Raw genomic sequence first — 112,932 nt, 5'->3', positions numbered from 1 at the left:
GGCTCTGTCAGCATTAGCAGTGGGCTCAATCAATCTCTCTCTATAGAGACCAGCCTCAAGCAGAGCCATGGAGGCAATTGTGCTTTAAATCTTCAGCTCAGGTTAGAGGCAGAGCCCGGCACAGCTGACTCAGGCACAGACAATTTCACTCCACTAGAACTTGGAAGAGGACCCCGACGGTGTGTTCGAGATAAGCAGACTCTCCCTAGCCCTTAAACATACCTTCTTGGATCCCCTTCTAGCCACACTTGAGCTTACTTGTCTCTTAGTGTCACTGAATAATTTGCAAAACTATTTCTAGTTACTGTCAAAAGCAGGCTAAGTTATGTCATGCCATGAAGAACTGTTGAATAATAGAATTCATTCCTTTTTATTGTGCTTTGCACAATAAAACATGCTTATAACACGACCAGAAAACCTGTATTCTGCTTGGAGACAGAGGAGAATATGACCAAATGCCACACTTTCAGGATCCCCAAGATCTTAAGCCTAAGCATGTATATGAATGATGATCTCCAATGAATCTCTAAATTTCTCTATAAGGAAGGAATGATGTAGAGTGGGGAATAGTGCAGGAGCTGATGCTTTCTATCTCCCTTTGGAAATAATTTTTTAAAATTGATACATTTTAAAATAATTACTAGAAAGCCAGTGGTTTCAATAAATATTCCAGATATATTTGGTAAAATATATTACCCACACATTTACTATATGTGTGTGATATCTGTCTATCTATGACTACAGGTATACATTTTATAATTTAAGACACTCTTGCTTCCATACACATGAGATTTACATTCAAAACCTACCTAATTTTAAATCTCACCACTCAATCCATTGCATTAATCAGCCTTTAGTTTACCAATGCCACTAAAAATTGTTCCCATGCTGGCAGTTAATACAAGAATTGAAAATCAAACTAATTAAAAAGCTGGAATAGCAGTTCTTTTCCTTTTTTTTTTTTTTCCACCTGGGGAAAAATAGAATGATATTTCCACATGTCGTGAAATCTTTTTACCTCAAGGGATGAGAATATCATGTTCAAGTTATCTACTTTCTCGTGATTTTTCCTCTTGTGGATTAGAACAAGACATAAATGACTTTATCAAATAAATGGAGAGTTATAAATATTAGCCTAATTCTAGTCCTACAGAGTATAAAGTATGGCGAATTCTCTAAGGGTATGTGAAATCTCTTCTTACATATCTAGTGCTGCCGAGATAAATTTAATGATCACATGCACTATGAAATATCATTCTACAGTAGAAAAATAAGTTTACACTAAAATTTATCAAATGATATTAAACTAAGTACCTTAAAAATATTTTTATGTAACGATATCAGGTTTTCTTTACTTTAGAATTGAGGTATAATAGCAGCATTATTCACGGTGGCCAGGACATGGGAGCAACCAAAGTGTCCTATGATAGATGATTGGATAAAGAAGCTGTGGTGGGTATATACAATGCAATATTACTCAGCCATTAAAAGAGATAAAAGACTGCCATTTGCGACAATGTAGATGGATCTCGAGATAATCATGCCAAGCGAAATAAACCAGAAAGAAAAAGTTGAAAATTACATAATATCACTTATATGTGGGATATAAACCTAAAGGCAACAAATGAATAGGACAAACAAACAGAGACTCATGGACATGGACAATAGACTAGTAGTTACCAGAGGGTAGGGGAGAGAGGAGAGGTAGTTGGGGTAAAAGGGGTCAAATATGTGGTGACAGCAAGAAATCTAACTATGGGAGGTGAACACACAGTATAAATATATATATATGCCTTACTGTTAAAATGTACAGCTGAAACTTATTGGATTTCATTAGCCAATGTCACCATAAAAAATAAACTAATTAATAAAAAAATCAAAAATTAAAATAAAATTGGGCTATAGTATATAGAGTAATAAATGCTAAAATTATATTATTTTAAATTACACATATATAAAAGGGAACCACATGCCGACATTGTATCCAAATGGTTGGTGGGACCAGAGCGGACATGTGGATTCAGGACCAGGATGCCTGGCCAGCTCTGCACCCTGTGGCTCCCTCTCTCGTGGCCCAGCAGCACACTGCAGAAAAGGCCCTTAGTGCTTACCTACTTTTTATTTCATTCCTAGTAGCAGCTATTTGTTTCCCAGAAAAAAACAACAAAAAAAGACCATCTGTCTTACCAGGCTGTCTGTTTAAAACCTCAAAATTTGGCTCACCGATACTGCATTTGAAAACAAATGGCTATTTTCTGCAAAAGAATTTATTCCCGATTTTTAAAATTTCAAAATTATTCTTGATATCAGTGCTACAAAGCTGATTTCTTGAATATCAATTGGAATGATTCTTTAAATATGTGTTGTTCTCTTACTGAGCCCATAAAACATGTAAATTTATTTTGAATATATTTACAATTTAAGAGACCTTTTTAAAGATTACATTGAGCAATATAATATTTCCTCAGTTATTACAGAGTAAAACATGAATAATGATGAACTCCTCTAGATCACCACTAGATGGTACTACAAAACCTATTAATATAGCCTAGCCCTCTAGTTTTGCTGCTCTTTGTTTCAAGATCTTTCCAGATGGCTTTTTAATGATTGCAAGTTTGATTATAACTAACATTTATTTAATGACTGCTACAGACACCAACAAATTGCATTGTGTTAGATGACTAACCTTGGACAAGTCAGTTATCCTCCTTGTACCTCAGTTTCCTCATCAATGAAAGAGGAAAAGACTTTAGTCCTCATGGAGAACCCCACACAACGTGGCCTCTTGCCCTTGGCTAAATACACCAAGGGCAAGCCTATGGCATAAAAAGAATGACTCAATTCTTTTCTTTTCTTTTTCTTTTTTTTTTTTTTTTCAAATGAGAATTAGGAAAGATCAGCCAGTGACTCCCTGGTAGTGGGAGCAGCAAGATGTGGGATGCAGGTGCTGGGGAAGCAGCACAGAAAGCTGGCCTCAACTAGGGAAAAACAAAGCTGGCAAGCAGAAGAGGAGAGAGAAAAGGCCGAGACAGAGAGTCCTGGCAGTATTCACATCCCTCATTCCCACTATTCCTGGAGTCCGTGACAGCCCTGCCCTCCTAGAGGCTGATGAGCCAGACTTCTTTAATCACATGTGACAACAAGGCATTCCTCCAATAAATATCCCATTTTGTCCCAGCTAGTTTGATTTGGGTTACCATCACTTTAAATGAGGAGTTCTTCCTAATCCAGGTGGTCACTCATCCTACCCATTCAAAGGTGTAGCTGAGCAGTTTAAGTCTTTACACCATATCTATTCAAGTCTAACTCCCATTGTATTTAAAAATATCAAAGAGAAAAAATCATAGAGCAAAAGGCAAAATAAGGAGAATAAGTTCAAAATCTTTTACCTATTAAGACTATGTAGTATCGTGAAGGGGAAGCACCTCCTCAGAAATGCCAAGTGCTTTGCAAATGGATGTCACCTCTCAACGGCCATCGCTTCAGCCCTACATGTCTGAATGGCTTAGAGCTTCCACGCATTCTGATACTGGGGGTTTCAATAGTTTTTGGAGGGTAGATGAGTGGTTTGACTTTATTCCATTAACTTATAGCAATCTTGATTCCTCCTTTATAAACTAATAAGATAAATATGCATTTCTCAGGTACATACATTCTCAGAAAGTCAAGGTAATAAATTCAAGATATTAGGATTCTAGTGTGACACCTCAAAACAATAACCAATTTGAATCTTGATCTCTCCATCTTCCTCTCCCTCTTTCTTTTTCTCTTTCTCTCTGTCTCAGGGTAAAAATATAGCATCTTGAAATCAGTTATGCCAGTGTGCTACGTATGAAGGCAGAGTCCTAAAGCAAAGACACTGCTAGGGGGGTAGGGCCAGAGAGAACGTAGGGACCTACCTACTACTTTTATGACTATTTGAGACTCAGCAGGAATATATTCAAATAATTTAGACTAGTAAAGAATCACTCCTCTGCTGATTACTATTCTGGTCAAATTACAGTTGTTAGGGATGGAAAGAAACGATATAAAACAAAAAAATGTAAAACGTGGTTTGAAAAAAAGTCTTTTAATAACTAAAAATTTTGTTTTCTTTCATCCTCTACATCATTGCAATAACGGTACATATATACAACGAAATAATACTCAGCTAAAAAGAAATGAAATCTTACCATTTTCAACAACATGGGTGGACCTACAGGGTATTATGCTAAGTGAAATAAGTCAGACAGAAAAAGACAAATAACATATGTTTTCACTTATATGTGGAATCTAAAGAACAAAATAAATAAACAGAACTAACAGAAATAGGCTCACAGATACAAAGAACAAATGATGATTGACAGACAGAAGGGGGATAGGAGTTGGGTGAACAAGGTAAAGCACTTAAAAAAAAACAAAACTATCAATAAGTCATAGCCCTATTTCCATCTCTTCCAAATAAGTTTTATTTCTCACCTTTTCTCTTTTTAGGGGTGGTCCAACAGTGTCTAGATCTCTAAAATGACAATATTAAGAATATCTATAAAATGTCACTTTCCTCCACCCACTATACTTAATTCAGCCAATTCAATTTTTGTCCTGTTTAAATTCATTACTTTTTCTCCACTTCCATTACTATTTTCTTAAAACAGATTCCAATGACCTCAGACTGGATTAGAGCATTTCCTTCCTTACCCTCTTTGTCTTCCTCAGATATTTTTCTTCTCTCTGACCTCAGGTAACCTCTACTCTCTTCCTCAAGTATCCACAGAGTACCTCTGTTGCTTGCTTTTCATCTCAAAGCAAAACTCTGTTTTGGCATTTGAAACCTCTAGGAAATTATTTCTGATTTACTCATGTATTTATTTTTACTTATTGATTCTTTTATTCAAATAAATAAAAATATTTTGTAGTGCTATCTAAGATTGTCATCTGTCCTGGGTCCTAGGTATAGAGCAGGAAAAACAAAAACAAAACAGAAAACAAAGCTCTCCCATCTGGGAGCCGCCATTCTAGAGTGAGGAGGTAGACAGGAAACAAATCAACTAACACAGAATATGTTAGGTGGAGGTAAGTGCTATGAAGAAAAACATAAAGCACAGAAGGGAGACTAGGTTGTTGAATGGGCACAAATTTGTATAAGGAGTGAGAATATTAGGATAGTCAGAAAAGGTAACATTTGAAAAAAGAATAGAGGAAGTATAGAGATGAGACAAATGACAATTTGGGGTGGGGAGCATTCTTAAAATAATGGGGAAAATGGTTCAAAAATCATTACTCATGAGTGTGCCCACGGTGTGTCAGAAACATCAAGGAAGCCAGTGTGAAAGGGGAAAGGGGGAAGAGAGCAAGGCAGAGAAAGGGAGGCTTCCAGATCATGTAGGGTTTTGTCATATACAGGCCTTGGATTTTGCTCTGGAAGAGGGGCCAAGACAATTTAAGGCTGAGTAGAAGAGCAACATATGTTTTGACTTATAACTGAAAAAAATCAATTGGGTCACGATATGGACATTACTTACCTAAGAGAACAAGGGTAAAAACAGAGAGATTCTTTCAGGTAAGTGATGATTTTCCTTTAGACTGTAACTGGCAGCAGCAAAAGTGGTGATATGTGAGTCTATTTGGAATTTATTTTGTATTTAAGGCTGACAGGACTTCCTGATTGCTTGAGGTGGTGTATAAGAAGAAAAAGACAATTCAAGGATTTTGAATTGTAAAAAAAGGTGAAGAGGCAAGTCAAATATAAATGGTATATAAAAATATGTTCAAAATCAAATAATCAGGGAAATGTATATTAAATAAAAATGATACATAGTATTTATATAATATACTGATAACAAAAAAATATCTAGTTTTGAAAAAAAGAGAAAAAAGTTCTCTTGCAGTTAGTAGGAAAATGCATTAGTAACAACATTTTAGAGAGTAAAAAAGCAAGTCTTAAAAAGTTTAAAGGAACATATATTTTAATCAGAAATTCACTTCTGAATATCTATTCCACAGAAAACACAGGGTAAATATGATATGGTAATCTTAGTATGCTTATTTATATTTTCTTTGTTATTAATGAGGTCAAATATATTTTCTATATTTATGGGCCATTTAAGTTTGCTCTTCTATGAGTACTTATTTGAGCCATTGACCATTCTTATCTATTAATCTTTTTCTTATTGATCTATAGAAACACTTTGAAATATTATAGATACTAATATTTTGTTGTTATATATTTAAAATTACTCTTCCAAGTTTGCGACTTGTCTTTTCACTATATTTTCATTTATCTTTTGATGAACAGAAACTCATGTTTAATAAAGTCTAATGTGCTTGCTTTCCCATTTGTGATATACACTTTTAAATCTTATTTTTTATTTTTTCTTATCCCAAACCAAAAAAATAAAAATACGGTCATCTAATCTTTATTTTTAAAGCGTTAAGATTTGCCTTTTATATTTTAGTCATAAACCAATTGTCAAGTGGTTTTTGTTTATGATCCAATATAGTGATCCAATTTCTTTTGTTTCCATAGACTTAGCCATTTGTCTTACTACTATTTATTAAATAATCCATCATTTCCCAATGATTTTAATGCCACCTCTGTTACTTACCAAATCTGTTTTTTTAGTTTCTCTAACCCCGAGCCAATAGCATACTAAGTAGTAAAGGTTAAATATCAATATCTCGTAAGGCACATTAACTCACTTTGTGTAATGGTTATTCTTGGCCCTGACCCTTAATATACAAAACTAAGAATCAAATTGTTGAAGTTCAAAGAATATATCTGTAGGATTTTTATTAATATTCTTTGAACTATTAATTTTATGTTAATCAATTAGGAAAAATTGATGTGTTTAGAACACTGAGTCCTCTGATTGACATTTATTAACATCAGTCTCTTAATTGATTTCGGCCTTATTTAATTTTCTGAATAAGAGTTTATAATTTTCTTCAAATTATATACATTTTCATTAGTTTGATCGATAGACTATATATTTCATTGTTATAATATCTCTTTAAATAATATTTTATGTTCCTTACTGGTATAATGACATATATTATATGTTTATCCTTTTATTGCACAGAAATAGCTCCTAACTCTAGTGTCAATAATTTATCTATATTCTTTAGGATTCTTTTTGGTGGATAATATATCAATCATCATATCATCTAACATGATGACCACTTTTGCTTCCATTGCAATCCTTAAACTTATTTTTTTCTTTTATTGTTTCACTGTAAATCCTCTAGTACAATACTGAATAAAAATAGCGATAGTAGGCTTTCATGTCTTGATTCTAATTTAAATGGAAAATTTTAATGAATCATCATTAAGTATGCTGTTTTGTGTGGATTATTGTTGAGAATATACTATATCAAGATAAGAAAGTTCTCACTTATTCTTAATTTGGTAATATCTCATTATAACTGTTTCTATTCAATATTGTACCAGAGGTCCTAGCCAGTACCATAATACAAGAAAAAAAAAAATTAAGGCAAAGGATTGGAAAGAAGAAAATTAATGTTATTTTCACATGATATAATTACTTAAAATTATTCTACAGAAAAAAATATTGGAAACGATAGAAGAAAGGTGCCAAAGTGTGTGCATATAGATCATTATACAGAAGTCCATTGTCATTCTATAACAATTAGAATGTGTTTAAAAACATGACACCTTTAGCAACAGCATAAAATTATCAAATACTTACAAATAAATCTAAAAAGGGGTGCATACACTATCTGGAAAAACAAAAAATTCTGAGATTTAGAAAGACAATCTAATTAAATAAAAAATTGTACAATGTTAATGTAATGGTTAAATTAATATCATAAAAATGATGATCCCTTTAACTGATTACTGTGAAATTCCAATGAAAATATTCACCGAGAAAATTCATTACTAGTACTGGAGAAAGAAATCAAAATGCATTTTTTTTTTCTGAAAGCACAGAGATTTTAAAATCACTACCATATATGAAAGATGTGACTTTGTGAGAAACATAGTAATTTTAAAGTCTTTAAGTTATCAATTACATTGTTGCTTATTGTGTTAAATATCTTACATTTGACTCTTTTAGATCTGCTTTCCAACCAGGAAACTGGACCAATCAATGGAGTTCCAGTAGGCCAGATGCACAGAGAATGAGATCATTTTACATTGACTATGTCACTTGATATAGAAAATCGCTGTTTTCAAGGTGGCATGCTCTACACAAATCTCTTTTTCAGTGTTCCATTGACCATGCTGTACCCCCAGCTATTTAATACTATTGCCAATAGTGTGTTATTTTTTTTTTACAAAGTGTAGTAATGGGTCATCTCTGTTAGATAACATTGGGTTACTAAAATATCCATTGTGGTTTCTCCTACATCTGATCTCTCTCTATCTCATAAATTATCCTACTGTAAATAGACCCTCTTCAGATTGTCTTAAATTTGAGTGTGCTTGAGTGAACACAAATAAATATCACTAAGTAAAGAATAAAGTCGCAGTAATCTAGAACCCTGTCATATAAAAGTGTACTCTGATTTTTTCATAGCATATTATAATATTCAAAACTTTAATGACTAGACATTAAATTAAAACCTCACTTATATTTAAGAAAAAAATAAAAAAGATATTAGAATGTAAAATGTAGGTGGCATTTTGCTTATTTTTACCATAACTGGATCAATTGAATATAAAATATAAGCTTTGCAGTTTACTTAACAAATATTTGGCATAAAATAATATTTAAAAAACTACCAGATCTATTTACAGTTAGTAAAATCTTTACTTGATTATGTTTATGCAAAGGACCCTTAGACTTTTTTTTTTTTCAGACAGCATGGTGGAAGGAAAGTACGTAGTAAAAATGAAAATTTGTACTAGAATTTCCTAGCAAAGTATAGAGTAACTTAGGATGCCATCCTTGTTGGTCTGGGACAATGAGAATTAGCTCGCTGCACTTATGTTAGAGCAGTTTAATTATTGATGAAGGAAGATTTAAAGTAAGTGAGCTAAAGTATTAGTAGAGCACTGCTATAAAAATTTGATGATTCTGAATTATGACACTAGTGATATTAGGGGAAATTTAATGGTATTGTAAATGTGTACAGTATTTACATAATAACTACTTGAAAATAATCTTCACTAAAATTAAGATAAGATTAAAAATGGGACAAGGTTGAAATCAGACATCCAACAGCATTTTGGCGATAATGAATGGCTAAACATTGGCTTACATTACCAGGGTGAATATTTATGAGCATTTACAGAAGTAATGCTACATAATTTTGACTATGAAATAGCCAATTGCCAACTTACACAACAGTAAAACCATGAGTCACTAAAGCATCCATAGTAGCATAATTTCTGTCATTCACAAAGCAACCTTAACCCAATGTATAAACTAAATAATTAGTCATAATGTTAAGTTTATAACATGTGTACATTTACTTTGGGAGATTGTAGAATAGACCTTATGGAGATGCCTGAAATAGGCTGATTCTAACATAGCATGTTTAGAGGTAAAAAAATGATTCATAGTGTTTACGACCCACGGAGTCTATGATTCATAAATTATTATCTAAAAGGTAATCCAGAGAACAAATGTGGCTTGTGAGTGCATACATGTCATTAAAGGTCAAAACAATGATGCATTTTCAGGCTAAATTACTTTCCTAAAACAGGGAATGGACTAGAAAACATCAGATTTTCTCTTTTGCTAAAAGTCTACCAATCAATCCAGCCCCTACGCTGACCAGCTCCCATGTGCCTAACTTCCTGCTGGAGCTAATGAGGGAAATAGGAGTATTATATGAAGATATTTACCACCTGAGTGAGCAATTATAAAATAGCCAAGACTAACCAAGTGTTTATAACAGTATGACATTATTTATTAGTTCTATAGAGATTTAAGAATGGTAGAATTTGGTGCAAACTAATGTAATAATATTCTTAAAATATTAATAATGACTATAATAGCTAACATTTATTGATAGTTTACAAAGCCATGCAAATAATAATTATCACTTATCATTTGTTGTGATTAGTGCATGTCCATTAGTGCATGTCCATTACCTTCATTATTTTATAATAATAATTACAGAAATTAGGTACTATTAATAACATGAATTCAGCAATACATGTTAAATGTATAGATAAAAGAATGAATGAGTGAGTGTAAAAAGAAATGAGGCTCAAAAAGTTTAAATAACATCATATGGCAGAAGGATTTGAGACTTAAACTAAGCCTTAGACTATGAGTAGCTGTTGGACAGAAAAAGAAGGGGAACATGACAAATATTAACATAAGGCAAAAAGAAAAGTATACAAGCAGAATGAGTCCCACATGCTTATGGGAAAAAAAAGATAATAAATCTAATTAGAACAGAAAGTATATGTGGTGAAGTATTAGGAAGTACATTTTGGCATAGTGCAGTTTCTTGAAGTCTAGGAAGAAGAGTCTGAAAATAATGCAGTGATTGCAAGCAGAGTGACATGAGGACATTTTAGTTTATTAAAGGTGTAAACTGGCAACACTGGGTAATGTGGATTTGGCAGAAAGAACTTATCTAATATAGAAAGAATTTTCAGTAGTCTAAACACAGAATTATGAGGGTTTGGATTTGGGTAGTAATTGATTGCACAGGAAGTAAAATAGAAAAGATAGGTCTAGGAAATGTCTTGGAGGAAAATGGCTATAGAAAAGAAGGGGAAAAATTAAGGAATGAAGAAACCAGTGTTTAGTGGAAAAGTATATCAAATGATGATATCACTAAAAATAGACATAGAATGTATTATTTACCTTCATTAAATGAAAAATAGAATCAAAATCAATATCAGTTTGAGAGAGAAAAGTTTCATGTGGAGTTTGAGGTGATAGTGTTATCTCCAAATATAGTCTATGCATAAATGAAAAGATCAGACTAGGATACAGATACAAAATCAGGCTTAGAAATACAGATTTTTAAAGTCATGCCATAAAAAAGAGTCACATGGGAAGAATATAAAAATCAGATTTACTGGGAGAGAGGATACAAGTTCAAGTTGATTATAGCATTGAACTTAAGTCACGTAACATCTCTGAAACACAGTTATTCCATGTTTTATGCAGAGAAGATAATATCTACATCACGATATTTTGAGCACACGAAGTGGAAGGGCCTTGCAAACTGTAAACTATGTAGATAAAGTTACAGTTACACGGTTAAAGTCATGAAAATGAAAGGGTAGACATTTTAAGCTGTTTTTCTTACAGACTTTGTGTTTGAGACATTAGCCTTCTTCTCTTGATTAAAGACTCACATTTTACTGTGTTAGAGTGGATGATTCATTATGACAGACACTAAAAAAAAGGTTATTTAGCCTGCCCACTCCTAAAACACAGTAAAAACTATCCCCTTCTAAATTCTGACAAATCACTGAATAATCATATATGAGGTTTGCTTAATTGGAGATAAAATTTTAACTAGCAAATAAAGGAATAAGCGTGATAAATTTTCAATTCAAAAGTTCTTCTTGTGGCATATTTATTTGAATAAATAAGCACCTTAAATACTACTTATATTTATTTTTTGTTTTCAACCTTAAAATTGCAAATTATTAAATTATAAAGCAACATATTTAAGCACACCGACTGCATGATAATCGGTTCTTCATTTCATTAGTAACTAATTGTTACTAATTGCACTGAAATAAATAATACTACTTTGGGAAAAATTTGAAACTTAGATGCCTGAACAGTGTACAAGTTTCTAGAGAAGCAGAACCAGATATGTTTTGTGTATTTAGACTGTTTATAATGTCATTTTATTTTTAAAAATTAATCTGAAAAACTATTTTTATTCATTTTGATTGAATGAAGCTTGTGGATCTTGGTATTTCTTAAGAAAATCATAACTCAAATTTGAGTACATAATGACAAATTGTCTGATATAAATTTTAAATAAGTCATGATTACATTTAACTCTTTTAAAATAAGTTTTTGTATGCTGGTCAGACTCTGAGCTATTAATTATAGATGTCACCTATATCAAATTTTATCTTCCAAAAGTATCCAACGACTATATGGAAATTATTCTAATTCTCACCAAAAGGTTTGAGCCTATTGAACAAAGACTATTTCTTAATCTTTTCATAACCAGGACCTTGGACAGTGGCAGGCATCAAATAGACATTTATTATCTGTTTGGAGAATGAATACATGGATGATTTTGTCGTGAACTATTGTCTTATATATCGTTGGAGATATTATTCACCAGGGTTTGAATGCCTTTTTTATTTTGCCGTAATGATATTGCTTGTGTGCAAACTCCTAATTTGTTTTAATTTTGTTTTTAATTCAAGATGTTACACTTAGAAAATAAAATCTTACAACAAAAATTCATGTTAGCATAAACAACTATTATTTCAAGATATTGATGTAAGAGAAATTCAATTTTTAAAAATGCCCTTTCTAAAGCAGTTTACTTTTATTTCCATCTTCGAGTTCACTAAAGAACTCTTAGAGGTAAAAGAAAGATCTTCATGCTCGCCTCCCTCCCCCAAAAAAAATGAGAGAGAAAAAATATTTTTTCGGTCTGATTTTTAAAATATTATTACTGTGGAACAGAATGGATCGTATGTGTCTTAAAGGCATGTATTCTGAATTTCCCTCCCCACCCCATTCGCTTTAAACTCATATCGTATAAATACACTCTTGATGATTCCTGTTACAAATACATGCACTACTATTAAGATTATGGATTCTAACTAATTTTTCCTTGTATTCACAATGGAAACTAGAACTTGGTAGAGAGGAAAATGCACCGAGGACAAACAAGTCTGTAAACGATCTCTGTAAACCAGTATTTACACGGTTTGCCTTAAATTAGTGAAGGCAACACAAGAACCCTTTGTCTGTGGGACGGTGGGTCTGGCAACCATCATCTACTCATGGAAACGACGTCTGATGACTCCGCCTGGGTTGGGGGTGGGGATCGTCGTGCACCGCGTGGAGAGCTTGACTGAGAATTAAAGTGAGCGAACAAAGAAAACTCCCAGCAGCCGTCCGCCAGCGCCTCGCAGCTGCATCAGGAGACATCAGTCAAGCCTGGAAGCCTGTTCGCATCCGTCTCTCCGAGAAAAGAGCTCAAATAAATAATTGATAGAGATTTATCGAGCCCAGGAACAAATCTTTGCAGAAAACCAGTGCATCCGATTTCGAGCGGTTTTGGAATCTTCTGCCAAGTACGGGATATGGGAGTGCCTCAAGGACTTTGAGCGTGGCTACTGATCTTCCATCACGGGCGTGGCTTTGGCCTCTTTGTCTTCTTGTCACCCCCAACCCCATCCCCGTCCCCGCCTTCTTCTCTTTCCTCTTGAAAGTAGCCTCTCTTTGGTTATTTCTGCACTGCCCTTCCTTGCAGTCCCGCCCCATCCCTTGTCCAGTCCGGTGAGGTCAGCTCATGAATATCAGTGCACTTCCCGGGGAGCGTCTTGCACCTCTTGGTACCTCCCGAGTTCGCCTGTTCGGAGCTGCCGCATTAGCCGAGCCGCGGACCGCAGGGAAGTAACCGGCTCTGGGGGCCGCAGAGGCCACGCGTTAACGCCATTGTTCGGGGAAATCCAGTGGGCGTGGAACTGCGACGAATGAGCCCAAAGTCGTGCATATAATACTATAAAGTGAAACTTTCCTCGCCTCTGAAAGACACAATAAACCCTGAGGTCGCCAGAAGATTAGAAGAGCTATTAATTTGCATCAACTTCGAAACATCGCCTCTGCTGAGAAGTGAGCAGTTCTTCCGGATTTCTAACGGGTTTGAGATGAGAGTTGGGGTGGGTCTATTGGCAGATTAAATTTAAGATTAAAAGTGGCTTGGGCTGTTCTGAGGTTGCTTGGTTGGCGATTTCCACAGGGGAAGCCTTGAAGAGACACAGCATCTAGTCATTTTGGGAGAACCACGCGACAGCGACCAGGTACCTTTGAATGTGGAAGCTGAGCTTTCTCCTGGGTTAGAGCTGTCTAGGGGCCGAGATTAAGCGTTCTCTGGCGGCTCTCAGCCTTGGAGTGATTCTGCCTAATTCAAAATTAAAATAAGGTTGCATTGGCAATATAGCTTGTTTGGGTGGTCCACGTTAGTGTGACCCGAGCCGATGAACTAGGCCAGACATTCCAGGAGCGTGTGGCTCCGGAACAACATGTTGGACGTTTTTTACCCTGTCTTCTTTGTTCACTATTTTTGAAACTGAGTTGGAAGGAGATCCCAGAAAGAGAAAAGGAGGTGGAGAAAGAGCTGTCCAGTAATATTTCTTTATAAAATGAAGAATCACTGAACATTGGCTAAGCTATACTTAAAATAGACAGTAACAGGAATAATGCTAGTAAAGTAACTGTCAAGCATTTTCTCTCCTAATAGGAAGAATTTTATTTTTCTTTAAAGCAAAGCTTTCCGCCTAGTCATGCCCCTCAGTGCTTTATGAGAAATTAATTATAGTTCTAAGGAAAAGGCACCTTATTAACTAGCTGACTAGCTAGCTGGATCACTAGGGAGAAAAATCCAGGAGACAGTGGCTTGAGACAGTGGCTTGCTATTTTCAAGATTTTAAATGCCAGTGATGGATTTATTTAAAAAAAAAAAAAAAGCACAATGGAAGTTGATCTTATCACCATGAGTCAGGGTGCATCAGCCTTCTTGGGTGCAGGGTCATTCTGCCTAAGAACTTGGTTCCATAGGATGGACTGGGCACTTAAAAATTACAACTTCACCTATGATACACCATCTGAGAAGATTCTTAAGAATAAAAATATTTTCTATCTAGCAATTACACTTAAAATGATTTGCAAGAACTATGAAATTTGAATAATGTGGAAAAGTCATCACCTATTATTTAAGAAATTGTGCAGAACCACCAGTAAACTTTTTCAAAAGTATTTTAAAAATTATTCTCAAAAGTTAAAAAATCCTTTTAGTTACTGATGACTAAATTATATAAATGATTCTTAATGCCATTATTTGCTTGAAACTGAAGTTTATTTTAAGTCTTTCTTTATTTACATTTTCTCTCAGTCATAGTTTAAAGGAAATCGAGTGCGTTTCTTTAACCAAGAACAACATTAAGGGTTAGAGATGTTTGGGAAAAGTGCCATGTATCCATAGAAAATTCTCTTCAGAAACCTCCATTATAACCCTTTTTCTATAATTGACATGGAAATATTAACTAAATAAAACTTTCTCAATTAAACTAGGCTTTAAAATGTAGATTAGAGGTGAGAAAAACCAAAGTTGAAAAGTCAGGGTATTGACAACTCTAGCATGTGGACATTTATTCCTCTGAAACTTCTTCTCGACCTTATCCTCTTTTTAAAAATCTCCCGTGCCATCAATTATTTTCTGACTCCACGACTCACCCTTGCCCAAACTCGCTACCTTGAAAATGTTAATTTCCGCTGCTTTCAGGTCATCATACTAAGGCGGAGTGAGATGAAAATAGCGCCTCCCTGGACCAAAAAGAGAATTGACAATTCTGCATCTTATTCCTAAAGTGAAAGCTTCTGGTAAGCGCCTTCCAAATCTCATCATTCTCTAGGGCTTTTCTTGACAGGGAAATCATCCTTTGCTCTGTAACAATGCAGACATGCTTTTTGCTTTCCTTCTTTTGTTTCTGTCCCAGATTATAAAGGAAGTTCAGTGGAAGTGTGGAGAGACGACAATGATCTGATGATGGACCGTTCTAAATTGCAGCCGGTAGATTTTTCCTAGACAGCCATGAGTCAGCCACCGACGGGAGGCGCTGCCTCTGCCACAGCCGCAGCTTCTGCCGCCACTGCTGCCACCGAGGCTCGCCTGCACCCGGAGGGTAGCAGCAGAAAGCAGCAGCGTGCTCAATCACCCGCTAGACTGCGGGACAATACGGTGCGACAAACTACTGCGACTACTCGGTCCCCGGTAGGGGCAAGCACTAAACTCAATTTTGTTCGGCAGCAGCAGTGGCAGCAACAACAGCAGCAGCAGCAGCAGCAGCAGCAGCAGCAGCAGCAGCAGCAGCAGCAGCAGCAGCAGCAGCAGCAGGGCAGCAAGACTGGGTGCCGCGCGGCGCCTCAGACCAGCGCGCGAGGAAGCGGAGGCGGGGCAGAGAAGGGGTTGCCGCTGGCTCCCAAGGGGGCCGTGCCGGGAGCTGTCCAGCCCGTGGCTGGTGCTGAAGCGGCCCCGGCGGCGACCTTGGCCCCGGTGGGCTGCAGGAGGCCTTGCCCGCCGGAGGAGCCGCCCCGGGAGCTAGGGCCTGTGTCCTCTAAACTCGGGGAACCCCCTCCGCTCGGGGAAGGAGGAGGAGGGGGTGGAGAAGGAGGAGGAGCCGGCGGCGGCTTGGGAGAAAAGGAGGGGGGCGCTCCTCAGCAGCCGCCGCCGCCGCCCAGGGGCTGGCGAGGGAAAGGCGTACGCGCTCAGCAGAGGGGTGGCAGCGGCGGGGAGGGGGCCTCCACTTCGCCATCCTCTTCCTCTGCGGGCAAAACCCCGGGCCCCGGCAGCAGAAACTCCGGAAGCGGCGTTGCGGGGGGCGGCAGCAGTGGTGGAGGGAGCTACTGGAAGGAAGGATGTCTGCAGTCTGAGCTCATCCAGTTCCATCTCAAGAAAGAGCGGGCGGCAGCGGCAGCAGCCGCGGCTCAGATGCACACTAAGAACGGCGGCAGCAGCAGCCGCAGCTCCCTGGTCTCTGGGGCCTCTGCCATTTGCGAGCCTCTTACTGTCCCTTGCGCCTCCCCAATGGCGGCGGCTGCGGAGGGCCCCCAGCAAAGCGCGGAGGGCAGCGCGAGCGGCGGGAGCATGCAGGCCGCGGCGCCTCCTTCGTCGCAGCCGCACCCGCAGCAGCTCCAGGAGCAGGAAGAAATGCAGGAGGAGATGGAGAAGCTTCGAGAGGAAAACGAGACTCTCAAGGTGAGGAAGGTGGGGGGATCCGGGTGGGGGAGGGGATGTGTGGGCCTTGTTGGATTAGGGCGTGTCTTCGCATGGGTGAGAGGCTGCTATCCTGTTAGGGAGCCTCAAAGAGGGTGGCGAACAGGAAATGAGGGGAGGGGGTTCCGAGGTCTTTTCCGAATTTAAAGCAGCCTACGATTAGTAGTGTTAGGTTTTAATGTAAATCCAAATCTGGGCCTTCGTTTCTCTAATTGTCATGGTTTGTCCCACATTTTCATGGAGAGAGCTAGAGTAGGAGAGCTAGAAAAGGCCTAAATAGGGCCTGCTTTTCTAGTTGTTCCGTGTCACTCCAGTCTCCTGGAGAGGGGCAATGAAATTGAGAATTTGGAGTTGGGATGGGGTGTACACGGTGTATGTCAGAGGGGTGGGTGTGGGGCGAGGCTAATTTTGACCGGCGGCCTGTCACCTCCTCAGAACGAGATCGATGAACTGAGGACCGAGATGGACGAGATGAGGGACACTTTCTTCGAGGAGGATGCCTGTCAACTGCAGGAAATGCGCCACGAGTTGGAGAGAGCCAACAAAAACTGCCGGATCCTGCAGTACCGCCTCCGCAAAGCCGAGCGCAAAAGGCTCCGCTACGCTCAGACGGGGGAAATCGACGGGGAGCTGTTGCGCAGCCTGGAGCAGGACCTCAAGGTCTGCGGCACTGGGGGTTCGGGTGCGCAGCAGTGGCGGTGGGTAGGACTCTGGTCAAGGGCTTTGCTCTGAAAGGTCTTCAGTGGGGACTGGTAAAGAGCTTTAGAGGCACGCAGTTTCGCAGCTCTGACCACAAAATATCAGTCCTAGAAGAAGGAGAAAAACAGACAGGTGGATCTGAACAATCAAGTGTGTGTGGAAGGCCTTGGGCAGTCCGCGCTCTATGGGGTCACCTGGGAGAGTAACTGTGGCTCTTCCAGAGGTGGTGGGAGGAGGGCGCCTGTTTTCCTGGCAGAAATAAGGGTGTGGCAGAGCACAGGCTCTGGTCTTGATCTGGCCTCCAGAATCTGCCTTCCAAGTGAAGGCTGGCCAGGTGGAGTCAAGCAGGCGCTCGAGAGCAATGTAATGAGGACTCCTCCAGAGGAGTTGAAGGCCTGTATAGGAACAGCACTGGGAAGATACCAGAGTTGAGATTTCTCTCTGCAAATTCCCACCCACATTTTCCAGGACCCCTTCCTTTCTGTCCAACTTGAGAACCCCTTTAGAAGTGAAGGGAGAGTGAAGTAAATGAAAAAAACATTCCACATTCTTTTTTAACGTGAAGAGTTGCTTGGGAATCTCCCCCAGTGGAAAAATTTCAACTTTAAAATGCATTTGTTTGTTTGTTTTTTTGTTTGTTTTGTTTTTTAGGCAAGTGTGCTCTGTTTGGTTGAGTTTAACTGTAAGCAGATTTATTGACGATGTAAAACAAGTATAATCTTCATGGCCTTGAACAACCAACCAAATAAAATTTTATTGTATTAACTTCAAGATATAAAAATCAAGTGTAATTATTCTATATTTGTTTAAAAGTAAGCTATGAAAAAACATTTTATGAAAATCATTGCCTTATTTTTTTCTTCTTTTTTTAACATTTGTTGAGTACTCACAATGCACTAGGTCGGGCAGCAAGCATTTTTACCTATGTTATTATGTCACTTAGCTCTCAAGGAAAAAAACTAATGGAGATTATTGATAGCATCACTCAACAGGTGCCTAAACTGAATCTTTTACAGAGGTGAAGTGTCCAGTCTCCAGTTCCGGAACTTGGCTAGTAGGTAGCCAGGCTGGGTTCCCACCCAGTCTAAAACATAGCCTGTGTCCTGAACCACTACATTAGATTGCTCCACTTTTCTTTCAAACCCTAAAGTTTCCAAGATCATCTCCAAAAAAGGAGGCAAAATGCACACTGTTATTTTTTTAAAAACCGTCTCAAGGACTAGAATACTTCCTAAAACCAAGCATCTGGAAGTATAGGATCAAAATTCGTTGCCCACACTTCACTTATGAAAACTTCGTTTTCTAGTCTTTAAAATAGGTGATAATAAAAGTGTCCACCTCATAGTTTTGTTGCAAAATTAGAGGAGATATGTGAAATTTCTCTACGAGTGATAAAACACAATTGAACATTACCACGGTGTGATGTAGAGGTTATAAGGACAAAAGGCAAGAGCCAGAGTACCTGGCCACTTGTTAGCTGTGTGACCTTGAGCTTATTTACATCTCTGAGACTCAGTTTTCACATTTATAAAATAGAAATAATAGTACCTATCTGATGGGATTGTTGTGAGGATTAAATGGCTTATGTATATGAATAGCTTATATATAAAGCATCTGGAATGATGCCTATATACAGTAAACACTGTAACTATCAGCTCTTAATACATTTAATATGAATATAACTTTAGCACACCTATTTTGTAGTCTTTAATTATACTTTGTTACAAATGTTTCAATTTAGGTTGCAAAGGATGTGTCTGTGAGACTTCACCATGAATTGGAAAATGTGGAAGAAAAGAGAACGACAACAGAAGATGAAAATGAGAAATTGAGACAACAGCTTATAGAAGTTGAGATTGCAAAGCAAGCTTTACAGAATGAACTGGAAAAAATGAAAGAGGTTAGTATTCGATTATTTCATGGTGTGCTATTTATTTTTAACTCTTTAGAAAAGAATTCTAAGGACTAATGTGACTGTTAAAATAATTCCATTCTTATGATTATAAAGCAGTTTGTTGTTCTCACTCAATATAGTAAGATAAATGAGTTTATAGTGATAAATCCATAGCAAAGAAAGTTTTGACTTCAGTCCTGCTTCTAACTTGATATATATGAACTGCGACTGATATTTTATTCTGTGTCATCTAAATGTATATTAATGAAATAAATAATGTAGCTGTACCAAACACAAAGGGTGCCAACAGTATGAAGGAATAAGTTTGTGTTAACAGAGAGAAAGAACTAGTTGTGTGAATTACTCCTAAGTTCATAGAACCACAGACTTTAACAATGAAAAAGTCCATAAAGTCCGCTCATGTCATCTAATCTATGTAATCTAATCTTTGCTGGAATCTTTCATATAACAAAGCCTCTAAATGGTGGGATGCTTAGAAAATCACCAGGGACTAACCCTTAAAGCATCTTGTGCAGTAGCCAACGGCATCACAGCATACCTCTGTTTAAAGGATTTCTTTGTTTTGAGTTGAAATCTATTTAATTGCAAATTGAACCAATTCATTTTAGTTCTACCCTTTAGGGTAAAAGAATCAGTGTTCTTTCCCACATCAGCTATTTCAAGGTTTTGCCATGTTTCCCCTGAATCTTCTCAAAGAACAAAATTGGTATTGAAGAAAATAATTAAAAGAGAAAAGAAACAGAAGAGGTCTATCAAGAAATAATTAGCTTTGTGATAAGTAACAACTTGAATTAAAATATTCTTCTTTGAAAACTGCCTGAGTATACAGTGCAACTTGCAAAAACTATTATTGAGAATTACCAAATATGCATGTGGTCCTCTGAACATTTTCCTCTGCTTAAACGTGCAGAAGTTAAATGAAAATCTTAATCTTTCCATGGACTGAGATATTGCTCTTTTCCATTACTGTTCTTATCTCAAAATGGTATAAAATATATATACCATGTAACTATGAAAATATCAATAGTCTGATTAAAATATGTGTCAGAAATTATAGAAAACTGTTTTGAATAGGATAAACTATTTTATGATCTAAGTTTATACTTATTCTTATATTATTCTGACTTTAAACATTTTTTTTAACATGACATTTTAATGATATGTTATTTTTGGCTAATAGCTAAGGATGGCCGTGGGATACAGTAGAAAATCATAGAGACTGGGAGCCATGCAACTGACTGTCTTCACTGAGTAACTTAAAGGTCTCAAACTTCTCCTTGCCTCGGTTTATTCAGCTGCAGGGGTAATGGTTTTAATCATGAACCCCTGGACATTACCATTAAAGAGCAGCATAGATCTTTTTCTAAAGTTAAGAGATCAAATATGAAATTAATATAGATACATGTTTCTTTAACAGTAATGTACAGTTAAAGTATGTCGAAAATTCAGTTTTATTTCTAGGAAAAAAATAAGTAGATAGCTGTATTTGTTTGCTAGGACTGCCATAACAAAGTAGTACCACAAACTCGGTGGCTTAGCCAACATTTTCTCACAGTTCTTTAGGTGAGAAGTGTTGGCAGGATTGACTCCTTCTGAGGACTATGAGGGAAGGATCTGTCCTAAACTTCTCCTTTTGGCTTATAGATAGATGGCTATCTTCATGTTCACATGGCATTCTCCTTGTAACTATGTTCAAATTTCCCCTTCTTATAAGGACACCAGTCACATTAGATTAGGGCCCATCATTATAAATTCATTGTAGTTCAATTCCCTATGTAAAGACCCTATATCCAAATGAAGTTATATTCTGAGGTACTTGGGATTAATACTTTGACATATGAATGGGAGTGGGGTGGGACAAAATGCAATCCAGAACAGTAACGATTAAATACCTTCTTATGGGCAAGCAAAAAGAAAGTTCATTGTCAATCCCATTGGCTCCATTCTGTGATCATATCTCACTTGCCTTCTCCCATAGTCTTTGTTTATACAATTAAAAACACTAAAGTCAAAATAACATTTGATTACCCAGGATACAATAGAAATGGCTTATGATTTGATTTGGTATCACGTAGATTTTTGTCAAGTGAGTATCTGGAAAATGGGATTTCAGAATGGCATAAGAGCTTTCTGAATTTCATCCTGTGTCCAGGAAAGGGGAAAATGCCTATAGATTAGCTGTACATTAGCCAGGCAGATGAGACTGTTCCCATCTTAAAATAAAAACCCAAATAATCTGGCTACCAGGAAGAAGGGCTGGAACCTGGGTGTTTCTTCAGTAGAATCACTATAAAGATACATTCCTTGATTCTGTTCCTCATAACCCTTTTCTATGACTATTTCCTCCTTCAGGGCTCTAATTCTAAATAGGGAAAACACTCTTGCAGTACCAGGTAGTGTAGGTATATGTGTTCATGACAAAGAGGTAATTCATATTCTCCTTGGAGTTATAAAAGCCAACTTCTAATCCTTGATTAGAAACTACAACAGTAAAAGCGTAAGGAATTTAGGAGCAGGTATGTAGGGTATATGTAGCATATCAGCTTTTAAAGTAACCTTTAATTAAAAAGATAGGCTCTGAAATAGTGCATGCAGTTTGAGAAGATGAGATGGGAGAGAAATAGAAATAGAGAGGAAGGGCAACAGAGTGGAAGACAAAGATCTAAGAGATTATAAATGTAATAAAGGGGAAATAAAAAATATTCTGGTAGGAAAGTTCCATAATCATTTGAGGTTGATCTTTATAGTGTTCAGAAAAGTATCAGAAATAGAAAAAGTAGTTTAAAAATATGTTTAGAAAGCAGAAATGCTTCATTTAAACAAGATTTTTATAATTGTAGTTTCATTACCCTCCAAGAAGATAAATATTAAAACTGAGTTGCAATAATAACTAGCTCACTTTATAGGGTAGGAGCTATGAGTTTGAAGACTGACTTGTCCCTGTATAATTGCAACAGCTTCAGTTAACCATCTGCTTCCTTGGTTGTAAAATGAAAACATATTCAAGTCCTTGGTGAGTGGCAACCACACGATCGTTATCCCTTTGTGGCATCAACCAGTGGTGAAAATAGAACCAGGCCAAGCTTTCCATTATGAAGAGAATAAACTAGTTATGGAGTAAAATCATAAAATGTTAAATAGAATATTAGAGAAAAGCAATCCTCCAATTCTCTGATTTTAGTTTTTTTTATATGGAGTCATATAGATGTTGAATAGCACAGCTGAGACCCATAGGCCATCTGTTGGAGTTTGGAAGCCATTTACTAAAGGTTTAACTGGCTTCAAGGGTGTTAACCAATTGCTCTCAGGGCTGGTGGCTGCACAAAGTCCTGTACACCTGCTCACATCCATCTGCCTATCTTGTCTTCCTGAGAGTATGGAGTAGGCACCAGGGGATAAAAAGAGTTGAGTAGAGACAGGATGGAGGTAATTAGTTGAGTCTACTGTAGTTCATTGCTTGCATTGAAACAGCTGATATTCTGCCAACTGCAAATAGGAGGGACCTCTTAGGATGCTGCCTTAAAATCTAATGGCATTCTTATCTTAATTATAAAACATTAATGTCCTAGCAGTATGCTTTCTTATAGTAGAAAAATGCCTTTACCTTTATGTATCCTGGGAAAAATGGTATTCTATCTTACAGTATCATAATCAGAGAGACAGAGGTTTTTGTAAAAGGTATTTCATGGAAACTATGACTAGTTCTTTGAATGCAAGGACAGGTTAATGCACAAATAGCATAAAGTGAGGATCTGGAGAAGGCTCTCTACACTACAATACATTATCTATGAGAGGTGAGTCTTTGTTCCATTTAATTGAGGGTCACTCTTCTTTATGAAATCCTGTTGCTGTAGGAAGAATCTTTATTTTCAAAGCTTCGAAACTCCTGTGCTCTTCAAAAAAGAGGGGTCTTCTCATGTCACTTTTAAGATCTGTTGCTTGGAGACATTTGAGCAAGTAAGTAACCACCAGAAGACGTTTGAAAACAGAAAGAGAAAAAAGTTAATTAAGATGACGATGATAAGAATTGTTTATTAGATCTTTTTTGTTTTAGAGTCTGTACTCTGTGTTGTCTCATCCCTCACCCTCACCCAAGAGTTTCAAAAGAAAATGATTCTCTTAATTTTTCCTGGTCTTTTGCGAGGGCTCCCAACTGGCCTACTACAATAGCACCATCTAACTTGGGATTTTTATTTTCTGTGAATTTATTTAATATGGCTTATCTGTTATCATGAACTTTCATTCTAGAATGAAAAAAAATAATGCTATAAATTTCAATAGTAGTGTCTCTGTTTTTTTTTTTTTTTTTGTCTCTATTATACAGAGTATATTTGTATATGCAGACTATTACAGAACACATTAATAAACAATTGCTTGTCTGGCATGATTATAATTACCTATTTATTTTCTTATATAAAGAACTGATTGTAATTATACTTGACTTTGATAGAACATCTTTATAAAGTGCAAAAAAGAAATGATGAGTGAAAAATATCAAAGAAGCAGCCCAAGAGACAGTTTTAATGGGGAATGCCTTTGGCATTTTGAATATTTCCCCCAGGTTCTGGTAGTTTCCTTATAGTTTTAAAAGAAAATGGAATAGTAGTCAGTGATATTTTAAAATGAAATTGTCATAAATATTTTGAAATGTATCAAACACTATCATTTTTCAGAGACAATATTTTCTTGAATAACATAGGCAGGAATAATAGAGATTAAATTAAAAACAAGGAAGAGTATGCCAAGTAAGCATAGAAAGGCTTGTCTTTCAGGAAGTCACCATTTATATTTAAAGATGTTTTTATTTAGGAATTATAAACTTCGTTGGATGCTTTTCCGTGTGATTACATATGCAGTTGCAGGCACTGTGAAGTGATCCCCAAGACTCAGTCTTGAGTCAGTGGCTGTTTTATTTTACTGAGATGCCAAGCCCCAGCAAAAGCAAAGTAGTACACGGATCCCTGGTGGAGAATTATTTTCTGAAACATTGAACTTTTATTATAAACTTCAAATTTCTGACTTTTTAGATAAAAATACATGTCAACATAATGCACCCTATATAGCTGATTAGATCCCAGTTTCTTTCTTGGCTGGAATTTTGGACTTTATATTCTCAAAACAGCAAGGCACCGGAAAAATACAGGTTTTACCTGGTTGAGCATCTCCTATTGAGTTGCAATTCTCAGTTGAAATATCCATTGATTTTGATGTTTGCAGCATTGTGGGTTTCATAAAAAGTATTTAACCACTGTATGTTGAAAGGTTTGTTGCATTTGCTGATAAACCATATCCACAGGAGTTAAGTTTCCAACCCTGGACTTTCCCAGTTTAACAGAGGTTCTGGGGCTCTAGTCTGAACATTGAGTGATCACCCCTGAGACGAGCAGCTTTCCTGTGTTTAAATATATGCTACCTACAGATTGTTGAAGAGTCTTTTACGTCTCTATCAAACCTACCATAAAAAGGAATTCGAAATGATATGCAGTTAATCATAAATATTGAAATAAGGTTTTAAAAATTTGGTCAAGTAAGAATTCTGGGAAGATGAAGGCAAATTTAATCCAAGGGATGTATATTATTATGAACAGATCTGAGTTTAGTAGCAATCAAGGTAGGGAGAAAAATAATGAAAAAAATCTTTCCTACCTGTGACCAGATATGAAGGAAACGTGAAGCTTTCTCTGAGGCCTCCAGAGCAACTATGAAGAAGAGTAATTATACTACCTCAAAGTGTTGACAGTTATAAACATGTTATTTATATAGCAACCAATGGACTGGTGAGCCTTCTAAACAACAAATTAGGAATTACAAATTTCAGAAAATAAAAATAAAGCACTTTGTCGGTAGCTATGAATTTGAGTATGGTTTCTTAGAAAGCGCATATCATGGAGGCTGCAGATTGGCTTTGAGCCTTACCTCTCACTCCTTGTGACCTCGAGAAAGTATCTTGAAATTTATAGGCCTCACTTACTTTATTCGTAAGTGCAGAAATTATACTAAATGCTCTCAATGGTACCTATAAAAATGTCATTTTTTACTTTGTCAGTTATCCATCTCTGTCCTCCCAAAAAGTTTTATTCATAGTCAACCATGCCATTCTATTTCATTATTATTATTTTATTATTATATCTTTTTTATTTATTCAATCAACACATATTTAGTGAACAGTAATTTATTAACTGCTGTAGTATGGCCATATAGATACCACAGAGGATACAAAGACATAGTTATCAGAGTGTTGCATTAAACTCAGTTTGCACTCACTGAGGGCATTGCTGAAGAGTTTTGAATCACAGGGACTCACTTGCAATGCCTTCTGCTTGTTGCTACTGCTCAGTGTTCAGAGCCTGGTTTAGTGAAGAAATCAGAACTGAAGACCCGGTGTGCTAGGCTGAGGACAGTGGAGATTTCTGAATAATGTGAGCCATGCTTTCAATATTGCTTTAGCCGTCCACATTAAGCCACAGAGATCTTGTGATAACCACGGAATTCATTTTCTTTTATGATAAGAAATAAACCAGAGTATTGAATGATGGTACCTAGGCATTCTAATTTGTGCAGAAAGCCTCTGAGGTGGGTTCTTTAACTATACAGTTCTGTAGGGTGAAATCTGCCCCTGGAAGGCTGCCAGGCTCTCACCATAGGGAATGGGCATGTGAGTTAATGAATGCTGGATATCAGTTAAACATCTAAACATTTGTATTTTGTTATTATTGAAATTTAATTTATTTTCATCCCCCTATGATTTCTCTGAAGGTGAAAGTCTACATTTCCACAAGCTAATAAGAATCTCTTAGGTGTTACTTGGTTCTCTGTGTATGAGACAGACAAAAACTTCCTTAGAACCAAACCCCATAGAGTAACTAGTTCCTTCCTTAAGGGATTCTGAAGGTGGAGCTGTGACATAACTAGTCCACATCATGCCTTCAGGCTTTGGGAGCAGTAATTAACATTCTCTATCACTCCCCTCCACCCTAAGCGACTTTGCTACCTGAGAAGGGCCTTGTTCCTAGTGGGGGCAGAAAACAGCCTGTTCCTTGAGGCCAAAACCTAAAAACTTTTATCAGGCTTTTAAAGCAAACACTTATTGAGCATATATCTATGTCTATGTCTATGTCTATGTCTATGTCTATGTCTATATGTCTATATCTAATCTATATCTATATCTATATCTATGTATCTAATCTATAGAAAAACACACACACACACACACCCGCACACATAACAGTTAAATGTCATTATGAAAGTAGTTCCTGACCTTAAGTTAATTAGTTTTTGATAAACAGCAACCTCGTACCTGTTTTATTTTGACAATAGTTAACACATATGCATCACTCTACTGAATACTTGGACATACATTATCTAACGACAGTAAGCTCTGTGAAGACAGGGCCCATACCTGTTTTAAATACTGTCCCACCCTCAACATCCATCCAATTCAGTGCCTGGCATGTATCAGTTAGACCACATTCTTCTGTAAAACAATAACACCGTTATCTCATCTTTCATTTGCATACATATTTTTCCTGTGCTAGACCATAAGTACGGACCTGAGAGTAAGGACCGAGACTTTTTCATCATTGTGTCTGTCCACAACAGCCAGAGGTCCTTGACACAAAATTGATGAACAACAAATAATTTTGAATGATACAATGAATGGACATTAAGAGAAGTGTTTCAGGCCCTCTTTTGCAAAGAGAACAAGAAACTGGACTCAGAACCGGGGCTTTTTTCCACTACACTTAGTGCAAAACAAACAAAATGAGAAGGAAGTACACAAGTAACTCCAGCCTCAACCTGATTCCAGGATTTAAGGTCTCTCGAGACTTTGCTACTTCCTAGAAACTTCCAGTTCTTCATCTTGCTTCTCTCAAACTCCACTTATTCCCCAGAAGCAATAAGTCTTCCCTGAAACAGGTCTTGTGGGCTTCCTGAGAAGGAGAATAAGGACAGAAGTTCAAGAACAGGAGGACAGCTCTGATGCCTTGGATATCAGTTCTGCAGTTTAACTTCTTTGTGCTTTGCTGAAAAATGCAAAATACAGGTTTTGAGAATGAGATAAGACTGCAGATCCTGTCACTCCCAAAGACTATTCAACTAAATTTGCTTTAAGTCTTCAGTGTTTGGGACAGTCAATTCAGTAGTTAATTTGGCTAGAGAGAGATGGGAAATGACCCCGGGGCTGTGGTTCAGTGCTAATTATAAGCCAGTCACTGTGCCAGTCACTGTTCATCTCATCATTTTCGAGATGAACACTGGAGGCTCAGAAATATTTAACATAACAAGTAAGCAGGCTGGGTCCACAACCATCTGTGTGCTTCCAAGTCCATAGTCTCCACTGGCCAATGCTGCACAGCCTCACGATAGGAACTCAGGCTGCCTTTTTCACGGTCACTTCCATCTCCTTCCTAATCCACAAATGACCTGCCTTCTTTGTGACCTCAGTACTCCAAGAATTTCAAGTTCTGTACCTCTACTGCACATGGGAGTGCTCTGAGCAAGCTTTGAGAGGACTGCCAAGAAGCCTACAGTAAAAAATCTGTTTATAGAAAGGGAATCTTTGGAGGAAAAAAAAAAAAAAAACACCTAGAAACATAGGGCTAGAAAACTATTTTCATGTTTGTTGATTATATTTCCCTTTTTTACAGACTTAATACCTATGTTATTTCAGATAGGTCACTTAATAACTGACTCTCGACTTAGTCACTTTTTAAAGGAAAATGAATATTTTTATTATCCACTCTATTCACAAAGATAATTTGAAATAATGTGTGTGAAAAGTGCTTTATAAACAGTAAGGTTCAATATAGACATCAAAAGTTGTTGTTGCTATTACCACATAGCTCTAGATTAGCTGATTAAGACTTCACTCCTAGAAAGAAGTTTTAAGTTTAAGAGACTGAAATTTTTGCTTTATCTAGGACTCCAGTTCTTTTATACAGACAGGCCTTTGAAATACTTTTGCTGTCTATTTCCCCATGCAAGTCGTCTGCTCTCTGAAGCTCCGCTTCACATCTCACTTCACCATAAAGACATTCTAACTTTCACCTGTCCTGTTCCCTCTTCTACTAGGCATGTCCTTAGTTCTTACTGCTTACCCATCCATTAGCTGACATTTACATATGTTTTGTGGGATGTGCAGACAATTTGTCTGTACTACCTTACCCTGCGTTCATCGACGGGGCTGATGATGTCAATTTGTCGAAATAAATGTCTTTCTCCTATCTTTGCTGCTCTATAAATATTCTTCTTAAACATTTTAACAGAGAAAGGACAAGATACTTTAGATTGTTTTTGTAGCTTTTATTGACTCCACATCTACATTCTGTGCTCTCTGAATTTAAAAACCATATTTATTTTTAATTTATACACAGAGACTGTTATACATACCAAAACTATCAATAGATGGTTGGGCAAGAGATTTTTTTAAAAGATGTGATTGCTGTCAGAAGAGCTCATCTTTAGCTTCTTAAATTAGAATTTATTTATTTCCTTTTTTTTTCTAATACTTGTGTTATGTTTGAGTAAATATAACTTGTAATTTCACTATAGGAAGCCTATCTTCCAAATTGAAAACTCAGTGGTATCTTGATTTTAGATTTGATTGCATATTAATGGAAATACAATCACAATAATTTATTTGATATCTCTGTTCAAATTCCATTTTTACATTTCAGGGTCACTTAAACTGATCTTTATCCAGATGGTAAATGACATTTGAAGATGACATTTAAAGATGTCATTTAGTTTCTTTCCTGACATTTTCCATTTTATACTTATATATTTCAATTAATGGGGCCATTTATATTCAGCATGGTTCAACTCAGAAAAGCTTAAAATTAAAAATTCAAACTATTCTATATTCATCTGTTGGCTAGCTCACTTATTTCTAGTTCTTCTAACCAATTAATTATAGTGGCAAGTGGTTTATAAATTAACTACATTATTTTTCTTTCCTTCACAAAGTAAGTATTCTTACACTTGTATTGGGCCAATAACCTTGAATAATAGAAATAATTAGAACAATTGATTATTGTATTCAAGTACATAATGAGCTACTAATAATATGTAGGTATATGTTTGTATCCACTGCCTCCTTGCCCATGGAAGAAGGGATTTTCATGGAACTTTATAAAACAGTAGCCATCTATATGTATTTAGGAAGATCTGTTTTGTGGAATGTATGTCTTTTAAAGATAAAATACAGCTATTGGAATTCAGTTATTTAGAGGTATGGCTAGATTTAAATTAGAATAATTATGTTTTGAAATGATTTGGAAAGTAGTTATTCTATTTTTAATTCTACTAGTATTTAAGATTTTTTCTTGTAATACATGTACAATTCACAGTTTTTGCAATTACCGAGATCAAGAATGAAGCAAGGAATTAAGAATTCTTTTGGTAGTACAACCCCTTGATTTACTATCTTGTCTTTGTTATTTAATATGGGATTAAATAGCTAAGATTTTTAATATTAAATTATTCATTGTTATAGTACATAGTTTCAATTTAAAGAGTACCTTTTGCCTCATATGTAAATATATAGTCCTATAAACAATTCTATATATTCAAACAATTTCAATTTGTATTGTCAATAATTTTAAATAACTTCTGCATTTCTGAGACCTCAATTTTAAATAATCTTTAATCGATTATAATGCTTTCAACTTTTTTTCAGAAAAAGTTGTATATATTATATTTTTTGAGCCTTTGAATTTTTGAAAATAGCATTTGATTGACACAGGAATGGCAGAATGGAATTATTGAGTCAAAAATTTTTCTTCTCACATTATATATTTTATTCCATTAGCTTCTGGCATTTGTTTTTCAATGAAGTGTGAGATCAATCTGACTTTGATTTCTTTGTAGATCAAATTTATTTAGATGATAGATAGATAGATAGATAGATATTAATATTTTTCTTAACATTTTGTATCAGGGTCCTCCAGTAGGAAATAAATTTCACCCTAAATGAATCAATTACTTACAGTGGTGTGGGGGGGTTTAGGGAAAATATTCTTAATTTGGGCCAGTGAGGCATTCAGAGGAGATTAGCTATACTTGGAAACTGTCACCAGCTTTCGAAATGAAAACACTGCTGAGGAAATAGTGTTTCAGGAGCCAGTGAAAGCTGGAACTCTGGAGAAGGGTGCACCCAGTGGGAGCTGTCATTTGGAGAGGTCTTAGCTATTGCTACGGTGTTGAAAAAGCAAGGAAGTGAGGAGAAATATCCTGAACTATCCTTTCTTCTACCCTTCATCCTTTAGCATTTTTGCCAGGGCCTTCTATTGACCAAAAGCAACTAGAAGGCAACTGGTAGGGAAGGGGGCCTGGATAAAACACCTCATAGAGGTCAGCCTTCTGAAGCACACAACAGGGCAGAGGAGGTGCATTTCAGTAGATAAAGGAGAATAACCAGTTCAAAAATATTGCCAAGACTTATCTAGATGATGGTCCTTGTTTATAATATGTTCAGACTCATAGACTCTTTCATCTGAAATTTAACATTTTTTTATTATCTCAGAGTTTTCTTATAGTAGAGGCTTGATAATCACTACACACTACTTTTTCTTAGAATTTTCTTCACTTTGTACACTCATTACTGTCTTATCCTTTCGCTTTTTTTTTTTATCCTTTCCACCTGTGTCCTTGGATGATTTCTTAAGTTTACTCTCAATATCATTGAATTAATGTTCTGCCATGTTGTCTGTTGTGTTTTTTAAAGACTCCAGTGCAAAATTTAATTTTCATGTTGAATTTTAGCATCCTTGGTGAGTTTTCTTATTCCAAACAACAATCTATTCTTCAGAGCTTATAGTATCCTCTGTGAATTTCTATTTTTAATTCATAGTGGCCATATTTATTATCCCGTTAAGAATATAATATTTTCGAAAGCTGCCTTCTGCTTTTCAGAGTAAATAATTTTTGGACATATTTTTTAAAATTTTTTTCTCTCTCTTTAGCTGAATACTTCTTTTTAGTGACCCAAAACATTTGAAGAGCTTTATTGAGGTATAATTTACATACCATAAATTCATTTTTTTAAATATAATTTAATGGTTTTTTAGTAAATATATCATCATGCATCCATCTCCATTATATAATTTTAGAACATTTCTATCACCCCATAAAGATCCCTACCCACTTGAAGTTTCCTATTCTTACCAGTAACCTCAATCTGTTTTCCAAATCTATACCTTCGTATTTTCTGAATATTTCATACAATTGTAGTCTTAGAATATGTTAACTTTTGCATCTGACTTTTACTTCTCTAGTGTTTTTGAAGTTCATCCCAGCATGTATCAGTACTTTATTCCTTTTTATTTTCAGATAATATTTGATTATATGTGTATACTACATTTTGTTTTTCCTTTTGCCCATTGACGAACATCAGATTATTTTCCTTTTTTGTGAATAATGCTGCTATGAACATTCACATACAAGTTTTAGTGTGATCATATGTTTTCATTTCTCTCAGGTAGATATCAAAGGGTAGAATTTATGGTCATATAATGAATTTACGTTTGACTTTTTAATGAAACTGCCGAACTCTTTTCCAAAGCAGCTGTACCATTTTACTTTCTCACCAGCAGTTAATGGGGGTTCCAATTTATCAACATCCTGCCAACATTTATTGTCTTTTTTATTATAGTTATTCTATTGAGCATTAAATAGTATATCATTGTGGTTTAAACTTGTGTTTTCCTAAATTTGAACATTTTTCATGTGCTTATTTTTCATTTATTATCTTCTTTTATGCAATATTTTTTTAAATTTTTTGCTTTATTTTTAATTGGATTATTTTTCTACTTATTCTTGAGTTCTAATTTAAGCTATATATTCTGGATACAAGTCTTTAATCAGATGTCTGATTAGCAATATTCCTTCTGTGGCTTATCTTTTTACTTATTTTCTGGTGTCTTTTGAAGTGTAAATTTTTTAATTTTGATGTAGTCCAATTTATAAATTTTAAAAAATCATTTACACTTTTGGCATCATCTCTAAGAAATTGTTGCTTAACCTATAGGAAAATTCACTCTAATTTTTTTTTAAATGAGTTTTCTAGTTTTAGCTCTTACCATCAAGTCTACAATTCATTTCAAGTTAATTTACGGTGGATTAGGTGCTTAAATTTATCTTTTGCATATGGAGCTTCAATTATCTCCACACCATTTGTTGAAAAACTATTATTTCCCTATTGAAATGCCTCAGCCAATGCACTTTCATCTAATTCCGGCCTATCCATCTAAAGTCTGCTCCTGCTCCCTCAGGCCCACCAACTATGAGGAAAATTGAATCTTAGAATAATTTAAAGCAGCTCAGAGAAGAACATACTTGAGATGTGATCATTCTATTTTATTGTTTGGAGGGATTTATATAGAAGGTAAAATAGATTTATTCTTTGAATCACTTTTTAAGTGATTTTTAACTTTAAGTAGATTTGAAATCCAAAAAGAAATTACCATTTTCCCCAGAATAAAAAATTTAGATGCCTTTTATTTATTAGTATCTTCTCAAAATATCTTTCAAGGTTGTTTCTTGGAGTAAATAAATAAAGAATGACTTTCTTTTTTCTCTCACCTCCATTCTATTCTCTGATAAATTCTCACCTTCTCAATCAGTGGAAATTTGGAAAATCTAATCCTTAAATTATAGTAGAGAATTTTCTGAGTGCAGCTTCTTTAGAATTTGTCTTTAGAATCTTGTGAAATTAAAGATATTTTTCTTCCCCAACATAAGAAAACTCTAGGAACAGGACAAACAGAATTTGCTAAGACTAGGGGCAGAATTGACAGATATTAAGTGGAAACCTACATCAAGGGAACACTGTCAAGATGTATACATGCATCACTTCTTCCTGAAAAGGAAAAATAAAAGCTAAGTTCAAATAGAAGAAATACTTCAAAAATGTGTTGAGTCAGATTCTATAATAAGCTTGACTGTTGGAATGAATTTTATTAACTTTTAACTCATATTACACCTTTTGTGCTAATTGAACATCTACTTTTATTAAAAGAAGCATCTGCAATTTAGAACCAAAAGGTGTGCTTTTGTAATCATTTATTTAAAACTCAGTTTTATTTAAAATTTTTCTTGGAACTAAAATAGGCAGGAGGGAAATAGAAACAAGGAAAGTACCTTGTTTCATTTTTTTCTATTTTTGATAATTCCTTTCAACTCTTTCTCTTGAACTTTTGCATGCCTCTTTTGTTTTTCAGAAATTTAAATAAGGTATTTTGTTTCACAAATAACAACTGAGTTCATTAGCTTACTGTCTTTTTTGATCTCTATGGTGAAAAATACTTGGTAAATGTATCCACTTTTGCTGTGTAATAAACCATCCCAAAATTTAGTGGCTTAAAACAACAATCATTTATTTATAGAATTCTGTGGTCCTCTCTATGGTTTATTCTAGTCTCATTTGATCCCCACATATATTTTGTGGTCAGCTGGCAGTTAGTTGGGAGGCTCTGCTTCTGCAGTGCTTATTGGGCGGGATGATGGAAGCAACAGATGGGCAGAATTCTTCTCATCTACCCGCTATCCTAGACATGTCATAAGGGGCAGCATGTCTCCAAAAGAGGGTGAGCAGAAGTGTGCAAGATCTCTTGAGGGTTGAGTTAGAACTAGCATATCATTTCTCTTACCACATTTTACTGCCACCACATTTTGTTGGTCAAAGCAAATCGCAAGGCCAGCTCAGGTTGAAGAGGTATAGAAATAGACTCTTTCTTTTAATGGGGCATACTGCAAATGGACTGCCCACTGGGAGGGAAAATACAGCAGTTTCATAAACCATTTTACAATCGGAAGCTTTAATTAGTAGTAAGAGTCTTATGTCTAATGTATAATAGACACTGACTAGGGCCCAAAGCATAGGAGATACTCCTATGCTCATAATTTCCAGACTATTTTTTGTAAGCCCTTAGGGAATTCACATAGGAAGTAATTTAGCTGACACCACAATTATCACACAGATATTTCTCCAAAGCTAGGGAAAGTGAAAGAGTCAGGAGGAATGTCATTGACTTGGTTCCTCCCATGATTGAGGGTAAAGAAGAGGATACTTAGAAAGCAACTTGGAAAAGTGTTACCTGAGCTTGAGGGAAGGAAGATAGAAGCAGAGGCTCTGGGACTTGGAGGACCAGGGACAGAAGGCAAAGTGTGGGAGAGAAGCCCATGAATAGAAGCCATAAAGGCAGATAGTCCATCAAAAGATGTTGGTACCAGATATCTTTTACAAAATAATTTTGAGTTCCCAAATCTTAATTTGCAACCCTAGGGAAAATGGATTGCTAAAAATCAAGAAAAGTAGTAAAACAATGAAAAAATATCATATGTCTCATGTTAAATACTTTTTGGCTCATTCATTTTTTGCTCTGTAGTCTTTTGTTTAACAAGTTGAGACATTTTTATTTTTCCAAACTTTAAATGGAACTTCGAAGATGGTCTTTTATTTGTTTTAACCTTTTACCAACTTGTTAGGTTGGAATGTTTCAAAAGCAAACCTATGAAAGAAATAAAGTTGAAATAGCCATTTTCTCATTTATCTGTGATTGCCTAAGCAACTACTTTGTGCTGGGTGTATTTTTAAGAGCTGGAACTCTAACAGAGAACCATACAGAGAGCCTGTGCAAGTAGACTCATTCCAGAACAAGGAGACTGACATGAAACAAATACATAAGTCAGATGATGGGAGGAGCTATGGAGAAAAATGAAGCAGGGATAAGAAGACAAGGGATGTGTGGAGCAAGAGGAAAGAATATATTTGTTATTTTATATGAAGTTGTCTGGGAAGGTCTTATTAGGAATCCTGAAAGAGCTATGAGAATGGGTCATGAGAGTATATAAAGAACAGTGTTGCAGGCAGAGGAAAGGCCCCACATTTGAAGCATGCTTGGCATGTTTGAGGAACCACAAGGATGTTTGTGACAGTAGAGCAAGGAAAATGGGATGAGTGTGTTGGGAGATGAGGTCTGAGAGCTTGTTTGGGGTGGAGGTGGGGCTGACCACATAGAGCAGGGCGGTGGTTCTCAGAGCCAGCTGTACATTATACTAACCCTGGGAATTTTGGGGAAAAAATGCCTGGGCCCAACCCCAGGGTCTGTTTTAATTAGTATGGGCTGAAGCCTGGTCAAGTCTTTTAAAACATTATCGAGATAGATTCAGTGTGTCATTCAGGTCTCCTATGGCTAAGTAAAGCTTGTCTCTGACTCTGAGCAAGATGGAAAATGGCTGGAAGATTTTGCACAGAAGAATGACACAATTATCCTGATTATCCTGGCATGCCTCCTTCACCCACACTTCCCTTGGCTCCCAAGATCATGCTTTAGTATAAAGCTTCTTTCTTGCTCAACCTTTTTAGAGGAGAGGGTGGAGAATGTGGTCATCAGCAAGATCTCCAGGCACCCTCACCTGCCCTTCCTCTACCAAGCTTTCTAGTAGGTGTCAGGGATGTGAAAGAAAGGAAGGAAGAGGTCTTCTAGGGACAAGAGCCCCTCCTGTTCTCTTCCAAAAATGGGTTGGAATCTGTCTTAGTCTATTATGGCTGCTATAACAAAATACCACAGACTGGGTGGCTTATAAATAACAGAAACTTATTTCTCAACAGTTGTGAAAGCTGGAAGTCCAAGAACAGGATGCCAGAATGGCTAGGTGAAGGCCTTCTCCCAGGTGGCAGACTTATTATATCCTCACATGGTGGGAGAGGCTAGGGAGCTCTGTGGAGTCTCTTTTAAAAGGGCACTAATCCCATTTATGAGGGCTCCACCCTCATGACCTAAATATATCCCAAAGACCCCACCTCTTGATACCATCACATTGGCATTAGAATTTCAACATATGAGTTTTGGGGAGACTCAAACATTTGGACCATAGCAAAGCCAGAGTTTCTGCCTCTTTGCTTTTCCCTCCAGCCTTCAGTCGGAAAACCCCATGCTTCTCTCCCAGTGTTGTCCCGAAGTGATAAGTATTTACAGGATGACTGTAAGAACCAATGAGTGCATATATCTGCTGATCTCTGTGCTGAAAATACAAAAACACATTGCTCACATATAATATATGTAAACCAGTGCTTCCAGGCCCATGTAGCCAAGGCATGATAGTATGGAGAAAGGTATGCTCAGAAATGATATAACCCTGTACTCTTCTTCCTGTGGAATAAAGGTGTAATGTGGTTATTCGGAGCAAGAGCTCTGGAGCTGGATAACTAACTTACTTCCTGTTTCTAACACTTGCTATCTGAGTAATTTATATTTTGTGTGCTTCAGATAATGGTATCAAACTCATAATACTTCAAGGAATAGATGAATGGATACAAAATTATGTGCTTTAAAACATGCATGACACACAATAAATCCTAGATTAAATATAGTTATAGTTTCCTTCTTGATTTAATCACCATACCAATGGATCTCTTTAATTTTATCAAAAACATAGGAGACTTCCATACACATAATATATCTTTCAGTAGCATTTTTGACAGGTTCTTCTCTGTTGTTTAACTGTTGAAAACATAAAGATGCTGCTTATTAAAAAGTGGACCAAATTTGAGGAAGAAAGGCAGTCTCAAAACATTTTTAGAACACAAGCAAATCAATTATACGATTGTTGTGCAAGCATAATTTTTTGGCAAAACTCTCTAATTCCTGGCTTTCACGTGGATAAAAAGAACAGCAGCCTCTTTTGGACAAAGCTGAGGCTGGGAATGCAAAGAATTAAGATGTAAACAAGACACTTTTTTAGTGTATTTCTCTAGAGAACCAACTGAAGTGCCTACTTTGCAAAGATGAAAATCTGAGATTTAGTTCTAGCCCCCAAACTATGCCCCTTTCAGAGGTTTCTAGATTTAGTGGATGAAGGTCGGGCAAGATAACAAAGAGGGAAGTGAGGAAATTTTGTCCTCATAGGAAAGGGATTGTTTGGACTTACATTATTTCTCCAACTTTCTCTGACCAAAATGAATCATTCTTCTCTGTTTCATCAGAGTCAGAAATTTAATAAGAACTTACTGGAATATAAAAAGATGATTAAATATTTATTGAAAATTTAAATATGATAATTAAAAGTATTTCTAAGTGATATAAGCACCTTAAAGGCAGTATACTTTTATTTAAGGGAAAACCTTATTTCATATTTTTATATGAATTTGATGCCCCACCTGAGTGATATTTAAATACAAGTAAAATAGAAAATTCCTCTTAGGAAAGAATGGCCTACTTTCAGCATTTCTCCTACATTAATTTAGAGAGTTCATTTTAACATTGCCCATAGGATAAAGTCTAAATTTCTCAGCTACACAAGCTGATCTCAAACTTTTCAGTGTCTTCTGCCTTGTCTCTATATTGTCTCTATTTCAATTACTTATTTTCAAAAGTCAGTGACTTATAAGGCCCATTTATTCTCCAAGTCTTTGCTCCTGCTGTTTACTTGTTCTAATTTATTGAAATTTTGCACAGTCTTCAATAATAAGCTCTCTTGGATGATTTTCTGTGATTTCCTCAGATCTGGAATCATAGCGGCTTCTTTTCTCTCTCAGTCCTTTGTTTGTTCTTCATTTCATGCCCTTAGTTAATTCTGCCTTATATTTTAGCTAATTATCTGCTTCCTTTTTTATCACTGTAAACAGCTCTTTGTAGGGAAAGCAAAATATTTGTATGCCATACAGTATCATATACATGCTAGAACTCAACAAATATCTGTGGAATTAATGAAACACAAAGACTGGGGGGGGGGGAAAGTTCTCAGAACTGGAGTAGACTTTTTCTCGTTTTCTTTGCATATATCATTCCTTTACCTCATGGGCATTTTACATTACCACCATTATGTCTGTATTTCTTCCAGACTAGTCCGATTGTGGACTCTTCTTGCTTAAAACCCTTAATACTCCTAATTTACTTTAGAACAATAATTTGACCTTGGTGACATAAAATCCAAACTTTATTCAGTGTCTTTCAAGAGATGACTTATACCAGCAACAAATCTCACATCACTCCTCTCCTCATACTTTGTTACAGCCATACCAAATGTCTTTGTGTCCCAGAAACAGTCGTTCGACATGGAATGTTTCATTGTTTCGTTTCTCCCCTCTCCGTCTTCCATGGGCTAACTCTTCATCTACCAGATGCAAAATAACATGTTAACTTTTTTCTGAAAATCATTTTTAATTCCCCACACCTTCTCCAGCCCCAGATGGGAGTAAGTCTTTCTCCTTTGTGATCTAATAGATAAAAAAGATCAGAAAGGCTTGGGTCAGGACAGAATTCTGCTTCTTCCCAAGAACTGATTTTGGACCAGTGCCTCCCAAACTTTTTAAAGCATCAGAACTGCCCAGAGGGCTTGTTAAATCATAGCTCACTGGGCCCTAACTCCAGAGTTTCTGATCCAATAATTCTGGGATTAGTCCTGAAAATCTGCCTTTATAACAAGATACCAAGTGACACTGATGATATCTTGGGTATTGCACTTTGAGGACTCCTGCTTTGGATGATTTATTTAACTTCTCTAAGTTTTAGTTTACCATCAGCAAAGTGAGGCTAAATGGGGTGTTTTAAGAATTAGTCAAGATTATGTCTGTAAAGTGTTTGACATGAATTAGTACTCAATATAAGTTGATATTGTTTTTACATTATCATTGCTTTCATCACACTATAAATTGAAGACTGGACAGACCGTTTGCCAGGTGAACTAGGAACCCCACAGAGAGCAAAGACTATATTGGTTTTCTTATTGTTGTATCACAGGTACCTCATGAAGTGCATTAGTAAGCACTAAATAAACATATGATAGAATAAATTCACATTAAAAGCATTCGATAAGTAATAAATAAAATGAAGTTAGGTGCTTCTTTGTAGGTAGGATTCTCTAGTTCAGCTCACTATATTCTTGGTTTTCCTGGGACTGTTTTTGCTTAATGGTTCCTAAATTACTTTTGGTTATGGTGAATCAGTCCTCACAGCTTTTGTTTCTTAGGAGATTATATAAGCAACATAGAGAACATCTTTCTGTAAGAACTAGAAATAACCACATGGACTATTCGTGTGGCTTTATATTTTCAGTTTCATACTGAATGAAAACAGTTGCAGCAATGTATTCCTCTGCCTTCCGTGTCTGAACATATGTCTGCATGTAACACTGGATTTGGGTTAGAAATTGAAGTGAAGAATTTAATTTGTAGTTCTTCCTAAATTCATGATGTCTACTCTTTTGAGAAGCCTTTCCTGATTGTACTATCAGTCTCTACTCGGCCTCCTCCTTGACCTCAGAATTTTGTATTTTATATTCACTCATTAGTTCAGCAATTTTTTTTCACTGTCTGACATGTGGCAAATATTATTCTCATGATGGTGATGCCATAGTGAGACTAAGTCCTTGCTTCACGAAACCTAAAGTAAAGCATGGTGTTTACCAACTTGTACTGTAATCGTTTGCTTCCCTGTCTCCCATGCTAAATTGAAGACTTTCTAATGGTAGGTATATTATCTGATGGATCTTTAGGTCTCCAGCTCAATGTCTAGTATCTGATAGATATTCATACATATATAGATTATTATTGATAGAGAGAAAGACCCTCTTTGTTACATTGGTACTTAGAAAGATATTGCTAGTTCATGAAATGATTTGGCACTAGATATATATTATCTGACCTACAAAGGGTTACTTGTTTGAATTTCAATTAGGGCCAAACAGAAAAACGTGAAAGATTTTATATAACAATCCAGGTTTCCAGCCTCTCTTTTTGAAAAAGGCCTCATTTCTGTGCTGTGCCAACCTGCTGAAGCGAATTCCTCTTCTGCCTGCTCCTTTACATGGTGTGTGCCTTCTTCATGTCATTACAACCTCTACTACTCTCTGTGGTATTACACAGGTTGTATGTGTATATATGTGTTGTGTGTTTTTGCATGGATGTGTGGTGAGGAAAGAAATTCTTCAAATTCTACATAAATCCACTTAAAGTTTGTCTTTATAGCTTATAACAACCTAACCCCAATTGGAAATAGTACTTTATTTCTGCTTTTTTTCTTTAGTGATATAGAACACTAACAAGGTTTTGCTTTCATTTAAAATATATAGCATATTGAGTAACAATCTAAATTTTGTCCGAGTTGTTTTTCTGCATTTTCACAGTGTGTTCCTTGTAGTTCTCAATTAATTAGATAATTGCCAGCTTTTCTTTTACTGTGATGAGTATCCCAGTCCAAAGTAAAAACATACCTAAATCTATCTGTTTTTTTTTTTCTTCCCCCTCCTTAATGATTATTGAACTAACACTTTTCATTTGGCTTGGTTTTGTCATGTGAGATTAGGACACTTAAAAACATATAAGTGACTTAAAATTATAGTTTACTAAACTAAATATATTCATGATTTGTTTCAGCTATCCTTAAAAAGAAGAGGAAGCAAAGATTTGCCAAAATCTGAAAAAAAGGCTCAACAGACTCCCACAGAGGTAGGTATTAAAATTCAACTAGTACAGCAAGCACTTCTGAATGTTTATAATAAGCTACTTCCGTAAGAAGACTTAATAGCCAGACACACTCCTATAAAACAAAGTTAAATTGTGCATGTTGATTATGTAGCTATATATGTGGGCAGTATAAAACATTCAGTATCTTTGATTACAAAGCTAGGACTAACATCCCTATTATTATTGCATTTACATTGAAAGCACACAGCAAAATAGCATTGCTTTATCTGTTCTCATGTTCGAGAACTGTACCCATAGTGCTAATCTTGTTCACTCGTAATTAATAAGGTCAATAGAATGGCCATTCCTATAGTATCAGGAATGAGTAAAGAAAGGAATGTGGTAGGCAGAGACAGTGGAGGGGAGAGGGGCTCGTGATGGCTTTAGAGTCCTAGGCTGAAGTAAGCCTCAGTACCCGTGACTGAGGAAACAAAAGAAAGGCAACAAAGGAATAAAAATAAAACTTATAAGTCGCATTCAACATGGGCTTATTAAGAACCTTAGAAACAGCCACTGTAAAGACTAGTTCTGGTATTGGGGTGAGCAGAAGGTGCTGATGGACATAATGAAGGAAATTTTAAAACAGAAGAGGAAATATTTGGGTGCAGAAGTGACATTATGGCTCTCCAAAAACATTTGGCTAGATATCGACTTTTAAATTTGTTAGTTGGAATCTATAGTAATATAGTATGCTTTAAAAAAAAATTCTTACAAGGGTTTTTCTCATTAGTAATTTTAACTAAGGCAGTATATAAGTATACAAAATTTGAAAAAGTTGAACTCAATTATTTTTTTAAAGCAAAACTTATTAAATGTTTATTTTCTCTTTTGTTCTCTCCCTACTCTGTTCTTGGTTTATTTTCCTCCTGGTATTTGCATTTATAGGCCAGAGTCTCCTACCAAGATCATTACTCCTTTTTGTACCATTGTTTTCATTTTCCTAATAAATTCAAATGTGCTCTGTCACTACAGCTTTCCTATTCTGTCTGTCCCATAACTTTAGCTACCTCACTCTAAATATTTTGCTGTGGGTCCTTTCACATGTTGCTATGCATCTTCTTTCCCATCTTATTTAGGAAAAAATTGCTATATGCTTGTTCTACAACATTAAGTCGGCTTTAGTCAGTTTATATTTAAAAAATTCACATTTGTTCTATTCTCTTACTACCCACATTAACCTTATTCTTTTCAACAAAATTCTCTACTCCAGGACTTTCTAACTCTTTGCTCCTGGCTCTATGGACCCCGCCCACACTATGTGCATGTGGGCACCTATCTGAAAAAGACATCCACAGCTTTCATTACATCCACAGTTTCACGGTGGGACCTGGGACCGTACAACAGTTGGTATTTGCAATCCATCAGTTGTTATTTCATGGGCACAAACATCCTGGGAAATTTATAAGTATGCTTTTGTGGCCTTTGAAGTCTCTATTATCTTTTCTAATTCATTTATTTTTCAAGGTTAATACCTATCTTATTTTCAAAAGCCTACCCCAGCAGATTGATCTGGATTGGCCCTGGTGGGAGATCTGAATTATAAAGTAGTCCATAGATGATTCTATTGTTTGGTCAAGGCTGAAGACCATTGATTCACATAATTCGTCTCCTGTACTTAGCCAGGGCATATTGTAGTCAGGGACCACTTATTCACCTTTGACTTGTCAGTATTTAGTGTCTGGCACTCTGCAACATTCTCAGTACACACTTCTGAAAACAACTCCCATATCTCCGATTTCATTTGGCTCAGTCTACTATTGTTTGTATAGCTTTGTATTTCATTTGTTAATTTGCTTCAGCTTCTTTGATGTATTTCTTCCATGTTCCTCTAGCAGCATAGTGACTTTATGTACTGAGAAATGTATCGCATAGCAATTAAGAATAGTAACTTAAGGGACAGGTTGCGTGGATGGAAATCTCTGCCACATAAGCTCTATGGCCTTAAACAAGTTATTTATTCTTTCTAGGCTTCTGTTTTCTCATCTATAAAATGGGGGTCATAATAGATGGTTGTCGCACAGATTAAATGAGTTAAAATACGCAATTTTGTAGAGTGCAGTTTAGCTTCTTGTAGTGGCTAAGCCAAAGCGAGGCTCACCCCATGTCTTTTGATCCTTCATCATCTTTATGTTCCCCCTCTTCATACGTCATTTGTATCTTCTTAACAGTGAGTCTTTAAGGTACACAAAATTAAGAGACAGCTTGCTTCCCATCTCAAAACAGTATAATGTTTCTTGGCTAGCATTTATTGTGAAAGTAAAAGCAAGCATTCAGTCACTATTGATGAGGCACTTTCCATATAATCTCTTATTTAATGATTTCAACATTTATATATGGTATTTAAATGCCTAGTTCTAAATGCAGCCTACAGTAGTTACAGGATGAGGATGCAAGACATATTGGCATAGATGGTTCTTAAACTCTTGGCATTGTAGAAACTATCATACTTTATGTCTTGAAAAGATTCTCTCTTAAATAAATAAAATAATGACGATGCCTATCATTCTCCTTCCTGCTAACAATTTTGTTACACGTGCTATATGTTCAAATCTTAAAATAATTTTTATGTTTTCATTTGGTTGGGCAGAAGAGCTTATATATACACAAATCAGATATCCTTCTTTTTTATATTTGCTTAATATAGCCCAGTCAAGTGTTATTCTGCTCCAATCTGTGACTCATGTCACACCCTCTGCTGTTTTGGTTAGATTCAAACTGTAGCATTATACCTTTTTTTTTCTTTTTTTTTTTTATTAGCAAATAAATGCCTTGCCTTCTAGTCAAAGACTTCTACCATACATGTAGCCCAACCTAGCTTCCCAGTCTCACCTACTCTTCCTTCTCAACAAAACTCAGCCCATGGAAAAACATGTTTGATATGCATATTGTTGGTCACTTTTCCATTCAAACTTTTCTATTCTATTGTAATTCTTGGCTTACATGACCTTTGATTCTCATCTTCTTCCCTGCCCCCAAACCTTTAACTATTTCTTATCTGTCTTCCTTTTGTTTTCATCTCCTCTTGGGTTGCCTCTGAAACCATTGCAATAGCTTCATCCACCACCTCTATGCATTGCATTCTCATGTCCTCCCCTCTGGACCTGAGCTCTCTACAGGCCCAGAAGTGTAATCTTCATAGTCTTCCACATGGCTGTTTCCACTAGATATCCCTCTACTGATATACCTCAAAGATAGCATTTTAACCTATTTAAACCCATATTCTTTATGAGTTTAAAACCCATATAAAACCTGCTCCTCTTTGTTCATTCTCTATCTCTGTTATTGGTAGAATAATCCATGAAGATACCTAAAGTCAAAACATCATCGTTATCTTTGATTCTTCTGCTGATATGATATTAAACATTGAAAATGTCCTTGGTTTCATCTTCACTGAATTAGTTGGAGGATCCCAACGCATAGTCTCTTATAGGACAACTTCTGTGTACCTTGAGAAATGGATTCTCCCATCAAATCTTTCTGTGATATAAATTCTTATCCTTCTCACTATGCTCCTGAGATTTTCTCCTCTCTCTGTGCTTCTCTCCTTTCTTCTAAACTCGTTCTAGACAAAAGTATACAAGTCAACACATCTGATTTCTTTTATTTCACCATCATTCTACTTTTCTTCTCTTGAATTTTTCTAGAGGTAACATGCGTAATGAAAAGAATATGAGTTTTGGAATCAGCCTGAATACAGATGTGCTCTGTTAATTATTAACTTGTGCTCTATCATGTTAATAAATATCTCTGAACCTCAGCTGCCGTATCTGTAAAGTGGACATAGTATCACCTTCCTCACAGGACTTATGTGAGGATGTAATGATGTAAGGAATGTTGATGTTCAGGTTCTGTACACCCAGCAGCTCTCAAACCCTTCCTACTCATTTTCATTAGGAGATGGGAGGAAAGGAGACCTGTGCCCTGCTCTCCACCTTCTTCTGTCTCAAAGTCTCTGGGTCATATTTGCTGAGCATCTCTGGCAGCAGCTCATTATTCTTCTACCTTCCCCATCAGTGGCTGCTACATCTTTGCCAGAAGTCATCTCCAAAACAACTGACTCAATGCTGGAAAAGGAAGGCACTTTTATTCGTATTTTAAAAATGAGGAATCTAAAGTCCACAGAAATTACATGGTTGGTCCAAAGTACATACTTAAAAAAGAATTTGGAGAAATTATCCTTGGGAAATATGTCCTTGGACATAATAAGGTGCTTTTATATTAGCTCTCAGAGAAAAAGTTGATCTCCATTTATCTGTTTGTACTTTTCAATTTAGTTAATGATTACGGTTTGAAAGTTGTCCTAAGAATATATGAGAAGACCTTCTATAGGGTCCACTCCATCATCCTTTTATCAGGCAGAAGCAACTCTCTATTTCTTCCTATTCTAAGAGTAATCTAGATGGAACCTACATATATCTCCTTGGATGGGCCATTCCAGCATTAAACTTTATCTACTTTAAAAACCTTTAAAAACAATTCTTCCTTGAATGAAGATGGAGGGCAATGACTTTCTGTGTGGCACAGTGACTTTCTTAGTGTCAGGCAGAACTGAATTCAGATTTCACCTTTGTCCTTTGCCACTTATCAGCTGTGTAACCTTGAACAAGTTACCGAACATTTTTAAAGCGGACATTTTAATACTTACTCATAAGTTTACTCTGAACATTAAATTAGGTCCTATGTGTAAAGAATTTCACAGAATCTGGCTATGAGTCAGTGTTCAATCCACGGCAGTGAGTGCATACTAACCACATGTTCCTTCCAGGGAATTACAGTCAGGGGAATTCAAACCACACAAACAAACAAAACACATGTTGTTGAATGATAGCCAAATAGTTGTGTGCAGTTACAACATATAATAATCTCTGAATAGTGATGACCACTTTTTTTTTCTTTTCTCATTTTATTTCCGGCTTGTAATATTGTCCTAATTTTTATTTGTCAAAGAATTTAAATGATTTGGAGAAGATATAAAACATCTACTTCTCTTTCTCCCTCTCTCTCATTAAATCTTAATTACAAGAAAAGGAAATAATTTGTGCAGGTGTCCTCGTTCAGTTGTTTTCTTGATTTACATAAAAATTATCTCCTGTCCTCTTCCCCTCTTTTCCCAAATAAGGAGGACAACGAAGATCTGAAATGCCAGCTGCAGTTCGTGAAGGAAGAAGCTGCTTTGATGCGAAAGAAAATGGCCAAGATTGATAAAGAAAAGGACAGATTCGAACACGAGCTCCAGAAGTACAGATCCTTTTACGGGGATCTGGACAGTCCTTTGCCCAAAGGGGAAGCTGGGGGGCCTCCCAGCACAAGGGAAGCTGAGCTCAAGCTACGGCTGAGGCTGGTGGAGGAAGAAGCCAACATTCTAGGCAGGAAAATCGTGGAACTGGAGGTGGAGAACAGAGGCCTGAAAGCGGAACTGGACGACCTGAGGGGCGATGACTTCAACGGCTCCGCCAACCCCCTCATGAGGGAGCAGAGCGAATCCTTGTCGGAGCTGCGGCAGCACCTGCAGCTGGTGGAAGATGAGACGGAGCTGCTGCGGAGGAACGTGGCGGACCTGGAGGAGCAGAACAAGCGCATCACCGCGGAGCTCAACAAGTACAAGTACAAGTCCGGCGGCCACGAGAGCGCGCGGCACCACGACAGCGCTAAGACCGAGGCGCTGCAGGAGGAGCTGAAGGCGGCGCGCCTGCAGATCAACGAACTGAGCGGCAAGGTCATGCAGCTGCAGTACGAGAACCGCGTGCTCATGTCCAACATGCAGCGCTACGACCTGGCCTCGCACCTGGGCATCCGCGGCAGCCCTCGCGACAGCGACGCCGAGAGTGACGCCGGCAAGAAGGAGAGCGACGACGACTCGCGGCCGCCGCACCGCAAGCGCGAAGGGCCCATCGGAGGCGAGAGCGACTCGGAGGAGGTGCGCAACATCCGCTGCCTCACGCCCACCCGCTCCTTCTACCCTGCGCCTGGGCCCTGGCCCAAGAGCTTCTCCGACCGCCAGCAGATGAAGGACATCCGCTCGGAAGCCGAGCGCCTGGGCAAGACTATCGACCGGCTCATCGCCGACACGAGCACCATCATCACCGAGGCGCGCATCTACGTGGCCAACGGGGACCTGTTCGGACTCATGGACGAGGAGGACGACGGCAGCCGCATCCGCGAACACGAGCTGCTCTACCGCATCAACGCGCAGATGAAGGCCTTCCGCAAGGAGCTGCAGACCTTCATCGACCGCCTCGAGGTGCCCAAGTCCGCGGACGACCGCGGCGCCGAGGAGCCCATATCCGTGAGTCAGGTACAGTTTTGCCTATTGCGAGCCACGGTGATGGCGAGGCTGGCCCGCGGAGCTGAGGTCCCTTGTGGGGCGTCTCCGCGCACCGACTTCCACGCTCGGCTTTAGGGACGTCAAAGCTTAGAGCCTCACTGGACTGGAAGCCCCACGGAGCACCTCTTCTCTCTCACTGTCCTTCAGGCCTGAAGTTTTTGTCACTCAATCACTTAATAGTTATCTCCCCTCTTTCTTTTTTAAACAGAAATTTACCCCCTCGCCCTAGTTTTTGTGTAAAGATTAAAGGATTTCTAAGATTAATTATTATTTTAGGTCAACATTTTCAGCATTACCTGACTGATTCTAATAGATCGAGCTGCAAGAAGATCCCAAACAGGAATCTTCAATTGTTGATTTGTGATTTTCGAGCTAAGACTCGAGTTTAACATAATTTTAAATATGAAACCAGCAGTAAAGAGAGATGATATCGTATCTAGAGCTTATCAAAAGGAATAAATGGAAGCCATTGCTTTACCACAAATTGAAGTAACATGATTATTATTTCTAGAAAATCTCTCTATCAGCTTTGTAGTGGAGACTCTCAAGACTACTGAGCGTTATACTTTAGCTTTAAGGCAATACTAATTTGGAGAAGTAGTAATAATTATTCCAAAATAGGGAAAACCAGCATTTTTCCTTCATCCTAATTTGTAGAGGCACACCCGATGAATTGGACTGACCTGCTCTAGCCAGGTATGGTGGCCAAAGACCAATGCATTTTTATCAAGAGTTAATCACCTAATAGATAATTTGTAAAATGAAACAGCGCTACCCTTTCTGGCAAGCCTGGTGTCCTATATCCATTGGAGAACCTGTGGAAGTACAACAGCATGCATGGCTTTTAAAGACACACAGGAAGTTTAAATTCAAAAATCAGTTTATACACAGAAGCATGACTGACATTAGATTAACTGCCTGTTAGTCACAACTAGAAAAATTGCAACCCTATTACTTATTGATCTTGCATGTTGCTCTGCTTTGCTATGGAAAAATATATATATTTATGGTAAGACTTAGATTTTTAAATGTCGAAACTTATTTTCTTCTTTTTATTGTAGCAATTAATTGGTTTTTAGTTTCCTTGTTGCAGCTTTTTGGATACTTAGAGCATGTGATTTTTCAGTTATACTCTCAGGGGAAAAAATAGAATTCAGAGTGAGAGAAAGCACTGTGCATAATAAGCTTTCAGATTTGGTAAATAGAGGCTTATGGAAGTGTTCTGCTTTATCTGAATTTGGATGAATGTTTAGATTAGTTGATATAAATGTAAGTTTCTAAAAATTATTATTAATTAACTCTTTTCTTTGTCTTTGCATTTACCTTCCCAGATGTTCCAGCCTATCATTTTACTTATTCTCATTCTTGTATTATTTTCATCACTTTCTTACACAACAATATTTAAACTCGTCTTCCTTTTTACACTGTTTTTTGTACTGTAAATCTCTCATCATTTACCATTCATTATAGTATTTTCAGTTTGTTTATTTTGTTCGCCCTTCAAGACAAGAAGTAAAAGAAGTATAATTTCTGTAGTAACCAATGCTATAAAAACACTGAAGACTGTTTATTTCTTTAAAAAGACCCATCTTACAACTATCAAATTCAATAAGAAGCCCAAGCACTAAAATATTTCAGGTAAGAACCCAAGTGTGACTTTTTTTTTATGTAAATAATTGTAATTTTTGCATCTATCTTTTACATCTTAATTATTCTTCTTGATAAATTATTGGCAGAGTGACTGTAAAAATTGGCTAAACCTCTCGATTATTTCTCAGGAGTTGAATATTGTGATAATTCAAAAGCTAGACATTCACAAATTGGGCACATTTCCAAAAATATATAGGTTTATAAACTGCCTTTGCTAAGTTGCATTCGACTAACAAGATAACTTTCATATCCAATAAATATCTTTGAAAATTCTGGTGAATGAATGAAAGGTGACCCTTATGGAAGCTAATTACTTAGTTGCATTGATATTGGTGTTTTGTCTAAAGAGATGTGTTTGGAAGCATGAAGTTTATTAGATCTTAGTTCATTGAGAAAATAATTATCCTCATCCTACTGCATTTGACAAACTTTGAACCAAAATAGCACTTCTGCTTTTATCTATTATACTTGGAGCTATATGTTGCTAATCAAATTTGTTGCCTGGAGTCCTGTCTTCTATATTACAGGGGTCCCCATCCTCCAGGCCATGGACTGGTGGTATCTGTCTGTGGTCTGTTAGGAACCGGGCCATACAGCAGGAGGTGAGCACCCGGCAAGAGAGCAAAGCTTCATCTATATTTGCAGCTATTCCCCAGCACTAACATCACTGCCTCAGCTACACCTCAGATCATAAGGCATTAGATTCTCAAAGGAAAACCAGTCCCTGGTGCCAAAAAGGTTGGGGACCACTGCCTATAATATATTGTCACATGGAACTGCGCTGGAGCAGGAAATATGCTAGAAATGAGTATGTGAAATGTTTTGAATAGGGAAAACTATAGTCATTCTCTAGAATTTCATTAAATCACAAACCAAAGCCAGTTATATAGTTCTAATCAGAATTACTCTCTAGACATAAACTTAGTTTGGCGAATCCGAGTACCCTCTTTCTCCTCCTCGCTAAAGTGGCCTGGACAGGCTCCATGTACCCAGAAGGCCCTATTTGGTTCATCTCATTGGCAATTTACCCAGTAGAAAGGTAGAATGCATCAGTGGCAGGCACCCAAGATTCATAAATTCAGGCATTCATTGAAGCCACATACTTGCAAATACTCTCAGAGTAGTTGGTGGTTATGAAAATCTGTTGGAAAGTGAAGTATCCTGCACATCCATGAGAAGAATATTATGTGGAGAGTCTTTGTTCTACTCTGTAAGTTGGTACTGGTAACAGTTGATTTTGTGACCTAATGCCCAATACCTCCATTTCTTTTTGAGTGTTAATTTTAAAAAAGAAAAAAAGAAGTACTTAACAGTAGTTTAAAATTCAGTTTAAAATAACTGCTTTTGATCTCCTTTTTTTTTTTTTTTTTAATCTATTTGATTTATATTTCATTTTGTTTTGGAGGGGAGAGACCTGGAGTGAGAAGTGGTTAACCAGCAGTTGGAGTCTGTCACTACACACTTCTGGCTTCTCGTCTTGGAGATTCTGAAAGCTGGATAGAACTTTATGACAAAAAAAGAATGAAAAAGCTTAAGTGCTATATGTATTCAATTATTCAGGCATTTATTTATTTAAAAATTTTATCTCAAAAAAAGAAATTACTTTAAAAAACAAAATCTGTCTTTAGGGAAAGGAACTGAATGTAAATGTTTGAGGACTGAAATTTATCTGAAATGTTTATTGCCTTTGGAGCCAGAAATACTCAGCTAAACAGCTACCTTTGGAGCATTTGATAGTATGTGGAGATGTGGGTTGTCACATGACTGAGAAGCTCTACTGGCATTTAGAGGAAAGGGGTTAGAATTTCAAAGAATTGTCGTGACCAAATTGGTAATGCTTTCCTTGTGGGGAAATGTGGTATATAGTGCACTTGTTTACTTCAGAAGTCTCATGGATATTTACTACCCTGTGTGGCTTTAAGAAACTCGCTTCAGGATTCTAACTTTTTGTATCCTGAGAGGAATCAAGAACAAATAGTTAGATCACTGGTTCTCAACCCAAGCTGCCCATCTGATTTCCAGGGGTGTTTTTAGAATTGAGGCCCTACCTAACACTAATTGCAACTGAATGTATGGACCCAGGCATTTATGTGTTTTAAAACTCCTCAGATCCACTGCTTTAGATGTTTGAATTACCTCATAGCTATATATGCAGCTTATACCAAGGTTATAGTAAACTATGTGATACTAACTTTATAAAATCATTAGTTGTCTAGGTTTGAGTACACCTTAAAGTTCCAGCAATTTGGTGAATATCCAAATCCTCTCTAGAGCATTTCTGCCTTTTTCATACAACCTTCTCAATGACAAAGCAGTTCTATTTCCACACTAGTGATAGTGTTAGAAAACTCTCCTTTCACTAATACAGGTTCTCAAAACCAACAAAATCGGAGAAGACAAATAGGAATAATATATGACAGAAAGGAGAACCAAGATGAAAACTGTGTGTACAGGGTCACACACACACACACACACACACACACACACATCAGGCACACGTGCACACTGAAAGCCTCCAGATGATCCCACACACACACCTTGACAATCCACTACTTTGTCATTATATAGTTATCTCTGCTGCAGAGCTTCCCCATGTTTATAGAAAGAGGATACGGTGTCCCGCAAATCCATCAAGAATTATGTGTGCCAACTGACTCTACCCTCCAAACCAAGGTAGGAAAGAGCATACACAAGAGACATGAGAGTGAAGCAAAAAGGTAGAACATGAATCCTTGGTCCATTTAACAACCATTTTTAAGTATGTACTATTTTCAGTAAAGAAGAAAGTAAGGTTCAGTTTCTACTCTTTTGGGGCCTTTAATTGGTTGATTGAGCAGGACAGACATGTAAACAGCTAACTCTAACATGTACTCTTATTGAATTGCAAAAAAAATCCTTGTGGTTTTAATTGCTTATTGGACTCCTGTTGGCATGTTAGATATTCCTAAGAAAGCACAATAAAATTCTTAGGCATTCTGGGATGAAATGCCATAAATATATGCAGGGGTGGTGCATATACCCCAACAGTATCTTGTGACGTGGATTAGGAAGGATTGGCTAACCAAGCGAGATCTGGGTTAAACGAAACACCAGCCTCACCTTCAGATCTCTTATTAGGAGTTAAGGTCATCCTGGCAGCAGAGGTGTTAATCTTACCTTTGAACTCCTAAGATATTGACTTTTCTAAAAGAATTTCATGAGAATCTTAGATTCCATCCAGGCTCTCCATATATGAACCCCAGTAAGATGTTGGGAAAAGGAATCAGGACTGACTTGACTACTACTCACAGATTGTGGGGAACTAGAGTTCACTCTGACAGCCCCTCTGAAGTTAGTGAAGCAACTTTACCGTACAGTTGAAGTTCAGGGGAGTTCTTTCCAACTCTGCCCTGCCCACTCTGTAGTTGGCTTCCCGGAGTGTGCCTGCATGTGTGCATGCTCCTTTCCCACACCGTGGTACACAATGAGAGCTGCATCCAGTGTCAGAGAATTCAGACCTGCCTCCATCTCGGGACTCCTGGGGGCCAGTAGTTGGGAGATGATCTCAGCAAACTGCCAGCAGGCACAAAGTGACTTTGTCCCTTGCCTTATTCCTCCTGGAAGTTAAGGCTTTTCTGTGAATACCCAAGATCTAGGTGCACATCTTCCTTACACCACAGGACACAGACATGAGAAGAGAAGTTAACAAAGATGGTGCCCACAACCTCAGAAAGAGTTTCCGGTATCTTCATCTCCTCCCCTTTGATCCTGTTACTTGCATTATTTTGGCTATATAAAGCTAGTTCTAAAAGTTCTAATACCTTAGCTTCTTATTTCACCAAAAGTACAAAATCCCCCAATTATTGATACAAAGATGTCCTATGTGTGCCTTTGATTATTAAAACATCATGCTGAAAATAAATTCAAAGAAACATTATTGTATAAAATTCCCTCACATGCACATTCTTGGCTGTAGGAAGGAGTGTCTTTAGTAATTTGGCTTAATTTAGGAAAAAAAAGAATTCCATTGGCTATTTTTAGGCATAACTGACTCAAACTCATGAAACAAAGGAAAATTCATTGCCGAGCTTGGAATGTGTATTGGCCCGCATTCCCCAACCTTCACTTCAATTTGTGTGGCAGAGAGGGATATGGCTGTTTAATCAGCTGCCTATGAAGTTTGGAATGTCACTTTCGTACCTCAGCCTTAATTTCAACTATTCCTGCAGCGTTTGTAGCTACATCCTTGTGGAACTACAGCCGCTTTCATCAGATGCCTAATCAAATGTAAAGATTGAAGAGAAAGTGATGGAGGATAATATCAAAAAGTCAGAGAAGTTGATTGTTTATTAAACAACTGGGATTTGGTACAGTTCAGAAATAGTATTTGCGAAGACACTACTGCTTAAACCCAGTTATAAACCAGTTAGGTCTAGTGAAGGATAGTTTTGATTTTATGTTTGTAATTTTGATTTCACTTTTGGGAGAGGAGGTGATCATGTACACATTTTGATGTAGCTAACATTTCCTGAGTAGGTCCTGGTATCATCAACAGCCTATTTGTAGAATTTCAGAGGGAAACTCATAGAGTTACAAAGCTTTATAGCCTGAACATGGCAGGAAAACCTTCATAGTGACTGTAACAAATGTGGTAACATTATGCTTCTAAACAGTGCTTTTGTGTGGATCATTTGGGAGAGGGGGCCATGGTGGTAGCTGTTTTAAATGTTGCCCATTCATAGACTCTTTAAAGATCCTTTCCATGTATCTTAAAAAATACACACTTTCTCTGCTTAGAGACTCAGTCACTCTCAAGTACTCGGTAACAGTTTTAAAATAATTCTGTGGCTATCCTGGTGAAGGTGTCAGTAATTTTTAAAACACGTTCAAGATAAACTTTCAAATAGAGTACTGTTAGAACCACAATTGCTCGGAGACTAGGAGCAGCAAGTGTAACACTAATGTCTCAAAAATAAGGAGAAACTTCAGAAATAGCCACTTTTCATTGTCTACTGTTAAGTCAGGCTGTGTTGCCCTAAAGAGCCTCATCTTGTGTCTCAGATGTTTATATTTAATAAGCTCAAAGATATTGACATTTCCTGATTATTCAATTATAAAAGATTTTTTAGTTCATAGTTGTATGAGGTTTTCTATAACCATTTTTCCAAATAGGGTACCATCAAAACCTACATCTAAACATAAAATTGCATGATTTTCTAAATTCACAACATTAACTATGACATGAGAATATATAATCAGTGGTTTTTAGGAATTATTCAGTCTTTTCAAAAATATTTATGTAACTTTATTGACTTGTATATTAGAATGTTTCTTCGAATGTTGTCTAAACCAGACAACATTCAAACCCAGTTTAGGGTTTTTCAAGCCTAGTTCATATTATTTTGCTTTTGTTTTGATGATTCTTGTTTTTAAATTATCAGTTCATATTTAGATATCTTAAATAATTAAAAGTTTTTTTATCTTATGTCAAAATAAATATTAAATAAACAGTGAATTAGAGGACTCCACACACACAAAAAAACATAGACTGTTTCATAAAAATTTAGAACACTGACTTATTTTACAAAATGGGAAAATGACTTTGAAGTATTTAGGAATGGTACAACTATTTCAGGAGCTTTATTATACTGCACACTCCAGAGATGGAGCTCTGGCGGTTATTGACTGAAAAAGTGTGCTTTACATATTTATTTTCTGTAGTCATTTCTAAATGTTTTGAGTTGATCTGCACAATCCATATCTCTGTATCATTACCTCCTGTACAGATAAAATAGGGTTAGTCTTTTAAATAGAACATCCAAAGTGTCAGCCTAGATCAGTTATTTAGAACTTTGGAGGAAGAGTTTAACATGACAAATCAGCCAAATGAATTTATTCTGGGTTTTAGGTGACTCCTAGGAATCTGAGTTCCTTTGCCTGAGAGGAAATGTGAATCTGCTGAGATACAGGGCCACTGCATGGGGGATCTTAGCGTTACTCTCACTGCTTAGTTTCCATGTATGAAAAAAGCCACAGTGAAGCAGCCAAAGGAGATAATTGAAAAAAAAAAAAATGAGGATCCCAAGCATTGGACCTCACAAATCTTGAGGTGAGGCCTCCAAGAGGAGAAACTCGTGTCTCTAGCCACACTCCTCACTTTAGAAGGAACGTAAGTTATTCATATTTGAATCACTGATGTTTGTAGGAAGCAGCTGGATTCAAAATAACAGAATGGATTCAAAATTGATAAGAAAGGATGAAGTTAAAGGAACCTTACTGTTCATAACATTTCGATGCTGACAGCAATAATAACAAAAGACCGTAGTTTAATGGCCAAGCACAGCATCAAGGTATTGTGTTTACAGTCTCATAGGGACTTACTGAGAGCCCTTGGTGTGCAGAATGGGTCTGTCTGGCTGGCTCTGCAGAAGTCCTCTGATCAGAGTGTGACTCTGATCACTTTCTGGAGCCCCCCTTCTGTGCCCTCTCCAGATCTTTTTTATCTCAGCCTTCTCACATCATGATGCTACATTTCTTTTAACCCCTCAAATCTAACACTGACTCATATGGCTCCTCATTCTGATCTTCCCTCCATCTCCCCACTCCATGATCCATGAATAAAACAAATTATTTTCCTGAGCTCCAAAACTTACCTTTATTGACTTGTCCTTTCCAGTCTTTTCTGCATGCTAGCTGTTCTTTTCTGTTTCAAGGTATGACTAACTTCCTCTGCCAATGGCATTTTATTAGACAATTACTGAAACTAATGGAGATAAATCTAACATGTCTTGTAGAAGATATTGGTGGGCTAGCAACTCCCTGGAGGCAGGAGGTAGGAGAGAGCGGTATTAATTCCTATGGCCTTCATTTTATACTCACTAAATGGCCTTTCTTTTAGCTGTGCTTTATTACTAGAACTTCCTGACAGAGAGAAGTGACTCAGGGTGGCCCTCTCGTGGTAGACAAGCATTCCCAAGGCCCCTTTCTGGAATAAGAGGCAGCCATAGAATGATTCCTTTATTTACATTTTGTCGTCAGCATTATCAACATCTCCAGAGTCAAGAATCTGGAAATCATATGATGAGACGTTCAATACAAATTTGAAATATGTTAAGATCTGTCTCTAGTTTTAAATAGCCCGCATTTGAGGTTTGTTTTTTTCAGAATATGGACCGGTTCTTAAAAAGAACAGATAGTTTTGAAACTTTTTTTGTTTAATTTTTAAAAAATATTTCTGTCATCTGGAAGTGCCTGTGCATAAAACCCATGACAGTTCTGCTTGGCTAAAAAATATATTGACATGTCACCAGCCTGCAGAATAAAAGAGAGAGCCAAGATCCCATGATTCTAGGGGGAAAATGTCCAGCACTGGGAAAACAGCACATTAGCTTAAAAAAAAACAACAACATTTTAAATATGTAACGTCCATGGATAATAAATGCTCTGTGTGTGACTCTCATAATTTTATAACCCAAACCAGATTTTTATAAGTATCGAAATTATATTACTTTTACTAACACAGAGTTTAAGCTCTGTCATTCTTAGGATTCTAAAAACACAGGACCAAATTTGAGAGAACCAGCCTTGGCTTTTTATAAAAAATAAGAAACCTGGGCCTCAGCACTGGATGGTCTCATTCAGAAAGTCTGAGGGAAGTTTCCAGCTTTAGTAATTTTTAAAATAATTCTCTGAGTGATTGCAGTGTGCAGCAAAGGCTGAGGGTCACACTAAACTGTGGTCCCATGGGTAGAATGCTGTGGTGCTATGGAAACTACCAGAAGAAGCTCTTCACGTTTATTATAGATTTATCCCAAGGTAATGGGCTATTCAGAATGTGGATTGTCATGCTGCACGTCACCTTTCAGGGATCTTCAGAGGTGACCAAGCTTGTTGAGGACAAGGACTAAGTCTTATTTTTCTTCCAGTCCTCAGGATCTAATACTCACCTGGCACAGAGTTTGTGCTTACAGATCCTTGTTAAATGGAATATTAATTGGAGTGCCCAAGACCTCTTTCTAGGGATGGAAGATAAGATTCAAGAGAGGTCTACTAAACGACTGAAATCATGTGTTCTAAAGCAGGGGTCCCCAATCCCTGGGCCGTGGACTGGTACCGGTCCGTGCCGTGTTAGGAACTGGGGTGTGCAGCAGGAGGCGAGCAGCAGGTGAACAAGCAAAGCTTCATCAGTATTTGCAGCTATTCCCCAGTGCCAGCATCACCACCTCAGCTCTATTTCAGATCATCAGGCATTAGATTCTCCATGGAGCACTGGTCCCTGGTGTTAAAAAGGTTGAAGATTGCTGTCCTAAAATACTTTGAAAATTGCAAAGGGCTGACATTGTTCTAGAAGGAAGGATTATTTTAAATATGTCACCTATAATAGCCTCTAAATTTTAATATGTGTAAAAATGAGTCTAGTTTTTCAAGGTCATCACTTTACCATTTCGTTTTCAGTGAAAATAAAAATACTGGTAAATATGTTTAAAGAATAAAGGAAGGCACTGAAAAACTATACAAGCAAGAAGTCAGAACCCACCCGGTCTCATACACAGCCAGGGTTATCCTAGCATAAAGAGATTCAATGAATAACTATTTAGTGATGTTTCATAATCATTCTTCAGACAACAACCTGTAAATTGTGTACCACCATACTATAAGCAAAATCGTGTTTATCCCCAGATTTTTTCCAATCACTAGGTTAAAATCCTTTTGTCTTTGCATTGTGACTTAAGATTTATATTATTTAAGGACACAAGCCTCTTTAGATAAATAGTTGTAAATTCTCTCCTATACGACTCCTGAGTTATACTTGGAAGATGGAGTATCATCTTCCTCATTTGGACTTAGAAGAAAGCTGAATTTAAAATTTGAGAAAGCCAGAAATCAACCTCTCACACCCAAAACTTTTATCCCTGACTTCTATCCCCTTCCCTTGAATGCCATGGAATATTAAACTTCAAGGCACCAGGAATGAGAAGACTTGAATTCTATTCCTGGCATTGCTAGTAAGTGCTTTCGTGACCTTGAGCAAATGACTTAACATTAGGGCCTCTTTCTTCAGTTGTAAAGTGAGAAGATTGGCTAGATGATTTCAGAGGTTCTTTCTAGCTCTAAAATTCTGTAAGTCTGGAAACACCTGCTAGTGACATTTATATATTCAGTATTCTTCTCTTACCCTTTTCAAAATATTTTAGTTTGTGGCTTAGTATCATTATTCATACAGACCTTTTCAAACCCTTTCCAGGATTTTTTGTTTGTTTCTTGACAACAGATGGTATTTCTGCATTTACTTTAAGTATTATATACACTTCTTCACATATTTGTGATACATTGAAATAGGATTAGTATGTCATCAGATATGAGTGATTTTTCCAAACTCTGCAATACTCAGAGCAATAATTTGAATTAATTTCATATTTGAAGGTTTAAATATTTAAATGGCTTAAAAGGAAACTAAATTATTCAACAAATTTCATTTTCCCCAAAAGATTTTTAGCCACTCTAACAACTGCTTAAAACTGTCAGGCACTTCAGGGTGTCTGAATATCACTATAGGGCTAAGTACACTAGCATCAGTCTTTTAAAACCATTCAATTTATGTACATAACAGTAGGCACTTTTCTTAAAACAAAATCTTCTTAACAACAAAGTTTTTAGTGGAAAGGTTCAAAACACTTGTGCTGAATATGTATTGCCTTTGTATGCTATTATCTGATGGTGTTACTTAGCATGGAGCCTTGCAGAGAGCTGTCTCTCCATGGGTAATCACTGTTATTACTGTAATTATTATTGTTATTGCTTTTAAGATTATGGTAGCAGGGTTTCAAAACATACATGATTTCATACAGTTGTCTTACATGTACTAAAGTCCTACTATGAGCAAGTTAACTATTATTAAACTTTTTAGTTTTCAATGAGATATTTATCTGGAAGCAGGCAAAAATAATGCAAAGTGTTTACGTAATGCTTTAACAACCGTACATAGGAAGTTCTTCAGATTCGAGGATAAGACCTTATTCTTTAAACTTTTATCTAGCCTTTTGCTGAATTAGACACAAAATTGTTTTAGACATTTTAAGTCAGTTAAACCAAATATGAGCAGATGCATGCTTGTACAAGTTCTCATACAAGCTGGAAATATTGCTGAGGAGGCAAGGTTAACTAGCATTTCCAGGCTAGATCCATCTGGTCCTGGTTTGGGGAGCCATGTACTTAGGCTGAAGCACACTGCAATCGAAAACAAGCACATGGGTACCCACTGGCTTTTTTCCTCTCATATTAAGCATCATCCTTTCCCATGGGCTCTGATTTCCTCTGATTTATTTCCCATGAACACCACTGTCACTGTAGATACAGGCAGCAAGTTGTCACAGAATCACAAGGACCTATCAGGTTGGTGTTTATATGTGCTCCCTTTCTACTTTATTTAAAGATAGAAGTTTGCTATGTTTTCACAAATCTTTTGAGATTGTGTGTGTGTGCATGTGTGTGTGTGTGTGCGCGCGCGCGCAATTGCTACACATGTTGTTCTGCCACATCCAGGCACCAGGCTTTAAAGGCACTGAAAAGCACATTCTGATGCTAGCTGGAAAGGGGAAAGTGAAAGGCATGCAAAGAGATCATTCTTGCCTATAAAAAAGAAGTTGACTTTTCCAGATAAAAGAAACCTAAAATTGGCCCTTGCCATCGTGTAATATTACCATCATCTCTTTTGGCAAGTTTGAAAATCCTGAGTTCCATTATAAAAGCTAAAAATGTCCTGGACCTGGAGTTGTTTACCCAGAGAAGGAGCTGCTCTAGAGTTACAAAGCTCTGGTTGGAAGAAGTGGCTTGAAGGCCGCCTCCAAGCAACTGACGTCACAGTAGTCTCAGCTGCTGCTGTAACACTGAACTGAGCAGCTTTTTGATTTGTGAAAGTGGTGAGGGTTCCAAAGGGACTTGTCAGTACCGCTCTGTTGAATGGTTGGACTTATTTTGCAGTTCCATTTCTTGCAAAGAAGCAAGATTCACCAAACTGAGACTTCTCTTTTTAAATCAGCTAGCTGTCCTTCCATTGCTAGATTGAGCAGTGGTGGAACATCCATAGGATTTCTCCCCAGAGCAAAAAGGTAAGTTTCTTTCTGAAAGCTTGAAAGCAAGTGACTAATTCTGGCAGAATATAGAGGGCTTGCTGCTGATATGGTTTAAACTTTGGGTACTGTTTAAGTGGAGGGTGATTTCAACATCTGCCTCTTTTAGTGTCTGTGTCTGGCCTTAAAAACAGTGGGGTGGGGTTAGTAACGGATCTTACTGACTCGTAGGGAAAAGAAGGTTCAGCTGCTGTAAGTGGATTTCCCAACTCTGAACTGACAGTGCTATCCATTTTCTGAGACTGATTTTCAAATGCTGACTCTCAGTACTTCAAACAGCACTTTGCCTACCATGAGATTTCACTAAATTTATTTATTAGAATGTTATTTTTATTAGGATGAAGACTTTAACATTTGCGGAGTAAAGCTCACAAGCTTCGAGATTGCTAGTATTTGAAAATTACAACCAAAAATAAATTAACGTAGTTTCATCCAAGATGATGATTTGCTCATTACATGTTTCTGCAATTTCAGTTGAAGTGTGTGCCATTTGTAATGGGTTAATTTTCAGTTAAGAGGTAAGGTTACCACTAAATCTTCTGTGTAAGCTGGTTAATTATAGGTATTCACATACCTAAGCCAAAAGTTTCTTTCAAAACTTCATTTTATAAGTTAAGAGATGCGAAAAGAGTTCACGTATATCTTGGATGTTTTCTAGTTTGAGTATATAACAGAAAAAACAGGGAAGGAGAAGATAACAAAATGAGAAGGCAAAATTGATTTCTTTGGAATTGCATGTGGTCATACCTTTTTGATCCTATCGGAACATAAGGAAAATGCTGAAATAGCAAGAAATAGCAATAAAAATTATTCCTTTTTGCCCTGTAACAAAATCATATCATGGCTGTCTTTGGAAAGGTGCATTTGCCAGTGAACAATAGAGGCCTGTTAATTAGTTAAAGTGATGCATAAATAACCCAGAGAAAAGGCTAGAGAATCTTGGAGGCAAATGGTGTATTAATCTGTTGCATTTTGGTATGGGAATTCCTAATTCCTCAAAGTCGAAAGGAAGAAAAGCATCTCCAGGGCAAATGATTCTTCTAGGAATTGTGAGATTGACAGTACCTACTGTGTGTGGCATGCCTACATTGAAATATATAACCTCCTACAAAGGAAAAACCTTCAATTACATGAAAAATAATATGTTTAAAAAGAAAATAGGAGAGCAAGAAACAAATACTCTGAACAAAAATCTCAAAAGAGAGAAGTAGCAGTGGAGTCGACTCCTTAACACTTCTTCATTTGTTTGGCTAAAGTCCAGTTTTCATTGGGAGAGATGGAGATTGAAATGGTAATGACCAAGTAGGATTAAGAGCAATGCACTTTTCAGACAAAGAGGTGTTACCATGACCAATTGAGGCTAATATGGGAAATGAAAATGATTTGTTATGAGACTCCTATATTACTCTTAAATTTTGCTTACTAGCAGGAGTGGAAAGTTAGCAGAACTATTTTCCTCCCATCATCATGCTTATGCAACCCACTCACAACTCTACAATTCTGGTTTCCGGCCTTGGAGAGGAGGGAGTAGATTAAATGGATTATGTAATGCTAGCTTAGAGTTGTTGGGGGAAGAATGTGTGCATGACTAAATAACACAGCTCACTCTATCCTTTCACATTCGCTCTAATAAATTTTTATTCTGAATGAAATTCTAGAAGGAGCGAAATGAGATGGAGAGTCAAAGAGACATGGGGAGGGTAAGAGATAGCGGAAATCTTTTCTTGTCTCCCACATAGATTCCAATATCTGGGGGCGAAAAAGAGTGACAACCGAGAACAAAGAGAACTTTTATATTTGTCTCAGTAAAGAGCACTGAAATTGAGTTTTTGAATCTGCTGAACCTCTTTACCCCATAGTGTTTTATTACAAAACATTATGTTCCTACAAAGTTGCCCCATTAGTTGGATTTTTAAAATATAATATATATATATATATATTCAAGGAAAATTATAACAAAATCAATTTTATATAAGATTTGTCTATTCAGATTTTTACCAACAAAAATTTTTTCTCAATATTTAATTTACCGCATATCCTTAAAAAACTTGAAAATACTTAGGACAGAGGAAAATCATTGAAAATTTAAGAGTTTACACATTAGACTTGCTTTTATCAATTTTCTAATTAAATAACGATCAAAAATCATCGATTTCATTTTAAGAAAAAAACGATGAAGGGAAAAAAGGAGGATGAGATGAAAGACAGGAAAAAAAGATAAAAGGAGAAAGGAACAAAAGGAAGAGACCAAGAATTGGGCATTTATCAAACACCTGCTATGATTCAAACAGTTTTAGGCCCCTTTATTAAGCTCACTTAATTCTCACAACAACTCTATGGCACCCTCTTTATTTTCAGAGAAGAAAGCAATATATTCAGCCAATTTCATCTGACATTTATGTCAAGACAGAGATGATAAGAGAGTGAAATAAATCCTCCCACAAAAATTGGCACAGATATTGCTCTATAGGAATTTCTCTCAAAGCTTTGTTTTTTATTCATAACCATTACAATTCTTGGCACTAGAATTGGTCTGGCCCTGGAAGGGGAAGCTCTGTAGATCAGCTTTTCTCTATGTTTGTAATGAATTTGGCCTTTTGCAATTAAGTGCAGATTCTATCTGCTTTGAGAACATTACCTGGGTTTATGCACATTGCTGTTATCAAGAACAAGCCTGATTTAGAGTTTTTTCTGAATGATCATCTTCAAGTAAATAAAAAAGAGAAGGGTCTGGCACCTTTTAACCTTGTTCTGGAAGTGGTTCAAGAGGAATACAAATAAAAAAAATGGAGCCATTTGCTACACAATTATAGGAGAAACTTTAGGATGATTTCTGAATATTCTCAGTCTTTTAAAGACCATTAAGAGAAAATATAGAATATCATAGGACCTCTTTTCCAAGTAACTTGATATCAGTCTGCTCCCTTTATATAACTTCTTTGGTTAAATCGGCAACTATCTCTTGATATCTTAAACCACTCCACTCTTCCTAATGTTAAATATCTACTAATGAGCAAGATAATTTCTGCTCACAGTTAATTACATACAGTTTTAAAGTAGCCTGCCAGTCTCTGAAAATAATCACTGTCTGCATATCCTGTGAATAGTTATTAAATGAGCCTAAAAGATAACTAGGTAATGAAGATCACCGACAGATTCACGGAAACAAAGAGCAAAATTCTGTATGTTCTTTACTGTCTTCATTTTGTTAGGTCTTCATGATATGTTTATTTTGAGGCAACTTTCATTTGATATGGCAGGCACATGTGGTCATTGGCTCATAAGTTTGGAGGGTAGAAAGAAAAAGGAAGTATGACAGTATAGAAAATGAGATTATAGAAAAGCATGACTAAGTGGATGAGACATAATAGCATCTTTAATGGCTAAATCCGAAATTTCTTCTTTATCTTGACTGAATTAGCCACAGTATTATGAGTGCCAAAAAAAAAAAAAAAAAAAGGTAAAAATGATCAAAGTATCTGTAGCAAATTGAGAGAAGAGTAACAATGTAAATCCCAATATTATTAGAATGTTTTTAGAGGTGGAACCCTACATATACCATCAACATTTTTATACTTATTAGTCTATTATAATTTATTAATAGATTGCAGCTCAGAAAATATATGTTTGGAATAGTTTACTACACAAATATGCACATTCAGAACAGTCTGACAAAGAATTAAATTAGTCTTCAATGTTTATCTTATTTTTAGGATGTGAAATATGCAGGCATCTTCTGTGTCTACAAAATGGGGCATTGGCTTCATTCCACAATTCCAGCACCCAGGCAGCTATTGACTCTTAAGAACTTTGCTCATAATTAGCATAAGCTACTACCTGCTAAGTTAAGGCATTTTGACCATGGCTCGAAAATTGAAGAGTTAGACTTCTAATAGGCATTGATTATCTTAGATGGAGATTCAAACATGTTAGATTGTTTTGCTACCCATTAAAAAAAGCATATGACTTATTAATAAAAATTACTTATGGTAGAAGTCAGAGCAAGATTTTTTAAGCAATAAAATAGGGAAATTGTTTAAATTTCTCAAACTACTTTGCATTCTGTATGTCATGTAATCTTTAGAACAACCCTGTGATTAGTCTCATTTTAATGTAAACAAACTTAACCTCAGAAATTTTAGATGACTTATAACAGTTACTAATCTGGCATTTTAAATTGAATCTTCAAACTCCGAATCCACATACCCTCAATGCTAGGAATCTACTTAATGTAGTTGAGGATTTCCCTTCAAACTGAGCAAAATATTTTCTTTAATTATCTGTATTCAGCTATCTTAAATAGGTTATGGTATATAATCTTTTAGAAGGAGAAGTGACATGGATAAATTTTAGCATCTGGCTCCCAGGATAGTTTTGTTGCTTCTACATTTTACTTCATAAAGTAAAATAATGAAAATTTTTTCTATGATTCAGTTTGGTTTCTCGCTAATACCTCAGTCTCATATTGACAACCAACTTCAGATCTTAATTCAATAATCGCGTTTGGCATGGGCTTGAACTCTAATGTAATATTAATACTCTTGTCCAGCACTGTCTCAGGACTTTAAGTCATAAAAATACATAATCTAGTTGCATCAGAGCAGGAGTAATTCTGTTGCAGTAGAATCTACCACCATTACGTAGATGTGACCATACAATTAAATTTCAGACTTCTACTCTTAGATATTCATGAAAAATTCTATGTTTAGATTAGGTGGTTAAAGGAATACTTATATCTCACATCTACATTTAACCATGTTGTCCACTATAATTTTGCTGTCTGGTCTCATAGGAGTGAAAAGAAACTTTGGACAATACTTATTTTTTGACTATTTTAGTTTCTTCTTAAGTAGATCTCTTATGTCTAATTTTCCTATAGTTTATGTTAATGGTTCTTGATAACATGATAAAATATTCCCAGAAAGCACATGAATTTGGAACTCTCTCTTATGTTTATGTTAGGCTTTATTTTAAAGGCAAGTGAGACTGCTTCAAGTAGAACAACTTCAAGCTTCCAAGAAACAGTTAAGAGAAGGCAGAGACAAGCAGAAATACCACTCTACTAACACACGGTTGCCATGGATCTGCATAAGCAATGGGAGAACACAGAGACTGACTGGCACAAGGAAAAGATGGAGTTACTGGACCAGTTTGACAATGAACGGAAGGAATGGGAAAGCCAATGGAAGATCATGCAGAAAAAGATAGAAGAGGTATAAGTTGATTTGTTTCAAATACATTGGAAATTTACAGATCAAAATGAAAGTTCTTTTGAAGTTTGTTTGTGTTATAAACTATTTTTGTTTATTCCACTTAAGAGATGCATATCTCAGTGATATTTACTAGACATTTACATAGGAACTAGGCTTATTTTGTAGCCATGTATGAAAGTTAAGAACTTTAAAAGTCACTCTAAAGCATATCAATTTATTATCTTCTGACTGGAGTGCCTTGGTATCGAAAGTAAGGTATGTATTTTGCATGAGTTTTCAAATACTGGGTCCAGGAGGAAAATTTAAAGACATGATTAGTGAAACATGTATTAGCAAAATTATAATTGGACATTAAAATGTAGATTTTTTTCTGAGATGATTTATGAATAATGTTTACTAAAGGTAATTACATTCTAGATAATTCGATATAATCAAAAGGAGTGTCATATCTCAAACAGAAAATGACAGTGGACATGATTTTTATTCTGGTAGGGTGTGCCACATTTATTGGCACATTTATTAGGAAAGGGGTAATGAAAAATGACAGGTCTCTGATACAAATAGTTATTTTATCTCCAATAACCGTTTCTCAGCTCGTTGGGCCTGGAATCTTTTCTTTAAATGTTTTCGTTGATGCATATTCAAGCTCGTTCCAACTGAAAAGTATTTATACTTACCTTGCTTTCTTCTGGTAACATCCGTGGTATTGAGTTACATGATTTTGTGCAAATTGCCAAAATAATTATTTTAAGACTCCTTGGCCTTATTCAAAGGCAATCAAAACTGATGCTTTATGTGTTTATATTGCAAATATTTTTTTCTTATTAATAGCCATATAATTAGTTGTGAATAAAATACAAATTGGCATGCTACAAGAAAGAAGTCAAAAAAAGAGTAGCTATTTAACTATTCCTCCAAAATAGAGCTGAAAAGGCAGGCATGTAGTATATGATTAGAAATTGAAAGGAGAATCCATTGCTTTTCCCTCTACAGTTTGGAAAATGTGTTTCTCAGTCTCTTAATTCTTCCACTCAGAGATCAGGTTGAATCAACAAGGAGATACCTAAGTCAAATAATAATCCACAACTCCAATTAGAAACCCGAAGTCTTGGGTCATTGGCTCCTAAAGGCTTGTAAGGTCTGGTAACAGCTTCAGATAATTCTAACATTCAAGCAAAACAATAAGGGAGTCAGGACTAGTCTAGCCAATTGTTTAAGCCATGTAGCAAAAACAGTCTGCTGTCTGATTTAATCTATCACTGTAAAATAATTATTCTGACAGCTCTGTAGATTCCTCCTGTGGTAAACATTAACCTTATTAATTAGCAGGCGTTAAACATACTTTATACTTAGGATGATAGTCCCTTGAAATACTGTTCCTTTCTGTATCTAGGAGACAAAAGAACTGTAATGCTTTTTCTTCACCTGGAAACAGTGTCTGTAGAGCTATTTATGTCTTGCTGCTTGCAGTATACAGCTCCATAACTGGGGAATATGTTTAGATAATGTGCCTACCCAGAATACCATAGACGATGCTCTTTAATGCCTGAATACTAGCATTGTGCTCTCCTTATTATACTAACACAGATTTCTTTGTCTACTCCCAGCTTTGTAGACTTTAAGAAGATACATGCTTCTTACAGACAACAGTGCTGGGAGTAGAAAAGATTGAGGAAAAGAGAAGGAAAATATTCTCACATGTTGCAGAGAATCAGGACAATTTGTTTTAAACTAAAATTTAAAATGAACACTTGGAAATATTATAACATACCATTGTATTTTTCAACATTTATTACTAAGTTCTGTGTATTAAATCAGATGCAAATTATTCAACCATGTATTAGAAAATTGTAGATTTCTGGGAACACACATGTAACTCTGGTGATTTTAAATAATAATTATCCAGTGAGAGTTTCCAGCGTTAGGTATTAAGATGTTAATGGTTCTCTGTTCAGCCACTATCCATAGTCATTGTATTTGCTATTGCGAAATAAATATGTAATACTTTGATCATTTGAAATCTGGAATAATTTAGATAGAAACTCTGCACAGAGTCCATAGATGCCTGAGAATTTATTTTTTTAATCACATTGCAATCTTTCCTGCTTTATCATCTTTGCTGAAATGATTAGATAACCCTTGACAATGGCTGAGTACCAGATAACACAGATTCTCTTATGAAAAATAAATTTTCTATCTATAACATTATGTTATTTGTTTATTCATACCTCACTTTAGTTTCCAAGAGAATTTATGATGGTATATAAAATTCTGCATAAGGTACAGTATGCTAAAGCAAAAAGAGAAAGAAGAGAAGGACAAGAGGAAGGATCATATGTAAAATGTAGCAAATCTACCTTTCTAGGAACTAACACAAAAATTTTCAGATGTATATTTCTCAATATTCAGAAAACAAAGCAAACTTATTTCCCAGGAGTAGCACATCTATCCTTGATTTTGAAACTAAGGCAATTTTTTTTCACCCTTGACTCTTCAAAAAAAGGATATCACCGACAGCATTCTGAGATTTAACATGGTACTTTTGAGGGTTGCCGCTTAAAATATCCTCAAGGTCAGCCAAAATCATAATTCACATAACAGTTCAGTATAAGTAATTTTACAGGGGCCAAAGCAGTTGATTCATGACTGCAATTTGATGCTATCCTGACTTCATCCAAAGATAGATTTATAAGTATCTAGGGAAATAAATGCACTGTATGTCCTTCAGGCATCAACTATGTATAGTGCTTCTCTCATATGAGATTTAGGTAAATACTGAGAAGTGATAAATCTGTTATTCCTTAAATAATAAGGAATAAGTGTAGTTCAAATATAGATTGTGGCTGTAAAAAGTAGACATTTGCTTTAATAGTTATTTGATAGTCTCCTTTGAAATTTGACAAGATCTCCCAGAATTCAAGCCAGAAGAGAAAGTCACTAATTTCCTCAGTTCAGGGGTGAGCTGCATTAGTGCCTATAGGTTAAACTAAGTTCTCATCAAGAAATAATTTGGAATCTACTTTAACATAGAGAAATAAATGATCAAAGCCTTAGGGTTCTTTTATATCACATGGGATAAGGTCACATTTTTTTTAATCAGGACAAGAAACTTTTTGAATATGTATAGCTGTGGCATTTGGTATTGCCTAGCCCTTACCAATGTAACTCCCAAAGGAGATATGCTTTGATTGCAAATGTCTACTTAGAGAGCGGAATGAACTGACTATATGAGATTGTCAGCTATTTAGATAGTTAAATGTTGGCATGCAGATGGATCATATGTTCAAAAACATGACTTTAGTGTTGAAGTCTTGTTTCTCACTGAAAGCAATTAGCGTGGTCAGTAGTGGATTGGGGTCATTCCAGTTCTGTAATAGTGCTTCTATATCACACTGACGCCTATATATAGATACAGGTTTATTGTACTTTTGAATGAGTTGATTTCTACTCAGACAGAAATTACCATCCATGCTTGACCTACTGAAAACAGTCTTAATGGTTTATCAAAGTTGCTCTGACTAATCCCGATTTTAGAAGCACTATTCAGAGGTATGAGCATTAACACTCTGGGGTAGTATATAGTGATATGGCAAAGAGGACTCAAAACAGCGTGCTTAGTGTCAAAAAAATTAACAAAGTGAATTAGAGTAGAAAAAAGTGTTATCTTTGTTTTACTTACAGCTTTGCCATGAAGTAAAGCTTCGGAGGAAAATCAACATGAAGGAACGTGCTAAGGTCATTAATTTTGATCTTGAGAAGGCCATTCAAGATAAAGTAGTGGAATCTTCTCCAAATTACCTCAATTCAGGACAGTGTGAATTTACAGAGATGAAACACAGGGATGGTCTGGAAAAAGAAAATAAAACAGAGCAGAGCTTACTCAGTGAAGAAAATCAAATATGTAAGGAACAAAAAACAACAAAAAAAGCAAAAGTAGGATTTATGGATCCTTTGGCCACAGACAACCAAAAGGGCTGTGAGGTCTGGCCTGACCTGAGGACTTCTGAGGAAGTGAACAAAGGCTGTTCTGTTGCCCTCAACACAGTAAGTAAGATGTGACTGGCCTAGAACTGTTTCTAAAGAAATATTTACATTTCCAACATTTCAATGTGCTAACACGCTATTACTTATATATATAAAGGCTCTTGAAGAACTTGCCAAAGTTAGTGAAGAATTATGCAGCTTTCAAGAGGAAATTCGAAAGAGGTCTAACCACAGAAGGTAGGCTGGTACATCTCTGATTATTGTGTTAGAAAATCAAGAAAAATACTGTTTTCAGTTAATGAATTTAAGGTGCCACCTCTTTACACTTTGTTAATGAGAATTAACAATGAGTTATTAAAGTTTGGTTTCTTAGGAGATAAAATCTTTAATTATATATTTCTCTGTTTTCTAATTCTTAAAGTAAATCTTCTAATTCTCTTTGTAATTTGATTATTAGGAATACATTTTTAGTGTTTAGTTAAATAGCCTCCATAATAAATTAATATATACTTTCTAATGCAGTTCTTTTTCTTTTTGAGTATTTGGCCAAGGAAAAGTATACAACTAGACTAATCCACTTAAATACATCACTAGACTATGTCAGATTTACATATCTGGTGTTTTAATACATAATGATGTTCTATTGAAATATTTTATACCTAAGAGTCATTTATTTCTTTATATTTTTATGTATATAATGGAAACACATAATTTTCAGAACAATATATTGTAAATATGTACACACATATATATATACAATGCTATAAAAATGCTGTTTCAGTTCAGAAACACCCTTGTACTTATAAAAGTAAGTTTTAGCTAAATTAAAAAAATAGATTGGAATTTTCTATAAGTAAAGATGGATTGTTCTAAGGTGAACATTTATCTCCTAGCAAGTTTTTATGCTTCTGTTAGAAAGCTGTAGCAATGTGTATCCTTATTTTTATTTAGCTCTTAGGAAGCTCAGAGAGAATTTTTGTACTAATTTACAATAGATTTTCTTATCTAATCATGTTTTATATATAATTTTGGCCTCTACTTGCCCATTTAGCTTTTGCCTACTATTATTTTCTGTTAAGTATTTACCTGCACTTTATTGTAAGCTAGCTCATAATATTTTATCAGTTGAAGACATTTAAATATGATTGATATTTATCAATATGATTAATTAACTTTAATTTGTAAATCCCTACTGCAGATATATTTAGGTTTTATTTTGATTGACCTCAGAAAAGACTTACTTGCCAATTTTGTTTTACAAATCATACCAGATATAAAGTTTTCCTTGTTACTTCATGGCCTTTAGGGAAAAGTTCAAAATCCTTAATATGTTCAAAATCCTTAATAAATCCTCAGAGACATAACAATTTAATCTAATGTTTCTCTCTCATTTTCCATTGTCATCCCCACTCTGCTTGGTAATTCATCCATGCCAAAGTACTCATTGTTCCTCAAATACCATAATGCGTTTGTTGCAGCTCACTTTGCCTATATGCTGTTTACTCATCAAAAAATTTCTTACTTTTCTTTCAAGCCCAAATGACACCTTCCATTTAATATTACTCATATCTCATTGCACTTTTATTCGTATTTCTGTCATACTACTTAGAATGTTATTTCAAATTCAAGGGAGAGGAACTTGAGCTTACATGACATAATTCCTACTGAATAGGAATTCAGTAGGCAGAGCTGAAGTAAGGAAATGGCTAGAGAAAACCGATAGAAATGAGAACGCCAGTAGCACTCACCCAAGAGACTACAAGATCTAATCTGGGTATAAGTGAAGTTTTGGATAAAAAAAAAAAAAAAAAGGACAAGATTGAAAAGAGTTTGGATTAGAGTATGTAAATCCTTGAATGCAACAGTGAGAGATGGATTTTATCCTACAATAAAAAAGACTTGAAGGCTTCGACTAGGGGATTTATATAAAAATGACATTTCAGGAAATTGCGACTAATTTTCCTGTAGCAGACATTTATTGCTTAAGCCATGGGTTCTTTTAAGAACTTGTTCTAAATAAAGTTATCACTAATATACCATGTTTATAATATGCCATGTTTAGGATGAAGTCAGATTCTATTCTCCAAGAAATTCCAAATGTAATTAATCTGCCTCATGGAGACCACATGATCAACAATGGCCAGTACATTCTTCCAATCAATTTAGAAGATGAAAAGCAGGAAAATAAAAGGAATCTGAGCTGTACTGATATGATGCAAAGCAATTTTATGAAAAAATGTGGAACTGATACAGTTGATCTACAAAGAAATGAAACTCCACCTGTTCCTCCACCAAGAAGCACATCTCGAAATTTTCCCAGCTCATATTCTGAACAAGCACATGAAAGTTTGAAGGAAAGTTTAGACCACAACAGCTGGATGGACCATGAGGGTCAAGGTGAAAGGAATGGCAGTCCTCATTTCCTTTTGAGGCATGATGGAATGTCTACACTGTGTCTAAATGAAGGGAAGACTTTGAAAGATGGTGTTATGTTTTCTTCTTTGGCACCAGAAGACAAAATAGATAACAAGCCTCCATGTAATGAAAATATTGGACTGGGTATATGGTCATGCGACACAGTGATAGGTGCAAAAAACAGCCCCTCTACCTTGTGGTTTCAGAAAACCTGCTCTACTCCTAATAAGTCAAAATATGAAAAGAGAATACTAGATCACCCTGCTAAATCTCATCCTGACCTTCATCTAAGCAATGACTATAGCTCCTTGGTGACACAGAGCAGTGGCCCACTTAGAAGTTTCAGTTGTGGCTTTGATAGGACTACTAGGAATGAAAAGCTGGCAGCAAAGACTGATGAATTTAATAGAACCGTATTTAGAACAGATAGAAACTGTCATGCAATACAGCAAAATCCAAGCAATTCAGAATCATCTCAAGATCTTAAGCCCTGTGGTACCTTAATTACAGGTAACATATCAGGAAATGACAATGTGTCTGACATTCTGAAAACCAGTGCCCACATGACTGTACCTAGGGAAAATGTGCCTGATAATACCACCAAAAAATCCACAACAGGCCTAGTCAGACAAATGCAGGAACATATCAATCCTAGCAATTATAGGGGTATGTTCCACGAGCATGACTGGAAACCAAGTAATTTATCTGGCCGACCAAGATCAGCTGATCCTAGGTCAAATTATGGTGTTGTGGAAAAGCTGCTGAAAACCTATGAGATGTCAACGGAATCTGCATTGCAAAATTCTAAATGCTTCCAAGATAATTGGACCAAATGTAATTCTGATGTTGGTGGTGAGGCCACATTGAGTCACCATTTGGGAATGCTCCAAATAGAACAAGAACTTCAGCGAAAGACATCTATGTGTGGGGTACAGCAAGTGAAGCAAGGAATAGATTGGAAAAAGATAACAGAGGTGAGAAAGCAATTAATACATTTTGGTAGAACTGCATTCATATTTAATCATGAGTCAGAGTTCAATCCATTGCCTGTTCATCTAAATAGAATGTAGGCACATGTTTTGTCATCTTCTCAACTTCTTAACCCTTAATTTGTGAATAAATATAAACCTTAGTATTGTAACTCAACGTGAACTTGTTATAGTTTTTAAGACTAGGAGTAACACATTATAACTTTTAGAATTCTGAAATGGGATAACATTGATATAATAAATGGGCTTAAGAATCTCAAGAAGATCAAATGTTTGTTGTAAGTTACTTGAAAAAGTATTCTGAATATATGTGTTTTGATTTATAGAATTTTATTCTTTTAAAGTGTTTATGTTTTTAAAAGTATATGGGAAATATATTTGTAAAATAATTTGTACTTTCAGTTATTAGCGATGACTGGTTCAGTCATTCCCAGCATTTAATTCATGTTTTTTCTCATGGGATTAGTCACATGAATGAGAATATGGGTAAAACACATCATTTAAAATAGTACATTATAAAGTTCCCTTACTTGTAGAGCTAACAGGTAGTACATGGAAATAAAAAAAGTATAGCTTAAATTTTTTAAGGTCATTTCTATTTGTATAAATTTTTAGCATTGGAATTATAAAAAAAAATGGTATTTGAATAAAGTTATCCTTTTTATTTATTCCAGTCTACTTTCAAGAGTATAATCCTTAGAAGTAGTTCTTCTTCCCCTGATCCTCTAGAAAAATAAAATTCCAAAGAAGGAAAAAGAAAATGCAGGTTACTGTCATAGAAATTGAGGCCATCCTCATGGGCTATCTCAGATGAAAGAGCAAAAGCTTTGTTAAGAAGGTCAAAAGAACCAAAGGTATCAAATGTGTCATGGAAAGTTTAACATTTTTTTTCATTACAAGGGTCTAAGATTGTTTTTCTTCTGTTAAAATAAAAAGAAAAGAAGGAAGCAATGAAAAAAAGGGAAGGGAAGGAAAAGATTTTCACTCATCACATGATGCCTAGTATCGATACTCTTCATTAGCAATCACAAATTTTTTGAGAGCCAATAACCATGGTTCTTGATGGGAAAAAAAAAGATAGCTAAGATAAATCATTTGTTTTGTGCATTTTTCACCAATGACCTCTAAAAGTATCAATAACTTGACAAAAAAGAAACAAGATTTCTTTTATAAATTATCTTTTTGTTTTTAAATAACACCGAAACATAATATCCCACTAAGAAATGTCTGTAGTTCCATCATATCAAAGTTATCTAACGTGAACTTCTGAGTACTGAACTTACAGTTAGTTCTAAAAAGCGATCCATTGTATTAAAATTTGTCAGTGTGGAGAGATCTACAAGATTATTAAATGCTACATTCCATATTAAAAGTGAATTTCTCTGATTAAAACATTGACAACCACCAATATTAGACAAATATCTTTTTTAGTTTTTGATGCTTTTTCTTACTTGTAAATATACTAATACATTAATCTCATTGTTGTGATCCATAAAATATTAAGCCCATTTTTGGTGCTGGTAGAGTGAGGTGCATGTCTTTTTTTGTGTCTTAGGAATCCGTGGCCGTGAAATCCTCACAGGAAAAAGGATTTTCCCGACCTGCTAGACCAGCAAATCGCCGTCTCCCATCCAGATGGGCATCCAGATCTCCATCGGCACCCCCTGCCCTGCGGAGAACTGCCCACAACTATGCTTTTCCTCTGAGATCTGAAGCATCGATGGTCTGAGTCTCTGGCCTGGATTGTTAGATTGCAAAAGTCCCATTTGCCAAACAGAGCATTCTGAGTGTTTGCAGCCACTCGTGTCTCTTATGTATTCTTTTGACATTACTGGGACAAACAATTTAAATCTTAACTTTCCATCAGTCTTCAGTGTTTTTAATCTATGAAATAATTATCTTCCTATATGTTGATTTCTTAGATCAGAATTTTTTAATGCCATCCTCATCAATTTGCCAATATGATTTAAGTAGAAACAATGTACTATATTGTATATTCTAACTTGCAAGCTGCAGAAAGCAAGGTTATGTGCATGGCCATGTGTTTGTAGGTGCACGTGTTGAAATAGGCAGTACCTTAGTATCTATTTAGATAAGAAAATTTATGTGCTAGTGTTGACTTTGAAATTATAACATGATACCTATATATTCTTTGTGTTTATTTAAAATTTTTGAAAATATACAGTACTATTTATATTTTGTATACCTTTTCATAGGTATCCACTTAAGGCATTTGAGGTATGTATATTCATTAACCAGTTCCTTGGACCCAGCTACATTGAAAAATAAGAATTATACACATATCTAACATTGGTAGATTTCTATATACAACTCGTAGTTTCTTAACACATATAAGGATAATACCATCAATCTCCTGTTTTACTCTTTTAAATTAAAAAAAAAAAGTCAGTTTTAACAGATCAGCCTTCTAAAGCAAACAAAATGTTCACAAAAGCTTTTCTATATGATTTGGTAGTCTATTGTGGCTTTAACTGTATATTTGAGCCTCAGAGCCAGTTATCATGAGTCTCCCTTATAAACAACATAACTTAAAAAATGAATTTATTTTGTGACATTCAGTAACAAGCATTCTTTATATGACATATAACAAGAAATTAATTTATGTTGAATTCTACCTTTTTTGTTAAAATTGTAGTAAGCTTTAGTTCTGCTATTTTATTTAGAGTCATACATATTTAGAGGTAAGTAATTTACCTTTTCATTTTTCTAACCTTTTTTCTAATTTTAGAAAAAAGACTAATTTACTTTTTTATGAACAAGTAAGATCAGGAATGGTATTTCATTGAAAGCTGAATTGTATATTTCTTACAATGTGCTACATAAAAAAGCCTTAAACTAAACTTTGGCAGCCATGATTGGCATAAGGGACAGAAATATGTATTTTGGCACAATTTCCATTCAGTGAACACATCAAATCTAAATTGAGAATGACAGAAACATGAATGTTGAGGGGACTGGAATTCTGCATGGAAGATCTTAGAAGTAACTTTGTTCTCCATTGTCTCTCTATAAAACCAACTATGTTATTAGATAGTAAGTCTGTTTAAGCTTTTCTTTTATTACCAAAAAGGTTAAGAAATTCTTAAGATAAAAGTATTCAAAGAACCTTCTCTTTATGATATATTCTAACAATTTAGAGAAAGTTGCTTCATAATACACCATGACATGAGGTAAAGTAAGTCATTTCCAAATTCCGGTCTGCCCTATAAAGCTCCAGGCTGTTGTTGCATGGTGATGGACAGAGTCATACTTTCCAATAAGGACAGTTTCCAAGAGTTGAACTGAATTAAACTTCTAGAATGTGAGGTTGGAACAGGATGGTAAGTAAGGGCTATAGATCTACTCTTTTAATTCTTGTTTCTTTCAAGAATATCTCTTTCCATAAGAAGCCTACCAGAGAAAGTAACCTAGATACCAAGTGATGTTACTCACATGATATGCATTTCACCCGGAAGGGATCAAACACTGGGGAGGTGGTAGCCTGTGGTATAAAATGATGCACCTGTTAGGAAGATGTTGCTGTGTAACACTGGAGGGCCTATTCAAGAACTGTGAGGCATACCTGGCCCTCTCCATCACTGTATCCCAGGGAGTCTGTAATGGATCTGTGGTTTTGAACTTTAACTACAATTTTGAATGTTGAGGATCTCTTTCTCAAAATTAGATTACTGATCTCACCCCATAATTACTAAAGCAGAATTTCCAGGGGTGAGGAGTAGGAATCTGGAGTCTTTAATAAAACAAAACAAAACAAACAATAAAAGCAAAGTATTTGATGATTTGGGAGAGGTGGAAGCAGTGACATTGATACCGAGATGGGCAGGAGGGTAGGCGTGTTACTTCCCTGGGACTTATCTTTGTTATCTGTACATTAAAAGGGTTAAATGTCAACCTTCACAATTTTTAGCCACATTTTCTATTACCAGTTGATTTTAACATTGGGACACATTTTAACATCTTCTTATGTTCACTAAAATCATAGAATATTAGAGCTGAAAAAAACTTGGCATCTAATCTAACTTCTTGATTGTGAAGATGAAAAATCTAAATCAAAGATTATTTGAATGTTCTGTTTTCTCTTTTAGAGTATTTTATAAATTTTTTATGGAAAAACCTATCAGGTAAATGGAAATTACCCTTGAAAAATATTTTTGGATGCGTTGTGATTTTTATTCAATAGTTTTCTACTTCAGATGGGCATTTTCTTTCCAATACCATACCCTTCATAATGCTGTCTCTGCTGAATTTAAAGGATTTGTAAATATTTCATTAGAAACACTAGTATTAATTGAAGTTTTCCATAGCAGATTTTTTTGGGGGGCGGCGGCGTCTTATATTATTTCAGTGAGGATTACTGATATTATGGGTTATGTCAGAAAGGAATAAGAATGAGGCAGAGAGGAATGCTTGGGTTTCTGTGTGTGTGTGTGTGTGTGTGTGTGTGTACGCACACGTGTGTGCTCACACAACTTTTGCATGAGTCCTCTATATTGCCTTATGTCAAATTCAAATATGAAAATATAAATAATGTTTGCATAATTTACTTTATCAAAAATTATAACTTTCATTTGTTTTTACATAGATAATGAAGATGACCAGATATTATCATGCACAAAACATGAATTACTTCTTCATAGAGGAATTAGCTAGACTCCGTGTCATCCTGAGAAAACATCTGGACCTAAAAAAGACAACTGGCTTCCCTACTAAGATTTTAAAAATTATTTTAGGCACATTTGCTGACTAAAACCACCCCTCGATATTTAAATCTTCAGTAATTGGAAACTATCAAATAAAATAGGTGTGGAAACACCTGCTATGGCATCTGTATACATAGAGAAAGTTTTGATTTTCCTTCTCTACAGTGATTACCAGTAAAGCTGAGAGTTTTACGAAGTCTAAACCCAAATATGTACACAGTTAAACTTAGCTTTTTTTAAAATATATATGTATATTTCAATCTTTGCAAGAATTTTTGTGTTACAATGAACTCAGTACAGGATTCTCTGAGTTAATGACATCTGGAATGAAGTCGTTAATTTTGAGTGAAAGCCAGAGGACCATTTTCAATATTTTAGAAAGAAAACTATATGTAGGAGTAAAAAGGGGCCAATAATTTCTTTTTAAGATTGTTAAGATTCCGAAGACAAATCACTGGAAATAAAGATTCTTCCTAGGAAATCCCAGGCAAAGAGAGAGAAGCTGAGACCAAGCATGTCACCTTGTTAAAAAGGAAGCTGGTGGTAGATTAGCCCAGGGAGCCAAAGCTAAATGAATTTAGACATTTCCAACTCAGCAAAAGCAAGCACTAGGCTTTCCTAGGCAAATGGAGGAACTTGGAAAAGCACAATATCTCAGACTCCAGGGTGGGCTGTGCTCAGGAGTAAGGCGGGTGGTTATCATCCTCAAAGAGAGTCTTCATAAAGCAGCTGAGACCAGACACTGGGGTCAGGACCAGAGTAGGAAGCCTTCAAGGAAGGAAACTGGCAAAAGCAAGATACTAGATCTCAAAACCCCATCCTGATAACCAGCATGTAGGAAAGTTACGAGATACAGATAGAGTAAGGGAGGGAAATTTCCTTTGGATATAGGAATGCGAGATCTTCCCCAGCACCCCAGATCTTTATTAAAGTTGGGAGCCAACAAGACTTGGATGGCAAGTGAAGGACCCGTTGGTAGTCAACTAGGAGAAGGCTGAAATAAGCAGAGGGTCAGTGTAGCTTGAACTCTCATCTGGGATATTTTTAGGAAACAATTGATAGGAGGTCATCAGACCTCACTTTGAGGATTTAAAAGGATAAAGATGATGAACTGCAGATTGATACTCACTCTTAAATGTCCGTTTGTTGTCATTTTCTTATAACTATTACCAGGATCTAAAATTTTATGTAATCAGATAAATAAAATAAGTCATCTATATCTTCATATAATAGACCATAAGAGTAAAATGAGATACCCCAGAAATGGAAAGTAATGTTTTTCTTCAATAAAAGTAAATAATAGGCACGTGACCAAATAGTAAGACCATTTTTAGGAGAACCTAGAGAATCAGACAAAATTGTATATATGAAATGGGTGAGCAAAGAGGGTGAGCAAACTGTATGTGACAATGGAATATAGTGTCAAAGAAGAAGAAATGTAAGGTGATTATAGCAAAAGAAGGTGAAGCATAACTGTTCTGAGCTCTGAGTGAAAAGGAAATGGGATGCATGGTGCAGAGGAAAAGGTACCCTAACCGCAAAAATATCCAGTTTTGATCCACTGCTGTCCAGTGGAAAAGATCAGTGTCTGAGAACAGTGTCTGGCCACCAGACTTCCATTCAAGGGAGCATGAAGTTCCCCAGACTGATCTGTGTCACACAGATATCCCTCCAGATTACCCGATTTCATCAGCTCACTTTTTCCACACTCACTCAAGGAGTCTTCTGATTCTCAAAGTAACTACCTAGGTATTTAGAGAAGTAAGAAAACGTCTAGACCACTGTTTCTTGAATCTTTCCAGGAAATTCTCTAATAGAAAGAGAGAGAAAAAAAAGCTACTTAAAGGTCTCTGATGGCATCTAAAATTCTTCAAATTTGGGGGGTTTTAACTTAAAATTTTTTGTATTTCTTAAATAGGGATTTTTGTCTTTTTTTGTTCATCGATTATGCCAAGCAGAGAGTAAGCTAAATAATTATTTGTTGAATAAATTAACAAAACTTTAAAATATTTTAATCACATGCTATCAAAATAAAAACAAAACAAGCTTTCCTAGCTACGTCTTTATTTAATCACACCTGAACTGAATTTTATTTTATAAAATTGAGCCAACCTGAATTTACCTTGTATAATAATTTCTTTTCAGTGTCACTATATTTTGAGAATGTAAATCCACTTTAAAATGTGCATGCGAATTGAAATAGTTTTTCTTTTCTTTTTTTTTTTTAACTTTTGCAAACTTTATAAGCATAATCCACAAGGCAAGATGACTAGAACACAACCAAAGAAATAATAAATGGAATGTTTGAGACAACTACTGGAAGAATTTTTAAGTATCTTTTAGTTTAAAAATCAAATGATTCCTGTCATATGAAATATTGTAAGGCTGCCTCTTTTATTAAGGGAAAAATAGTTGAAGGGTCTTTTTGAAGGGAAAAAAAAAGTGTGGGCTAACTTTTATTACACATGCTTGAATTAAAGTTTTTAACATGTTACTGTCAATAAAGTAAACTCTATACAATTCTCACTTTAATTCTGCTATAATTTTATCATAGTGAAAGCTTTCCCAATTTCACTTTCATAAAGCATTCACTCTTAAAATGTTTTTGCTGATAAGCTAACTTTGTGAACTACTGTTTATCATTAGACAAAGCGATGATTAATCATTGAAGCCCATGTTTTAGCCATTGTTATACATTTTTAATTCTCCATTTAAAAAATTTCACTAAATTAAAAATCTTTTCTTCATTTTTCTCCACCTAAGCCAGCACATACATAGGTCAAGGAGCAAGTTTTCAAACTCATGGTTTTGATTTGCATGTCTCTGATGATTAGTGATGTTGAGAATCTTTTCATTGCTGTTGAGTTGTGCAAGTTCTTCATATACATTGTATGTTAACCCCTAATTAGATATATGATTTGCAAATATTTTCTCCCAGCCTTTTTTTTTATGGTTTTCTATGTGGTGTAGAAGCTTTTAGTTTGATGTAGTCCTGCTTATTTAACTTTGCTTCTGTTGCTTTTTTTTTTTTTTTTTTTGGTGTCAAATCCAAAAAATCATTGCCAAGATCAATGTCAAGAAAACAGTTCATTTTTAATGTTATCCACAAGAACAATGATGGTTTATACAATTATTCTTAGGCTTCTCTCCATTGAAAGATATAAAGAATTAGACCACTGGCAATTCTAAAAAATTTTAGCTCATATTTAAAATAGGCCTCTAAGTACATCCTATGATTTTTAGATGGAAGCCAAAATGGTGAGTAGTAAAGAGATTGGTCTATGATCTTTTTCACCACCAATTTTAACTGGTAAAACTTTCTCAGACAACTGATTTATGAATGTACTAAAAATTTTAAATCATCTTTCTATTTTCTTCTAATATCTAGCTTATGATCCCAACTCCCTGTATGAAATCAAATAATGTGTTTCCTATTGGAAATATTCTTTAAATTATTACACTTTACATGTATACATTTTAAAAATGGTAACATCACACTCACAATACAGATCATTTGGTACTTATTTCCTATTGACTGAAAATAGAACTAAAAGGAAACCAGCACTTGTAAACAAAATACATAATAGGAGTATTTAGAAATTCTTAAACTCCATTTTAAAACCAATGACCTTTGGTTGAGTATAATCTAAAGTTTAAAAACAAAGTGCTGATTTCTGCTGTAACAAAATAATTTCTTTAGAGACTGGATGTGTGGGTTTCTGAAGACTTTTCAACTTTACTTCTCTACCAGCCTGTGCCATGAGCAACCTTGGAACATTCTGTTCTTTTCCTATTAGTACGTCCAGGTCAATTTATTGGAACTGCAATAGTAACACTACTTTACTCTCAAAGCACAGAAATAACAAATTTTTCTATCAGCAATTGAATATAAAATGTAATTCTTTCTGGGCTTACATAAAAGCAACAAAATATTCAGCAATGAAGAAAATTAGATTTTTCTTATTTTCATTCATTTGGCATATACCAAACACATTTTTTTAACCCTTTTTATTTGAAATAATAGTAGACTCATGGGAAATTGGAAAATAGAACAGAGCCTCATAAGCCTTTTACCTAGCGTCTTCTGATAATGACATCTTAAATAGCTACAAGTGCTAAATCAACACCAATAAATTGATGGTACATCAGCGTTTTAAAACCTGCATTCATTTGTGTATGTGTGTGTGTGTGGTTCTGTGTACTTTTCCCCACTTGAAAATTTGTATAACCACCACCACACTCAAAATACAGACTTGTTCTCACAAGATATGATCTGTATTGGTGAAAGTTCCACGGGGGCTTGAAAAGAGTGTATATTCTGCTTTTGTTGTATGGACTGTTCTTTAAATTTCTATTAGATCTAATTGATTGTGTGGTTCAGTTCTATATTCTTGTTGTTTTTCTGTCTAGTAATTCTTTCAGTTGTTGAGAGAGTAGTGTTAAAATCCTCAACTATAACTTTGGAATTCTGTTTCTCGTTTTAATTTAATCAGCTTTTGCTTCATGTATTCTGAAGCTCAGTTTTTTGGCCCATATACTTTAGCATTCGATGCCTCCCCGGTGGATTGACTCTTTTGGCGATCTCCCTTTTTGCCTGGCAGTTTTATTTTCTCTGACTTCTACTTCATATCTTATTAATATAATCATTTCTGCTTTTTTTAAAATTAATGTTTACATATCTTTTTTCATTTGTTTACTTTCAACCTACCTAAACAGTTGTATTTGAAGTGAAGTTTTTGTCGACAACATATAGTTGGGTCATTTATTGTCTTTCTAAATACAATCAAGTAAAATTTACATTGAAGAGCTGTGTTGGGTTATAATATGGCACACCATTGCATTTTCATTTCAAAAGTATGAATGTGCATCCTCATTCTTTTGTGAAACCATATATCTTCCAAAAAGAGCATAATTTTTTAGGTGTCTATTATAGTATCAAAGGCAGATATTCTGTTTGTAGTGAAGGATTTCTAATGGTCTCTGATCAGTACTTTATCAGTTCGGGTCCAGTAAGGAAAACAGAAAAGACAGAAGGAATTTAAATACATAAGAGGAAATTGATAACAAAGGTACTGGAATATCTGGAAGAACAAAATGGTGATGGGGGCTAGAGGAGCTAGAAGGAAGAAGAGGTAACACCTAGGGATTAGGCATTGCTGATGTTCTTGGCTGGGGAGCACACACTTGATGCTATACTGTTGGAAGTTCTCTCAGAGCTGATTCTGGAATACTAAGTAAGGACCATTCCATACAGAAAAAATGCTGCTTCCATTTGTGCTGCAGAGCCAAAAATCAACTCACCTCACTACCACTGCAACAACTATAAGTAATTGTCAATGAGTAGGTATTAGATGACAGAAGATTCTCTCTTCCTTTATTATTCTGATCTTCTGCCATTATCAAAGGATCCTAGGAAGTGTAATCTGTGGTCTCATAACCCTGGCCACACACACTACAGGATATAAAGGCAAGTGGGAAAATGTAAAATGCTTTTGTAGAAGATAGTTCTGATGGGCAATTTATAGCTTATTGAAATATTTCAGAGCAAAATAAAATTATCTCCCAATCTGCAATGAGATTATTTACTTACAGCTCTCAGTAAAATGAACAAAAAGAACGTATAAACTTAACTTGGCAGGAATTTCAAACTGCTAGAGAAGCGAATAAACAGGTTTGGTTGTCCCCCACTCCACCACTAAATTAAACTCAAGTTATTAACTTGTTCATGTGACAGAAAAAAGCAAAGAATAAGTCAATACAAAGGTATTCAATCTACACCCCCCAACACACACAAAAGAAAAAACAAGATCAATAAACCATTGCAGAATATTTTTTAAACTTGTCCTAAGCAAGCACTTCCATCCCAGGTCACCCTAAATTAATTTACAAAACAAGAAAATAGATTTATTTACCTAATATTTCTTCTCTAATTGTAATGAATACTCTAAAATGTTCATGGCTTGTTGGACAAAGCCTCTATAATTATTTAAATCTCAAGCCCATTTCAAGATACATATTAGGGGCAAAATCTAACTGAAATCTTGACAAAAATATTTCTTAACAGTTCTACTTTCTGAAATTTTATAAAAAGCAAAGAGAAAGAAGGATGGCTTTCAGGAGGCTGAAATGAAGTGATTAGATCATCTGAGTTCGGACTGAAACTAGGGTCAGAGCCCTGTAGGTCTCGTAAAATACAATGAAAAGGCAGATCTGGCTCTAAATCACATTGCTGATACTGTCTTCAAATTCAGACTGTGCATGTCGTGCTATGGGAGCGCGCGCGCACACACACACACACACACACACACAATCAGCAACAAGAGGCATAAAATAAAGTGGGTGCCCTGTGGAAATAGAGGCAGGGAGACAGCGAGGCGCATACCATTTTACTAGCCTGCATATCTCAGAGACATGTTGAGGAGAGGAGAGCAGGGTGTGTCATAGTATCCAGAACCTCACTGGATACTATAGTATCCAGAACCTCACTGGATACTATTATTTTACATGTTGATAGACAAAGAGGGGTAGAAAATGGCTACTTGATTTTGAGAATGTAACAAGCAGGGCTTCTTTTAATAGTGTCATGAAACATTAAAAACATAGCCTTACTGGAAAGGGGAGTCTCAGATCTCAGGCACTGCCATCAGCTTGTTGGTTTGTTAGTGTTGTTGTTGTTGTTGTTTTTCATCAAGCTGACTTAAGACCAGTGTCTAGCTGACTACCAAAAAGAGGAGAAAATGAGCTGTCAACACTAGTCATTTCAGATTGTCCCTCCTCATTATATTTGTGTACTACAGCACCCAGGGGAAGAAGAATTCACAGAAGTTTAGAGGATTTAGTAGCTATAGGCACTTACTCTTTTGACTGTAGGAAAAAAAAATGTGGCTATATTTTATAATGGCAAAAATAATAAGATCACTTATGTCATAGAAACAGATATATGTAAAAAGAAAATAGCCTTTCAAATGTTTATTTTTTAGTGTCCTAATAGAAAAATAAGTTAATTTTTCCTAAAGAATAAGAAAATATATTTTTATCTTGTAAATAAATATCTTTTTATTCATTTAAATTATATAAGCATTATTAGTTCCATTGTATTTAATCTATTAACTTATTTTAAATAATATACTATAAAATATTGAATTATTCCCACTGACCCTGATTGCCATCCTTGAGGAAAACAATTTCAATAAGCATAATTATGATAACCATACTTATGGGGTTATTACTCTTAATAATTAAAAATACAAAATGCCAGTTAAATTCAGACTTTAGATTTAAAAAAAATCAGTTCATAAGCATCTCATTGGTTTATTCAACTCTGAACCAATTGTTAACAACACAAAGATGATAGAGAGAGAGAGGAAGAGATACACATGTACATACATAATAGATAAATGCAGTATTTGGGACAAACTTATACTAAAATATTTTTGTTGTTGTTTGATGCTCCTCAAAGGAGCATCAGAGGATAGAAGAAAGAGAAAAAATAAACATTTTGAAACCAGAAAGCTGAGACCCAAGGAAGGGCTCACCAGATTTAATGATACATTGGTTGCTTTGAAAAGCAGAGACGTTTTTAAGTTGATCTCCATGGTGGAGTTCCTAATTGCAGCAAGATGATACTAACGTGTATTTTCCAGGCTTAAAACCCTGGGATGTACAGCTTAGAAGAAAATAGAACAGTCAAAAGAATTCTTGTGACTTTTTCAAGTCAAAAGAATGTGGAGCAGAGAGAAGTTTATAGCATAGAGCAGGATAAACTAATAAAGTAGGTATAAACTGTTAACAAAAAGGTAAAGAAACTATCGATTAGGAAAATAGAAGCTAATCATAAGATAAACTGTCTTCACTTGTAATCATAATAAAGCTCATTTAATAAAATGAAATTATTTTTCCAACACAAAAAGTAATTTAAAAAAGCACTTTTATTATTGAATAAGCATTAAACCAAAATGTAACAAACATCAGAAGTAATCTGCAAAGGCAGAAAGGAGTCTCACCCACTGATATTGCCAAACTGATATAATCCATTGCAGCTATGTGTTCAAGATAATAATAACTAGTCTTCAAGTAGGAGGACTGGACAGCACTATTTATCACATATAGTTCATCTTAAATTCAGCTGGTTATTAGGGTGCATCTGTGGTAGCTAATTGAACTCATCCAGGGGAAAAACAAACTTCTTATATTTTTATGACAGAAAGTAGTTTTGCAACTTGGAACAACATGCCCACTAAAGTTAGGCTCTTGCCCTCCTGCAGAAACTGGAAGACAGAGATGCTATCTCTGGTGTTAACATTTACTTTACGGAGGGCGGGGAAGGGCGAGGATAGGGTAAGCTTAAATAACAAATGTTATTTCTCACAGTTCTGGAGGCTGGGAAGTCCAAGATCAAGGCACCTGGCAGATCTAGTGTCTTGTGAGGACCCTTCCTGGTTCATAGACTTTGGGTTCATTCTTCTTACTATGTCGTTACACAGCAGAAAGGTTTGATGTTTATATTTCAAAGATATGGTTCCCAGATTTTTGAGAGAGACATCCCTGGTCATAGAGCTGACAAAGACTTATCTAGTCTTCAAAAGTACTTTCATTTCAAAAACATGAAGTACTTTCATTTAAAATGATAAGTTTTTGAAAGTAAATATTCTGAGAAAAAAGAGAGGAAGGAAATTTCCCTTATTTTCAACAGGGAAAGAAATAAGCCTCTTGTTTTTAAATTGTTTTCATCGTTACATGATACATGGAAAAGTTAAGGAGATAACTTAATACTACCTATACTTAGATATAATTTCCTTAGCATTTTGGAATATTTCCTAATATTTTACATTTCACTTTGTATTTTATAGTTTTAGTTATGTAACAGAAACATAATTTAATTTCTGACTTTTGCCTCTTAGCATTATCCCATGTTAAAATATCACTCTTAATGATAGTGTTTTAATAGTTACATTATGGTTTATTTTTATGCGATTGGTAATACCGTGGTAAATAAAGCTTTTATTCTTTCATATTTGCTATTATTCCCTTTTGAAAGATTTTTAGAAATGGGATTTTTGAGTAAATAAACATTTTAAAGCTTTTAATAGATGTTGTTGAATTGCAAAAAGTTATTTATCTAAATTACACAATATATTTTATTGAAGAATTTTTCTCGCCTTGTTCTTCAAGAAATTGTACAGTGCCTATGATTTTAAAATGACTTTAACAATTTATTTTTATTCCAATTAAATACTCCAAAACATTCAAAGCCACTGGGACATCCCTGCTATTCTTCTTTCTCTCTTTTTTAGGAAAAGCCAGCCATCTTTGCCCTCACTGAAAGCACAATGAGCCATCTCTAACAACCCAAGAGCAGCTCTCAAGGATGAGAGAAGGAACACTAGGTGAATCTCACATTGCTTTCTATTATGCTTTGAAGCCTTAATGAACACTTGTGATCATTTTGTAATCATTTGGAGAAACGAATTGCTCAACCTCATATTAATTACCAAAAGGTAGCTTTTAAAATGATCTATTTGGCTGTGTTACATATTTTTATTGCTCTGTTCCAAGCCGTTGTGATTAGCGTCAAGACCTACTGTAGTAAACTCAGGACATTCCACTGTTCCTGAAGCAGCCACTGATGTCTGTAATCAATGGATAAAAAAAAAAAAAAAAAAAAAAGGGCCCTAAAAGAAAGTAACTTCTCTTTCCCCACCCCACCCCCAGCTTTTCCACTTTTTGTCAGCTGTTTGAAAGGTTTAATTAAAGCCACTGTGTTTTGAGACATAGCCGGCCCCTGACAGATCGAATTACAAGTTATCCTGCAGTCAGAGACTCAAGACTGGGTCCTAGCTTGTAAAGCAAAAATAGTGAAAAACTGGCAACATTTGATCAAGTTTAGTATTGGTTTTTCTGGCAGAGACAAAAAGTAGGGGTAGGTAATTTTTATTAATATATAGAACATGCTCATCTTTATCGCAATGATTCTGTTTTAAATTACCCTTAATCCCCTGTGATTAACAACACCAAAATTAATTAATTAACATCTTCAAATATTACTAACCAATGAATAAGTTACCAATCTCTCTTGTGGTCTCTAACCTATTATAGACAAGAAAGGCTAAAGGTTATCCTCTCAGATGGAAAGCACCTTGTTGGAAAATCCTGCCATGAGGATATTTAGTATAATTTGTTGCTAGACGTGAGCAGTCCCTACAGTAAACATAGGTATAATCCTTTCATGTTATCCATTAATTTATTTAACAATTACTGAATGTTCTTAAAGATCTTTACAATCAAGTGGAAGGGCACATATTAAACCAGTAATTACACAGATCGTTATTTAATTATAGTCTGTTAAATGTTCTGAAGGAAAAATATAGAATGTTGAGAGTACATAATAAGGGACTTTACCTAATCTAGGGCATCAGGAAAGGCTTCTCGGAGAAAAAGTTAGTTAATTGAGGTAGGGGGGAAGAGTAGGAGTTAGTTAAGCAAACCAATTGGAAAATGATCATAAAGCTTGACAAGATATAAAAATTGGAAGTAGGTCATTGTGGTTAGAGGTCACTGAGGTTACTGCCAAGGAGAAGAAAGACTAAAAAAAGACCTTTATAGGTATGCTGGGACCAGACTTTGGAGGAGCCTGCTAAGGATGTTGGATCTTATCTACAGGCAATAAAAAGCTGTTGAAGTATTTAAAGCAAGATTGCCTTATTTGCATTTTTTAAAATGCAGACAAGATTTTTTTGTTACCAATGCCAACCCAAACACAAATATTTTAACTTATAAAAATGCATACAAAATTCCAGGAATACATTTACTATTGTGTTGTTCTTTCTGCCATTCAGTTGAACACACAGGTCACCATTACTTCCTCCACACAGTCTTCTTTGAGCATTTCAGAGCTCAGTGATTGACATCTTTGTGAATTCTTAGAATCACTGTAGCCATGCAACCCCCTGCCAGAATGTTGGCTCTAGGGGACAGGGATTTCTCTCTGCCGTTCACTGATGTATCCCAATCACATAAAACAAGGCCTGGCCATAGCTGGTACGCAGGAAATATTTGTTGGATGAAAGAATGTACTGCCTTGAATGAGATTTCGAGATTCTGAACTTACAATATGCTTTTTTGAAATGAATTATGTTAATTTATTATTAAGCATACTTTGGCTAAAAAGGAAATTCTGGCAAACTTAAAGAAATGTGTCTGTGTATATTTAAGATACATATGTTTGTATCTTCATAAATGTTTTGCTTACATATGATTTATATATAATATAGTACATTATACACATGTTAAATTTATGTGTAGTTATGCAAAACAGAACATTTTGAAGATACAAACTCAAAGAATTGAAGAAAATGCTGAATAATAAGATTCTAAGACATATAGGAACCAGGGCATCTCTGGGGATCTCAGCCACAGAAACTCTCAGATGGTCATTTTAGGGCCTTCTCTGTGCCTCTATGACTTCACTTCAGATTTAAAGTTTTAAGAGATAATGACTAGCACAGTTTGGAATATATTGCTTGCCCTCCACTCCCTTAAATTTGGCATGAAGAAGAGACTATTTCCAAAAGGAAGAGTAAGGTGCCATGAACAGATACAAGAAAAGCTGACAAGGGAACATCTTCAAAAAATAACATGTCTAACATATTCACTTTACCATAATGTAAAGTCTCTTCTTTCAGTTAAGTGTTGTGACAGACAACAAGGTATAGGCACAAATAGGCTTCAACTCAAGAAAACTTAGAACAGGGAACTATTATCTGTAGTTATGAAAAAGAATAAGTATTTATAATTAATTATTTATAATTTTATATTACTCATATTAAAATGTAGATCAATGTGATGGATTCTAAAAATGGTCACAAATTCTTTCTCTTCCAAAACTCATGTCATTGTAATTTAACTTTACAGAGTCCCCCATCTAAAGGTAGAATCTATTTTTCCACCTTTGATTTGGGTATTAAGCAAAGGAGACATGAGCAGCAGAAGCTTAATAAGTACTTGCACATTAGAGTTTTCCTATGAAAACAAGCATATCTGGCTAGTCATGTCAAATGACAGATCACATAGAAAAGAGACAAGCGATACTAGCTGAGACTTTCTAGACCAACCCCCAGCCAACTTAGGCTGACTGCGGATAACTTGAGTCAAGCTTGCAGACCAGTGGAGACCAAACAAAATGTTATGATCCAAAATAAATGTTGCTTTATGGCACAAAGTTGTGGTGTAGTTTGCATGAAGCTAAATCCAACTGATATATCAGTAAATTAAACTTTTATGCATAAGTAATAAAATTAACAAAAGCAAGTAGAGCGAATCCAACCATAATCATGCGTGTTGTCTCTCTTCCTTATTTGACCTGGATAAGTGCACATTAACTCAACATGGTGTGTGATAATAAATAACTTTTAAATCAATCTATTAATATTGTTTTGTTATTCATTCTCTTAATAAGAACCTGGCATCTTAGGTTTCAGGTAATCTAACTCTTGTTTTCAGAGTAACTTGAACCTAAACAGGTTCTAGGTTTTGTTGTTGGCTATTGTGTTTGTTTTGTTTTAATTCACAAAATTAAAAAAAAAAGATGGAGGAGTTGCTCTTTTAAAAAACTGATCTTTTAAAAACAACCCTTTACAGAGCTTTCTCTCACAATTATTTTTTGGGTGCAGTCCACCATCCGAAAAAAAAAAAAAAAGAGAGAGAAAGCACATTTTCTCTTTCAGTCTTTGCCTTCCACCTTTCAAAGTGATTGTCTCTGATGATATTTTCAGTTGTTTACAATGAAGTTCACCAATGAGCACTCCTAGTCCCAGGCACAGTTTATTATAGCCCATGGAAAATTCTTTTCTCTTCTAAAGTCTCAGCTTTCTCCTGGTTAGGAATGAAAGTTTACAAGGCACATAACAAAGTTAATATTTGAAGACAGATTGATGAGAACAGAAGTCCAGCAGATCCAAGTTCAAATAAAAACTTTGTTGCTTAAAAACCTTGAGTACATTATTTAACATTTCTATTCTTCAGTTTTCTCATTTGCAAAATGGGAATAAGTTATAATTTGTAGGATTGTTAAAAAATGTATTTATAAAAATATTTTGATAGTGCTCAATGTAACAAAATTCTTAGTGGAGGTATTTTATTATGGTTTTCATTTGTTTAATATTTGTCCAAATGTATTGATCTTAAAGTTATTAATAGACTATCCAGATAAAATGAAGACAAACCTATAATGTCAAAATAAATCATAATAATACGCATAAGTGACACTTCAAAATGTTTAAAGCATTGCCCTTAGTTTATCTCAGGTAAATGTCAATATAAATCCTATTAAGTGATTGTTATCATCCCTCATTTAATACATTAGAAGATGAAATTTGTGAATTAAAGTGTCATATGTAAGTCACACAGCTTTGGAGTGGTCACAACTCAAATACAGATCCATTTGGCTCCCAATCCTGTGCTTTCTGACTATAGCATGCTGAGATACTCTCTGCTATCACAGAACAAGTGTCTCACATGTTGGAGTGATCGTGAAGGCAACCCTGAAAACCACAGCACATACAATCAGTCAATCCTCACTCCATCTATCACTCAAATGATGAGGCAAAGGCCCTGGGTCTTCTAAACTACTCTGAGTTGCTGATGCCATACCAAAAGCTTGGAAAAAGCTTTTAAAAGTTATACAATATTTCTTATACTGTATCATACCATACTATGCCATACCATTTCATCCCATCCCATCCCACCCCATCCAATCTCATCCTATCTTGTCCAATACTTGTTTGTTTGTTTCTTTAGAAATATTGGCTAAAATGCTAAAAAAAGATAAAAGATAATTCTTGTCTTTTATTCCCCCACTCAAATAGGTCCAAAAATACAAAAAGCCTTCCAGAGAGGAAATAGTACTCACTCAACAACACTCATTTCAAAATTGCTGCTTTGTCTGTCATAGGTTCTATCCAGATGTGCATCCCAAACTGTATAATTTGCATTACTTGAAGTACAACAGTATTATCTTTATAACCTGCATAATGCACTAAAGAAATAAAATTGATCAAACTGAAATTTCATTTCATTGTGTAATAGCTTGTCTTAGAATCATGGTCTATTAACCTATTCCCAAACTTACCCCATCTTTGTAGTCTAATGTAACTTAACTAAGATATTTTTGATATATGAATATACAGTATTTCATTTTGAAATGCAGAAAGTCATTATTGGCTCATATGATAAAAGATTATATTAAGAAAAATTACATGTGCTGTTTCAAATTGCTTAAAAATTGGCGATGAAAGCCAACTTTTACCACTGATAGTTGTGGCAGAATGCAAAGAGCTGTAACACCAAAATTGATAGGTATACTGAGTTAATGAGCAGCAGATGTCGGGCGGACAAATATAGATTTTACAGTTGCTCCCATCATTTCAGCAACACTTATTTGTGTGATTAGCACCTCAGTCCTTGTTAACATACCCTAGAGGCCAACAAAAATATTCTGATCCAGCATAGTATTCTCTGATTTACAAATTCTGTAAGAGGTCTCTTAGTATTGATTTTTTTTTAATCCACAGAAGCGTAATGAACTTTTTTAAAAAATGTGCTGCTCATTTGTTAAAAAGAGAATATTTTAATGTTTTTTTTTTTTCTCATAAGCACAGCAAGCAATAATGAGGAATATATCCAGAATGCCAGAATAAGCCTTTGGGTTATGTTTCAAATGTTAAAAATCTTTTAAATGGCTCCATTAACTGATAAAATGAGGTTACCGATTCCAGAGTTGGGTCCAAAAAGGTACAAGATGAGCCAGGAATCCATTGTTGTACCAGAAATTAAGAAAGCGCCTGAACAAACAAACAAATAAACAAAAACAATGATGATATAAATAAATAAGATAGAATCTAGCCTGAAGTGTTTGTGCCTTAGCAATCTGAGACATTTTAATCATCCAAGTAAATACAAACAGTAATGTTATCAAATAAAATTGAAATCCATGGATCCATAATGGAGACTGATATATAGAGAAGAGGAAAGGCTCTTCCTTAGAGAAGAATGACAACTGATAAACGTGGAGAGAGTGCTATGGTTGTAAAATCATCATTTGCCTCTATCATATGGATGGGTATGCCAGCTGGGAGTAGATGAGTACAATAAAGAGCAGAATGTTTGCATGGTCTCAAAGTGTCTCCCCAAAGGTTGTTAAATGTTTCGAGAGGGAAATGAATAACTCTATAATGAAGAAACAAAACAACACATTGACAAGTTAACAAAATTAACATCACCAAAGGAGAGATCAGTAAATATATTATATGTGCCTCCAGATATGACACCTTAAAAAAGGACACAACATCATTTTTGTAGTATTCTTGCCAGGAAGGCATTACCTGACTCTAACTATGAGGAAACATCAGACGAGTAAAATTTTGGAAATGTTCTATGTAAAAATTTGCCTGTATTCTTCAAATGATTAATGTCATTGGTTGGCAAACTATTACAGATAATTGAATACAGAAATGAGGCAACTTCCTGCAATGTATAATCTTAGACTGGTTTTGTACTGAAGGGAAAAATACTAATGAGCAAATTGTCAAAATTATAAAAAAGACTTTAGATGTAATAAAACTATTTTATCAATGCTAAATATACTGAATTTGATAACTACATTGTGGTAATGTAAGTGATTCAAATTTTTTCTTAAAACTTGTCTATAAATTTGAAATAATTTTAAAATTAAAAAAAGTTTGGAAAAAAGAAAAGAGTATATAAGAAATATATTATTCTAATCCAATGGTTCATGCTACTTTATAATAGATTAGGTAAATATATTCATATAATAATAGACTTTATACCACATTAGCAGAAAACCAAAATAATTACTGAAGTAAATCAGTTATCTTTTTAAAAATATATAATAGCTTGTTTTCTTCTATCATGATCTAATTTATTTTTAACATATATGTTTCAACTTTGTTCAGGCTCTGCATCTATCCTAATTTAAATTATTTTAATAATTAGTATGACAAGTTATGTTTGTAACTGTTTCAATTCATTAAAAAATGTATAATCCTGGAAAGCTAGACCATACACACTTCTAATTAAATATCCTGGGTTAATGAACTTAGTTTAATCAAAATGTACTTTAGTTTTCCAGTATTATTATCAATAGCAAGAAATAGTCTTTTTTTTTAATTAGTATCTGTCACTGTATTTACCTAGTCTTTTATCTCTTAATTGTCGAGAACAAAGCAAGACCATCTATATTGGTGAAAACGGTTTTTTGTAACTACTGAAAAGGCAGATAATTGTTTTACAAATGACTTCAGGGTTTTATACATTCTCAAGTATCCCAAAATGAATTCTATGCTATATTCTTGGACTTTCTAAGAGATGTATCTACTATATGCACTATTTATTTTAGTTATTAAACTAGAAAGCTTGGAGCTTCTTTTTTCTTATATTCATCCAAACAACTTCTGGTGATGTCAAATCAGATGTATCTCTTTATTCTGCCCACATGAAACTGCTCATTTCCCAAACATCACAGATCCCTTTTATAACTTTGTGCTTTTGTACATTTATTACTTGCAAAGAAGAATCTTTCTTCTTTCTGTCTGGCCGATCTCTCTCATTCTTCGAATTCTGTCTCAGATGTCCCCGAGCATAGTAGGCAATACTTTCTTCTGTGCTCCAACAGCAATTCTATCATTTTTGTGGTATTCTGGTATTGTAATTTATCTGTTTACATGCCTGTCTGACACAGAAGGCTGTGCAATCTTTCAGATTAAAGAACATATTTTATACATATTTACATGACGTCCAGGATGTGGAATGTGCATCATATAAGGTGAGTATTTGATAAATTGAAATAAATGAATGTAAGAATAAAGAAAAAAATGGATAAATGACAATAGAATAAGATTAAAGAGCTAAAAAGATCAGACTTTTTAGAAAATAAGAAGTAAGAATTTTTACCCATTTGAAATGTTGAAATGGATAGAAGAAAATCAACATACATATGTGCACTGTCATTTTTTTTTTTTTTTTTTTTGAATAGAAGTTCCCTGGGTTCCAGAAGAAGAGTTCTTAGATCAAACTTAGGAACAGCTCAAGTCAATGGCAAAAAGAAGGCCTGAGAGTCTTGGTTTACCAGGTAAAACCATCTAACCATGTCTTACAGGGAAGGCCTTCCTCTCAAAGTTGACATCCCCTTGCACAACAACTCACTATGAGCTGCCTTTCTGCCTGTGACAATTCTTAGTTTTCGTACATTTTTGTGGTGCAGACCATCTCTCTGTGTATTTTATTGTTTCTTGCTTACTACTCTGAGTCATATGCCTGAGAATCAATTGCCTTGTTCTATATAAAACCCTGCAACTTATTATGCAATAGCCTTGTGTCTCCACCAACGCCTGGCCTGGTCTCTGATTCCTCTTATCTAATATAAAGGAGAGGAACTCCGGTGATCCAGAAGCTTCTATCTGGCTCTAAAATTTTGTGACTCTAATGTTAATAATGTTAATATCAGGTTATACTGACAACACAGCTTGTCTGGTGAGTTGCCGGCTAAAGATCTCTAGTCTGGACCATGGATAAAAGTTTCTGAGGTTGATAATGACATAACTAATGTGATTTTTTGCAGTGGTTGAGCTAAGAGAAGCTACACTACTAGTGATCCACCTGACATAGGTAAGCAGCTGTGTCAGAAACAAACTGTTTGATGGGTTTTACTGGAGAAGACTGGGCCTCTCAATGTGTTCCAGCAGAACTAAAATATCCTGGATAACTGCTATGTCACCTGGGCTTAGTTTTTGCAGATGTAAAAATAGAAGAACATTGTGGAGTAGGTCTTTTATAAATCATAAACTGCACATACCAAAACACAAGCTTCTACTGGAAAGGAAAGGTAGGAGTTTGTTATCTGCCTTGTGTGAGGGAGGCAGCAGGATAATAAATATGCTGGTTATTTATATCCAGGTGATATCATCATGCTGGTAATTTGAACTGTATAAGAAAGGAGTGTTTTTAATTTCTGAATAAGTCTTGAATTATATTTAAATGATACCAAGCATCTAAAAGAGAAAACTTTATGTGATCAGTAAATGGGAAAATAAGTGAATGCTTATCAGCTTGATGCTATACAGGTCAAATAGCTATATGTTTGACGGAATGTTACACATCCATGCAGATCATTCTTGATATTACATAGATGTGTTCTCAGGCTTTGTCAGTGGTGAACTGCTCAAAGGGAATTATGAGCTTTGGGAGACAGAAAGGCAAATGGATCATCTGTGAGCTGAGTTGCATGGTCCATTCCCCATGGCTGTGAAGTTTCCACCTAGCTTGGTATCATGCAGTCACTATAATGCAGTGAACACTTGTCCTGCCAATTAGTCTGTACTTGAGGGTTTCCTGGCTACGTGATGACTTTGAGACAGCATAGTCTTAGTCATGGAAATAGCTACAGCATTACAAAAATGTGTGATATTCTCTACCCCACACTATAGTTAGTGCTGTCTGTTCCTTATTCAGTCACGTTAAAGTGTCTAGGGATTTCTTGGCCCTATAAAGTGTGTGTTCTCATTCAAAGACAATTTCTGGCTTGTCTCTGAACTCTTTTCACAAAAGGTATTTTGGGTTCATTTATTTTATTAGTTCTAGTAGAGAACAGAATATAAAAATTCGTCTGATGTTGAACTAAATTGTAAGGAAAGTGTCGCTAGTATATTTTTATATAATGGAAATATTAAATAAGTTGGCAATATGTTCTGCCATGTCTTTTTCTTCAACATCTTAAAAAACTGACATGTTCGAATTTTCCTCTCTCTCTATTTTCAATAATTTATACCACTGATGACATCATAATGCAGCTCTTATAAATATTATTTTATTAATTCTTATTTGCCTCATAAGGGAATTACTAGTTCATTGGTAATCTACAAACCCTTGGGATTAATTTTTAAGTGAGTTTTTAGGTTTTCAAAAAACTAAAACCAAAAGTAAGACAAATTTGTAGGAAAGGCACATGGTAGAAAGAACGTGATTTTTAAAATCAGACATCTCTAGCTTTGAGTCCTAAGTTTGTTCCTTACTAGCTATGTACATTGTGAAAAAAGACTTCATTTCTATGAACCTCTTTTTCATCATCTTAGAAATAAGAAAATATTTTAGATAGAAAATATCTTTATGAAGATTTAGTGTGATAACCTGTCAAGTTTCTCTCAGAGTGAGCCACAGACCGGTCATCAGTAATGTTAGTCTCCATCTACTCCTTCCTTCTTAGTAGCCTTAGATTGTTTTCGGTAAAAGAAATCTCTCTATCCTTTAACTTTCGTAGCAGTAGAATAACAGTTTCTAGGCTTTACCTATTATTTTCTTTAATTCCAAAGCATTTCACAAAAGAAACTGGTTTGGAGCAGGGTGCCAAGCAGTTAAACCTAGAGAACACTGGGTCACCATCCTGCCAAGCACCTGCTCTGTACCAGTTCACGAATTGAACTAAAGCCAGGAGTTCTCATATTTGCACAGTCTTGATGTACAGCTGGATAATAAGAAGAATGAGAGTGAATTAGAGTCTCTATGCTAGGAATATTCTCAGAGGCTTTCCCTGCAAAGTTGTTGCTATTCTTGTTTCTGGCCAAGAACTCAGTGAAGCCAGTTTCTTATTAATTACCTTATTGAGAATCTCTTTCAAAAGATTCATTCAGCCTTTCATACAATATGTTTTTTTTTTTTTTTTTTTTTTTTTTTTACAAAAGTTTGCCCTCAATCCAGCCTTGGGCTGGAGAAAGTAGGTTATGAAGGAAGGGTGTGTTGTTTGTCCAAACAGATACGCCCAGATCCATAAGGAAAGGTTAGTAGTGAGCATTTGGAGAGCAGGTGAAGGTAGCAGTAGGAAGAGAGGTTATTACTACTCCTTCTGCTGTTACCTCTATTCTTAATACAAGTCAGAGAACAAGACAGGCCCAGGTAAAGCGGTAATAATCATCAAATCAATCCAGGAAGCAAGAGCTCTTTCTCAAAATTTACAATTAAATTCCCAAACTTTCTGCTCTCCCAAGCAAAAGGATGAGGAGTGTTAACTCAATTCTTAACTAAATTATCTTTATAATACAGTACTTATATCCATTAAATGAGCATAGAACATAAAATTTCACAAATCTAAAAATATCATATGTGGTATAAAACACAGATGGAAACAGTCATTTCACAGTTTTCTGTCAGATCATAGCTAACTTGTACTCAAGGGATAGGGCATGCTAACAAATCAAGTTAATTATATTTAATCTAATTAGGGTAAAAAAAAATTGAAAACATTGATTGCCTTTGAGTAATGTACCTTGAGATATTACTTAAAATGTGAATATTATATGCATTATATAGCTCCTTGCTATTAGGTAAGGGGACTAATGTGACACCAAGTTATACAGACTAGTAAAGAACAATTATGAGGACCATGTTAGAGATATTGTACATTATCTTAAGGGAAGTAGCGATGCTTTGGAGATTGAACTAAATATCACAATGCGGATCTGACACCTCAGTCAGATCTAAGATCTATTCCAGCAAGGAATAATCAATGCTATAGAATTTATTAAAGTTTTATTATTTATATATTATTAATTATGTTATTTATTATATATGATATAACACATTATCAATATAAGTATATTAATTATATTAATAATGTGATATATTCATATAATTAACATATAATATATAAAACCTAATTGGCCAAATATAGTTCTTATACCTATACTGTATGCAAAGGAATTTGTGGGTGTGAGTTTTCTGGTTTCTACCGTAGGAAGGCAAGACTAATAGTGTGAGAATTACAAAAATAAAAGGTGTTCAACAGAATTGGCCAACCACAGATGACAAATGTCCACTCAATAGCAAAAATAGGAGGAATGAATTTTCAAGGCAAGATGAAATTTCATCTGGAAATACTGGATTTAAATTTTAGGAAGAATAGACCATAAGACATATTTAGTAGGCTCTTTGGAGCTAAAGTGAGATGTCTGAACTATAGGAATAGAGGTGAAAATATCTATAAATATTCTATAAATGTTCATGCTAAGGTAATAGGTAAAACTGCCTAAGAAAGTGATGGTGTTAAAAAATTAAAAAGGCTCATAATCGAGCTCTGAGGAGAAGTTGTACTAAACAGAAATTTAGCAATTAGCAAGGACTATTTCAATGGAGAAGAAAAGAACCCGACTTCCATTGGAAGAATATGGGACATAGTATTAGGAGCTAAGGAGTTCTGAAAAGAAGAAGAGATAAAATTTTACACTACCTCTGATTGTCTGGAGAATTTTTCTTACCCTTAGCATAATGCAGAAGGAAGGAGTAGTGTGTTAGCTGAGTAGTCATTAGTTGGCCCACTGCATTCTCTAGAGTGACAGCGCAAGCAAAGATCTCTACAACAGATTGAAAATATTCACACCCCAGGGTCCATTGGGTTTAATGCTTAATGCTGTTAACAGGTATGAGTATTGTGTTTTACACAGTTTTGTTTTAGTCTTTTTCTCTCTTTGAGTACTCTGGGTTTTTTTGTTATTGTTGTTTGGTATGAATCACACTAGTCTGTAAAAAAAAGGCTTGGCTGAATGAATTAGGTTGGTCTGAAAAATACAACTGTTGTTGAGGAGAGGACACAATGAACTCTGGTGCTGTCTCCTGCTTCAGAAAAATGGCTTCATAAAGTCAGGCCTGCGTATCAATGTCCTTGAATATGGCTAATTAATAGGCCCTTCTGGGTGGATTATAAGTGGCAATACTAGTCACAGAGCCCTCTACTTTTACTCTGGCTGCTTCAATCCCTATCGACTTATCTAATCTGCTTATCTGCCTCTTTGCTACATGCATTTTTAGTAACTTTGGTGCTTTTGGTACCTTCCGAGATGATTACCAGACTCGTAAGTCATCTTTCTCTGGGAGCCAACCCCAAAACCAGGAAGTAAGAATTCCTAAGGGTTGTATCTGTAGAAAATGTCATTGTGAACACATTTGATCCGAGGATGTATTTCAGAGTCAAACTAATCAATCAGAAGATAGGGAGCCTGGGAGTTAGTTGAACTCAGTTCTTCAAATGTCAGGGAGAATCTGGACAAAATGTACACAGGCTCCTACCACTGGGTTCCTGGATCTGCCTTCTTCCTTCCTTTCTTGCATCCTGATTTTTATTTTGATTTTCTGAGATATGTCCATAGCCTTCCAACACATTCCTTGGTGTTGGCTTATGTTAGCAAGAACAAGGTCCTACTGCTCCCAACCAAGATAATTTAATGAATGGACATTAAAGAAGGGTGTTCCTTGGAGGGTACATGGTAGAAGTAGTATTCTCTGTTATACGATGGAACCTTGAGCCAGTGATTGTGTACTGCTTCCTCATACATACTTTGTCTGTTTCACTAGATTGTTAACTTCACAGAGGAAGGGAACATTACTGATTTGCACACCAATGAATCCTGTGCACAGAGCCTAACATATAGTAGTTGTGCCAATATTGTTTATTGAGTGAAACAGTTAATAAGCTAGACACCTTGTCATTCTCACTATGGTACATTTGGCAAAATTGGCTAAATCCATTTTGTATTTCCGCAATATAACCACTAATGCTATTTTCTTTTTATTTATATTAGGGATCCTACATATATTGCCTTATAATTTTCTTCTACTAAATCTTAAACCTAAGCCAATTCCTTTGTTTCGTAGAGCTATGTTTATTTGAACCCACATTATGAGCATAAGATTATGATTTTACTCAGAAACTGAGTTTCAAACATGAAAAATGAAGAAAAAGAATTGTAGACTGACAGAAAGTAACAAATAATGTAACTTTCAAAGAACTACAAGTAACTGACCCAACAAATAATTCTTTCTGGTCCATTCCTCTATGTGAGAAAGAGGGGAACTGAATCTCTTAGTGGGAAATCGGCCACCTGTTGGTAGGCATCTAGTGTAGCTAATGCGGTTTGCAAAACATTCGAGTGAGTAATCTCACATTTTAGGCTTGGCTGAAAGGAGTGAGGGAGGTGAATGTCTGGTGAGTAATCTGGGTCTGTATTAAAACAGCTGTGGAGCAACTGGATCCTGCCTTGTTTATTCACAAATCTTTCCTTCCATCCTTCCTTCCTTCCTTCCTTCCTTCCTTCCTTCCTTCCTTCCTTCCTTCCTTCCTTCCCTCCCTCCCTCCCTCCTTCCTTCCTTCCAAGATATAACGTGTGTAAACAACTGACCTAAGAATAAGCGTTCTGAATGTTTACAATTGGCTTTCTGGAGAAAACGCAAACAAAAACAAAAATCACCCTTGCTGTAGCATTTGCCAGTCAGTTTCCATGGTGTACACTATTTCCATCATGGCCAAGTTCTAGATGCCAATGTGATATCAATCAGCTCAGAAAATTCTTGAATATTTGTCGATTGACTCTCATAAACTGGTATAAGTAAACTTCAGTGTACATTGATCCTCTTCCTTGGACAGTCAGTGTTTATCATGTAACTCAGGTCACTATGGAGTTTGGTTTCATTTACTAATGCATGCATACTTAATATTCATTTACCAAATCAACATTTATAAAGTGTCTTGTGGCATAAATGAGAGGTAAAAAGATTAACCTTACCCTCTGAGAGTTAGCAGTCTAACAGAGACAAGTTTTTTAACAAAGTACATGTAATATTAGAGGTATGTGCAGGCTATCTGGGACCACAAACAAGAAAGTACTTTATCTGAGGAGGCTAAGAAACATCATGTTAATTATTTAGTCATTTAATGGGCATGCTTTTAGCGATGACTATGTACCAGAAACTGCTAAGTATTTGATAATACAACATCAAATTTGACATTTCTATAGAGGATGTCATACTACAATATGAAAGATAAATAAGTAAATGGCAATAATCTACTGGAAGAGCAAATATGGAAGTGAATATTAGAAACAGTAATGGCATATAAAGAATATAAAATCCACGAGCTTAGTATAGCTCACGAGACCCCAGTCATAGGGCTCCTTCATGTTTCTATAGACTCATTTCTTCCACATCATGTAATCCATGCTCCCATATCAACGAGTATTTTGAAGCTCCTCTAAAATGTCTGCTACTCCCGGCCATTTCCTGTCACTGAATCTTGGACTTTCTTCTTCTAGAGCCAAGTGGTATTGAATATTTCCATAAAACTTTTTCGAAGGGAAGCACAGTAGAACAGTCTTTGTCACTTTTCTGTCAGACTTTTTTTTCTTTACTTTGCTTTTTGAAAAATGTCATATTAATTTATATAATTTTTACATAATAGGATAACAAAACTGACCATTTTATTTGTTCAGCAATCATTTTGCATCCAAGAGCACTGGAGATGATCTTACTTCTTCTAAAATCTTTTAAAATGCTGCTTAATGCTGGGCTACTGGTAAGCAGTAAACTCATTTTTTATGTGTAAATATTTTTATTTTCCCTCATTATTAAAAGGTTTTGCTAAACGTGAAATTTTAAGTTTAGAGTTAATTTTTCTCAATAAGAATCTCTACGAAATTTCATTGTTGCTGATTTTTTTTTTTTAAAGTCTGTTTTGACCCTATTGTTGCTGTTATCCTTCTGTAGTTTAGAATGGTAAGAATAGCAATGGGTCTGTAACCTATTCCTCCCCCCACACGGACACCAGAGGCAAGCTTGACCTTGAACAGATAAAAATACATGAGGGTAATGCAGGGGGTTCAATGTACTGATTACAGAATTGGGAATGTCTTTAGCATGATACATCTGTTTCATCCAGATTGGCCATTGTAAATAGCCTGCAATTATTTTACTACAGTTGCATTGAAGAATGGAAAGTATTTACAGTGGCTTTCCTGTGCTAACTCGGGCTATACTCAGCTCTCACTCTAATACCAAGTATATACTGGTTAGGTGAATGGATTCTGGAAATGGGTGTGACAGCTTGGGACTTCCTGGATACTGACATTGAACACAGCTCAGTGCTTTGAAAGCCTGCTTGAAAAATTGAGTTTTTGTAATCATGCACAGGAGTCTGTTCTTCCTCTTTTGCTAATTATAAGCAGTTTTTTGTCTTTGGTGTTATGTAATTTCACGATTTGTCTATGTATGGGTTTATTTTTATAAATTGCAATACATCTTTAAATTTGTTTTCTTTCTAGGATCTGTGGATTCATATTTTCAATAGTTTTGGAATATTTTTGGTCATTATCTTTTTAAACATTGTTATTCCTCTAGTCTCTCAATTCTCTTTTTTAGGTTTTCAAACACATGTAAGTTAGACATTTTTATTGCATTCTGCATATATTTTAATTATTCTTTACTATATTTCTTTTCCCTTTATACTATAACCTGTAATTTTTTCATATATATATATATATATATATATATATACACCATTTAATTATTTTCCAATTTACTGTTTAACTGTCCATTTTGGTTTTAGTTTAACAACTATATACATTTTTATTTCTGAAAGTTTCACTTGTCTTTGTTTTCTAAATATGATTTATTTTTCATAGATTTTTATTACTTGCTTATTTTGTGGAAGAATAGCTATGATCTTAAAATTTTGCAACAGGGTGTCAACATGATTTCTCATAGTCAGCTGTGTTTATGATGAGAAATGTGAAATACCAACACAAAGTTGACCATAATGATTACTCCACCTAAGGACTTGACACCTATCACGGGATTATTTGGGATATCTGTTATTGCAAAGTGACTGTAATGGATATTTCATTATTTCATTTTCCAAATCCTCTTAATCCTTCTAGCTTACATCTTTGTCATAAATTAGCCTTTAATGAAACAGCAATAGTATCATATTTCTATAATTTACTGAATACTTTCTACATCCCATATGCTGCTTCAAAACAATTTTGAAAGATAGGCACTAGTATTATTCTCTAAATTTCAAAATTACAGAATAATACTCAAATGAGAAAACTCAAACTTAACAATATTAAAGAATGTGTGCAACAGTTATACAACTAGCAGGGCCGAGGATTCAAAGTCAAGGTTGTTCATCTTCAAATTCCAACACTATTTGAAAAATGCATAAAATTGTTTACCAAAATAGTACCTAATTTCCTTACATAAGGACTGAGGTGAAAAACTTCCCTTTAAATGCAGTGTAAGAATACAACTGTCGCTCTACCCAAGTTGTGTGCTTTCTGCTTTAAGATACTGAGAAGTGCAACACTTCATATAATTTTCTCTGTATCTTATGTGTCAGAAGACTCAAAGTAAAACAGAATATTCAAATGCAATAATTAATCACAGTTGGATGCCTGGTAATAAATATTCATTTGCTTTTATCAAATGTCTTTGTTTTGCTTTCATTTTTTTACTTTTATATTTTCTCTAATATTTAAAGAGTTTCATATATTTTTATTAAGTAGGCAAAGTATTTCTTAAAAACTCAAATTAATGTACTCAGTATGAGAAATATATGTTGCCTCAACACTAATCACAAGTTCAGTTTAGTTTAATAAAAATTATTTTGTTGTTTCAGAAACCTTCAGCCTGGGAGATACAAAGTTGACTGTGAGAGAAGCTCAATCTCTGAAGAGTTTGCAGACCTCTATATGGCCAACTTACTTCCCAACGGAGGAGTATTTTTCTTAGTAACATACGTAAACACTACAGGTAGCAAGGAACTTTCCTTTCTCCACCTACTATTCCCACTTGTATTTCCACACTTGCGAAAATTAGACCCAAAGAGCGTGTATTATCATTTAGACTATTTATTTAGTCTTTGTTGAAAAAATATGCTAAAAGATGGCCATAAGCCAAGAGAAAACTATGTTTTCTATTGTTGTCATTATTAATCCATTTGTAACCTTTTAGCTTGATAATGTTTCAACTCTTTCATCATTGCTAAGTGTACATGTTTTAGAATAAACTAAAATTACTTATTTTTAGATAATAAGCATTATTTATGGGCCTATTATATCCAGATTTGTACTAGATATTATGAAATTTAATAAAGCAATTTAATAAAGCAATACATTCAAAACAATAAAGATAAAACATATACAATATAAACAACTTGAATATAATTCTAAAGGTGAAGGTATGTGATATATGCAAGATAGAGAAGCACATTTCTGTATACATTTTAAGTAAAATGTAGATGTGTGATTTAGTATTAATAAGACAGGAAGCATTTCGGTTGATAATGAAATGATGGGAAACCTCTGAAGGGAGAACAGGATGAGCAAAGAGTATGCAAGGAAGAGTTAAGAAGAGTGGTCTCTTTAAGAAATATATCAGGGAACAGGGAATCACAAGTGATAGCAAACCAGGCATGCGGGAAGGGGAGCGGATGGCAGCATCGCACATTGGTTATGAGCCTTAGTTCTGCAGCCACGTAACATGAGTTAAAAGTCTTGGAGACTGTTCGACAGAGGACCTTAAACTTTAGGCAGACATTTCTTAAAGATCATAAAGAATAATATTTTACTTAAGTAATATTCAAAGTAAGCGGCAGTTTGTATTTTGCTGTTTTTCAAAATATAAGTTGCTACATCCACCTAGACAAAAATAGTTGGGGATTAGTTTAAAGACAGATTGTACAGACACATTTTACCCTACAAGTATGGCTTTTTTTTTCTAGTTATAATATTTGCTTTCTTGAAATTCAATTATTAAAGATCTCAAAGGAAGCATTTCTGAAGTATAATGATGACTACAGTAAAAGAAAGCACTTTGTGTTTCATCATATTGATTACTGAGCTCAACTGTAAAAGCTAATAAATTTCAGTTGTGTATGGCTTCTGTCCAAATTTTATATAGCCGTGAGGTCAAGAGGTATTGAGATAAAAGCCAGCCTTACTTGCTTGAGGATTTGGTGGCTGTCTATGCAGTGTTCCTTCAGGGATAACAGGAAGTTTGTCTGTCATTCAAAACAACTCCCTTATCTATAGACTGACTCTTGTTGCCTTTACAGAGGAAGAAGTCTTTCATTACCTCTAAAAGAGACTTTTAAATGAAGATACTCTGTGCAACATAAGTTGGTTTAAATTTACTTTAAGGTATAAATGAATGAGGTTGATTGACTCATGCCAGTAGAATACTCACTTTGATCTAATGAGATTATTTGATCACATCTCTGCCCAGAGAAATTTTACACACTATATCTCAATAGCAACAAATATTCTACTTATTGAAATAGCTTACTGAGATACATTTTCAGCAAATACAGTTTCAGTTTTTTCTACCTCCCATTACAGTATAATTTATGTACTGAGTATAATTTAAATTGCAATGCCAAACCTCCAAATTTTTAGGAACAAAAATTTTCCATTCTAAAGAATATATCTTTGACCTTTAATAAGCACCATCTTAGATATCAAGGACTTAATGCTATTGTAGGAAAGTATAATGTCATATGAGAAGGAATCTATAATGGACTTACTTTTAGATTTTATGTCTATTATTACAAAAAGAAGTAGCAGTTGGCACCTAAAACCACACAGCTTTCAAGGAGATTCCATATGGAATTTTGAATAATCACCTTCGGGCAAAATTAACAAAAGGGCAATTCAACAGAAGCAATCATTTTTGACAACTCTCTAAGTATCTATGTTATGAGACAAATCTAGTGTATAGTTTACAAGACAAATTTAATTATAGTTTACGAGCAACACCTGTAGTTTAAGTATTACAGATGGCAAACATGAGTTCTTGTTTTAAAAATTCTAATAAATACGCTCAGAAAAGAAATTAAAGAAATGAGAAAACATAATTACATACTGCTAATGGAAGTATAAACTGGTCTAACCTTTTCAGATAAAAAGTTGGAAACAAATATCCAATGCTATTAAAATTTATTCAGGACCTTTTGGCACTTCTAGCGTTTATCTAAGGAATTTATTAGAGATTTCTTAAAAAGATTATACAGATTCTTTTTCATATTATTCTTCTTAAGAGCAAAAATTAACTCTATAACAAGGGAATGGTTAAATAAATCATGCTATTTCCACATAATGAAATATTGTGAAGCCGATAATCATGTTTTGAAAATTTTTAATATTATTTTTATAGGTTTATAATTTAATGTTAAATTTTTGAAAAGTGAGTAAAATTTTACATATTCGACCATCAAAGTTTGTAAAAATAAATAAATAAATACAATGATGATATTTCAGTTATTTACATTTTACACTGCCAGACAATGGCAGATATATATTTATTGATGAATCAATCTTAACTCTGCACATTTAGCTTGCATAGAACAAATCTATTTCAAGTAGTGGGGTAGAAAGAAGTTGAAAGTCGAAACTTGGTAGAGAGAGCTATCAGATGATCTGTCTACTCAACCCTAACAAAATGTCACAATTTCTCTAAGTTAAACACCCCTGGTCCCATCAGTCATTTCCCATGTGACATTTATTTAGTTAATCATTTAATTTATTTATTGTGTTATTATATTTATATAATGTGTTATTAAATCTGCTGGTTACTCTTCTGTATGTTTATACAATGGTGAGTTAAAGAAGCCTTCAGAGTATTTACTGATCTGGGTTATCTAGAAGTTCGTGTTTTGAGGACAGGACAGAAAAAGAAAGAAGGCCTTGGAACATTCCAGGTAGAGAGTTAAAACTGAAGCCTGTCCTCCTACTTCTGAGCAAAGCTGTTATCTTCGAAGGGCTATCACTTCTCTTAAATGATAAATGAGGCAACAATCTATACAACCAGAAAATGTGTCTGTCTTACCTTGAGCTGTGAGTGAGGAAAAAGTCTTCCTTGAGAATTTGTAAGCACAGGCATAATTTGGATGGTCTTAGGGATTTAATTTAAACCACCTGGGTGGTGTGGGAAGTGTCAAGCAGAGAAATATATATGCAAAGGTCTTCATTGGCAGAGATCTGGATGTCTGGCAGAACATTCTCCCCTAAATGGCATAAGATTAATCCAAGTTCTCAGAAGTCCAAAAGTCAAGCAGATAAATTTAGGCCAAACATGACCTCACGTCTCAAATTATGAAACTCGCAAAGTTGAAATGTTTAAATGCTAAAGAAGTAGAAAGAAATAAAAAGCAAGAAATTAACCCAATATTATGCTTTCAAATATGGGAAGATTTGGAAAGTAAACAAACAGAAGTTGTAGGAAAAAATATAAACACTAAATGTAATCAATATGGCTTAAATAATATACCACACATATTGCAAAAATTGGAGAACTGGAAGACAGAACAAATATGAGAGAAAGAGAAAGAAATTAAGACACATGAAGAATAAAATGAGAAAAAATATATGTAGGCATATCCATATATAGGCATATGTGCATGTGTATGTATATATACATATATATACACACACACATAAGTACATTTATTTACATATGTATTTAGATGTTTTTCCAGAAGAGAGTAACAAATAGAAAAAGGCAATATTTGAAGATATAATAGCTGATAAACTTTTATAATTAATGAAAGACAAATTCTCATAATGAGAATAAAGAAAAATTCTTCCATAACATATCATAGTAAAAATAGAGAAAAGACAGAGATGATCTTAAAAGTAGTAAGAGGAAAAAGATTACCTACAAAGAAATAGCAATTAGACTCAATTCAGACTTCTTAATCTCAACAATGTAAACCAAGAATTTTTCAAAGTACCAATAGACTGGTTTTATTCACATATGCAGATAAGTCATTAGATACACAGATAAGCTATTATTCAAAAATGTGAATAAATAAAAACATTTCAGAACAACCAAAAATAAATTCTTCTCCAATAAATCCTCAGCCAAAGAAATTCCAAATTATACTTCAGGGGAAAAAAAAAATGGTCCCAGAAAACAGGAGGAAAGATGATTTTTTAAAAAATTGATGAAATAAAAAGGTAGATAAGTAAGTCTTTCTTAAAAAGACTGTATAAAACAATAATAACAGTGTCTAACTCATGGAGCAAGAAAAGATATAATGAAAATAGTGGACAATTACAAAGTAAAAGCTAATCAGAGCTATATATAATATTCTTTCTAATAATTTTCAAAGAAAAAACTAAGAGATACAGAAATTTATAATTTTCAAGTCAGTGGGGGAAAAACAGTGAAAGTTTAAAAAAAACAACTACAGTAATCCAAAAGAAATTTAGAAAAGAGGAAAACATAAAAATCAATACAGAAAGCAGAAAATAAAAATTTAATATGAAAACCAATGAGGACAGAGCAAGAAAGAAAAGCTTTTGGCCTTTCATGAATCACAGATGCAAAAACAGTTGAAGTATCATGAAACTGAATTAACAGTGCATTTTAAAATAATATAGCATGGTCAAATTGGATTAATTCTAGGCAAGAATGCAAGAACACTTCAGTATTTGAAAGTCTATTAATAGAGTTTGCTACATTAATATATTGAAGGAAAATTATATCTGATTATCTTATTAAAAGGAGACAAAGCATTAATAAAATTCATCATTTATGATCACAACAATTCACAGCAAATTAAAAATAGAAGAAAACTTGTTTACTGATAAAGGGAACGTATCATAAACTTACAGAAACTTACCACACCTGATGGTGAAATGTCAGGTTAATTCCCATTAAAATCAGGATTCAGACAACAATGCTCACTATCCACATTTTGAATATCATAAAGAAAGCCATAGCAGTGCAGTTAGACAAGTAAAAGAAATAACGACAAAATCAACCAAATAGTCATTGTTTGAAAATAATGTATTTGTAAAAATAAGAAAAACTATTAAAAATTTTTGATTTAATAAGATAAAATAATAACCGGATATAAGAGGATACATATATAAGATTTTATATATGTCTATATATAAAACAATTGGAAAAGATAATTTTAAAGATAGCATTCATAGTAACAACAAAAAATAAAAATAAAAAAAACAAGGAAGAATAAAACTAATAAAATTAATGTATAACCTTATTGGAGAAAATAAGAACATTTTAATAATAGGAAGATACAGCAGAGATAAACCAAGTACAGGCAGAAGAGATATCTATTTAATAAAGATGTTTCTTACCATAACTTAACCTATGAATTTAATATGAACTCTTTTGAAAAATCCCACCCAAGTTTGCAATTTGACAAACCAGTTTAAAAATGTTTATGCACCAGCTAATGGCTAAGAACAGCCAAGATAATTTTGAAAAGGAAGAATAAGATGAAAGGATTTGCCCAGTTATATACCAATGTTTATTACAAAGCAGCAATGATTGAAACAACATTGTGTTGGTCCAGAAGCAACCAAAGACCAAAGCAACAGAACAGTAAGCTTCGAAACAGAACCACACATAAACAGAAACTTCATATAGAATAAATTGCATGTCTAATCAATAGTCAGAATATGAACAATTCAACAAATGGTGCTACATAAGTGGTTATAAATATGGAAAAAATAAATTACATTTGCATGTCACACCATACAGAAAAATCAATATGAGTGTGAAGTCCTAAATATGATAAGCAAAAGCATATGATTTTTAGGAATGATAAGAGACTATTTTATGACTTTGAGAAAAGAATAAATAAAGAGGTTTAACTTATTTAAGAAGTTAAAAAATCAACCACATATAGGGAGAAGACATTTGCAGCATAAGAGAACTCCTGCTCCTGGTTAAACCCTACATGAAATTTTTCAGTCCTGACCACAGGCAATTACAAAGGCTCTATCTGATAGGCCTCATGGAGAAAACAGCCTTCCCTCACCTGATTTGGGGTTTAGCCCTCCATTGCTGCCTCTGAAGGCAGCTGTGTGCTGAGACTTTATAACTGCTGGAGCCTTTTATTCAGGGCTCCCTTCACAGTAAGACGACAATATCTGCCACCAAACCCCTTGTGTCCAGGCTGATTTACCTGACCCTCAACCTGTGTGCCTTTCCAAGGGGAAAAATGGAAGAGAAGTGAGGAGTCAGCACTTTCTTAGGTTTTAGCTTCTGGCTCATGCCGTAGCAGGAAGTCATTAAAAGCCTGGCTCATTCGTTTTTTGGCTTGTTGTTTTAATCGACTACTCTGGCCTCTGACAGCTCAGCTTACTTTCCCAGCTCAGTTGAGCTCCTAACAACACATATTTCATAAATGGTTAATACCCAGAATATAAAATGTTTTCCTGCAAATCGATAAAAGAAGAAAATTAGGAAAGGGGGAAGAATATGAACAGATAATTCACAGAGAGGCGAAGAATGGGCTGATTATAAACATACCAAAGATGCTTAATTTTTCCCACCTATGAGATAAACAAAAGTTAGAATTTTACAATATAAAGTGTTAGCAAGGATGTGGATGAATAGAAACCAAATTTGCTGGTGGTAGAAGGACAAATATTTACTATATATTTAGAGAACAAGAATCCTAACTGGTACAAGGTTCAACATAAGCACCAACCAACATCGTGAATCTTGTAAGTAGCACACTCTCGGTTAAGCAGCAATTTGAAGGAATCATTCATAATTAACCAAAAAGAAACATCATAAATGCAAGCTGAGTGTTGCCAGGAAATCTCACTACTTCTTATTTTTTTAGGTTTTGTTTTTCTTTTTTTTTTTTCCTTAAGACGTTATAGTCATGGATTCCAAATTTCTTCATCAATATTTCATCACCTAATTTTACAATATTCTAGTTTTCAAAGAGTAGGAAAGAGTATTGCAAGTCTAATAAAAGGCATTTTAATATTTATTGAATCAAAAGGAATCCAAGCTAGAAAGGATCCATGTAAGTTTTTTTTTTCACAAACTATTTAAGTTCCTTGCCCATGTCTCAAGGCCTGAGTGAGGGAGAAAGTGAAATTAAGTTCTATTTGGAATATACATGTATATTTACATACATATATATACACACACATAATTAAATATATAAGATTTAACCTGGAGATGAAAAGGATCTATCTCTAAAACAAAAATTGTTCACCATCATATAACTCATTCTTTGCATTATATAGAATGAGAGAGACATTGCTGCTTGGCTGCCAATTAGTGGGAAAGCAATTATTATCTAGACTAAGACCACCTATTTCTACTAAATGAAGGGCAACATACCACTATTAAAAGATTCTGTGTTGTATTTTCAAGTGCTCCTCTAAGGGAGAAGTGGCTGTTTCAGAAACTAGCAGGGAACTATCAGATCAGTGTTAAGGATTTAAAAAGCAATAGTAAAGTAGTAAAAATTCTTTCCACTAAATTTTTTAAAAATATAATTTGGTAGAAAGAGCAAGAGAAAATGTGTAATATATATTTGGTGTAAAATATTTCTCTTCCAGAATGTAATATATGGTCTCCTATAATTATTTTCAGTCCCTAGGCTCACTGGAATGTAACCAAAAAATATTCTTCAATAACATGGTTTTAACATTTTGGAACAGAGGTTACCTAGAAATGCAAGACAACAGACAGCAAAGTGGAATTCTGCCACTGCTGTTCCATAACACTCCACATTCTCAATCACTGAACTCTCTCTCTTAATATTTCAAAACAAATCACATATGTATCATTTCATACATAAATATTTTAGTGTATCCCTCTAGGAAATAAAAAAAACTGTTATAAAAAGAGTCCCAATATACAATTAGTGTCCTTAAGAACATATACAATGTTAAAATAAGATTTAAATGTAAACATTTATGCTACATTTAAATACTATTTCATAAGTTTTGGTTCATGAAGTAGCCCATGATATTTGGACATAGTAGAACTGGGACCACTTGCCCCAATATTACAGAAATGAGACACTGGTAGAATATTCAGCCGAAATTTTCAGGTAATGAGTTGATATGGTGATTTAAAGATTCATCTATTCATTTGTGAATGGTGTTATTTTCAAATGCTGAATCCTTCATAATGTGTGAATGATTATGGTGAAAGTTACTCAATTACTTGGAGTTTTGATTCTTTCATAGCAATGTTAATAAAGTCATATGATAAAAATCGATATTATTAGAAAATACATTCTATGGAAAAAAAATGAATAGAAAGTAAAGAAAGCAAAGAGAATAAGCCTGATAAGAAAGTATAAAACAAGATAATCTAAATAAAATCAAATATCTCAGGAATAACAATCAATATCAATACATTAAACTTCTCCCTATCAAAAAAATCTACTATCAGTTTAAATTTAAAAATACCCCAACAGATGTGTTTTTATAAGCAATATAATTGATGAACATAATTTTAAAAACAGAAGTGATAATATTACAATTTATAAGGAGAAAGGAATTCAAGAAAATTGAATTTAATGGGATCAAGACATTAATTGGTAAAATGTATGTTTATCAGTTATGGCATAATTTACATGAACTAAAAATTATTATGTCAAAACATGATATCAAAACTATTTTAATTAAAAGCAAAAAAATTCTAGAACAAAATAATAATAGAAAATATAAACCTTCTAGTCCTTGGTAAAGAATGCAGAAAGCATAATGTAGGTAATCTGATAATATAGTTAATAAGATTTACTAATTTTTCCAAACTTACAACTTATTTCTTAATAATCGTGAAAAATTTACAAAAATTGATTAGGCAACAAAGGAAGTCTCAAATTACAAAAAATATAAATGACATAGAATATAGTCTCTGAATACAAGGCAATAAAACCAAT

At 35.2% G+C, this 112,932-nt stretch overlaps 2 protein-coding genes and 1 long non-coding RNA gene across 6 annotated transcripts; 2 read left to right on the top strand and 1 right to left on the bottom strand.

Annotated features, from left to right (window-relative positions):
- The first annotated feature begins 13,416 nt into the window (after positions 1 to 13,416).
- SOGA3 (SOGA family member 3) lies at positions 13,417 to 72,152 on the top strand. Of its 2 annotated transcripts, XM_016157129.2 has the most exons (11): positions 13,417 to 13,730; positions 15,614 to 16,872; positions 17,326 to 17,550; positions 19,331 to 19,489; positions 40,881 to 40,952; positions 46,090 to 47,265; positions 48,627 to 48,933; positions 65,016 to 65,266; positions 68,948 to 69,310; positions 69,408 to 69,487; positions 71,313 to 72,152. In XM_016157129.2, the coding sequence occupies exons 2-7, from the start codon at positions 15,709 to 15,711 to the stop codon at positions 48,735 to 48,737; spliced, it is 2,907 nt and encodes a 968-aa protein (XP_016012615.2). In that variant the 5' UTR covers positions 13,417 to 13,730; positions 15,614 to 15,708; the 3' UTR covers positions 48,738 to 48,933; positions 65,016 to 65,266; positions 68,948 to 69,310; positions 69,408 to 69,487; positions 71,313 to 72,152. The 2 variants fall into 2 exon arrangements, with proteins under 2 accessions (XP_016012615.2, XP_016012616.2); XM_016157130.2 differs by lacking the exon at positions 13,417 to 13,730 and having other exon boundaries at positions 15,575 to 16,872.
- Positions 23,836 to 107,784, bottom strand: LOC118602968. Its single transcript, XR_004951055.1, has 4 exons — positions 107,085 to 107,784; positions 92,138 to 92,212; positions 68,946 to 69,112; positions 23,836 to 25,203 (listed from the first exon to the last, which is right to left on the bottom strand). It is a non-coding gene; the product is annotated as an uncharacterized LOC118602968 (long non-coding RNA).
- On the top strand, positions 46,844 to 77,114 carry KIAA0408 (KIAA0408 ortholog). Of its 3 annotated transcripts, none has more exons than XM_016157132.2 (7): positions 46,844 to 47,256; positions 48,627 to 48,933; positions 65,016 to 65,266; positions 68,948 to 69,310; positions 69,408 to 69,487; positions 71,313 to 72,639; positions 74,210 to 74,800. In XM_016157132.2, the coding sequence occupies exons 3-7, from the start codon at positions 65,132 to 65,134 to the stop codon at positions 74,381 to 74,383; spliced, it is 2,079 nt and encodes a 692-aa protein (XP_016012618.2). In that variant the 5' UTR covers positions 46,844 to 47,256; positions 48,627 to 48,933; positions 65,016 to 65,131; the 3' UTR covers positions 74,384 to 74,800. The 3 variants fall into 3 exon arrangements, with proteins under 3 accessions (XP_016012618.2, XP_016012617.2, XP_036077439.1); XM_016157131.2 differs by having other exon boundaries at positions 47,006 to 47,265; XM_036221546.1 differs by lacking the exons at positions 46,844 to 47,256; positions 48,627 to 48,933 and adding an exon at positions 58,697 to 60,032 and having other exon boundaries at positions 74,210 to 77,114.
- Positions 107,785 to 112,932: the final 5,148 nt, after the last annotated feature.

This window comes from Rousettus aegyptiacus, unplaced genomic scaffold, assembly GCF_014176215.1.
Source record: "Rousettus aegyptiacus isolate mRouAeg1 unplaced genomic scaffold, mRouAeg1.p scaffold_m13_p_1, whole genome shotgun sequence".
In the NCBI taxonomy this organism is placed as follows: domain Eukaryota; kingdom Metazoa; phylum Chordata; class Mammalia; order Chiroptera; family Pteropodidae; genus Rousettus; species Rousettus aegyptiacus.
Note: the sequence above shows the minus strand (reverse complement) of the source record. Positions and strands in the feature narration are given on the sequence as shown.

Excerpts from the sequence above, each read along its gene's own strand:
- KIAA0408 (XM_036221546.1), top strand. The coding sequence starts at position 65,132 with ATGGATCTGCATAAGCAATGGGAGAACACAGAGACTGACTGGCACAAG. Across the intron at positions 65,267-68,947 it reads TGCAGAAAAAGATAGAAGAG|CTTTGCCATGAAGTAAAGCT; the intron begins GTATAAGTTGAT and ends TTTTACTTACAG. Across the intron at positions 69,311-69,407 it reads GTTCTGTTGCCCTCAACACA|GCTCTTGAAGAACTTGCCAA; the intron begins GTAAGTAAGATG and ends ATATATATAAAG.
- SOGA3 (XM_016157129.2), top strand. The coding sequence starts at position 15,709 with ATGAGTCAGCCACCGACGGGAGGCGCTGCCTCTGCCACAGCCGCAGCT. Across the intron at positions 17,551-19,330 it reads GCCTGGAGCAGGACCTCAAG|GTTGCAAAGGATGTGTCTGT; the intron begins GTCTGCGGCACT and ends GTTTCAATTTAG. Across the intron at positions 40,953-46,089 it reads CTCAACAGACTCCCACAGAG|GAGGACAACGAAGATCTGAA; the intron begins GTAGGTATTAAA and ends TTCCCAAATAAG.